Source organism: Myxine glutinosa, chromosome 11 (assembly GCF_964187855.1).
Source record: "Myxine glutinosa chromosome 11, kmMyxGlut1.1, whole genome shotgun sequence".
Lineage (NCBI taxonomy): Eukaryota > Metazoa > Chordata > Myxini > Myxiniformes > Myxinidae > Myxine > Myxine glutinosa.
This window is the reverse complement of record NC_136271.1, coordinates 136,063,553-136,207,731: the sequence shown is the minus strand read 5'-3', so window position 1 is coordinate 136,207,731 and position 144,179 is coordinate 136,063,553. Positions and strand designations below refer to the sequence as shown.

The 144,179-nt window shown below is 45.7% G+C and overlaps 1 protein-coding gene across 6 annotated transcripts; it reads left to right on the top strand.

Moving 5' to 3' along the window:
* Positions 1-43,824: 43,824 nt before the first annotated feature.
* On the top strand, positions 43,825-141,136 carry LOC137436831 (nesprin-3). 6 transcript variants are annotated; one of them, XM_068130984.2, is made up of 27 exons: positions 43,825-44,243; positions 56,400-56,800; positions 61,136-61,328; positions 62,399-62,511; positions 78,989-79,185; positions 79,300-79,455; positions 80,023-80,281; positions 80,510-80,682; positions 81,416-81,562; positions 84,928-85,090; positions 85,204-85,353; positions 86,146-86,323; positions 89,837-90,003; positions 91,926-92,065; positions 95,433-95,568; positions 95,830-96,009; positions 98,310-98,447; positions 100,783-100,854; positions 110,295-110,441; positions 120,088-120,228; positions 122,151-122,315; positions 122,521-122,693; positions 128,221-128,275; positions 128,765-128,833; positions 135,176-135,244; positions 136,198-136,244; positions 138,007-139,227. In XM_068130984.2, exons 2-27 carry the CDS (start codon positions 56,585-56,587, stop codon positions 138,197-138,199), a joined length of 3,837 nt encoding a protein of 1,278 aa, XP_067987085.2. In that variant the 5' UTR covers positions 43,825-44,243; positions 56,400-56,584; the 3' UTR covers positions 138,200-139,227. The 6 variants fall into 6 exon arrangements, with proteins under 6 accessions (XP_067987085.2, XP_067987084.2, XP_078643288.1 ...); XM_068130983.2 differs by having other exon boundaries at positions 44,122-44,243; positions 89,840-90,003; positions 128,221-128,317; XM_078787162.1 differs by lacking the exon at positions 43,825-44,243 and adding an exon at positions 141,007-141,136 and having other exon boundaries at positions 56,458-56,800; positions 128,221-128,317; positions 138,007-138,206.
* Positions 141,137-144,179: the final 3,043 nt, after the last annotated feature.

The window sequence follows — 144,179 nt, the reverse complement described above, 5'->3', positions numbered from 1 at the left end:
CTACTGCTACCCACGGGCTCATCGTCTTCTCCCTGGGATGAACACTGCTTGCTCGGTTCGATATCTTCTTGACTGGGATTTCCTCCTCAATACTTCTATATCTGGGGATTGATGCTAACCAGGCTAACAGGTTGAAATGCAGTAACCCTGCCATCGACATGGATTGACGTGACCCATTCGTTTATTGCTGATGCTTGGGCAACCTGCCGAGCGGCAGTATAGTTCTAACGGCGGGGAGAATGTAGTGAAATAATACCAAGGTGAACCCAGGGGTGCTCGCTACGGAAGGGGCCGTCTATAAGACCCGGGACAACCGGGGCGTGCGGACACTTCAGCGGAACTCACTGTGACATTATCCAGTAGTTTGAATGGTATGTACGCCCCCAAATGCTGCGCTGCGCTAACCATTGTTATATGGAAACTACCATTGCTGCTCATGAATGCTCTGATTTAATACCTGTTCCATGTATGTATTTTTACAGGATGTATTACCGATCTAAATGATATTAAACCTACCCAGAGGTCAAGTCGTGTCTGAGCTTGATTTTCACGACAGATAGCTTTACTTCGTCCCATGCAGCCTTGATGGTCTCAATAGTATCCTAATGTTGTAAGTCTTCCACCAATCATAAATGTCTGGCTTGTTTGATCCATCTGTGCTGGAAACCGGTTGGGATATCGTCCTTCTGAGGTAATAAGCCTTGAACATGGCAGTCATCCCCTGGTCTGGAGGCTGTAGTAATGAGTTGGTGTTAGGGGACAAGAAGAGAACATTGGCATTGGGGTGGGTGTTCATCAGGTGTTTTGGGTGTCCTGGTGCATTGTCTAGGACAAGGAGCGCCTTGAACAGTTATACTGCACCTTGCATATGACGTCACACATCACCTCCTGACCTCATCATGGTGAATTTTATTTTTCGCATATAACGAGCTTCTGCTGGAAGAATGGTCCTCACACAACAGCGAAATCGCATGTAATAAAGGGGACGAACTGTATATTGTTACAGACGCGGTTGTGGATGTTGGTTTACCGAGCGGTTTGGTATGACCGCGTCTGCACAGCTTACCCGATTATACTCGAACATTGGCCGAGTCGCGCTACGCTAAATCAATTGAGGAAAGGACACAACGGCTGGATTAAATGACACGACACCAGGGGTACAGTTCTCAAGACCTCCGGAGGAGGTTATAATAGTTCGGAACGTTAGATTACAAGGACGAGAGAGACAGCATAGGAAGGTAGGCACTTAAATACGGTCTTATAGTAGCCCTGACAGACGACAGATAAACGGGACAAGACTGACTCACACCGGGAATTGATGGCAAGGAAGGGCAGGTAGTCGAGGCTCAAGGTGCACCTTGGCGCAGGGGCAGAATCGACCCGGTCCGGCTCAGAGATGCGGGAGGTCTCGTCGCGCTGGAGGTGGCGTCTGTTTCTCCTTCGTGGCTGAGGCGCATCTGACGTCACGTCCGGTAAGTCGCTGCGTATATCCGGCGGGGAGTGACACGCCCTCGGCTCGTTAGCTCCGCCCCAGATGGAATCGGCCCATTGCTTCTTATTGGGTGCGGGGGTTACCGGGCTCCGCCCTTGACGAGGGGCCGACAGGCAGCCCCTTCGTGGTAACCCCGTCGGCGCACATGGGTAATGGCGGCTAACCGAGCCGGAGTGAGGACGCACACTCCCCGCGCGCTGTTGTGGTGGTAGTTGTTGTTGTTGTTGTTTCATGGGGAAGATGGGAGGAGGTATGGGGAGGTCCTAAACTCACTACTGGTGCCATACAATCACATTCTGGTGCAACGAAGAGTCAGAATTAATGGAAACGAGTCCTTAACTGACATAGACTAAGAATAACTAGCAAGATGTCCGAAAGTTGTCTACGTGAGATGCGGTGGACCTGGGCACGACATTTAATGGGGGAAAAAGGGGAAGGTCGGTTCTACAGAGTGTTATTTACAGGCAATGGGACTAGGGAATGGGGGATTGGGGATAGTTGGGGGGTATTGGGGAAATAGGGGAATATTTACAAGCGGATATGGAGGCCAAATCCCATATCCGCAACATTGCACCCTTCTCTACCCTCGGGGCGTCCCGACCCGATAAATTTTTACCTATTTTAGTGTGGCACTCAGATGTAGTTCCCTCTACTATTAACTCTACCCTGAGTGCGACAGTTTTACAGATGTTTACAAATGAGTAAATATGTCCCCCTGCGACGTTGCACCCTTCTCCTCACAGAAACACACCCACAGGATAACCGAATCGCGGAAAGAATTCTCAAACTAAACATACAGCCGGTAGGGAGCATTATTTACAAGACTACGCTGATATTTACACTACGATCCAGGACCTGTTTTTGGAGGAACACATGCAGATGTTATGCATAGAGAGAGAGCACGCATGCCAGCATCGATACACCAACCCACGAGTGCTCTGTGGCCTTACGGCCTTTAATAATGTGCAGAGCACCCCATCCAAGCACCAAAAGCACCACCCCATCATGTACAGTCAGCACCATCCGGTGCACCAATAAAGCGTTCATAAATCACCGGTGGTGTCGCAGCCGGCCGATGTTCTGCCGCTGGTCTTGCCTTCGTGTGGTGCATTTGGCCTTCTGGCTTCTTTCAAAAATAAAGAAAGGCACCAACCGCGTCCATTTCTTTATTGTGGCCGTCAGGGGGCCAACTATTAGTGGTTCACCTGTATGGCATAGGTGCCACGTTGACCCATAGGTCCATCAACGGGTGGTGCTTGGCCGCAAAAGAACTGCGGTCCATGGTGGGCGGCCACAAACATTGCGGTCCATATGGTGTATCGATCCAGGCAGCAAGCAGCGAAAGTACAGGCCCACAACTGCGGAGCCAGCACCTCTCTCTCCTCTCTCTCTGCCCCAAAGCCAGATCCTCGGAGGTGGGAGACAAAAGAAGAAGACAAGTGAGTAAGGTGGTAAGGGCGCAAAAGTGCACGCAATGTAAGGTAATGCACACTGGGGGCACATGGGAACCAGGTGAGACAGGTACGTTCCGACCGTACGCCCCCCCCAACCAGGTAACCTACATTGCCCCTCCCTTACCCCTTACTGTATCCACAAAACACAACACTACCCATAAACATCTACTTTACAAATCAACAAACGTCCCTACTGTCTTCCCCGTTCCTCCCATAAACCAAATTCGTCTTCTCTCCCTCCTAACCAATCAAATTTGCCATTTTCAACTCTCATCAAAATTTGCCATCTCCAACTCAACATCATAATTTGCCATCACCAATTCATCATCAGTCCCTCCTAGGGAGGGAGAGATGGAATCACCCCAATGTCTCATCCACGTCGTGATGCGTCTCACAAATCCAACAGCAATCCTTACTTCCTGCAACACAAAACAAAGAAAACACAGGTGTGGAGTCATCATCATCACCACAGGTAAGTGGCTGCGTATGGTGCGACAGGTTCATCAATCCTAACTATTTCCTAAATGACTTTAACAACTTTACATTACCCGGGGTCTTTCTCCTGCCAAACCATTGGCCCTCTTACACTATGGGTTCTAAAAACCAATTCCCATTGACCAAACTGTGGTGCTTTTCAATTTGGGGTCCCACTCCCCCGATTCATCTCCCTGTGCCCTCGCACAATTTCTGGGCCACGACGTGTAACTCTCCCAGCAGGTCTACCCACCTGCACACCTCCACCACTGCAGTTGCCTCCGAGCTTACCTGCTCCTTACCCTAATCTAACTACCTGGGGAAGGCCCTCTGGCGCTCTCCCCACTCGGTGCCCTCTCTGGCACTGGGCTACCCGGGTTCGTCCTCCGGATCCTCGGGCCCCACTGACACTAACGGCTCCCAGAGCCCACCTGCGGCCTCACCTGGCCGACATCCTCACAGTGGTGGAGTGCCCAACCAACTACACACACTAACAGGCTACACGCCCAGCCATTTCCACAACACTAATGCACCCATCCACAATACCATTCTGTCACCCGCACCACAGATGCCAATATCCAACCACAATTTACCTATACCCTCTACCTAACACTTACACTACCCGCCCCGGGTACTCGTGAAAGGGGTCCACTCTTCCCCCATCCACACCTTCGCACCATGCACACCACTCCGTACCACTTACTCCAACTCTCTCCACACCACTCATTCTCTGCTCCATATATTCCACACACCTGTACTTGCACACCTGTGCTCTCACACCTGGTGCCACCTGCACCCTTCTCTCCCCAAGCGCATTCGCGCTGATCCACAACACTCACTACTCACACACTGCTCCACACACCTGTCCAGTTGCACACCTGTGCAATCACACCTGTTCAATTCTTCAACCACACGGCATCATCTCAGCTAACTACTCCCTTCTGAAACTTGCGCTTCCCAGTCGTCCCTTTAAACTATTGCGCTCCCTCGTCATTATAATCCACACTAATCTACCTGCGTCCCCACTACAGGTATCAGTCACTATCTAAACCTTAACGTTACCTAATGTCATCTTCGCTAGATCCCTACACACAATATAACCTAACCCACCCGGGCTAGTTTTCACTGCCATCAACCCCATAAGCTATTGCGCATTTGCCCCACCATGGGAAGGGTGGCAGGGATGCCACCCTTACCCACCGGGCCCATCGCTTATCAATCCCCCAGTCCTCTGGCACTAATAAGCCCCCCTTATTCAGAGGTACTGGGTCCCGCCTCGGCATCTAAAGCCGAGGCAATCCACGGGGGCGCCTGCTCGCCGGTGTAAGGTCTTATCCGGTCGGCGTGGACGATCCGAGGGAGGGCTCGTGGCCCCATTTTGATCTTTATGACCACGTCACAGATTTGCGACAGGACGACTCCTGGGCCTTGCCAGGGGGAGGTGAGTTTTGGGCACCGTCCCTTCCGCCTCCGGGGATTAAAGAACCAAATCTTCATCCCCGGAGCGTATTGACTCCCCTGGCTCCGGTCGTCGTACCTGCGCTTCATCTTTTCCCCCGCCAGATGGAGTTGGCGGCAGGCGAAGGCATGGACTAGCTCCATGCCTTCCTCTAGGTGACGTGCGTACCCCTCCCTCGGCGGGTTAACCACTGTGTCTGGCACGGGACCGCATAGCAAGTCGGCGGGAGCCCGTAACTCCCGCCCATACATAAGCAACGCTGGACTGCATGCGGTGGCCCCGTGCTGGCTGGTTCGGTAGGCCATGAGCAAATAAGGGAGATGTTCGTCCCAGTCATCCTGACGGGTGGCGGTGAACAGTGCCAGTTGTTGGATTAGAGTTCGGTTAAATCTTTCCACCATCCCGTCAGATTGAGGTCTTAAAGGCGTTGTTCTGGTTTTCCGAATTGACAGGAGACTGCACACATCTTTTAGCAATTTGCTCTCAAAATTTCGTCCCTGGTCGGTGTGCAACTCCTGTGGAATCCCATGCCGGCACACAAATCCTTCCACGAAGGCCTGCGCTACCACCCCTGCTTCTTGGTTGGGGAGGGCGTAGGCCTCCAGCCACTTGGTGAAGTAGTCCATCACAACGAGGATGTACTTATTACCTAGGCGGGTGCGGGGTAGTGGGCCTAGGATATCCATGGCCACCCGCTCTAGGGGGGCCCCCACCTGGTGTAATTGAAGGGGGGCCCTCATCCTCCGTGCTGGTCCCTTTTTGGCAGTACAGGCGTCGCATCTCCGACACCAGTCCTGTATGTCGCGCCCCATATTCACCCAATAAAACCTCCGGCGTACCCGCGATGTCGTCTTTGTCCTGCCCAAATGGCCGCCGGGGCGGGTACCATGCACCTGTTGCAATATATCGGTCTTAAATTTATTTGGGACTACCACCAGCCAGGAAGTTCTATCAGAGGGAACCTCCACCCACTTGCGATACAAGATGTTATCATTCAATTCCAGGGTTTTCCACTGAGCCCAATATGCCTTTGTTTGCGCCCCGAGGGGGGTGACCTCTTCCCCATTAGGTCTTTGCCCAATTTGACCCAATTGAACACTGGCCCCAGGACAGGATCCTCCTGCTGGGCCGTGCTCCATGCCAAAGTTCCGAATTCCTCATCTGCGGTTAGTGGCAAAATTGGCCCTCTCACCTGGGTTGCCCGGACAACGAGGGTCGGGTCCGAATCGCCCAATTGTTCCCTCTCCTCGTGTCTCGCACAAAATTTGCAGTTTTCCCCCAGACAAGGACGCCGAGAGAGTGCGTCCGCATTACCATGGGCCTTCCCGGCCCTATGGGCCACATCAAAATCGTACTGCTGCAACTTTTCCAACCACCTTGCAATTTGGCCCTCCGGTTCCTTGAACCGAAGGAGCCATTGCAAGGAGGAATGGTCAGTTCTAACCAAAAATTTCCGCCCGTACAAGTACGGGTGGAAATGGTTCATGGCAGCCAGCATAGCCAATAACTCTTTGCGAGTGACGCAATAATTTCTCTCGGGCCTACTTAAGGCCCGACTATAATAACCAATCACTCTCTCCACGCCCTCCTGTGTCTGAGACAAAACTGCGCCCAATCCTTCCTGGCTCGCATCCGTGTCCAGGGTAAATGCCCCGTTGCTAGTGGGGTACGCTAGAAGGGGTGCGGCTGTCAGACACCCCTTCAATTTTTGGAAGGCCTCGTGGCACTCCCGTGTCCAATTAAATCGCGTCCCCTTCTCCGTAAGCCGGTGGAGGGGACGGGCCAACTCCGCAAATTTCGCCACAAAGCGCCGGTAGTAGGAGCAGAGTCCCAAAAATCCCCGCACCTCTTTGATGGTACGTGGTGCGGGCCACTCCTCTACCGCTTTAATTTTGTCTGGGTCCGTTTTTACCCCCTCGCAACCGATGACGTGGCCTAAATAGGCCACCTCCTTGGCAAACAAGGTGCACTTACTCGGGTTCAGCTTCAACCCTGCCTGTCTGAGGCACCCGCACACCTGGTCCAAATTAGCTACTGCCTGGGGGAACGTTTGGGCATGTACCAGGACGTCATCCAGGTACACCAGGCATGATTGCCATGGCATGCCGCCCAGTACATGCTCCATCAATCTTTCAAAGGTGGCGGGGGCGTTACACAAACCAAACGGCATCACAGTAAACTGATACAGTCCCTTACCTGTGGAAAATGCCGTTTTCTCCTTCCCTGCCCTATCCATCTCCACCTGCCAATACCCACTCTTGAGGTCCAAAGTCGAGAACCAATTTGAGCCCGCAACGGCATCGAGGGTGTCATCAATTCTTGGCAGGGGATATGAGTCCTTGAGTGTCACGTTGTTTAGCTGGCGATAGTCCACGCAGAACCGCGTGGTCCCATCCTTCTTTTTGACCAGCACAACAGGTGACATCCAAGGACTTCCCGAGGGCTCGATCACGCCTGCGTCGAGCATTTTTTCAACCTGCTCGTCAGCTTCCGCCCTCTTGCTCCAAGGGAGCCGTCGGGCGGCCTGACGAATAGGCCAGGCCTCACCGGTGTGGATCTGATGTTTCACCAGGCCCGTACGTCCAATATCCTCGGTGGACAGGGAGAAGAGGTCCAAATGGGACTCAACCAGTTTGTGTAAGGCCTCCCTCTGGGTACCTCCCAACTCTACGCTACTACGATTTTCCATCTCGCAAATGGGATCGGGCCAATTCCTACTTGTTATTGAAGGCTCCCCCCGGGGTCAGCTCGGCTGGACGTTCTCGCCCCTCACTGTCGCGACTTCCTCAACTGGGGTGCAGCCAGCTACCCTCGTGCCCCTTACTATAGTGCGTGGTTCTGTACTCATATTTATTACTCGGACGGCCACTACTGGTCCGTCCGTTTTTACAAGGGTGCGGCCCACGATTAAACCCGGTATGGACTGCGCTGCCACCGGTTCGACCAGGCCGCAGGACTCCTGCCATGTTGGGCGAGCTGCCCACCGGGCCGGCACTATCGCCTCGGCCCTTGGGGGGATGGTCACGGCCTCGGAAGCCTCCAGCTCCGCTCTCTCGGCCGTGCTCACTCCCCCTAACGGCAGCTCTTCTACTCCCACCTGCAGGATCCCCCGATCCCCCGGCACAAGTCGATTTTACAACCGCTGGCAGTCAACAAATCCAACCCTATTAAACATGGGTCGCACACCTCCGCCACCCAAACATCTATCTCCCTCCTTACCGACCCTAACTTGAGGGTCACAGAACCACGCCCTATGATCGGGGCCGTTACCCCGGTAGCAAGTTGCAAACTATAATTTTGCAGGCGCTGGATCTTATCCCAGCCACCTGCGCTCGAATCAAGGACCACAGGGCTGATGATCGTGGCGCTAGCTCCTGTGTCCACTACGGCGTCTACCCCCACGCCGGCAATTTTGCATCTAATTGTCAGGCTACCGGTTCCAATTTGGCCACAATAAATGACCTGTCGCGTCAATGAGGGCTCTCCTCCATCCTCTTCTGCCGAACACCGCCCTACGTGCCCGACACCTTCTAGTTTCCCGGGGTCTGGCGGGGGGGTGTCTGGGGTCGGCTAACCCACTCCCCCCTGGGCGGAGTTGAGGACCTCAACCGCCGGGGATCATCCCGGCGCGTGGCTCGACAGTGCCGCGCCAGGTGACCCAGACGGTTGCAAGTATAGCACCTCACCTGATAAGGTGCTTGCCTCCGGAATTCCAAATTTCCCCCCCTGTAGGTCCGAATTGGATTACCCGCTCGTGGTCCACCGCGGGCCACCTCCGGGGCCGCCTGCCATGGTCCAGGTCCCGCCAGGCGCTGGTCCACCAGCCTCCGGACCATGCCCGCCAGGTCAGGACCCACGTCGGGGGCGGGCCCCCTAAGGGGTCCGCCCTCCATCGGGGGTCCCACCTGGCGGACCGCCATTGCGAGACGCTCGCCCCCCCCCGGGCCAGGGGCCTCGCTGCTTCCCAACGGGCCGCAGCGTCAGCCGCCTGGCTCAGAGTCTGCGGGCGCCACATGGCGAGCTGTTGCCGGAGCTCAATGTCCGGGAGGGCCTGGATAAAATGGTCCAGCGCCAGGCTTTCCCGGGAATCCGCTGCCATGCTAGCATGCGCGATCCCCACTGCGCGGCGAATGTCGTGGGCAAGTTCCCCGATGGCTTCCTGGGGCTTGCGTTTTCGCAGCGCGAGCTGAGCTTTAACAAGCTCGCTCTGCTGTTCAATGCCGAATCGATTAATTAGGGCGTCGCGGAGGGCTGGCAGGGTGAGAGCACCCGCTGGTAATGCCGTCAGCACCTCCGCCGCTGCGCCGCGCAATGCGGCCACCAGGTGTACTCCACCTTCGTCCTCACCCCAACCGTTGCCCTTACACACACAGTCGAACTGCGCCAGGTACGCGCGTAGATCACTCTTGCCGTCATACGGCGCGAGTGGGACCTTGTGGGACCACCTCGTATGCGAGTCGTTGCCCGCCTGCCGGACCCCGTGCGTCGCCCCTTGCGGGGTCAGCGCGGGGCCGAGCCGGCCGGGCCCCCACAGTACTTTACCCCCAAGGGGCTCTCGTGCCTCCCCGGTCCCTCCAACAACTACCCCTGTTGGTGTCGATGCATGGGTCACACCTCCGCAACCCGCTACCCATTCCATACCACCACAACCTTGCTCACCCACACCTCGCACCTCTCGTTCCATACCCTCCGGACCAACCATACACCTCACTCTTGGCCTCTCACGAACATCCGGGTCTATCTCGACCCCCAAGCTTATTAAATCACCTGGCGCATCATACGCACGACCATATTGGTCACCACTTACACCGGGTCCTCTTTCTCTTCGCTTCTCCTCCATCACCTGCGAATCCCTCATCCGGTTAATGAGCACATCATCACGATCCGAACACAGACTTTGGACCAATTCTTTTACTTCCTCCTTTATCTCTTTCTTATCCTCTCTCCGTCGCTTCTTAATTTCGCTCACCCCTTCTTCCACTTCTTCTAATTTCTGCTTCACCTCCTTCATCTCCTCGTGCGCCCCTTTAAGTTCTTCCTCTAACTCCACTTTATTTTTTTCTATGTGCTCCCGCACCTCCCGCTCTTTAACCTCCATCACCTCTACCACCTTGTTCATTTTCCTCGTCAAGTCCTCATGTACCGTCTGACACTCTTTTTTAATTACCCCTACGTCCTTTTTCATCTCCTTCTGTGTCGATTTTAAACCCTCTATTACCGCTGTGTTCTTCTTTACCTGGTCCCCCAACTCCTTTTGTCCCACTGTCAGTTGTTCTACTCCCAGCGTCAACTCCTCTATACCCCCTTGCAATTTTACAGTCCCCTTTCTCACCTCCTTCTCCATGCGCTCCTTACAGTGCCTCACCTCCTCGCGCACTCCTCCGACCTCCTCACTCACTCCTCTCCTGATCTCCTCTCCCATCACTTGCATCTCCTGCCCAGATGCCACCCTCATCTGCTCCATTTCCTCCCTGTGAGCATCCAGTTTGGTTTCTACCCCCATTCTGACCCCCTCTATCTGCTGCCCCATTTGTTTAACTTCCCTTTCCGCTTGGTCCCTCATGTCCCTCAATTTGCCTTCCATCCTGTTTTATAACCCCTCTAACCCCTTTTCATCCCTTCCATTTGATTCTCTTGAGCGGCCATTCTGTTTTCTACCCCCATTAACCCATTTTTCACCTCTTTTATCCCGTTGTCTAACCCCTCAAATTTGTCGTCTAACTTCCCAAATTTCTTGTCTAATCCCTTAAAATTATTGTCTAACCCCTCACCGGTACCCCTCGCTTCGTCCCTCATTACCCCCATTTGGCCCTCTAATCGCTCACTATCAGCCCTCATTTGCTCACTCTGAGCATCCATCCGGTTCCCCATTACCCCCATTTGGTTTCCCATTACCCCCATTTGGCCCTCCAATCGCTCACCCATTTGTTCCATAAGGGCCCTCATTTGCAGGAGGAAAAGGTTCGAATCCACCAGCGGCGCTACCACGGTCGCGGGCGTGGTCGCCGTGGCCATGTGCAAGGCGCCATTTCGTGCGTCTGCTACCCTCACTGCTTCGCTCTCCTCTTGTCCCTCAATTTGGTCCTGGATCGACCCTGCCTCACTCTCTTCTACCGGAACCCAGCCGTCTTGGTCTGCCATAGCGCGACTTTCAAAATTCGGGTTTTTATTTTCGTAAAACAAAATCAAATTTCGCCGTTATAATTTCGAGCGCGTGAAACGCGCTCCGGATCGAATTCCACTTCCCAACACCAATTGTTACCCTAATGGTACAATTGGTGTTCCAAAATTTGGGCCTAACAAATTTAGTCCCAGGTCCGAATCCAACTCCTCGACACCAAATGTTACAGACGCGGTTGTGGATGTTGGTTTACCGAGCGGTTTGGTATGACCGCGTCTGCACAGTTTACCCGATTATACTCGAACGTTGGCCGAGTCGCGCTACGCTAAATCAATTGAGGAAAGGACACAACGGCTGGATTAAATGCCACGACACCAGGGGTACAGTTCTCAAGACCTCCGGAGGAGGTTATAATAGTTCGGAACGTTAGATTACAAGGACGAGAGAGACAGCATAGGAAGGTAGGCACTTAAATACGGTCTTATAGTAGCCCCGACAGACGACAGATAAACGGGACAAGACTGACTCACACCGGGAATTGATGGCAAGGAAGGGCAGGTAGTCGAGGCTCAAGGTGCACCTTGGCGCAGGGGCAGAATCGACCCGGTCCGGCTCAGAGATGCGGGAGGTCTCGTCGCGCTGGAGGTGGCGTCTGTTTCTCCTTCGTGGCTGAGGCGCATCTGACGTCACGTCCGGTAAGTCGCTGCGTATATCCGGCGGGGAGTGACACGCCCTCGGCTCGTTAGCTCCGCCCCAGATGGAATCGGCCCATTGCTTCTTATTGGGTGCGGGGGTTACCGGGCTCCGCCCTTGACGAGGGGCCGACAGGCAGCCCCTTCGTGGTAACCCCGTCGGCGCAAATGGGTAATGGCGGCTAACCGAGCCGGAGTGAGGACGCACACTCCCCGCGCGCTGTTGTGGTAGTTGTTGTTGTTGTTGTTGTTTCATGGGGAAGATGGGAGGAGGTATGGGGAGGTCCTAAACTCACTACTGGTGCCATACAATCACATTCTGGTGCAACGAAGAGTCAAAATTAATGGAAACGAGTCCTTAACTGACATAGACTAAGAATAACTAGCAAGATGTCCGAAAGTTGTCTACGTGAGATGTGGTGGACCTGGGCACGACATTTAATGGGGGAAAAAGGGGAAGGTCGGTTCTACAGAGTGTTATTTACAGGCAATGGGACTAGGGAATGGGGGATTGGGGATAGTTGGGGGGTATTGGGGAAATAGGGGAATATTTACAAGCGGATATGGAGGCCAAATCCCATATCCGCAACAATATGTTATATGTAAAATTTCTATACACAATGTCGTTTCAGATCAGATCAGTAGTTTGTGTTGTGTTCTGGCAACCTTATACACACACACACATATATCAGTCATTATGCGACTTCATACCATCAGTGGGGAACCGCCAGTAAGGTGTCCCATACAGCTGCTGCTGCACCTTACTGGGAGCGATAAGCACCGCCTGCCACACGGTAACATTATCTCTGGTATCCACTCATCATATGGAGTCGATCTGGATGCGGTTGGGAGTTACTAATTGGTATCTGCAATCTGGTTCTCCAACCTAATGAGCGAACGTCATGACGTCATCGCCATGCATGTCCGCCTTGCCTGCAAAGCTCCAGGGGAGCCATCTCGCAGTGCGTCATTATGGATATTAAATTCAGATACTGTCACAAGTGCATGCAAAACTCACAGTTACTGACCTGGTTTCGTCCTTGTTGGGGCTTCATCAAGGCAAAGCAGTGAGCCTTCCACTTATTAAAAGGAAATTGTGTTGGAAATTGAAACAAACATCATTGTGTGCTTTGGTACCCAGACTTGGTCACGAAAGCTTCCGCATCTGATGTCCTCTCTTTGATTGGCTTGTGGATGTTCTTCCTGATAGTCGGCAACGCGTCTACCTTTATGGAATCCTACCTCCTACCCTTGAGCTCCATTGTTGATATGTCAGCATTTGACCCCTCTGTCATCAACTTTGCCAAAAGCCTTGATTTTTGTAAAAAAATTAAAATATATATTGAGTTCATAACAATGACTCCACTTCAGTCATGTGACAACTAGTTTCTGGATTCTCGGCAGGCATTGTATGCATAATGACCACATAGATCACGGGGGATGATTCCGTTTCACTAAAAGCAATTGATGTTCGATTTTCTCACATCTGAAGTCTGGTGCCTCGAAGGGGTCATGGGTCCTCAACAAGGGAGCCTCCCACCCGTGTGGAGTCCATGGATGACCTTAGCTAGGCCTGCCTCTGGTCCCTTGTGGAAGAGGAAATGTAAATTTTCTGGTGATTACTGATGGTCTCAACTTTTGAAAAAAGTCATTACAATTATGCCACAACTTCAAGTTCCGTTCAATACCCATGCCTCGTCTCCACTGGGAGGTTTGCAAGAAGTTCATTCTCTACTCATTATATCCATAAAATATCAATATAAACTCATTATATCCAAGAAATGTGCCCTGACCTACTGACTCTCCTGCAAGCCCAGAATGTTTTGGGATTTTGGTAATAGGAACACAGAATTTAATTCTGCCTCAATCTACAGTTTCAACATGAACTCATTTGGAATTTGTTGGAGGAGGCAAGACCCGGGTATATCGATACATCTCCACTCTGATCCCTTTAGCTCGCACTATCCTCTCCATCACCCACTTCTCCTCCACAAATCATCTCTCCAACTACCCTACAGCTTCCCTTTTCACCTTTCTCTCGTCCTTTCCTTCCTTATCTCGGTAGTGTTCGGTTGGCTGTGCATTGTGTTTGCCGTCAGCACTTTTTAGGTTAAATGGAAAAAATGAACTTTGTAAGGGTCTTGACCATAGAGGTGCAGACGACTGAAATTAATGTTTTCACAGCTTGTGAAAAATGTTTGCCAATCAAGTATGGCTATCTAATTAGATTATGACTATCTAACTTAAGTTGTAACACATTGTAAATTTGTCTGGAGATCTGTGTGGTCCCTCCTCCAAAAGCCAGCAATCCCACCTGGTCAACAAACAACATTCTCATCAACACTATTGACATCAGGAAAGATTCCCAAAACCTTTCCTTCCCGACTCCTGCCAAGCTAATGATTGTAGGAATCCTCCTTGGAGTCCCTTCTCAAGCTTTTGTTTGGCCTGAGCTCGCTGTGCGGAGTGACATCATTGTGTGATTTGAGACGAGCGCAAGATTCCTCCGGAGTTTCAGGACCCATGGAGCTTAGTGGGATTTGAGGGGGGCTTCCCGTGATCCCCCATAGTACACAAAGTGCTAGGCATGTTAAAAATGAAATATCTTCTGCCGTATAGTCGTTTTCATATCTGTAGTGATTTCTAGGACCATTAAGCACCACCCCATCCTACTTAGATAAATTCCGGTAGTGCTCTTGGTAGGGCTGGGGTGTGTGGGCGTGAGTTTGGCCTTTTGAACATGCTCTTTGGTGCGCCCCTCTTAAGCTTTTGTATGGATGGAATGACATCATTGTGTGCTTTGGGACGAGCGCAGGTTTCCCCGGGAGTTTGACAGACCGTGGAGCTTAGTGGGGTCGATGGAGGGGGTATAGTGAGGTTGGGCAATAAATGGAGACAAATACCGTCGCTGCTCATTGGTCGGTTATAATCACTGTCCTTACAAAACGTACAGAAGGCACCGAGCTTTGGACACCCGGCATCGACCTTTCTCCGAGATATGTGGTCAACCTGATTCGAGGAAAATACTTTTCCAGGTGGGATTGAGTTGGTAATTAAATAATGTTGCGTTTCGGTGGCGAATTTAATAATTTAATTTAATTGCAATGCATATGGTACATGCGATGTACAACTTTTATTGGAATTTGGATATACTGTGCTGTGAAATTGTCATCGTGTTTCCAAAGTTTTCAACGTTTCCAAAGTTTCAAACCCCAGCTCATACCGATCGTAACGGTTTGCTTTCTGCCTTTGTGTGAAAGTTGAGTTTCCAACAATAACTAAGTCATATATCATATCAATGGGGATAGCTTCAGTATGTACACTCACCTTTGAGCCGTCTACTCCTGGTTCGAATCCCGACCCAGCTATAATCTACCATCTCGGTGTTTCACAGGCAGAATGATTCATCAATGTGTGTGTCGTCCCTCCGATGGACGTTAACCTGGGTGTTCCGTCTGCCACCATTAGTCGGTGAACATTAAGAATCCCACGGCAAAGAGTTGGCGAGTTTGTTAATAAATTCTCGACAAAGTGACATATCCTAACGCTATAATATTAAGTGGTGTTCAATAAGTTATAGGAACTAGATACGATGGTACAAGACATACCAACTTTGTTCTTTCTTTTTGAATATATGAACTGGAAATAGCAATTAAGGATTGCAGACCCTCGCCAAGGCCTGTTCTGAGTGGAGTATTTTGTGTGGCAAATAAATGGAAGGATTCACTAAATGAAAGGTCATTGATTGCAAATGTAAGGTCTAAATTGTCTAAAAGGCAAACGTCTGTAAAAGGTGTAAAGGTTTAAAGGTCAAAAGGTCCTAAATGCTCTAAGGGGTCAAAAGAGTGTAATTTAATGTCTAAAGGGTCTGAATTGTCTTAAGGAGTCTAAAAAGGGGTATTAAATGGCCTGGAAGGTGTGAAGGTCTAAAGGTCTGAAAAGGTCTAAATGGGCCGAGCCGAAATGGTCCAAGGAGTCCAAGGGGTGTGAAAGTCTAAAGGGATTTAAAGGGTTGAATGAGTCCAAAGGATGGAAAGGTCCAAAGGGTCTAAAAACGTCTAAATGTCAAAGGGGTCTAAAGTGTCTGAAGGGTATCAAAAGGTCTGAAAGGTGTGAAGGTGTAAAGGTCTGAAAAAGTTATACATAGGTTTAAGGGGTCTAACGGGGCTTAAACAGTCTAAGGAGTCTAAGGGGTGTAAACGTTTAAATGTGTTTAAAGGGTCGAAAGTATCCAAAGAACGTAAAGGTCTAAAGGGTTTTAAAACGTCTAAAAGTGTCTAAACGTCAAAGGGGTCTAAAGGGTATTAAAAGGTCTGAAAGGTGTGAAGGTGTAAATGTCTGAAAAAATTATATAGGGGTTTAGGGGGTTTAAGGGACCTAAAGGATGTAAAGGGTATAAAGGTCTGAAGGGTCTAAAAGGGTGTTTTAAATGATGAAAATAATTGGTTTGCACAAGTTATTGGAGGTTCACTAGATACAATCAAAATGTTTTTTTTCTGGAATATTACCAATTTATTTAGATGTGATTGAAATGTATTTTCCCAGACTAAATTACAGTATGACAGATATGGAAGGACAAGTGAACAATAAATCAATCTTGTATTTGGGAGCAAAGAATTCAATCTATGGGTCATGCTAATATTTTTTGCTGCATTGTTTGCGATTTCCTGAATGATATTTCGAAGAAAGTTTGGAATCAATATATACCCCGAGAAATTTGGTCTCTTTAACTCTCAAAATTGGATCATAATTGACATGGACATCAATAATAGTCTAATCAGTACATTTTAATTTTTTTTTTACCAAAGACAATATAATTACATTTATTTGAGTTAACAGACAACCCATTAGCTTTTAACCAATCACATACTTTTAAGAGATTCTCATTTACAACATAAAATAAAGAATCAAAACTTTTATCACAATACAAAATATTTGTGTCACCGGCATATAAAAAGAAAAGAAAGCAATTGAGTAGTTTTCTGAATGTCGTTAACATACAAAACTAGCACGGCACTCAGTAGAGAGCACACGTACGCCTGGTTGGCCATGTCACTCAATGGTGAAGAAGCACTTAAAAAATTATACTAGCCGGATCCGGATCCGGATCTTCACCAAAATTGAATAGACTCTTCCTTGTCGCGCACACAACCTGTCCAACAAGTTTCGTCCAAATCCATCCGTAACGTTTTGAGATATTTTGTTCACAAACAAACAGACAAACGGACGGACAGGGGTGAAAAATAACATCCATCCACCTAATAACATCCACCTTTGGTGGCAGAGGTAACTAGACCGCCACTCAGTAGAGCGTATACTCCCGCCGTGGGTCAAGTTGGAATAATACGATTTCACAAAAGTTTGAGGGTGTAGCGGTTACCGCTGGGTGTACACAATCGCCTTGCACCTGCCAGGGCGCAATCGCCATGCCGGGCTCGTCCGGACGGGCCCGGACGCGCCTCTCCCAGGGCGCAATCGCCATGCCGGGCTCGTCCGGACGGGCCCGGACGCGCCTCTCCCGAGCATGCCCGAACTCGCTATTCCCGGGCTCGCCCAGAGCATCCGGGCGTGCCCGCTCTCGACTTGCCAGGCCTCGTCCAGCACGCCCAGGCAGGTCCAGACTCGCCTTTCCAGGACTCGCCCTTGACACCCGGGCATGCCCGGTCTCGCTTTTCCCGGGCAAACGCTCCGGCATAAATGTGTATATATATTGCTGCCCGATAAATGGGCGTTTCAGAGTACCCGAGTTTGATACGTGCAATGAAGCAACTCGGACGAATTTCCGTCTTTGGTCACGTCAATCCTTTCGACTCGCGTTGGAGCACAGCTCCTTCAAGGGAGTAGTTCAGTGACAACACAAGACAAGACAACACAAGACAGACACTGCACCGATATATATTTAGAATATATAGAAGATTCTGGGGGGCGGTCGGATGAGATGTCTGAGGGGGCGCCGAACCGGGCGACCCAGGTGGCGATGAAAGCCTGCGCGACGTCCGCCGCCGTCGTCGACGCCAAGGGCACGGCCTCCGGCCACCGGGTGGTGCGGTCCACCATGGTGAGGACGTGGGTGAAACCCCGCGAGGAGGGCAGAGGTCCCACCAGGTCCACGTGGACGTGGTCAAACCGGCGTTCCGGCACCGTAAACGGGGCCAACGGGGCCTGGGTGTGCCGGTGCACCTTGGCGCGCTGGCACGCGAGGCACGTCCTGGCCCAGCCGCGGACGGCCTTCCGGAAGCCATGCCAGACGAACTTGTCGGCGATCAACCTTTGGGAGGCCCTCGCGCCCGGGTGGGACAGGCCGTGGATGGCGTCAAACACCTGGCGCTGCCAGCCCGCGGGCACGATGGGGCGAGGCCGCCCGAGGGAGACGTCGCACAAGAGGGCCGCGCCCGCGCCGTCGAACGGCACCTTGGTGACGCGGAGGCCCGTGACGGCGGTCCGCAAGGCCTGGACGTCGGGGTCAGCGGCCTGGTCCGCTGCCATCCGGGCATAGTCGATGCCGAGGTGGACTGCGTGGGCGACGGCCCGGGAAAGGCAATCCGCCACCGGGTTGTCCTTCCCCACGACGTGCCGGATGTCCGTCGTGTACTCGGACACGACCGAGAGGTGACGCTGCTGCCGGGCCGACCACGGCTCGGTGACCTTGCCTATCGCGAAGATCAGCGGCTTGTGGTCGACGAAGGCCGTGAACGCACGGCCCTCGAGCAGATGGCGGAAGTGCCTGACCGCCAAGTGAAACCCGAGCAACTCGCGGTCGAAGGTACTGTAACGGCGTTCGGGCGGGCGAAGCTGCCGGCTAAAGAACGCCAGCGGTTGCCAAGCTCCACGCACCCATTGCTCATGCACCGCGCCCACCGCGTAGTCCGAGGCGTCGGTGGTGAGGGCGATTGGTGCATCGGGCACCAGGTGCGCGAGCATGGTGGCGTTAGCCAAGGCAAGCTTCGCGCCCGTGAACGCCGCGTCCATCTGCTCAGTCCAGGTAATGTCGCCTTTGCCCGGCTTACCTTGGAGAGCTTCGTGCAGGGGGCGCAGGAGCTGGGCGATACGGGGCAGGAACCGATGGTAAAAGTTCACCATGCCCAGGAACTCCTGCAGCCCCCTGATCGTGCGGGGGCGCGTAAACCCCTTCACCGCCTCCACCTTGGCCGGCAGGGGGACGGCTCCGTGCCTGGTGACGCGGTGCCCCAGAAAATCGATTACGGTGACGCCAAACCAGCACTTTGCGGGGTTCACAATCAGGCCATGCTGGCCCAGGCGTTCGAAGAGCGTGCGGAGGTGGTGTAGGTGCTCTTCGCTGGACGCGCTGGCGACGAGGATATCGTCCAGGTAGACGTATACAAAATCCAAGTCGCGCAGGACGCTGTCCATCAGCCGCTGGAACGCCTGAGCCGCATTCTTCAGACCGAAGGGCATCCGCAGGAATTCGAAGAGTCCGAACGGCATGATGACCGCCGTCTTCGGGACGTCCTCCGGCCTGACGGGGACCTGATGGTAGCCGCGTATGAGGTCCACCTTCGAGAAGAAGGACATGCCCGCCAAACGGGCGGAAAAGTCCTGAATGTGGGGGACGGGGTAGCGGTCGGGGGTGGTGGCGTCATTGAGACGGCGATAGTCCCCGCACAGTCGCCATCCCCCGCCGGGCTTCGGCACGATGTGCAGCGGCGATGCCCAAGCACTCTCCGAGCGCCGAACGATGCCGAGTCGCTCCAGGGTAGCGAACTCCGCTTTTTCTACCGCCAGCTTCGTCGGCTCGAGGCGGCGTGCCCGGGCGTAGACGGGTGGCCCGACGGTGGGGATGTGATGGGCCACCCCGTGTTTGACGGCCCCCGCCGAGAAGGTGGGCCGCGTGAGGGCCGGGAAGCCGGCGAGGAGGCGGGTGAATTCGTCCGCTGCCGGAAGCGTACAGATCAACGTGGCCGGAACCGAACCGTTCGGCAAGCCGCTTGGCAAGCCGCTCGGTGAGCCGCTCGTTGAGCTGCTCGACGAGCTGGGCAGCGCACAAGCGAGCGAGCTGAACGTCTCGGCCTGGACAAGACGTCTGTGCTTTACGTCGACCAGGAGCCCATTAGCGCACAGGAAGTCCGTGCCAAGCAATGCCATGGGCTCGTCGGCGGTGACGAACGACCATCGGAAAACCTGCCCTCCGAACCGCAGAGAGAGGCAGCGTTTTCCGTACGTACGGATGGGCGTCCCGTTCGCGGCAAGCAGCGCGGGGCCCCCGCCCGCGGCGTGCTTGTCTGACGTACCGGCAGGAACGACACTCACCTGCGCGCCCCGTGTATATCGTGAGGCCACGCCTCTCTCCCGGGCGTGGCCCACCCCCACTTGGTGTGCGGGGTGATGTCACCACGTCAGTGCTTTCGTGTCCGCCACAAGATAATGTAAAAAAAAACAAGGCAATTTCACTTACATTTTCGGATACAGCGTTCAATTCTATATAAGTGAGTGTATTTTGAGGCATGTGTGACTTCAAATAAAATTGTAAGCCAGAAAAACGTTCGTTTCATTCCTTAGGAATACAACATGTAAAACTGGCCCAAACGTCAAAACAAAACTCGCTCATTTTAAGTCGTTCAAGCTAATGCGACCACTCATTCTTCTGGGAAGAATCCCGTGCACATGCTGGTCACACTTAGAACTCACCTAAGTCTTTATAAGTTCATCAAATACTGACACCGCGATGAACATTCGCTGAGGTAAATGTTGATATCTCTTCTGAGGGGAAAAAAACAAACAAAAAAAAACAACAGTTTTAAAGCATTACACGTATCAAACGATACATTTTATGAAACGGGGAAACCTATTACACACTTTGGCGGTTTTAAAATGACAGAATATGTCTTTATTAGAAAGAAAAAAAAAGAACCTTGAAGACGGCGCTGCTAACAAAATACACCGCTCTAACGCATAACCACGAATTTAAACTACATTTACAACAAATATGAAAACTATTTTCATATCGCAATGTTAAATATAGAATATATAGAAGATAATGTTAAAAAAAAAATGAGCCCTGTCGTCCAATGGTAAACAATCCTTCAAAAAATTCCTGGATCCGGAATAATATCCTGAGATTCACCATAAACTAATCAATTCTTCCTTATCCCAAGGGCAATCATCCCACCAACTTTCATCCAAATCCGTTCAGAACCTTTCCAGATATCTTGTTCACAAACACACGAACACACACGTACACACACACACGGACACGATCGAATGCATTACGGTACTCCCGCAGTAATGGACCAAGTAAAGAACTTTGCGGAACGCCACAGGTGACTTGCCTAAACTCTGACAAAGGGAATTTGTACCGAGTACATTGAGAACAATTGCTGAGATAGCTAGAAAATCAGTCACGTGTAACACTCCTGATTCCATAATTGCATAACTTGGATAACATTATGTTGTAGCGGGTACCAGTAGCATGACATATTATCCAGCACCGGCCGATGACGCAACCGGCGAGCGGTCACGTGTCGTGTCCGGACTCGCCCGGGCGTGTTGAGACTTGCCTTTACCGGGCGAACGCTTGCCTTGCATACCACGCCCCGTTGAGAGGCGTGGCTTATCTATTTGCATACCACGCCCCGCCTGAGAGGCGTGGCTTTTGTGTGTTGAGTTTCTGATATACAGACTTGGCATTTAATATGGAATATTTTTTTTGTGGGGGTGAACTTACTTTTCAAGATGTCTTAGAACCAAAAGTTCATTGGAATTATGTTGAAATTATTCTAGATTTTGTTAATGTGACCTTTAAAAGAAACAAAAACCACATTTGACATTTCGAAACAAATAAATTGATCCTTGAAAGTGATGTAAACTGATATCGAACTCAATTCATGGACAGTACTGTGTTAAACTTCTGTGCGTTTTCCAGAAGTATCTCTTTATTTTGCACATTAGCCAAAAATTTTTTTAACAAAAACAAAAGTTAAATTACGACTGGGATTACGGACAGTAAAATTACAGTTCAGTACTTCGTGTAACCCCCACGAGCATTCAGGAGAGCACGTACACGTTGAGGCATGCTGTTCACGAGATTTGCCAAGGTTTGGACAGGAATCGCTTGCCATGCAGTGACAATAGCCTGCTGCAATTCACGCACAGAGGTCGGCTGCTGGTCCAAGTGGTCGATTTGACGCGTTAATTCTGCCCACAAGTTCTCTATCGGATTCATATCCGGGGACATGGCAGGCCACTCCATATGCTCTACACCATGGTCAGCAAGAAAGTGTTGGATCATGCGAGCACGATGAGGCCGTGCATTGTCATCTTGGAAGACAACGTTTCCTTGAAAGGCTGCACGAGCAAATGGAAGCAATGTTTCTTCCAGAATGGCCCTGTACTTGAACTGGTTCAGGTTTCCATTCAGAACAACCAGGTCAGTTTTGCCCCCTGCATGAAAAGCAGCCCAAACGGTCACCCCACCACCTCCAGCTTGGACTCTTGGCACTATACAATCTTTGTTGTAGGCTTCATGCACTTGTCTGCTCACTCGGATGCGGCCATCTTGACGATAGACCAGAAATCTAGACTCGTCACTGAAGGTCACGTGATTCCAGTGTCCTGGCTGTCATTGACGGTGCTCTCTGGCCCACTGCAATCGGCGCTGGCTGTGTTGTCTGGTCAGGCGTGGCTTTCTCAGGGGACGCCTGGCACGATAGCTTGCTTGAACCAGTCGTTGGTTGACTCGCCTTCTGGATACAGGCACATTTGTCAGTTGCTGCCACTCAGCCCTAAGCCGATTAGCTGACTTGGTACGGCCATTGCAGACTAACCGGTGCAGCTGGCGATCATCCCTCCTTGTGGTTCTGCGGGGACGTCCTGGCCTCGGTTTTGGAGAAGGGACACCCCTCTGAGCATTTCGTTTCAGGATCTTTGACACCCGACCTTGAGTGATGCCATACTGCCGAGCAATAGCACGCTCTTTCATGCTGTGAATTTGTAAAGCCACCACTCCATGACAAACAGCATTGTCGAGTTGACGGACCATCTCCAGAGGAAGCGGCAATAACTTTTGGAGACGTGCAGCAGTTGTTTTCCACTAATACAGAACGCAACAACCCTTGTATACCCGACTGTGAAGCCAATCGTCAAATGCACCTGTCCGTACATTTTGCCACGCCACCTGTGATATAATCCTGTTGTTGACTTCTTGCTGCGATAGACAATCAGTGACATGGTTCTTTTAACAAATAAATCACCAAAGTGTAAAAGAAACTCGCCAGATTGATATACTGAGTTAAGAAAGTAAACCCAAGTCAAGAAAAGAAAAATATTCCATATTAAATGCCAAGTCTGTATATTGCCGCCCGTTCGATGGGCTGATTCAGTGCTTTGGAGTTCGTTTGAGTGAGCTGGGAATAAATAGCTCAGAGAAACTTAATTCCTGGCATCGTCCATTTTGTCCGATTTTATCGTGCGAGCACAGCTCCCACAATTGGTGACCCCTTTCTACGAACACGGCGATGGAGTCAGCTGTAGCTTTGAAGCTCCCGGGCTTTTGGGAATCTCACGCGGCCGTTTGGTTTGCTCAAGCCGATTCTCAATTCGCCCTGCGAAAGATTACGGAGGACACGACGCGCTACCACCACGTGGTCTCCGCGCTCAACGCCTCCTCCGCGGCCCGGGTTCTGAGCTTCCTACAGCACCCGCCGGACGCCGACAAATACGGCATGCTCAAAGGCCTACTCCTCGGTGCGTTTGGACTCACGGAGACCGAACGCGCACGACAACTACTACACCTCCCGGAGCTGGGCGAGGCCCGTCCATCCGAAAGCATGGACCACATGCTTGCTCTTCTCGGTGACCACAGCCCGGACTTCCTCTTCCACGAGCTGTTTCTCCAGCGGCTACCCCGGCAGGTACGCTTAGCTTTGGCTAATTCGCCCATCACGGACCCTTGCGCCCTGGCCAAGGAGGCCGATAAATTTTGCTCGGCCAGGCGACACGTCGGAGCGGCCGCCTGGGACCCTGGGCCGACCGAGGCAACGCCCGTGCCACGACCGGCTTCCACCGGCCGAGTCAGCGCCACTGACGGCAGCGGCCGCCGCGACGCCCCGTCGACCGAACCCGACGCGACCGCCGGAGCCTCCACCAGAGCGGACCATGTGCTATTACCACGCCAGGTTTGGGCAGAAGGCCAGAACGTGCCGCCCACCGTGCACTTTCGGCGGGTTGGGAAATGACCAGGCCGGCGCTCGCTGCCTGCCATGAGCGTCGGCCATTCAGGCAGCCTTCTGTTTATCACGGACACGGAGTCCGGGCGGTGTTTTTTGTGTGACACCGGCGCTCAGCTGAGCGTGATACCCGCCTCGGTGGAGGACAAACAGGCCACGCTTTGCGGCCCTGCTTTGGTCGCCGCAAACGGTTCCTCCATCCGCACCTTCTGTTCGCGCAGCGTCGAATTCTACTTCGGGGGCCAGCGCTTCAGGTGGGACTTCATCACGGCGAACGTGCCCATGGCCTTGCTGGGTGCAGATTTTCTTTGCGCGCATGGGCTTTTGGTCGACGTCAAACGGCGTCGGCTCATCAACGCGGAGACCTTCAGCTCGCTCGCTTGCTCATTGAGCGGCTCCGCTCCGACCAAGCTAGCCTGCGCGCTCCCGGCCACGGACGATTTCACCCGCCTACTCGACGAGTTTCCCGCCCTCACGCAGCCGACGTTTTCGGCCGTCGCCGTCAAGCACGGCGTCGAACACCACATCCCGACCACAGGTCCACCGGTCTACGCCAGGGCTCGCCGCCTCGACCCGGCCAAAGTCACCGTAGCGAAGGCGGAATTCGACGCGCTGGAGCGATTGGGAATTGTGCGACGCTCGAATAGTGCGTGGGCCTCGCCCCTGCACATCGTGCCCAAACCGGGTGGCGGATGGCGACCATGCGGCGATTACCGTCGCCTCAACGATGCCACCACCCCCGACCAGTACCCGATACCACACATACAGGACTTTTCCACCCGTTTGGTGGGGCGGGTGATCTTCTCCAAGGTCGACCTCATTCGGGGCTACCACCAGGTACCTGTCCGGCCGGCCGACGTTCCGAAGACGGCTGTAATTACACCTTTTGGCCTCTTCGAGTTCCTCCGAATGCCGTTCGGCCTTAAGAACGCGGCCCAGGCCTTCCAGCGGCTGATGGACAGTGTGCTGCACAATCTCACCTTTCTGTTTGTCTACCTGGATGACATTCTCATCGCCAGCACTTCCCGGGCGGAGCACCTCGTCCACCTGCGTACGGTTTTGAGCGCCTCGGCCAGCACGGCCTCATCATCAACCCGGCGAAATGCCAGTTTGGCGTAACGGCCGTCTACCTCCTGGGGCACCGCATCACGAAGCGCGGGGCCGTCCCGCTGCCTACCAAGGTGGAGGCAGTCACAAGTTTCCCGCGCCCTCGCTCCATCAAGGCCCTACAGGAATTTTTGGGGATGGTAAATTTCTACCACCGGTTCGTGCCTCGCGCCGCCAAACTCATGCGCCCCCTGTACGAAGCCCTCCGGGGCAAGCCGGCCAAGCACGACGTCGCCTGGACCACAGAGATGGACGCGGCGTTCACGGGCGCTAAGCTGGCCCTCGCCAACGCGACCATGCTGGCGCACCCGGCCGTGTCCGAATGCTGGCGCACCCGACCTCTCCGCCGTGTCCGAATTTACAACGGACATCCTGCATGTCGCGGGCAAGGACAACGCTGTGGCCGATTGCCTCTCCCGGTCCGGCGCGAACGCCGTCCACCTGGGTGTGGACTTCGCCCGCATGGCGGCCGACCAGACCGCCGACCCCACGGTGAAAGCCCTCTGGACAGCAGACACAGGCCTGCGGTTGGCCGACGTCCCCTTTGAGGACACAGGCACAGTTCTCCTGTGCGACGTCTCCCTGGGCGAACCTCGCCCCATCGTGCCCACCGGATGGCGGCGGCATATTTTTGACGCCCTCCACGGCCTTTCCCACCCGGGCCGGAAAGCATCACAGAAGCTCGTGGCAGCGAAATTTGTCTGGCACGGGCTCCGTAAAGACGTTCGCGACTGGGCCAATGCCTGTGTCGCCTGCCAGCGCGCGAAGGTCCACCGGGACACCCAGGCCCCGTTGGCACCATTCGACGTGCCCACGCGGCGCTTCGACCACTCAATGTGGACCTGGTGGGACCCCTTCCCTCCTCGCGGGGCTTCACCCACCTCCTCACAATGGTGGACAGGACCACCAGGTGGCCGGAGGCCGTCCCGCTGGCATCAACAACAGGCCAAAGGTCAACATAGGCCAAAGGTCACCAACTTCGCCAAATTTCTAAAATCCTCAATTTTCATCCGATTGATTTGAAATTTGAAGAGGACTTGCATATCTGATCACTGAATTCAACCACCAAGTATATTTGAGGTCTACATCGGCTAAAAGGTCAACATAGGCCAGATTTCTAAAATCCTCAATTTTCATCCGATTAACTTGAAATTTGAAGAGGACTTGCATATCTGGTCACTGAATTCAACCACCAAGTATTTTTGAGGTCAACATAGGCCAAAAGGTCAACATAGACCAAAAGATCAACATAGGCCAGATTTCTAAAATCCTCAATTTTCATCCAATTGACTTCAAATTTGAAGATGACTTGCATATCTGGTCACTGAATTCAACCACAAATTATATATTAGGTGAACATAGGCCAAAAGGTCAACATCGGCCGAATTACTAAAATCACCAATTTTCATTTGACTGACTTGAAATTCCAAGAGGATTTACATATATGGTCACTGAATTCAACCACCAACTATTTTTGAAGTCAACATAGGCCAAAAGGTCAACATAGGCCAAGTTTTTAAAATCCTCAATTTTCATCCGATTGACTTGAAAATTGAACAGCATTTGCACATTGAGTCACTAAATAGGGAAACTATTTTTTTTTGAGGTCAAAAGGTCAAAGTTCAACTCAAGGTCAACCTTAAAAATCATCATTTTTCATCTGAAAAATTGTCACTTTTCTTCCTGTTGACCCGAGCTTTGATCAAGATTGTCAATTTTAATCTTGATGAAATGGACAATTTGCTGTATCAATGGAATTTTTTTTTTGGGGGCGGGGAGCGGATTTTGCAAGTATCGTGCTCCGCATGACGTCCTCTTGTTATTCTGTTTGTCTGTATGTTTGTTTGTCACTCGCCTACAGGTCACAATTCTAAACCGATTGTCATGAAACTTCACCAAAGAAGAGAAGATTGTAGAGGTCGTCATAAATTGAGAAGCTTATTGATTTTGAGGTCAAAGGTCATCTGGAGGTCAAATTTCAAAAATCGCCATTTTTCATCCAATTAACTTGGAAATTTAAAAGACATTTGTACATTGAGTCACAAAATAGGGAAACTAACTATTTTTGAGGTCAAAGGTCAACTCAAGGTCAAGCTTCCAAAATCATCAGTTTTCATCTGAAAAACCGTCAATTTTCATCCAATTGACTTGAAAATTGAACAGCATTTGCACATTGAGTCAGTAAATAGGGAAACCAACTATTTTTGAGGTCAAAAGATGAAAGGTCAACTCTAGATCAAACTTCCAAAATCATCAATTTACATCTGAAAAATCATCACTTTTCATCTTATTAACTTGGAAATTAAACAGCAATACACTGTTTAATATGATGCACTATGGTGCATCACTGAATTGGGAAACCAACTATTTTTGAGGTGAAAGGTCAACTCAAGGTCAAACTTCTAAAATCATCATTTTTCATCTGAAAAATCGTCACTTTTCATCCTATAGACCCGAGCTTTGATCAAGATTGTCAAATTTAATCTTGATGAAATGGACAATTTGCTGAATCAATGGCAACCTTTTTGGGGGGGGGGGGGGTTGGCGGGGGTGGATTTTGCAAGTATCGTGCTTGCATGACGTCTTCTTGTTTCAAAATTGTTTAAATTTGGATTCGATAACAATTGAACTCTTCTCTGGCTTAGCTCCCCCAGCTCTCTCTGTGCTCTGTCCCCCAAATATTCCTACAGGTCGCACAAAATCTGACTGCAACCATCTTATGGTTAAACTGCCAAAATCAAGACTCTCTGCTCACCTTCACTCCTTAGTTCCTCTTTTCTCCCGCCTCTGGAACAAACTCCCTCACTCTCTTCAATCCCAGTCTTCCCTCCAGGTCTTTGAAACGGCTGTCCACCACCATCTCTTATCTTCCCCCATCCAAAACCTTGATCTTTTCTCCCCCCGTCAATTCACCCCAGATCCACTTTTTTGAAATACCGACTTCTTTCCTGGAAGTCCTCGTAGTTCATTTGCTTTATACCATGTACCTCTTCCCTCCTCCTGCTCCCTTCCCCCCTCCCCCCCACTGGCCCTCTCCCTTCCACAGATCTACGGACGGTCCTGTTCTCTACTATTGTTGTGCTTGTATGTTTTCCTCTCTCTCACCCTCTTGTCTCCCGCTCCCTTTATTTATTGTATTTTTTATGGGGCCGTGCATGTTTTCGTGTGTAATGTGTTAGCTCTTACACGAGCCTTGACTCGGTATCCAAGAAATAAAAAATAAAAAAATTAATTTTAAAAAAAAGAAAACATTTCAAGGTTTATTGAGGAATTTTTATATCCAAGCCCATCTAATACCTAATTTTAACAACCCGTCAGTCATCCTGGGTTTTGGTTTTAGAGTTTGGTTTTTAGAATTACAAATTGGGAAGCATTTATCATACAAGTCTCGTAATCTTAATTCAAATGCATTATACAAGTTCATTAGGGTCCTCAAGTGACAAAATATCTTCCCAATTTGTTTTTCTAACTTCTTAAATTGATCAGAATTTGTAGAATGAATGAGTCGATATGAAATGAAAGTATTATAATTTCCACACATTTTTAAAGACAGCCATATATACCGCATCGCCTTGATATGTGATGAGAGTCTGGGCGAATGATAAATGTGGAAATAAAAATATATTACCATTAATTATTATTATTACCATTATCATTATGTATCATTGTCATAGGTTGAAAGGATGGCCTAGAGGTACGTACACTTGCTCTAAGCTGCCTAGCCTGGGTTCGAATCCTGACCCCAGGTAGTTCATCAATGTGTGTACAGTTCCCAAAATTGAGGTGAAGATGGTAGTCCCATGTGCCGGAATTAATTGGTGGACGTTAAAGATTCCACGGTGTCTTTTGTGAAGAGTAGGCGAGCTATCACCGGCACTCTGTGACCAAGTTACAATTTCCGACCCGAACTATTGTTGGGAGGGCAATGGCAAACCACCTAGTATAACCCTTGCTAATAAAGTACTGCAGCAGCACCTATGCTTTATAATAGAGTCTGGTTCCGTGAAATGGGGTGAATAGGGACAGCAAGGTGAATAGGGACAGCAAGGTGAATAGGGACAGCAAGGTGAATAGGGACAGCAAGGTGAATAGGGACAGCAAGGTGAATAGGGACAGCAAGGTGAATAGGGACAGCAAGGTGAATAGGGACAGCAAGGTGAATAGGGACAGCAAGGTGAATAGGGACAGCAAGGTGAATAGGGACAGCAAGGTGAATAGGGACAGCAAGATGAATAGGGACAGCAAGGTGAATAGGGACAGCAAGGTGAATAGGGACAGCAAGGTGAATAGGGACAGCAAGGTGAATAGGGACAGCAAGGTGAATAGGGACAGCAAGGTGAATAGGGACAGCAAGGTGAATAGGGACAGCAAGGTGAATAGGGACAGCAAGGTGAAAAAAGTTCGGAAACTTTTTTCGCTGAAAATTGATAACCATCCTGATTTGTTGATATTTGGGTTGAAAGTGTTCTCTTGTCTTTTTAAAAAGCAACTTATAGTCTCTATTAACCCCATATATGGGCTAAATAGGAATAAATAGGATTTTTATGGCTGTCCCTATTCACCCCGTTTTACGGGTGAATAGGGACAGTCACTAATACAAAAAAATAATAATCAAGAAACAATCCTGAGTTTCCAACTTATTGCTAAATTGATAGCTCAGATGGATGCACATAATATGCACCCATAATATAAACCACGGTGCCAATGAAAAAAAATATGGGATAAAAAGTTTCTCCAAACTGTCCCTATTTCTTGATGTTTGTGCATGCACCCGTAAAAGCGTGCACCCGTAAAAGCGTGCACCCGTAAAAGCGTGCACCCGTAAAAGCGTGCACCCGTAAAAGCGTTCACCCGTAAAAGCGTTCACCCGTAAAACGGGGTGAATAGGTACAGCCATAAAAATCCTATTTATTCCTATTTAGCCCATATATGGGGTTAACAGGGACTATAAGTTGCTTTTTAAAAAAACAAGAGAACACTTTCAACCCAAATATCAACAAATCAGGATGGTTATCAATTTTCAGCGAAAAAAGTTTCCGAACTTTTTTCACCTTGCTGTCCCTATTCACCTTGCTGTCCCTATTCACCTTGCTGTCCCTATTCACCTTGCTGTCCCTATTCACCTTGCTGTCCCTATTCACCCCATTTTTACGGTACATTAGAATATCGATGAATGAATTAATTCATACTTTTTGGCAAAATTTTACCCTGGTTTGAATTCTAGTAAAGCCATCCCTGCTTCCACCATCCTCTCCCCAGGCCCGCTAGTCCCCCCCCCCCCCCTCAATCCCTCTCCCCAACCTTACAACAATACATTGCTGTTCCACCTCCATGGAGATGAAAAGACACTGGAGTGAAAGTTTAACCAAGAGTTGCTGGAGCTACCATTGCAATGCTTGATGTATTGGGAGATTTACTCGGAACAAGGCTCCACGCATGGTTGTTCCATCAGGAAGGAAAAGGAACCAAAACAATGGACTCAGTGACCTAGCCTTCCCTTGGACTCGCTCCTGTGTCTTGTTTGCTGAATATAATAAATCTTCAAACGACATCAGTGACCCTTCATTGGTTGGAGGAAGTGACATCAGCGATTGGGGGAAGTCCTATTTGTGTACATAATCAATACATCGTCTCTGGAACTGCCAGCATGAGATAAAAATTTCACCTTAAATAAAAATCTTATGCTTATTGGAATAAAAGAAAAAAAACTTTCACAGACTGAGTTTCCCATTGCTCGACCTCACTTCTGGTCTCGGGACTCAAAATATTGAAATGTACTCTGCTGACCACTCAATAGGCCACCATTTGGTTGTTTTGTTTGTTTACGAATGCTGGACTTATTTATGTACCTTCTTGCCATCTTGCTTGTCATTCCTACAGGTATTGACAACATGCACCTTTCCCACTTCAACCTTAGTGAAGCCTTTGGGAACAACACCTGCAAAGATATTTCTGGCGGAAGTCCCAGTGACTGCAACATCGAGTTTCCATTCCACCGAATTCTACTTCCTGTGGTGTACTCTGTGGTCTTTGCCGTTGGCCTACCTTCCAATATCGTGGCTCTGTGCCTTATACCCAACATCATCCAACAGGGGAATTCTCTGGGAGTCTACCTTCTGAACCTTTGCATCTCGGACCTGCTTTACTTATTAACCCTACCTTTCTGGGCGTCCTACAGCTTGCAGAGACACGAGTGGGATTACGGGGAGACCGCGTGCAACGTTGCGGGCTTCGTGTTCTACACCAACAACTACGTCACCATTTTGATTCTTTGCTGCATTAGTTTTGAGCGGTTCCTAGCGATCACCTTCCCTTTTCACCGTCACAGCCTCCGTTCGGTCACTGCGGCCACGTTGACCTCCGCCGCGGCGTGGCTCCTGCTCCTTCTCGCTCATGTGCCTCTGCTGACGCACCCGGAGCTCGTTCGAGTCGAGCAGAACCTCACACTTTGCTTCCCGTCCTACCCGCTACAACACTGGTCGGCAAACATCAATTATTTCCGGATATCGGTCGGATTCTTTGCCCCGTTAGTCATTCTAGTCACCTGCTACGCTTTGGTCATCAGGGCCGCAAGACGATGCCGGGGATTGGGGACGCAGAGTAGAGCGAAGGTCGTGTCCCTTAGCCTGGCACTCATCGTTATTTGTGTCGTTACTTTTGCGCCCTATCACATTACCCTTCTTGTGCGCACCCTGCGTAGCGAATTGCACGTCGACTGCATCCGTTGCAGCACCGAGCGCATTGTCGAGTGTGCTTACCGAACAACGTTCGTATTTACGTCGCTCAACAGCGCCTTGGATCCCCTCTTGCACCTCTTTGTTGCCGATGACGGTAGGAGAGCACTGGGAAACATCCGAGCGACGACGTTGCGTGCTCTAAATGCGGCATTTTCCTGCTGCGTGCCGGGCCCTCGTCTGAGCAGTCGAGAGATGAAGTTTGTAAGTGGTCGAGAAAATATTGCTCTTGAAATGGGGATGGAATTCGAAGAGCAAAATAAAGTTGCTGGAATAAGCAATGATGTCCAGCAAGACATTGAGATGTCTGAGAGAAGGTCTTCATGTAAAGATGGAGCTGATGAACAGGTAATCTTAAATTCCTATATATCTATACTAGCAGGAGTGGTGGGGACGGGGGGAGGCAGAGGAGTGAGGGGTGAGGAAGGGATTTGGGGGGGGGGGGGGGAGTGGAAGGGGAGGGATGCGAGAAGTGAGGGGAGAGGGAAGGGAAAGATATACTAAATATACAGCTTTGGGGGGGGGGGGGGGGAGGAGGTGGCTTTGATAGGCCCCTCCGTTTTGGGGGAGGGAGGATGAGAAGGAGAAAAAATTTACCTGTACAAAGCGTGCTTTAACCCCAGTGTTGCCCAGGTAAAAAAAGGAAATTGTAATACCTTCTAACCTCAGTGTTGCCCAGGTAAAAAGGAAATTGTAATACCCTCTGCCACCATCACCAGGTGGCGCTACACGGTACACATTTACATAGAGAATTGACGCCCCTCTCCTCGTCCCCCACACCCCCACATGAGGCCGCGGCCACATAGCCTATGTTACCCCCCAGACAAAGTTGTATTTGTATGCCGAGTAAAGTACATAAGTGTTTATAGCTGGAGTACCTGGCATTGCTCAAGAGAAAAAGAAACATTAACACATTTCAAATGAGGGCAAATATAATGGAAAAGCAATTGCATCCAAATCAGAATCCACCACAAATGTGAAATCATCATTTTACCTTTTCGTTGAATATATGCTGGTGAATGTTTGGATTTATACCAGGAAGAGGACCGACAGACACGCTTTTCATTGTGAGGCAGTTGCAGGAGAAGTACATGGAGAAGAGGAAGAAGTTGTTTCTTGGGTTTGTTGATCTGGAGAAAGCACTCGATCGGGTTCCACGCAAAGTATTGACATGGGCATTGAGGAAGTTAGGAGTGGAGGAATGGTTGATCAGAGTAGTGATGGCAATGTACAAAAGAGCACGCACAGCTGTAAGGACGAAGGACGGGAACAGTGGTGAGTTTGAGGTGAAGGTGGGAGTGCATCAGGAGTCGGTACTAAGTCCACTACTATTTGTAGCTGTGATGGAGGTGCTGGCTCAGAACGTAAAGGAGGGTTTACCGTGGGAGTTGTTGTATGCAGATGATCTGGTGTTGATTGCGGAAAGTATGGATGGACTGAAGGAAAAGATGAACACGTGGAAGGAATGTATGGAGACAAAAGGTCTGAAGGTGAATATCAGAAAGACGAAGGTGATGGCAAGTGGTAAAGCATGTGGTGAGGTGGAAAGAACTGGGAAGTGGCCCTGTGCTGTGTGCAGGAAGGGTGTCGGAGTGAACTCCATTCAATGTACAATGTGCGCTGAGTGGGTTCATCAAAAATGTAGTGGTCGGAGAGGGTCATTAACCAGTGTGGCAGCTACATTCAAATGTAAGGTGTGCACAGAGGGAGCTGCAGATGGAGGAAATGTTGAGTTGGATCTTGGAGACGGCGTGAAGCTGGAAGGTGTGAAAACATTTTGCTACCTCGGAGACATGCTGAATGGAGAAGGTGGATCAGACTCGGCAACGGTTGCTCGAGTGAAATGTGCATGGAAGAAGTTTCGGGAATTGAGTGGCGTGCTGATGATGAGGGGAGTGTCGTTGAAGCTGAAGGGAAAGGTGTATGCTGCATGTGTGAGAAGTGTTATGATTTATGGGAGCGAGACATGGGTAATGAACGTAGAGCAGCAACGAAGGTTGGAAAGGGTGGAAATGCGAATGGTTCGACGGATGTGCGGAGTATCGTTGAGAGAGAGGAAGACAAATGATGAATTGCGAAAGATGATGGGAATAGAGCCTGTGATTGATGCTGTGAAGAGGAACAGGTTGAGATGGTTTGGTCATGTGTTGAGGAAGGATGAAAGTGACTGGTTGAGAAGAGTGATGGAAATGAATGTAGAAGGAAGTATAAGACGGGGAAGACTGAGAAAGACTTGGCTAAAGATGGTGGAAGAAGAAATGCGGGCAAGGGGGTTAACAAGGAGAGATGCAGAAAATAGGGCAAAATGGAGAAGATTGTCATGGGGACCGCAAGGCTAACCCCCGCTCTAGCAGGGAAAATGGCCTTTAAAATGCATGTTGTTGTATATGCTGGTGAATGTGCCATTCATCACGTTTCTGAGTTAAGTATGATGACGTTCAGGAAGAAGAAGAACTCTGACAACCTATTACGTACACTTCTGGAATTGTTTGATTTATTTATGTTCAAATGTCTGGTGATTGTTTTGTATTTATTTATGCGAATGTGTACTTGTGTATAACTGTCATTAATTTAAAAAAGGCTTAGGCACTATCGAGCGATTGTTTTTTTAAAAAAACCCCCAAAAAACATCTTTTTTCATTTTTTTTGGCCTAAAACACTCCCTAAACTAAAATTAAACATTTTTGCCTAAAACTAAACTCACTGATGAACCTCTGAAAGTTTGACGAAGATCCATTCAGCCATCTCTGAGAAAAATGGCGACACACACAGACAGACAGACCAACAGCTCTCTTATATAGTAGATTATGCATGAGAGCTTGTCTTGACGTCTCGTGTTTGAGTAGGCTATCAAATGGTGTTTTTACCCTCACGGTTTGTTTGAAAGAGCAGATGGTTTCTGTGACCGCTTTCGATGCTATCTGTGTCTCTCAAAAACGTCCCAGAAGTTGTTTTGTTTACATTTCGTCTTTGTTGTAGCAGCATTAGCCCCATATGGGATGCTCGTACTTGACATGGGGGTTTGTCAGTGCTCTATCCTCTAAATGCTGAGCATGAGGTGTTGAAGGAACATCTACTCTTTTAAAAGTCTTTCGTATGACTCTGCCGGGGTCAAAATTGAACCGCCAACCTCTCAGACTCTGGGTAGATGGTCTAACCAAATTGACATTTTGTGCATTACTGTATGCAGTTTCTTCTTTGTTCTTTCTAGTACATCCTTGTACTGGTAAAATGTATCCTGTCTAAATGTAACAAAACCCCATGATAACAGAATCAGGATGTAACAGACAAAAACAGGACACTTTGTGTCCCACAGATAGATTTTGCATCCCATACGTAGGCCGGATTCACATTCGGATCTTCACCAAGATCGAATCAATTGGTGCTTGTCACACACCCAACCTATCCACCATGTTTCGGCCGAATCCGTACATAACTTTTTGAGATCTCCTGCTCACAGACAGACAAACTGGGGTGAAAACATAACCTCTGTCCACCTTCCAACTTTGTCCACGTCCACCTTCGTTCAAAAATAAGTTTCAAGAAAAGATATTAGTTTCAACAAAAAATAGCTGACATATTTTGGTAATTCACGGTATTGCATTTGGTAATGCCCTTTGATTGAACACTCTCCCCAACCCCAGCCCCTCTCTTCCCCCACATTAAAGTTATGTTCTAAAGCCTGTCGTGTAAAAATTGACAGCCATTTTTTGTTGTAACGAACATTTAAAAAAAGTTGCAACTTGCATGACACAATAAATGTACACGGATGTGCGTGGCGAGGCCAATACAAGAAAACAACGTACATTGTCCTCCTGGAAGGCAACCCTAATGTTTGACAACCTCCTGTCTCTCTGCACAGCTTGGAACCATTGTATATCTGTCCTACAAATGGCCAGGGCCCAACATCCTCCAAAGCGTGGTGGAGGCTGGTCCGGTCGGTCTGTGTCTAGTATACAGAGCCCTTCCATGCCTTCCCTCCTAAAGAACTGAATCACGCTGGACATTGCTCGAGAAAAAGCAGAGTGAACTGTCTTCACTAAATGACCAAGGTCCCAAGTCTGTCCCTTCCTGTACCCACCATTTCCACCTTTAAAGAATGTTCCCTATAGCATGCCCGGATAACACAACAACGTTGGACCAACGTCATTTTGGTTGTTAGGCCAATGTTGTTGTGTTAGCTGGGTGTAGACTTCTTCCCAATTATAGTGAATACGTTTCTTCCTGAGTTTGAGACTTCTTGCACAACCTTTCCTGCTGACATAAGTGCTCTCAAGCTCTGACCAGTGGCAAGTTTGTGGGCTCTCTAGTCTAGCTTATACCTAGCTTACATATGGACTTTTCCTCCTGCCATCTCCTCTACATCTGTCCTCCCTCAAACCACCCCATGCCGCATGCATTCCTCAAGAAACCTTCACCTGGCCACCCTCACATCATCCAGGTTGGTTGTCCATCTGCATTCATTCGTGTCCTCATTCTTCCAATTGTGGAATTGTCTCCCTGTGTCCGGTGCCTCATCCTCCTCACATCAGTGTTTCAAATGTGTTTCTCATCACTATCTTATGCGCTCACCCGTGCACATCCATGATCTCTTGTACACATGCTGATTCTTTCCCATTATATTTCTCTCTGAGCCATTGTTACTCGTTTTCGTGTTATTCCTCCTTTCTTCCTTGGTGCATGTACATCAAATCCAGGCTGGACAACTAGGCAGCTAAACGGCGGATATTAAAATGAGCTCTTTCCAGCCGATTGACTGACCGATCATCTGTCCATATATTTGTTTACGCAACATTTCAAAAACTGTTGAACATTTAGCTTTCATATTGCAGATATTTATTACCTCCGCCAGCGAAGATGCATGGAGGTTCTGTTCTCACCCCAGTCCGTTTGTGAACAGGATGTCTCAAAGTTGTAGACGGATTCAGACGAAATTTGGTGCAGAGGTTGCGTATGTCACACGGATGACATGTTTAGATTTTGGTGATGATCCGAATCCGGATACGAGAATTTTAAATTTTGAAGTGATTCTTCACCATTGAGTGATCGGACCAAAAACGATATATAGTATGATATTTCAAAAGGTTGTGAACGACTTATGACAAAACGTGGTGGATGAGTTGTATAAGTGACAAGAACAAGCCGATTCGATTTTGGTTCAGGTCCTGATCCAGGTCTGGCCTACCAGTGGGATACAAAACATAAACTGTTCAGCCTGGCTCAGATACGTGCTCTACTGAGTGTCATTGTTGTTCGTCATGACATTATCTCAACCCGATTCGATCACGGCTATGATTGCCTGAATTCTGTTGTTACCATGGCAACCATCTCAGTAACTTGGCTTGTGTTCGCGATATTTCAAAAACCATTCATGATTTATCTTTCATATTGCATAGATCTATTCCTCATACCACCCAGAATGTGGGGAACTTAAGAGTAGCAGCTCCATGTTGAAATGAAAACTTGCATTGAATCTGTCACTTTGTTGACAGTACAGTACTTGAAAAACATAACTTATACTGTATATATATATATGCTACAGTAAGTACAGTAATATAGTTTATTGACAGTCAATATTTGCAATTTTTTTTAATTCCAGAAATATTTTGTTTACGGCTAACAACTTAGCGTTCATCTTACTATAATTCACCAAATGTCTGTCCGTTTGTCTGTCTGTTCCCAGGTACCGCAAAAATGGCTGAACCGATCGCAACGAAATTTTGAGTGGGTAATCCTGGGACCCCCTGGAGTAAAATAGGCCATATTGTTTTTCCAATTTTTTTTTCCAATTTTTCCAATTTACAATTTTTCCAATTTTCCAATTTTTCCAAACACTATGGAATAATATTTACCGATATGAACAGTGATGTGGCTTTTATTGAAATTCTACAAATACTGTTTAGATTTGTATGATTTGTGTGTGATATGATTTAACGTATGTTTACATAAATTGTTTAAAATAAAAAAAGCCTTCAATTTCTGATATTTTGCCTTTTCATTTGGGCCTCCCAATTGAAGCCCCACCCGTAGGGCGGGTACCGTGACTAGTTTTAGTAATACGCACACTTATTTACCAAAATACAATATTTATGAATACGTTTTATGTTCTTATAGGTGTCTGTCATTCGGCCTATTGCATATGGACGTCAGATAGTCAGACATATGGGTTATGGTGTTCAACTGCCGTCAGCGAAGCGACGGGAGGGACTGAGTGCTGTACGCCAGGATTATGTGCACGTCTGTAGAGGCCTAGTCGATTAATACCAACAATTCCAATTTATAATGAAAATATTCATGTTGTTGCAGGTGCCAGAGAAGAATGGTGAGGTGGAGTTATCAGTCGAACCTTCCAGAGCACCGGCTGAGATAATAGATCGCATAGTATAATTCGTCATGAGGAATTTTGTTCAGATTCTGCTTCAGAGCCACCGAATGGATCAATTGATCAATTGTACACAATACAGTTACAATGTATACATTGTATATGTACAATTGTACATGCTCAGGGATTTGCACACTCACCTTTGAGCTGTCTAGAAACACTCAACCCTGGTGTTGCCCCTGCAGGGTGAGGCATCAACCTGTGTGCCGTCCATCAGAAGGACGCTAAATGGGAGGGCCCGTCTGTCAACGTGGGGACACTTCAATGAATGTTAAAGATGCCATAGTGTCTTTTGTGTAGAGTAGGGGAAATATCGCATGCACCTCTGGCCAAAATCGGAATTCCTGCGAGAGCTACATTTTAATGTCAGGTCTGATCAACTGTTCCTGAAACTCTTAGAGGCCAAAAACGTACCCAACCAGCCCCACAAGAAGGTGAGAACACCTGGGGCCACTTTAGAAGTTGTATTTATTGGTAGTAGTTACACATACATATAGATCAACTACCTCATCTCTATCTTGTAAATTGAGCCATCGGCGATCGAACATTGATGATTGTAATACCAACTTTCAGGAAAACACGATGAGCCTTTTTTTGAACATTACATTTTCTGTGTATTAAGCTTTGGGACATGATTGCCTTTTATTTTTTTTTTATTTTTTAAGCTAAATCCATTTCTCTTCTGTTCAGGGAACGATTGTTCCTTCAAATAAGTTGCGATGAGGGTTGAACTGTAACATGTTTAAAGGAATTGCATTTTGGATAGGCAGATGGTGAAGAGTTCTGCACATGAGGCTGGGAGAAAATGGCCAACTGCTTCGGGCAAATGCCTAATCTTTCCGGGCAACCTAATACCCACTGCCAACGTCGCACCAAACAACCACAAGAGATGAACTGGATTTTCACAATAGCACAAAATCCTTTGAGTCGTCAACTGCTGGATTTGCTGAAACCCGATTGCCAGATGCTCATCGTGTATCCGATTTCATGACACTCATAAGCTGAAACAAAAACAAACTTTTGATTTATCCTTCTTTGGTGACAACTGACCATGGTTAAAAGCAATCACCAGCTAGCTATACCTGTCCAACATTGTTGTCATTGGCTGATAAGCAACACGGAATCGGCATCAGTCTCCGGTGTGTGCAATCTCTTCTAACTCAACATAACATTCTACGTAACATCAAGTAATTGATCAAAATGGCAAACTTGGAGATTGATATTTTGATAAATTCCACCTGCACGATTTGCCAGTTGATCAAGTTTTTCGTGAGCAACTATATGTTGGCCGGCCGAATCTATGATATAGTTTAGCCACGAAAACCTTTCACTTCCACATTACCTGTACGTAATGGTGACATGAAAACACATACGTATTCAAATTTATAGGGAAAAGGTAGATATGATATCGGAGAAAAGGGTTAAGTTACGTTTAGCATTTCATTCGAGATACAATAAGGATGAATTGTGCCCCTATGTTTATATTGTGTTTCAAAGAGCATTAACCTACAGTGCATTCAGAAAGTATTCAGACCCCTTCACTTTTTTCACATGTTGTTGTGTTGCAGCCTTATGCTGAAATCGTTTAAATTCATTTTTCCCTCATCAATCTACACTCAATACCCCATAATGACAAAGAGAAAACAGGATTTTAGAAAGTTTTGCAAATTTATTAAAAAGAAAAAACTGAAATATCACATTTACATAACCATTCACACCCTTTGCTATGACACTTGAAATTTAGCTCAGGTGCCTCCCATTTCTCGTGATCATCTTTGAGAAGTTTCTACACCTTGATTGGAGTCCACCTGTGGTAAATTCAATTGATTGGACATGATTTGGAAAGGCACACACCTGTCTATATAAGGTCTCACAGCTGACAATGCATATCAGAGCAAAAACCAAGCCATGAGGTCGAAGGAACTACCTGCAGAGCTCAGAGACAGGATTGTGTCGAGGCACAGATCTGGGGAAGCCTATAAAAAAAATCTCTGCTGCATTGAAGGTTCCCAAGAGCACAGTGGCCTCCATAATTCTTAAATGGAAGAAGTTTGCAACAACCAGGACTCTTCCTAGAGCTGGCCGCCCGGCCAAACTGAGCAATCGGGGGAGAAGGGCCTTGGTAAGAGAGGTGACCAAGAACCCGATGGTCACTCTGGCTGAGCTCCAGAGATCCTATGTGGAAATGGAAGAAACTTCCAGAAGGACAACCATCACTGCAACACTCCACCGATCTGGGCTCACAGAAAACCCACAGAATCTTGTTTCTCACAGTCTGAGAATCCTTCAGGTGCTTTTTTGCAAACTCTTAGCGGGCTTTCATGTGTCTTTCACTTAGGAGAGGCTTCTGTCTGGCCACTCTGCAGTGATGGTTGTCCTTCTGGAAGTTTCTCCCATCTCCACACAGGATCTCAGGAGCTCAGCCAGAGTGACCATCGGGTTCTTGGTCACCTCTCTTGCCAAGGCCCTTCTCCCCCGATTGCTCAGTTTGGCCGGGCGGCCAGCTCTCGGAAGAGTCCTGGTTGTTCCAAACATCTTCCATTTAAGAATTATGGAGGCCACTGTGCTCTTGGGAACCTTCAATGCAGCAGAATTTTTCTGTAGGCTTCCCCAATTCTGTGCCTCGACACAATCCTGTCTCTGAGCTCTGCAGGCAGTTCCTTCGTCCTCATGGCTTGGGTTTTGCTCTGATATGCATTGTCAGCTGTGAGACCTTATATACACAGGTGTGTGCCTTTCCAAATCATGTCCAATCAATTGAATTTACCACAGGTGGACTCCAATCAAGGTGTAGAAACATCTCAAAGATGATCACGAGAAATGGGAGGCACCTGAGCTAAATTTCAAGTGTCATAGCAAAGGGTCTGAATACTTATGTCAATGTGATATTTCCGTTTTTGCTTTTAATAAATTTGCAAAACTTTTTAAAATCCTGTTTTCTCTTTGTCATTATGGGGTATTGAGTGTAGATTGATGAGGGAAAAAATGAATTTAAACGATTTTAGCATAAGGCTGCAACATAACAAAATGTGAAAAAAGTGAAGGGGTCTGAATACTTTCTGAATGCACTGTATATGTTAATAGTAAAGTACCAACTAGAGCAGAGTTCATGGCGTGCCATCGCTAATCCCCATGCTTCCCACCTAAGGCAAAGTTGAAAGATGGCAAAAAGTGGAAGTTGAACTCCCCCCCCCCCTTTCCCATGCCTCCTCCCCCCCCCCCATTCCCATGCCTCCTCCCCCCAAACCCTCTCCCTCCAACAGATCTCCCGATGTCCCTGCTCTCCATCATCTTGTTCTCCCACTCTCTTTATCATATGTTTTATGTTTTATGTGTCAGTTTGTCTTTTTTGTGATCAAAGTTAGCTCTTACACGAGCCTCGACCTTGTATACAAAAAAAAAAAAAGTTTCACCAAGAATGATCCAATATCAAATTTAGGTTTAAAATGATTTTCCTGTTTTGACCTCTGTAACCCTAAGTCCCCACCCCTGGGTTATGAAAACAGTGTCAAATAAAAAAATTGTTACTATTTCATGTGTCCCCCAATGTCGGTTGCATATACAAAGTTTAATAAAAATGTTTGAAAATGTGCCCGGAATTGCATTTTTTTTGGTATTTGACCTTTTGACCCCACTTGAGGGGGCGGGGCCAACAATGATACTGCTTTTTCACATTTGGGCAAATTAGTGCACATCAGTGTGTGCCTGTCAGCAACAGAGTGATGATCAGACCCCTTGTATGCATTTGATGTAGTTTGGCAAAACAACATGTGTGACATTCCTGAATGTTTGTGCTTCATGGCCATGTATACTTCATTTTAGAATAAATGGTTGAATGAAACATTGTCTTATTAAAACCATTTCCCATATTATCATGTCCAATTTCAATATCCGTTTGAATGTCTCTTTCAATGTCGCCAACCATAATATAGACGAGACGGATTTATGAAAAAAGCCATGTATAAGCTTCTAGGTGAATTTTGGGGTAAAAGTTGTCAAGTTAAAGTAAAAGAGCTGCATGTATATATACACAAAGAATTAAGTTAAGCACCCCCCCCCCGTTTTTTTACAACCTCGCACATTACAAGTTTGTTGTCGTCAAAACAGTGTAATATACCCATGATATTGCTATATTTTCTGGAGAAGTGATATTATGGTCACATAAAAACATAACAATCATGCCGTTTTCAATATTTTATTCTGAATAATTTAAGGTGAAATTTTTTGGGAATTTTAGGCATATTTTCACCTCAATTTAAGTATGGAGCTATAGGTCCATCACGGACAGTGTGGATGACGTTTATGTTTTCTAACGTACAGTCATTGTTCTGAGAAGACCTCTAGCGATCTTTGCGTCAATCACGACCACGTGGATGATAACACGTGCTGCACGAGCGATGGGCGTCACAGATGAGTGCACTCATCTGCATTTCATCAATGGATAATTGCTAATGTCATACCAATCATTATTTGATCTCACATACCTTAGAATATATGCCAATGTATACATATACACAAAGAATATATATTAGGGGGTGCTTAACTTAATTCTTTGTGTAGGGGTGCTTAACTTAATTCTTTGTGTATACATGATGTATAAATGCTTGTTCAAAGAAATTGTCCAAAAATGGCAATTTGGCGGCCATTTTGTTTGTGTAATTAGAAGGTCAAAAACTAAAAAATTCGGCTTGGGAACCGGGTTACTCGAATTCAGCATTCCCTAATTATGTTAAAAAGTGAGGTTCCCAACTTTTACCCAAAAATGCACCTCGAAGCTTATCCATGGCTTTTTTCCATAAATCCGTCGAGTCGAACACCCAAAACTCCTCGCTCGTGTGGTATACGGATTGGTGACAAAGTTCTTAAAAGGAACAGACGCCACCTCAAACCTGATGCTTCTTCATCTTCCGCGTTGCCATGCTCAGAAGATGTTCCTGAAGAGTCCGAGGATGAAACTCCAATTGATATTGGAACTGAAGGCGCTGAGAAATCTGTCGAGTATAAAACTCGCTCTGGCAGAAAAGTTAAGTTAGTTGAAAGACTTGATCTTTAATTAAAGCGAGAAAGAGGTTTTGGGCCAGAATAATGCCCTGGATCATTTATACCAAATACTAATGTCTCAGTTTGCTCAGTTTGCTTTAAAGTTTGGTTCGGTTTTTGTTCTGATATGTGGTCTAGTTTGATACTTTAGAAATATAAACCATTTATTAAACATTTTGTTGTGCTTTGTTCTGATTATGAGTAATTGGGGGTTTCAAGCCTTTCAGGCTGATTTGTTGGGGGAGATGTTATGGAAGTCCATCTCCGACATATGCTAATGATGAACTGATGACGCGTTCCTGTGACGTATGTATAATAAAATAGTTCCATCATAGCCGCTCACTGAACGAGCGTGTCTCCATCATTCCCGGGCTTTCAGCTACTGTTACAACGTCATAATGATTACACGACCCTGAAATGCTGGGGTTTATCGTTGAAATACCATCAGGTTTACTGATTCAACCAACATCCCCACGATATTTAGCGCGGGAAACCCATCAAGATGGAAATACTCCCACGGTATTATTTTAAAATTTCATCTCCCGCCACTTTTTGACGTCACGTTAGCCCCGCCTCTAGTCTAGCCCCACAGCACAACCCCGCCCCCTTTCTCAAACAAGTTCAATACAGTCATTCTCCAGTCTCCTGCAATCCGTTGGCAGTTGGCACCTCATCAAACTTCCATTTCCTTCCTGCTACTCACTTTCCCCGCTGCCAGCAGAACTTCGCGCCCATTTTGAGTCTCACGACCCGTGCACTCGATAGTAATTTTTATAAAGCAATCAAGTGCGGAGTTGCCTTACTGTACTGTGTACGTTAATGGTGTCGCGTACAGTGTACGTTAATCGTGCCGTGTAACGTGTATAAAGTATATTGTAGCGTATAGATACAGTAGAGTGAGGTGTAGCAAGTAGCACGTGTAGCGTTAGTCAATCAGTGTACAGTGTACCCATGTACAGTGTGAGATAGCTTGGTCCGCGTCGTGACGCGAAGCTCGGAGGCGTCGCTACGTAACCCGACACACACCGCCGGGTCCATATTTCACCATCGACCGTTGGGCGTTTCTGTCCACACGTCTGTCCTCGCCTGCTGGGACATTGTACAAGGTGCGCTGTCTGTCCCCGTCCCCGTCCCCGTTCCCGTTCCCGTCCCCGTCCCCGTCCCCGACCCCGACCCCGTGGCGCGTGTCGAGCTGTCACTGTCCCCGGGTCCTTTTGTTCGAAACATGATAAAGGAAGACGTTTTGTACGTAACGGATTTGTCGATTTGTCTGCTTTTTGTACGTCCTTATGGGATCACGTGGGGCCCGTGTGACATAGATCGTCCGCATAGATAAGATAATGCAATATCACACCCCACACATTCGATAATAACAATAACAATAATAATAATGCAATTTATGAATTTAGAGGATAAATTGTAATTCTGATTTATCGTTCATTTCGAGGGAAAAACTGTCAAAATTTGTCCAAAATGTCATTCGATACTTTTGTTCCAAGAAGCCGGAATTGTCCGTCGTGTATTAATCGATTCGTCATGGACGGAACAATCAGATATTTCATTTCAGGTTAATTCGTGGATTGATGTCCGTGTGCGAATTACAACAAAACAAAACTCTAACAGCCCGTTGCGATATACGTTTGTGCAGACAGCACTACATGTTTTGTGCAGTAGATTGTGCAGTAGATTGTGCTGTGCTATACATGTCTGTGCATTAGATTGTGCTGTGCTGTACATGTCTGTGCATTATATTGTGCTGTGCTGTACATGTCTGTGCATTAGATTGTGCTGTGCTGTAGAGGTCTGTGCATTAGATTGTGCTGTGCTGTAGAGGTCTGTGCATTAGATTGTGCTGTGCTGTAGAGGTCTGTGCATTAGATTGTGCTGTGCAGTAGATGTCTGTGCAGTAGATTGTGCTGTAGATGTCTGTGCATTAGATTGTGCTGTGCTGTAGATGTCTGTGCATTAGATTGTGCTGTGCTGTACATGTCTGTGCATTAGATTGTGCTGTGCAGTATATGTCTGTGCATTAGATTGTGCTGTGCAGTAGATGTCTGTGCATTAGATTGTGCTGTGCAGTAGATGTCTGTGCAGTAGATGTCTGTGCAGTAGATGTCTGTGCAGTAGATGTCTGTGCAGTAGATGTCTGTGCAGTAGATTGTGCTGTAGATGTCTGTGCATTAGATTGTGCTGTGCATTAGATTGTGCTGTGCATTAGATTGTGCTGTGCAGTAGGTTGTGCTGTGCAGTAGATTGTGCTGTGCTGTAGATGTTAGAGCTGTAGATGGTGCAGTATATTGTGCAGTATATTGTGCAGTAGATGTCAGTGCAGTAGATTGTGCTGTGCTGTAGATGTTAGAGCTGTAGATGGTGCAGTATATTGTGCAGTATATTGTGCAGTAGATGTCAGTGCAGTAGATTGTGCTGTGCTGTAGATGTTTGAGCTGTAGATGGTGTAGTAGATTGTGCTGTGCTGTACATGTCTGTGCATTAGATTGTGCTGTGCTGTAGATGTCTGTGCATTAGATTGTGCTGTGCTGTAGATGTCTGTGCAGTAGATTGTGCTGTGCTGTAGATGTCCATGCAGTAGATAGTGCTGTAGATGTCAGTGCTGTAGATGTCAGTGCTGTAGATGTCAGTGCTGTAGATTGTGCACTAGATTTTGCTGTAGATGTCAAAGCTGTAGATGGTGCAGTCGATGTGGGTCCAGTAGATTGTGCAGTAGAATGTGCTGTAGATGTCAGAGCTGTAGATGGTGCAGTCGATGTGGGTCCAGTAGATTGTGCAGTAGAATGGGCTGTAGATGTCAGTGCTGTAGATGTCTGTGCAGTAGATCTTGCAGTAGATGTGGGTGCTGTTGCTGGTGCAGTATATATTTGTGAATAAGTGCAGGGTGCAGTAGATATGGTTGCATTCCCATCAGGGTGGCGGTGTTACTGCTTTCTTGTTTGATGTACTTTGGGTGCCAAAACTCCCTTTTTCAATGCTTCCTCTTTGTTCCACAACCATCACTGCAATACGGATCATGTGCTGCACACGGATTGGAAATGATTCCATGCACACAGATGAATGTACATGATGGTACAAGATGTATGATGTGTGTAATTTATGATACTGTCGGAAGAAATAATAGCAACAATGCATTACATATTCATGTATATTGATTGTTAGGCATGTCTCAAAACTCTACGAGATGCGTTAAAAAGGTGCGCACAGTCTATGGAAAACCGCTGTGGTTTTAAAAATATTTTAATATACAAATACTGTATGTATAATGAATATATAATAATGTGAGAGTATATGCACACACACACACACACACACACACACACACACACACACACACACACACACACACACACACACACACACACACACACGTATATATATATATATGTATATATATATATATATATATATAATATTGTCGTGTTTCTAGGGATTATAATCCTCCAAAGAGACGGACAGCCGAACGGACCCCACTGGACGTCTTCGAACCTGCGATAATTAACTCAAACCGACACATAATTAAAATGTACAACAATACCAGCTTTATTGAAAGAAATGGTGGTAACAAAAGAATGCACGACAAAATATAAAATCATAAATGAGGGACCCTCCATACGGACTCAAATACACACAAGGGGAAAAAATAAATGAAAGTAACAAAATGTCGTGCATACTTAGCTCTGGTCCCCTCGTTCGTCCCGGATCGTCACAGGCCCTCCGTCCTTGCGTGGGAAAACACCTGGCTGCACAGCCTGCGAGCGGGAACTTGGCCTCGGTGCGCAGTCCGCTCCTCCAGCCGCCGAGTGCGAAGTGAGCAGGCCGCGCCTGTTCCACTCGCCGTCTGCTCCACACAGCACCCAGACGATGCACAGCCAGTACCGACGAACCACGGAGAGGACAACGCGGCAAAATCTTATCACGAACTGTTCACTCGAACCGATGAAAACCAGGGGCCACGAGCCGCGACCGCCCCTCCCGACGATCGTCAAAACCTTAAGCTAGGGATATATAATGCCGACTCCAATGTCCCTGGCGCAAGAAGAGTAGATGTCCAGGTCTGCTTGTTTGAATGTCCCACGTGTAAGCGCGCTGTATATCCAGCCGTTCACTTTCAAGGTCCCAGCTCAAGCGAGGCGTAACTACGACCGTTCGCTGTGAAATCCCGATGCCGAGAGAGAAAAGGTCGGGTACACCGTTCTTTTGTTTGCACTGCTCCCACGTCATCCGACGCCGCCCGTGCCTGCTCCAACCAGCGAGTCCATGTTCCTCATGTCATGACCGTCCTAACCAATCACTGCTCCCCGGGGTGTGGCCCCACAGACCCGCCCGCCCGACGCTGTGATGTGGTGACCGTGGGACCAGCGGTAGTTGAATAATGTCCTAGGTCCGCTTACTTTTATTTATTGTTATTAATTATCTTGCTTCACTGTGTGTGTGCTGTATTGTCAAAAGGAACAGAGGGGAAATAACAGAAGCAATTACATACAGGGGATTTACCATTAATCCCTAACTAATTAACATAACCCCACCCCTCCTCATGGGAACAAAGATGCACTCTTACACGACATAAGGTCTAAACAGATTCCCTACTTATGGGACATGGGGGTTCTTCTTCCTCATCGTGACATACGGAGCATGGTAATCTATACACTTCTACCTGGACTAAGGTATTGCATTGCCTACCCCCCACAAACGTAACAAATATATATAGTTATATACATATATACAGTCACGTGAAAAAGTAAGTACACCCCATGTAAAGTTTTGACTTTTTCAACATATTTCAACATACAGCTATTTTTTTTTTTTTGTATACTGAATCGAGGCTCGTGAAAGAGCTAACATTTACTTCACAAACAAATCAACCAGACAAACAAAATATATAAAAAGAGGGAGCGGAAAAACAAGATGGGGAGAGAAGGGGAAGCACACAAACACAACATTTGAGAGCAGGGAGATGTGTGGAAGGGAGAGGGCTTGGGGGGCGGAGGCGTGGGAAGGGGGGGGGGAGGGAGAAGTATAAAACACAAGGACACCAAGGACTTCCAGGACAGAAGTTGGTATTTCAAAAAAGTGGAATTGGGGTGAAATTAGCGAGGGTAGAAAAGATCAAGGTTTTGGATGGGGGAAGATAAGAGATGGTGGTGAACAGCTGTTTTAAAGATCTGGAGGGTGGAGTGGGATTGAAGAGAGTGAGGGAGTTTGTTCCAGAGGCGGGAGAAAAGAGGAATGAAGGAGTGAAGGTGAGCAGAGAGTCTTGATTTTGGCAGTTTGACCATAAGAGGGTTGCAGGCAGATCTTGTGCGACCTGTAGGAATATTTGCGGGACAGAGCCCAGAGAGAGCTGGGGGGGCAAGGCCAGAGAGGAGTCGGTAGAAGACGGAAAGACCACCAACCTGCCTGCGGTGAGTGAGTGAGACGCCCTTGGAGTTAGCTTCATCGCGGGAGATTCCAATGATTCTGAATTTCATCTTCATTTCAACAATATTGATAGATAAAGGTGATATAATATAACAAATATCATGGAACATTTACATTTTGCAGTCCATTGTATAATTTAAATAAACATAAATGCAAATTTCGCATGTGGAAAAAGTAAGTACACCCTTGGCTCTAGTAGGTGGTATTGCCCCCTTTGGCAGAAACAACCTCAAGTAGGCGTTTCTTATAACTGTCTACCACTCTCTGACATCGACTGGGAGAAATTTTTGCCCACTCCTCCATGCAGAATTATTTCAGCTGTGCGATGTTTGAGGGGTTTCTTGCATGCACAGCTCGTTTCAAATCCCCCCACAACATCTCGATGGGATTTAGATCCGGGCTTTGACCGCCATTCCAGAACCCTCCATTTCTTTCTTTTCAGCCATTCCTTGGTGGATTTACTGGTATGTTTAGGGTCATTGTCATGTTGCAAGGTCCACCTTTGGTTGAGCTTCAACTTTCCGACAGATGGCCTCACATTATCCTCAAGCACCCTCTGATACAATGAAGAATTCACAGTGGATTTTATGATGGTGAGCTGCCCAGGCCCTGATGCAGCAAAGCTGCCGCAAACCATAATATTTCCACCACCATGCTTTACAGTTGGTATCAGGTTCTTGTGGTCAAATGCTGTCTTTGGTTTTCGCCAAACATGTCTTCTGATACTGTGGCCAAATAGCTCTACCTTTGACATCTGTCCAGGGCACATTGTTCCAGAAGTGCTGGTCTTTGCCTAGGTGTTCATTGGCAAACTTTAGTGTTGCCCTTTTCTTCTTTCTGGACAGCAAAGTTTTCCTCCTGGCACACCTCCCATGTAGATCAAATTTGTGCAGCCTCTTTCTAATGGTAGACTCGTGCACTTTGACATCAACAGTGGCAAGAGCTACCTATAGGTCCCGTGATGACATTCTGGGGTTCTTCGAGACTTATTTCAGCATCTTGCGGTCTGCTCTCCAGCTGAACTTGCTGGGGCGGCCCGGCCTGAACAAGTTGGCAGTTTTTTGGAATCTTCTCCACTTGTAGATGATCTTCCGGACAGTCGAATGATTGATTTCAAATTGTTTGGAGATCTTTTTAAATCCCTTCCCAGACTCGTAGGCATCTTTCACCTTATTTCTGAAGGCCTCAGAGAGCTCTTTTGATCTAGGCATGGTGACACCGCACACTTCAGCAACAAAGAGCAAACCAAACTAAATATCTGAGGTTTGAATAAGACAGGTTCCTCCAAGATCCTCTCTAACGATGTTCTCATCATTTGCACCTGATTCTAATCCATTCCATTCTAATTCTAATCCATTCATTCATTCTAATCCATTTGCATTCCAGAACCCTCCATTTCTTTCTTTTCAGCCATTCCTCGGTGGATTTACTGGTATGTTTAGGGTCATTGTCATGTTCCAAGGTCTACCTTCGGTTGAGCTTCAACTTTGCGAGAGATGGCCTCACATTATCCTCAAGCACCCTCTGGTACAAGGAAGAATTCATAGTGGATTCTATGATGGTGAGCTGCCCAGGCCCTGATGCAGCAAAGCTGCCCCAAACCATAATATTTCCACCACCATGCTTTACAGTTGGTATCAGGTTCTTGTGGTCAAATGCTGTCTTTGGTTTTCGCCAAACATGTCTTCTGGTACTGTGGCCAAATAGCTCTACCTTTGACTCATCTGTCCAGAGCACATTGTTCCAGAAGTGCTGGTCTTTGCAGAGGTGTCATTGGCAAACTTTAGTCTTGCCCTGATGTTCTTTCTGTACAGCAAAGGTTTCCTCCTGGCACACCTCCCACGTAGATCAAATTTGTGCACTCTCTTTCTAATGGTAGACTCGTGCACTTTGACATCAACAGTGGCAAGAGCTACCTGTAGGTCCCGTGATGACATTCTGCGGTTCTTAGAGACTTCTTTCAGCATCTCGCGGTCTGCTCTCGGGTTGAACTTGCTGGGGCGGCCTGGCCTGAACAAGTTGGCAGTTGTTTGGAATCTTCTCCACTTGCAGATGATCTTCCGGACAGTCGAATGATTGATTTCAAATTGTTTGGAGATCTTTTTAAATCCCTTCCCAGACTCGTAGGCATCTATAACCTTCTTTCTGAAGGCCTCAGAGAGCTCTTTTGATCTCGGCATGGTGACGCCACACACTTCAACAACAAAGAGAAAACCAAACTAATTATCTGAGGTTTAAATAAGACAGGTTCCTCCAAGATCCTCTCTAACGATGTTCTAATCATTTGCACCTGAGCTGGTGCACCTCATTCTAATTTTAGGTATTTGAAGTAGTGATAAATGTCGGGGTGTACTTACTTTATCCACATGCGAAATTTGCATTTATGTTTTTTAAAATTATACAATGGACTACAAAATGTAAATGTTTCATGATATTTGTTATATTATGTCACCTTTATCTGTCAATATTGTTGAAATGAAGATCAAATAGCTGTATGTTGAAATATGTTGAGAAAGTCAAAACTTTACATGGGGTGTACTTACTTTTTCACGCGACTGTACATGTGTGCAAATGAATTTAAACTAAAGTCAACCTAAACAAAGAATCATGACCATTCTTACAATGTATAATACTCCATAACTTATTAAAGTTTGCTTCTAATTGGTGGAGAAAAGCTGATGACAGTGAGGGGTTCCCTTCACTTTAAGGGTGGATTTAAGGGAAACCTTTTTCTGATATTCATATATGCAAGCATCCTCAACTTAAGGATGTCCTTAAAGGAAAAGATAAGGAAATCCTTAACTTTTTCCTTAAGGATGCTTTATGCAACCATGTCTTAGTCGTTGAAAATACTTATTACTGTGTTCATGTTAATAAAATCAAATGTGTAGCAATTTTTGAAGTGGATTTAGTTTAAATTCATTGGAAGTTTCCATAATTAAATCCATAAATTGTATTCGTTTTTAATTCGAATTACTGCAGGGAAAAGAATGAGCCTGCAGTGAACGTCCCTCTTCATCCGCAAAAAGTCACCGTCTCCGTTAATGCTTAAAGAAACAGCTGTTCTGTTTAAAACAGGTGTTCACCACCATCTCTTATCTTCCCCCATCCAAAACCTTGATCTTTTCTACCCCCGCTAATTCACCCCAGATCCACCTTGTTTGAAATTCCAACTTCTTTCCTGGAAGTCCTGGCAGTGTCCATGTTTTATACCTCTCCCACCCCCCTTCCCATGCCCCCCCCCCCAAAGCCCGCTCCCTCCCACAGATCTCTTGATGTCTCGATGTTTCTCGGTCCCTGCTCTCAAATGTTGTGTTTGTGTCCTTCCCCTTCTCTCCCCATCTTGTCTACCGCTCCCCATGTTGTATGTTTTATGTGTCGGTTTGTCTTTCTGTGTAATAAATGTTAGCTCTTTCACGAGCCTCGATCTTGTATACAAAAAAAAAAAAAGAAAAAAAAAAAGAGAAGGTATTTGAAGTTGTGATAAATGTAGGGGTGTACTTACTTTTTCCACATGTGAAATTTGCATTTATGTTTATTTAAATTATACAATGGACTACAAAATGTAAATGTTTCATGATATTTGTTATATTATATCACCTTTATCTATCAATATTGGTGAAATGAAGATCAAATAGCTGTATGTTGAAATATGTTGAAAAAGTCAAAACTTTACATGGGGTGTACTTACTTTTTCACGTGACTATATATATATATTGTTGTATTTTTATGCATGTAACTCATCTCTTCTTAAGTATGCAGCAAATGGCTGTGAGTAGTGGGAGGGATGGGGTAGTGGTCCTACCGTGCAGTGCCCCTGTAGGTTAGGGCAAGAATTTGGAATTTGTTCAGGGTACTAGCAATAGCTCTCCTGCTCTTTGTGAAAGACACTGTGGGATCTTTGATGCACACCAACTACTGCCAGCAGACATGGTGCTTAATATCCATCATATCACCGCTTAATGTCCATCTGACAGTTGGCACACGCTTTGATGAATCGCACAATCCATCCAGCCAGCATAACTATTGTATTATAATACATTTATGTAATTATTGCTGTATTATAATTTATGTATTATGACTTTTGTGTTTTAATGCATGTATGTAACTATTGGTGGATTTTCTTTCTGTATTTATGTAACTACTGTACGTGCTGTTGTATCATAATGCATTTATGTGACTGTTGTATTGCAATGTATGTACATATTATAATGCTTGTATGTAACAATTATTCAATTTATCGATAACAGTTTCATGTAACCAAGTACTACATACAATATTTCATTTCACCTTGGCAGTTTTGCAAAGTGAAATGTACAATTCATTGTAATCATTCTGTTGCCAAATTTTTAGTAAAAATGGGCAATGCCCATCTATTTATTCCGTCTGCAAATGTGTTTCAAATCTCCTAACTCCTTCCTTTACCACATGTGCTCTTATTTTTCACTCCGGCAAGCAGAGTTCCAGGGATTGTCTGCAAAACCACAATATGTGAGCACGTGTGTGACGTCTGAGTACACGAGTACTTTTCAAGTAGTATGGCAATGGTTAATATAACAGGTTATTGATGTTGCATGTCAGCTCGAAACAAGTTAACTTTGGAAATGGTGACTTTTCTTTTCTCATGGTTACTGCTCATGTCGAATCCAAAATGATGGATGGTACAGGAGGACTTAAAACTTTGAGTATTGGGTATGATAATGGATCATATAATCAGATTATATAAATTAGAAAATGTCAGATTGTGGCTAAACTACACCGGCTGTGACTCCTGTGACATCACTTTGGTACAGTGTGTGCACTGGAGGCAGATAAATCTTATTACCAACCTGGGACTTTTATTGTCAATTTAATGACATATATCACCGTTTGTGGTTGTGGTTCTTGTTGTGGTTTTTGTTGTTTCTCGGTGTGGTTCTTGTGTTTCTTGGTGTGGTTCTCGTTGTGGTTCCTGTGTTTCTCGGTGTGGTTGTTGTTGTGGTTGTTGTTGTGGTTCTCGTTGTGATTCTCGGTGTGATTCTCGGTGTGGTTCTCATTGTGGTTCTTGTTGTGGTTCTCAATGTGGTTCTCAATGTGGTTCTCATTGTGGTTCTCAATGTGGTTCTTGTTGTGGTTCTTGTTGTGATTCTTGTTGTGATTCTCGGTGTGGTTCTCCTTGTGGTTCTCATTGTCGTTCTCGGTGTGGTTCTCGATGTGGTTCTTGTTGTGTTTCTCGGTGTGGTTCTCGTTGTGGTTGTTGTCGTTCTCGGTGTGGTTCTTGTTGTGGTTCTTGTTGTGGTTCTCATTGTGGTTGTTGTTGTGATTCTCGTTGTGGTTGTTGTTGTGGTTGTCATTGTCGTTCTCGGTGTGGTTCTCAATGTGGTTGTTGTCGTTCTCGGTGTGGTTCTCAATGTGGTTGTTGTTGTCGTCGTTCTCGGTGTGGTTCTTGTTGTGGTTCTTGTTGTGGTTCTTGTTGTGATTCTCGGTGTGGTTCTCATTGTGGTTGTTGTTGTGATTCTCGTTGTGGTTGTTGTTGTGGTTGTCATTGTCGTTCTCGGTGTGGTTCTCAATGTGGTTGTTGTCGTTCTCGGTGTGGTTCTCAATGTGGTTGTTGTTGTCGTCGTTCTCGGTGTGGTTCTTGTTGTGGTTCTTGTTGTGGTTCTTGTTGTGGTTCTTGTTGTGGTTCTTGTTGTGGTTCTTCTTGTGGTTCTCGTTGTGGTTCTTGTTGTGGTTCTTGTTGTGGTTCTCGTTGTGATTCTTGTTGTGATTCTCGGTGTGGTTCTCAATGTGGTTCTCAATGTGGTTCTTGTTGTGGTTCTTGTTGTGATTCTTGTTGTGATTCTCGGTGTGGTTCTCATTGTGGTTCTTGTGGTTCTCATTGTCGTTCTCAGTGTGGTTCTCGATGTGGTTCTTGTTGTGTTTCTCGGTGTGGTTCTCGTTGTGGTTGTTGTTGTCGTTCTCGGTGTGGTTCTTGTTGTGGTTCTTCTTGTGGTTCTCGTTGTGGTTCTTCTTGTGGTTCTCGTTGTGATTCTTGTTGTGATTCTCGGTGTGGTTCTCATTGTGGTTGTTGATGTGATTCTCGTTGTGGTTTTTGTTGTGGTTGTCATTGTCGTTCTCGGTGTGGTTCTCAATGTGGTTGTTGTTGTATTCCTCATTGTTGTCGGGTGTGGCTGGCTGACCGTTGCTTAGTCACTCCAGTCTGATATTTCTCTTCCTGGCAAAGTTTCAGGCTTTGGAGTGGGCCACAAAAATGTTACCCAAATATCATTCAATTCTTTAAATGAAGTTGTATGATTTGTAGTCATTAAACTAAACAATAATACATATTTTAATTTAAATATACTAATTTGGGGGTGAGGGGAGTACACATGTGATCGTTTTCTGTTTCTGCCACATCTTGAGGTCCTGATCTCCTTGTTCATCAGAATTTTGTCATTAACTGACAAACTTTAATGTACTTACTCTGCCCTATATCTATACCTCAGTTTGATTGGCCAGCTAGTTGTTTCTAAACTAACAGAAATACTCAAGTTGCGGGACTTTTGTTCCAAATGACATCAGGAAACCCGTCCCCACCCGCCCTGCCCGCACATCCCACCCTCACACTGTGCCCACCCCTACCTTTGACCCTCATCCCTGCCCACTGGGATTAATGTGTCATGTTCTAAATTACATAGAAGAGGACAAACAGCTGCATCAAATTTCAATAATGCAGCACCATTCGTTCATTGTTGGGGAAGGAAAAACTTTTTTAACCCTTCCCTCATCCCCCCCAAGCCGCCCCCCACACACTCACCCATCTGTTGGAAGTTACTAATATCAAGTTAAATTGATTTATAAAAAAAATTAAATCACTCTCATGAAATATTTCATACATGTGTTGAGCTTCCGTGGGAGTGGGTGAAGCCATGACTTGGATCTTTTCCAGGAAAATTTGTTTAAACAAGGGACAGTCGTAAGTCGGGAAAAAGTTTTGAGGAGGGGTCGGGGTGGGTGAAGGGGATGGAGAGGGGAGAAGGGAGGAGAAAGGAGGGGGTTCTGTTTTAAGAATTTTGAAAACTATCACGAGGTTTGATAAATAAACTTTACAGTTCTCCGACTGCATGATTCCACGCTCGGACCTGCGGCGCTCGTAGTTTGTAAAACAGAGGCCAAACAAGTTTGCCAAACTATCCAAGTTGTCCGTTGTTGGCAGGATGAGGTCAGAATGGAATCCCGCAATGCAACTTTTGGAAAATTTTCCCCACCATAATTAATGCAGATGTGTTTCCGTGCTGGTAAAACAGTTTCCCTCTGGTTCTATGTGAATCTCAATACTTGTATTCTCTACCCAGAAATATCGCTCTTGTTTGATCAGTCGAATGGTAAGAACTTTGGTTTTTAAGTAATTTATTGCATTTATTTTTCAAACCTAGCCCAATAGCTTGTTACAATAATTCTAGGAATAAGGAAATGGAGTATTTTTGGCATGAACTTAGTTTCTTCGGCACATGCACTAAAGCTACTCTTTCTGCGGCCAAATCTTCACATGGAAATTTTGCGTTGAAGCGATAACAACGGACCGAGTGAAGTTCTGAAAGTTCTCAGTCCGAGATACTTGTAAAAGTTTGAGCAACTCCAAGGTTTTCTTAACATATAAATGTATGTAGTTAGTAAGGAAATGTTTTCCTGACTTGTGATCAATATACTTAGATGTGTTTATTAAACAAATAAAAAAGTTGGTGGTTCTTGGACTATCGTGAGTATCTGGTTCTGATCACTTTCTGGACGCCGCACATACAATTTGGTTTTTGAAGAATAATTTGTGGAATGTGAAGAACTAACACAACTCTTTGCCGTTGTTTCACAAACAGGTTGAAAATGACGTGAAACTTTGGACCGTATCGCTGATGGGCCTCAAGAGGTGTGGAGAGGGTCTGCAGAGGAATTGAGGAAAAGAAAGAGGTGGGAATAGGAAGTGGGGATAAAAAAGGAACAAAAGTGAGAACCTCCTCAAAACAAGTCTGATTTTTCAAGATCAGAGACTGTGCCATCTGGTATGGCTGCTCCAGTTGAAGAAAAATCTACAAATGATGAATGTAGACTGGGAGAGAGCTTGGACTTGGATGGAACCAAAGTGGAGGACATTGTAAGTGAAGACGTCACTATTGAGGACAAAATACCTGAAACACAAGATGCACATTTGCAGCCCATTGATGACATCATGCACAATGCGGAAATTGAGACTCGGAATAACCTTGAGTGCCCGTCTGAGGTATGTCTACCATTGTATTCATCGGAGATTGGTTTTAAAATAATGAATGGCTTATTTTCCTTCAGGCTTCTTCATAACCAGAGGTAAACATTGTGTATTTGCTTAGCATGTTATATGCTCAATATGCATCCATAATGTGTTGCTGGCATGATCGCCGAGGCCCTACAGGCCTTACAGGTTCTGATGTTTCACAGGCAGGGAGATTCATCAATGGGTCTACCGTCCCTCGGATGGACGTTAAACTGGGCGTCCCATCTGCCGGCATTAGTTGGCGAACGTTAAAGATCCCATGGAGTCCTTCACGAAGAGTAAGCGAGCTATCGCCAGCAACCTGACGGAATTCCAAATTCTTGGCCTAACCAGCAGAGGGTATTGCATCAGGGGCTCAGCCACGCCCTCAGCCAATGATGGTACCCGCAGCCTTGAGCTGCATATGGAAGAGGAAGAAGAAGCCATTATGGTTTGGACGTTAAGCACTGTGTCCTGTCTGCTCGCATTTGTTAGTGGACATTAAAGATCCTACCATGTCTTCCGTGAAGAGTAGGTGAGGTATCACCAGCACCCTGTAGAAATTACAAATTCCTTGCCAAATTGTTTCCTGTTGAAGGTCAGTGCTAGCCGGCCGGTTTGTGAAAGACACGTGGAGAAAAAGAAAATACTTTCCTTGGCTGACCGCATGGGAAGGTGAGAGAAAAAAAAAAAAAAAGAGCGTGAAGAAGTAATTGGTATAAGTGATGGGTTAATGTCTGTTGATGATATATTTTTATAGTTTTTGACATAACATGTAATTATTTTACTCGTTGGTGGTTTTATGAATTGTCAGCCTTCTACTGAGGCTATAAGACCCCATGATACTATTCGCCAATAGTAGGCCATTGTGTGCATGTACTCTAGCCAATCATAGTGGGCACTGCATTATCACCGTAGCTTTACCATTGAAAAGATGCAACCACCAGATCAAATTAATGGTCATGGGACACCACAAAGAGAGGCATTGTTGTTCGTGATTGGCCAGTCACCTATTCAGTAATTGACAGCATATTTTGATTGGCAAAGGTGGTTCATACTCATCTGGAGTTATAAATTACCGGCAATGAATTGCAAAGGAAGGACACACTATGAACTGATTTTTTTTTTATAGCCCCGCCACCGAAAGTGGACAGACGTTACGTATTCACCCCTGTTTAGTTTGTCTGTCTGAGTGTTGTCTGTGAGCAGGATATCTCAAAAATGTATGGACGGATTTGGATGAAATTTGATGGAGAGGTTGGGTATGTGACATGGACGAATTGATTCGATTTTGGTAAAGATCTGGATCCGGATATGACAATTTTTAAAGTGATTCTTTACCATTGCGAAATTGAGCCAAAAACGATATATAGCACGATACCTCAAAAAGTTGTGGACATATTCAGACAAAACTTGGTGGATGAGTTGGTGAGGTGACAATAACAAGCTGATTAGATTTTGGTTCTGGTTCGAATCCAAATCTGGCCTATCACTGGGCTACAAAACGTAAACTGTTCAGCCTGGTGGAGGTATGCGCTCTACCGAGTATCCTTATAGTTACTCCCGCTAGGGAGTAATGCATTCGATCTTGTCCGTCCGTGTGTGTGTTCGTGTGTTCGTGTGTTTGTGAACAAGATATCTGGAAAAGTTCTGAACGGATTTGGATGAAAGTTGGTGGGATGATTGCCCTTGGGATAAGGAAGAATTGATTAGTTTTTGGTGAAGCTCAGGATATTATTCGGGATCCAGGAATATTTTTGGGGAATTTTCTTTTCTGTTTTCCTTTAAAATACATTTTCTCTGCAATAATTGGAGTAATTGAGAGCAAATTTTCACCATAGGAGGTACACAGTCTGTAGAATATTTTTATGGTAATTATGACGTCACAGGTCATGTGGTTCGGCCGCCATATTGTTTTGAGTGAAAAACACTAAAATCCAATTTTCTCCAAAACGCCTGAACAGATCGAGGCCAAACTTTGCAGGCAGAATCGCATACCCATGGCGAACAAAAAGGTCAGCGAGCATGGCGTCATGCATCACATGGTTTCAGAGTCATGATGTTTTTAAGCACAAACATTTAAAACCTAGCTCCTCCCTCATTTGTGATCCAATCGAGGGAAACTTCACAGATCTGTTCAGCATATCAGTCTACTAAAATGTCCTTTTGGAATTTGCGATAGGTCACGTGGTTTGGCAGACATCGTTAATTAAACGCAAATAATAAAAACATTTATATCTCTTGATCTACTTAATTGATCGCCGTGAAACTTCATACTGTAGTAGAAGTCATGAAGAGTAACAATTGTGCAAAATTTGAAGATCATTGGATGTACGGTCTGGAAGCTAGAAGTTGTTATTGCGTGAAGAAGAAGAGTCTTCGACTGTGGACGATTAATTATTTATCACATGTACAGACTTGCAGGCATCGTTTGACACAATCTCCCGGGTTAATTTGAACCTCAAATAAAATTATAATTCCAGATTTGTCAATGGCTGAGGTATATTAACAAACGAATAAAACAGATTTGGCAATATTCCAACTTTAAAAAAAAATAATCGCATATTCACCCAGGGTTGTGAGAGGCTGAAGAAGAAACCTCACATGGGCTTCCCAGACCAAATAAATAATTCTGGTTCTGGCTCTGCGAATGTCAGGTTTATTACTCCCGCCAGGGAGTAACGCATTCGATCGTGTCCGTCCGTCCGTGTGTGTGTTCGTATGTTCATGTGTTCATGTGTTTGTGAACAAGATATCTGGAAAAGTTCTGAACGGATTTGGATGAAAGTTGGTGGGATGATTGCCCTTGTCATAAGGAAGAATTGATTCGTTTTTGGTTTAGCTCAGGATATTATTCCGGATCCAGGAATTTTTTTGGGAATTTTTTGGGGAAAGATTTTTCTGTTTTACTGCATTAAAGATTTTATTCTTATTCTTAAATGATGTTTTTCTCCTCTAATTCCGAGATATATCAAAATAAATTCTCTGCCAGTTCAGGCCTACTTTCTTTTTCATTTATTGTTTTGGGGAGAGGGGATGTTAAACAAAACGTATTATTCCAACTAAACCCACGGCGGGAGTATGCGCTCTACTGAGTGGCGTTCTAGTTTTTGTATTGAATAGAATATCGTGATAAATACGACATTTCCAAATCAGACTAAACATATTTAATATTACTCGGTTGTTCCTACTCATTGTTAACCCCTTAACCGCTGTACAGCATGTACTAAATACTATTATGCTAAGGTATACATCAGAGACGAATATTTTAATGTGTCCTTGTGTGTTCTGAAAATTCTTTATTGATTTTTATCTTTTTACATTGATAACCGTGTTCAGTATTTGCATAAAATTTCGTCAAACTTTGAAATGGAATATTTAATTTTGAGACGAGTTAATTAGCCTGTCCCCACGCAGCAGTTTTTTTTTTTTGTCATCCATTTGAGTTTTGTTATCAAATTTTCAACAATGCTTTATTATGATAATATGGATAAGGGAAATTCATAATTTGGTCAAAAGGTCAAAGGTCAGCATCACACAAAATCGTCAATTTTCATCTGAATGACCTGAAATTTAAGAACTTGCATATTGGGTCACTAAATTGGTTTGCTATTCAAAAGCTAGGTGCCAATTGTTTTAATTTTTTTAGATCCAAAGGTCGAGGATGCATAAAATTGCTACTTTTCATCCGATTGACCTGAAATTTGAAGAATGTGCATATTGGGTCACAGAATTGGTTCACCAATCAAAAGCTAAAAGCTGATTATTTCTTTTTGATCAAAAGTTCAAAGGTCAAGGCTGCATAAAATCCATCAATCTTCATTATGTATCTTTTTTTAAACTGTTTTCGTCATGTTTAGCTTATGGAAGAAGAAGATGTCTAAATACAAAGGGACGCAGATGGGCTTTGCATTTTCAGATGTTTTCTAGTTTCATTCACTTTTACAAAATTATCCTCTTTTTCAAAAGCCTTTTTGCTTTGTATTTTCTTTTTAGCCCATTTGTCAACATTTTTGTATTACTACGATTGTTACGTAAGCAGCCACCCTACATGTTATATATGCAAAAGTGGGGAATGATGAGGGATAAGGAGGGGGTGGGAGAAGGATAGGGGAAATAATAATGGAAGGTGAGGAATGGCGAAAAAAGAGGAAGGACAGGGGATCTGAGAGCCACGTGATGGATGGTGCACATTGCAAATGCGGAGACGTTGACAGTCAAATACTGTTATTTTTGCTTGCGTCGTTTATAGATGGTCCCTTATAACGGACACTAAGATGAAGACCACCTTTGCTTGTTTCATTACGATTGGTCTTTCCCTCACAGGCAGGTGGAGAAGAGTGTCTGGTTTTGGAGGTCCGAGGATGTACAACAATGGAAGCAAAGGCGCAAGTCCCTGCTTGGAGAAACGTGACCAGTCTTCACACTGAATTTACCATCTTGCTGGGTAAAATAGCGGCTTCACCCTCGTCTGTGGAAACCAGTGAAGATATCGCCAACCTTGTGCAGGAATTTTCAGGTGATAGCTGTTCACTGTTTAATAACATGTTATTGGTCATGTGTAATGTCTGTGGCTGGGGAGGTGGTGGGAGGGAAGAATTGAGGAATTGGGGAGTTGTAAGTGTGTCAATCCTACTTTTTTTTCTAATCAAAAGTCGAGTTTCATGGAAGAGCGAAATGATAGAGGATTGCGGGTTAACAGACTGATGGTGATCAGGTGGGCAAAAGGTCACGTGCACTACAACAGCTAGAACACTGAATGGAACAGGATGCAACAGGACAAAAGGAACAGTAGAAAGGGGGGAAACACCAACAGTGGAGTTGAAGGACAAAATAGAGGGAAAGCTGGACAAACAATGGGTGTGGTGAGGAATAGGTGGCAGCAATGGATCGATACATGGGGTTGGCAGGAAGGATACAGAAGAAAACTATCAGGAAGGAAAACTGGAAAATTGGAAGGAGGAGTGCTTCGAGATGGGGTTAACGAGGGTATAAAAGATCATGGTTTTGGATTGGGGATGACCTGAGATGGTGTGAATAGCTGTCTTGAAGACATGGAGGGAAGAATGAAATTGTAGAGAATGTGGAAGTTTGTTCCACAGGCAGGAAGATTTCCCTTTTTTGAATTTGCAATTGGAAATGTTTTGTATTGTATCGATAATATAATAAGTATGTGCACATTGTTACTTAACTTGCTCTCTTTGACCAAAATGGTGCTAAAAATGAGTCTGTGTGTATAAAAGAGCCTTCAGCAGCACAAACCTTCAGGCTATGAATAGCATAATGGACACATTCATGCTTTTCATTCCCTTTTCATTCGACAAATTCCCAGATGGAAACATAACCCGATGGGAAAAGTTGCAACTCACAAAAGAAACACATACACACCCGAGGTGCAACTTTACAGTTGGAATTGACATCAATCGTTGCCATCCATCCATTTGAAACATAATGGGAATGTTTTATTTCATGCAAAAACTCGTGAAACCCTAATCTCTTCCTTGGTTCGGAGTAAATGAGTCGCCTTACTTGTCAGACATTGATATTGCATTGCAGTCTTTGCATCGTTTTCCCCTTGTTCTTCTGTAGACTCAGTACGTGGCTTTCACCTGTGGCTGGCGATGGCACAGGATGAGTTGACTGATGGAGGACTGGCAGGTGAAAATGTGCATGAAGTGGACAAGCAGCTTGTAAGAATGCAGGTATGTCAGTTTTGGTGTCGTTAAGACGTTCAATACGTCCTGCTATTTTTACTTATTGTTGCCATTTTTGTAACTGTCACTTCAAATAGACCCAAAAACAGATTGTAAACTATAACGATACTCGGTAGAACGCATACGATACTCGGTAGAGCGCCAGGCTGAACAGTTTACGTTTTGTAGTCCAGTGATAGGCCAGATTTGGATTCGGACCTGAACCAAAATCTAATCGGCTTGTTCTTGTCTATGGACCGTCTATTCACCCACCAAGTTTTGTCATAACCCATCCACAACATATTGAAATATCATGCTATATCTATATCTATATCGATATCGATATAGCCATATCCATATCTATATCTATATCTATATCCATATCCATATCCATATATCCATATCTAGATCTATATCTATATCTATATCTATATCTACTGCAACGCAAAAGAAACTTACCACCTTTGAAACCTTTAAATATCAACAATAACACTGCGTGTAGTAAATGTGTGAACTTATTTGTGGACAATAGTGTCCTCACTGTCAGACAAAACGGTCACGGATGGTCACTTGAACCTTCAATGGTCACTTCATAGCACAGCTGTTGAACAGCCGTTTTGACTGTCAGTGATTAGCCAAGGGGTACGGGATGATTTTAATGAGCTGCACGTGATGTCTTGATATTGGCTTTAAAAAGGCCAGTGCAAAATGGGCATTTCAATCAACATGCCACGATTGTCAAGGGATCAACGGCAGCGTGCCCTGGGCATGCTGCAAGGCGGACTGAGCTACCCTGAGGTGGCACGTCGCCTTGGCTGTTCACACCAGACGCTATCGGCCCTGGTGGACAGAAACACCCTCCACAACTCTGCAGATGACAGACCTCGATCAGGGAGGCCAAGAGTCACCACTGCAAGGCAGGACAGGCAGATGGTCCGAAGTCACCTGCGGGATCGATTCCGTCCAGCATCCCGCACTGCGGCAGAAACTCCGGGGCGTGCAAACCCACGGATCTCCAATGATACTGCACGAAGACGACTGCATGACTATGGTCTGACTGCCAGAAGACCATACAGAGGCCCCGTGATGACGGCTGCCCATCGCCGCAACCGACAGAGATGGTGCCAGCAGCATCAGCGGTGGACCTTGGCGCAGTGGAACGAGGTCGCTTTCAGCGATGAGTCAAGGTTCTGTGTGGACAGTCCTGATGGGCGTGAGCGTGTCTGGAGAAGAACTGGCGAGCGATATGCCGATTGTTGCGTGCGCCAAGCCAACAGGTGGGGTGGCCCAAGTGTGATGGTGTGGGCCGCCATATCAGGCCGGTACAGGACGCCACTGGTGGTTGTGGATGGGAATCTTAACGCCCAGCGGTATGTGGATAACATCCTGTGACCTCATCTGCTGCCATTCCTGCTAGACCACCCAGAACTGAGAACCTTTCAGCATGACAACGCTCGTCCCCATGCTGCTCGCTTTACCACTGCATTTCTCCAAGGCGAGAACATCAACACCATGCAGTGGCCTGCGCTCTCCCCTGACCTGAATCCCATAAAGCACCTGTGGGATGAGCTTGGGAGACGCGTAGTTGGCAGGGCCAGGACACGGGCAGAGCTGCTTCAGACATTGAGGACTGAGTGGGACAGAATCCAGCAGCAATCCATCCAAAGACTGGTCGGCAGTATACGCCGACGATGCACTGCCTGTATCCAAAACAATGGTGGCCACACACGCTATTGAAAGGGGACTGACATTGCACCCTGTGCTGTTCTGTACTGTAGAACAAACTGATGAGATGGTGTATCTTGGTCAAAAACTTTACATGTCATCAATAAAATGCCGATGTTTCAATTAGCAATTGTTGGTTTGTTTTATTTTGAACTGTTACAATTTTATTACATTTCAAACAAGTGGTAAGTTTCTTTTGCGTTTCAGTATATATTGTCGCGATCCCGTCTGTGGAATGTATCCCAGCACGGAATACGGACGTAAATGTCCGGGCTTCAAGTAATCCACGTAGTGAACCAAAAGAGACGCAATAAACACAATTGTGTTTTAATCGGCCTTCTAGGGGTAAGGCACGATTATTTATTGGCTCGATCACAAAACTATAAATGGTAACAGAATTGAATACACTGCACACAGCCTGCAGGAACGGTCGGCACCAGGGGCTCCAACCAGGACGCAGGTAATATCTCTCGCGGTTCCAATCGACGACCTCCGGGACTCGGAGGGTAACAGGATGGAATACCGCACAAGGCCGGCAGGAACGGTCGGCCAGTAGCTCCAACACGAAGCCGGGAATCACTCGCGGGTCCAATCTACGAGATCCGGGATTCACTCGTTCTCTTCCGGAGTTACTCGCTCGTAAAATACAGAACGGTAATCGACCAGCCCAACTCGGCTGTCGTGAGGATTCAAGGAAAGCCCTTTTTATCTTTCCCACTCGGAGCCTTCGAGCCGCGTGCGTTGCACAAGATGGCGGCCGCGCTCTCTGACCCTCCACCAATCACGTGCTGAATCGCCTCCCAATCGCGTGAGGCTCCAGGGAGGTCACGTCACGCGGTGGGCGGGGCACCAAACTGGGTGAGAACAGGTGGTTTCACCGGGGGTTTCTCACAATATATATACAGTCACGTGAAAAAGTAAGTACACCCCATGTAAAGTTTTGACTTTTTCAACATATTTCAACATACAGCTATTTGATCTTCATTTCAACAATATTGATAACTAAAGGTGATATAATATAACAAATATCATGAAACATTTACATTTTGTAGTCCATTGTATAATTTAAATAAACATAAATGCAAATTTCGCATGTGGAAAAAGTAAGTATACCCTTGGCTCTAATAGGTGATATTGCCCCCTTTGGCAGAAACGACCTCAAGTAGGCGTTTCTTATAACTGTCTACCAGTCTCTGACATCGACTGGGAGAAATTTTTGCCCACTCCTCCATGCAGAATTCTTTCAGCTGTGCGATGTTTGAGGGGTTTCTTGCATGCACAGCTCGTTTCAAATCCCCCCACAACATCTCGATGGGATTTAGATCCGGGCTTTGACTTGGCCATTCCAGAACCCTCCATTTCTTTCTTTTCAGCCATTCCTTGGTGGATTTACTGATATGTTTAGGGTCATTGTCATGTTGCAAGGTCCACCTACGGTTGAGCTTAAACTTTCCGACAGATGGCCTCACATTATGTTCAAGCACCCTCTAGTACAATGAAGAATTCATAGTGGATTATATGATGGTGAGCTGCCCAGGCCCTGATGCAGCAAAGCTGCCCCAAACCATAATATTTCCACCACCATGCTTTACAGTTGGTATCAGGTTCTTGTGGTCAAATGCTGTCTTTGGTTTTCGCCAAACATGTCTTTAGGTACTGTGACCAAATAGCTCTACCGTTGACTCATCTGTCCAGAGCACATTGTTCCAGAAGTGCTGGTCTTTGCCTAGGTGTTCATTGGCAAACCTTAGTCTTGCCCTGATGTTCTTTCTGGACAGCAAAGGTTTCCTCCTGGCACACCTCCCATGTAGATCAAATTTGTGCAGCCTCTTTATAATGGTAGACTCATGCACTTTGACATCAACAGTGGCAAGAGCTACCTGTAGGTCCCGTGATGACATTCTGGGGTTCTTAGAGACTTCTTTCAGCATCTTGCGGTCTGCTCTCGGGCTGAACTTGCTGGGGGGGCGTGGCCTGAACAAGTTGGCAGTTGTTTGGAATCTTCTCCACTTGTAGATGATCTTCCGGACAGTCGAATGATTGATTTCAAATTGTTTGGAGATCTTTTTAAATCCCTTCCCAGACTCGTAGGCACCTTATAGATATAACCTTCTTTCTGAAGGCCTCAGAGAGCTCTTTTGATTTAGGCATGGTGACGCCGCACACTTCTACAACAAAGGGCAAACCAAACTAAATGTCTGAGGTTTAAATAAGACAGGTTCCTCCAAGATCCTCTCTAACGATGTTCTAATCATTTGCACCTGAGCTGGTGCACCTGATTCTAATTTTAGGTATTTGAAGTAGTGATAAATGTCGGGATGTACTTACTTTTTCCACATGCGAAATTTGCATTTATGTTTATTTAAATTATACAATGGACTACAAAATGTAAATGTTTCATGATATTTGTTATATTATATCACCTTTACCTGTCAATATTGTTGAAATGAAGATCAAATAGCTGTATGTTGAAATATGTTGAAAAAGTCAAAACTTTACATGGGGTGTACTTACTTTTTCATGTGACTGTATATATATATATATATATATATATATATATATATATATATATATATATATATATATATATATATATATATATATAGTGAAACCTTGACTTACGAGTGCACCAACTTACGAGTTTTCCGAGATACGAGCCGTCGCTCGGGCGGTTTATTGCTTTGAGATGTGAGCCGAGATCTGAGTTACGAGCTTACGCCACCCGCCACCAGGTGGGTTCCGGTCACGTGGTTATCTTGCCGTGCAAGCATCTCTGCCGTATATCGCTGCTGCTTTGTTTTCGCATTTTGGTTATTTTGGAGCTTACGCCACCCGCCACCAGGTGGGTTCCGGTCACGTGGTTATCTTGCCGTGCAAGCATCTCTGCCGTATATCGCTGCTGCTTTGTTTTCGCATTTTGGTTATTTTGGAGCTTACGCCACCCGCCACCAGGTGGGTTCCGGTCACGTGGTTATCTTGCCGTGCAAGCATCTCTGCCGTATATCGCTGCTGCTTTGTTTTCGCATTTTGGTTATTTTGGAGCTTACGCCACCCGCCACCAGGTGGGTTCAGGTCACGTGGTTATCTTGCCGTGCAAGCATCTCTGCCGTATATCGCTGCTGCTTTGTTTTCGCATGTTGGTTATTTTGGAAAATTTCTTTGTTTTAACCATGGGTCCTAAGAAATTGAGTGCCAAGGGCAGTACTGAGAAGAAGAAGAGGATGATGTGCTTGGATATAAAACATGCAATCGTCGAAAAACATGAGCGAGGTGTGCGTGTTGTCGACTTGGCGAGGCAGTACGATCGAAACATTTTGAAAGGGAGGAAGAAACAAACCTCGTTGGACAGGTTTTTATTGAAACGCCCTGCAAGTGAAAGCGAGGAAAGTGTGGCGAAAAAGGCAAAAGTCATCTCCTCCACCTCCGCCAGCATCTTCGTCTGATCTTCAAGGTAAATACACTTAATAAAACCAGTTTATTTCTTTACATTGTGGCGGACACGGAAGCTCACTGGCGTGGTGACATCATTCCGCGCACCAAGTGGGCGGGGGCCACGCCGAAGGGTAGGCGTGGCCTCAGGATATACACCGGGCGCGCAGCCCGGAGCGCGCCAGTGTTACAGTGAGCTCTTGAATAAAGACTCTTACAAATTACCGCATTGTCCGCTTCCTCCTTGTTTACAAGCAGCGCGCGTAACGCCGCTTATTATGTACAGTATATACGAGGTCGTGCTTGTTTATACATTATTTGTTATTTATAAAGTACATTTTTCTTATTTAAAAACACGTAACAAAAAAAATTGGTGTGGTTTTTTGGGGGCTGGAACGGATTAATAGCATTTCAATGCATTTTAATGGGGAAATTTAATTTGAGAAACGAGCAAATTGAGTTACGAGCTCGGTCACAGAACAAATTAAACTCGTAAGTCAAGGTTTCACTGTATATATATATACAGTGAAACCTTGACTTACGAGTGCACCAACTTACGAGTTTTCCGAGATACGAGCCGTCGCTCGGGCGGTTTTTTGCTTTGAGATGCGAGCCGAGATCTGAGTTACGAGCTTACGCCACCCGCCACCAGGTGGGTTCCGGTCACGTGGTTATCTTGCCGTGCAAGCATCTCTGCCGTATATCGCTGCTGCTTTGTTTTCGCATGTTGGTTATGTTGGAAAATTTCTTAGTTTTAACCATGGGTCCTAAGAAATTGAGTGCCAAGGGCAGTGCTGAGAAGAAGAAGAGGATGATGTGCTTGGATATACAACACGTAATCGTCGAAAAACATGAGCGAGGTGTGCGTGTTGTCGACTTGGCGAGGCAGTACGATCGTAGTACTTCTACGATATGTACGATTTTGAAGCAGAAGGAGTCGATAAAGGCTATAACGCCAGCCAAGGGCGTTACGATTATTTCAAAGCTCCGGACCTCTATCCATGAAGAGATGGAGAATTTTCGAAACATTTTGAAAGGGAGGAAGAAACAAACCTCGTTGGACAGGTTTTTATTGAAACGCCCTGCAAGTGAAAGCGAGGAAAGTGTGGCGAAAAGGGCAAAAGTTATCTCCTCCACCTCCGCCAGCATCTTCGTCTGATCTTCAAGGTAAATGCACTGTAGCGCGATGCTGCGCACGCTAATGCTTACGCAAGGAGCAAGCGGACAACGCGGTTCATACAAGTAAAGAGTCTTTATTCAAACTGCAGCACTGAGCAGCTCAAGGCTGCGCGCCCCGTCTATATCCTGAGGCCACGCCTCTCTCCCCGGCGTGGCCCACCCCCACTTGGTGTGCGGGGTGATGTCACCACGTCAGTGCTTTCGTGTCCGCCACAACACTTAATAAAACCAGTTTATTTCTTTACATTGAAGGAGTCTGGACTCCAGCAGAATACGGATAAAAGGATGGCAAGGCACAAACTCGTCCGAGAAGATGTTTATTCGTAAAACCAACTCGGGAACACTAAAAAGCCCGTTTATCGGGCTGCCTTATAAAGCAAAACCAAAAACCCAAACCGAAAGCCACGCCTCGCTTGGTGGTCACGTGATCCACAGGTGTAGCTCATTATACCCGCACGCGCGGGACGCTTTGGCGGTCACGTGACCAGCCACTCTGGCACCGGGGATCCCCGCCGGTGACGTCACCGGCTGGAGCAAGGAGATTCTGATGCCGGTCTTGCTTGAGGGACCCATGGGTCGCTACAACATTCTCTTTTATTATGAACAGTATATACGAGGTCGTGCTTGTTTATACATTATTTGTTATTTATAAAGTACATTTTTCTTATTTAAAAACACGTAACAAAAAAAATTGGTGTGGTTTTTTGGGGGCTGGAACGGATTAATAGCATTTCAATGCCTTTTAATGGGGAAATTTAATTTGAGAAACGAGCAAATTGAGTTACGAGCTCGGTCACAGAACGAATTAAACTCGTAAGTCAAGGTTTCACTGTATATATATATATATATATATATATATATATATATATATATATATATATATATATATATATATATATATATATATATATATATATGTATGTATACTGAAACGCAAAAGAAACTTACCACCTTTGAAACCTTTAAATATCAACAATAACACTGCGTGTAGTAAATGTGTGAACTTATTTGTGGACAATAGTGTCCTCACTGTCAGACAAAACGGTCATGGATGGTCACTTCATAGCACAGCTGTTGAACAGCCGTTTTGACTGTCAGTGATTAGCCAAGGGGTACGGGATGATTTTAATGAGCTGCACGTGATGTCTTGATATTGGCTTTAAAAAGGCCAGTGCAAAATGGGCATTTCAATCAACATACCACGATTGTCAAGGGATCAACGGCAGCGTGCCCTGGGCATGCTGCAAGGCAGACTGAGCTACCATACAAACCAACAATTGCTAATTGAAACATTGGCATTTTATTGATGACATGTCAAGTTTTTGACCAAGATACACCATCTCATCAGTTTGTTCTACAGTACAGAACAGCACAGGGTGCAATGTCAGTCCCCTTTCAATAGCGTGTGTGGCAGGTAGCTCAGTCTGCCTTGCAGCATGCCCAGGGCACGCTGCCGTTGATCCCTTGACAATCGTGGCATGTTGATTGAAATGCCCATTTTGCACTTGCCTTTTTAAAGCCAATATCAAGACATCACGTGCAACTCATTAAAATCATCCTGTACCCCTTGGCTAATCACTGACAGTCAAAACGGCTGTTCAACAGCTGTGCTATGAAGTGACCATTGAAGGTCAAGTGACCATCAGTGACCGTTTTGTCTGACAGTGAGGACACTATTGTCCACAAATAAGTTCACACATTTACTACACGCAGTGTTATTGTTGATATTTAAAGGTTTCAAAGGTGGTAAGTTTCTTTTGCGTTTCAGTATACATCAGTCAGTATGCGACTTCATACCTTCAGTGGGGAACCGCCAGTAAGGTGTCCCATACAGCTGCTGCTGCACCTTACTGGGAGCGATAAGCACCGCCTGCCACACGGCAACATTATCTCTGGTATCCACTCATTATATGGAGTCGATCTGGATGCGGCTGGGAGTTACTAATTAGTATCTGTAATCTGGTTCTCCACCCTAATGAGCGAACGTCATGACGTCATCGCCATGCATGTCCGCATTGGCTGTATGGGACACCTTACTGGCGGTTCTCCACTGATGGTATGAAGTCGCATAATGACTGATATAAAAGCCTCATCCCTGCCTTGACAGATATAAAAGCCTCACGCTTTGCCTTGACAGAGAAAGGAGATGAAAGGATTTCATGATATATAAATTGTCATGTGACTGCTCTCAGTTAACACCGGGAGAGTCACGGAAGGCAATCGAGCGTTACTCCTGGGCGTTCAGTTCAAATGTGGACTTTATACATCTGCTTTATATCTATTATATCTATCTATCTTCTATATGTATAAAAGAAGGTTTTTGTTTGTTTGTTTGTTTGTTTGTCTGCACGCACTAATCACCTGAACGGTGAAAGATAGGAGGAAACCTCTAAAACAAAAAATGTTGGGACGGGCCCCGGGAAGGTTTTAGGCTAGGTGGCGAGGCCGGTCAAGTCCGCTTCGGCCGGGCTGGGCCCATTTCGCAATTAAAAGCTTAGCTTTTTCCCTGAAAATGTCTGCTGCTCTTCTTCTGCTCCGATCGGATCATCTGATCATGTCCTTGTTAAAGTGGACATCTCTCTGACCATCCTCAGGGAGCCTGCTCAGCGTCGACGAGTCTGGCATTTCACTCAGGCCAACTGGCACGGTCTTCAAGCAGCCATCAATCATCTGGACTGGTCTCCCATCTCTACCACCTCTGACATCAACTCATCCTGGGAATTCTTCCAAAGTAAATTGCTCTCTCTCATGCACAGATTTATCCCATCTCGTCTTCAGTTGTCATACCCTTCCTCCCGTCCATGGTACACGGAATCTTGTGGTGAGGCTGTTGCCCAGAAACAACTTGCCTTCGTCTCCTGGAAAGCAAATCCAACGGAAGGAAATCTCATTTCCTTTCACAAAGCCCGAAACAAGTGTGTGTCCACCCTCAGGAGAGCCAGGAAACAATATCTCTCCGTTCTCAAGACCGAACTCTCTTATCTGTCTCCCTCTTCCAAATCCTGGTGGCGTCTGGTCAAATCCGTTTCTGGTGTTTGTTCCCCCTCCATCCCCTCCCTTACCTCAAACGGCTACACAGCTGACTCCGCACGTGAAAAAGCTGAATGCCTCAACTCTGTGTTTGCCTCTAAATCTTGTGTCCCAAACCCATCCCTCTCTGTACCCACCATACCCAGTCGTACCCTGCTGCTTCTGGACTCCGTGTCCTTTCCTCCTGACAAGGTGGAAAAGTTTCTGTCAACCCTCGACTCTGATTCTGCAACTGGACCCGACGGCATCAGCCCACGGGTCCTAAAATCCTGCTCTGCTGCTCTATCTCACCCTCTCTCTGTTCTCTTCACCCTCTCTTTTGCTCAAGGTCAACTGCCATCTGCTTGGAAATCAGCCAACATCACCGCTTTGCACAAAAAAGGTGCAAAAACAGATCCTAGCAACTACAGACCAATCAGCCTTCTCCCAATTATCAGCAAAGTCATGGAATCCATCATTGCTTCTGATATGAAATCTTTCCTCTTCTCCAATGGCTTGATCTCTGATCATCAATTTGGTTTCAGACCAGGTCACTCTACTCTGGACATGCTGCTTCTGCTGTCTCAACAATGGATGGAGGTCCTCAATGCCAAACAGGAAATTAGAGCTGTCTCCCTCGACATATCACGTGCCTTCGACACGGTCTGGCACCCCGCTCTGCTCACCAAACTCTCCTCCTTTGGTATCCATGGAAATCTCCACGCATGGCTGGCGGACTTCCTCTCTAGTCGTCGTCAACGTGTGGCCCTGAATGGGTTTCTCTCATCTCCTCTTCCTGTTCAGGCTGGAGTTCCCCAAGGCAGTGTTCTGGGCCCCGTGCTTTTTCTGGTCTTCATCAATGATCTCTCTGACTCTCTCGAAAATCCTCTCTATCTCTTTGCTGATGACTCCACTCTCTGCCGCTCCATTCCTCTTCCCTCAGATCGGCAGTCTGCTGCCTCCTCGCTCTCTGAAGACCTGGACAAAATCACAGACTGGTCAAACAAGTGGAACATGTCTTTCAATCCTGACAAATCTCACACTCTTACTATGTCTCTCCGAAAAGATCGACTGGACAACCCTCCCATCTACTTTCTCAACAATCCTCTCCAAGAAGTTCTGTCGCTCAAGATTTTGGGTCTCACTATCTGCCATGATCTTTCTTGGGAAAACCACATTTCCAAGCTGGCCTCCAAAGCCAGTCGCCGACTGGGCATCCTCCGTCGTGCGAAGTCCTTCCTCGGCACACCTGAGCTCCTCACCACATACAAGGCTTTCATCCGCAGCTCAATGGAATACTGTTCTCCCCTATGGGCCGGTGCTCCTGCCTCACACCTAGCTCGGCTTCACGCTGTTGAAACCAAAGCTTTCAGAATTATTGGAATCTCCCGCGATGAAGCTATCTCTGAAGGCCTTTCACTCACTCACCGCAGGCAGGTAGGTGGTCTTTCTGTCTTCTACCGACTCCTCTCCGGCCTTGCACCCCCAGCTCTCTCTGTGCTCTGTCCCCCAAATATTCCTACAGGTCGCACAAGATCTGCCAGCAACCCTCTGATGGTTAAACTGCCGAAATCTCGGCTCTCCGCTCACCTTCACTCTTTCATTCCTCTTTTCTCCCGCCTCTGGAACAAACTCCCTCACTCCCTTCAATCCCACTCCTCCCTCCAGGTCTTTAAAACAGCTGTTCACCACCATCTCTTATCTTCCCCCATCCAAAACCTTGATCTTTTCTACCCCCGCTAATTCACCCCAGATCCACCTTGTTTGAAATTCCAACTTCTTTCCTGGAAGTCCTGGCAGTGTCCATATGTTTTATACCTCTCCCACTGCCCCCTTCCCACGCCCCCCCCCCCCCAAAGCCCTCACCCTCTCTCAGATCTCTCGATGTCTCCATGTCTCTCGGTCCCTGCTCTCAAATGTTGTGTTTGTGTCCTTCCCCCTCTCTCCCCATCTTGTCTACCGCTCCCTATGTTATGTTTTATGTGTCGGTTTGTCTTTCTGTGTGATTAATGTTCGCTCTTTCACGAGCCTCGATCTTGTATACAAAAAAAAAAAAAAAAAAAAAAAAAAAAAAAAAAAGCTGAATTATAGTAGTCAATCTTCTACGGCCGCGAGTAAAAGCTGAATTATAGTAGTATATTCATTCAAAAATAACTAAAAATATCGGGACGGGCCCCGGGAAGGTTATAGGCGAGGTGGCGAGGTCGGTTGAGGCCGCCTCGGCCGGGCTGGGCCCATTTCGCAATTAAAATCTGAGCTGAATTATAGTAGTCAATCTTCTACGGCCACGAGTAAAAGCTGAATTTTAGTCGTAAATTCATTCAAAAAGAACTAAAAATGTCGGGACAGGCCCCGGGAAGGTTTTAGGCGAGGTGGCGAGGCCGGTCGAGGCCGCCTCGGCTGGGCTGGGCCCATTTTGCAATTAAAAGCTGAGCTGAATTGTAGTAGTCAAACTTCTACGGGCTGCGAGTAAAAGCTGAACTATAGTAGTAAATTCATTCAAAAAGAACCCGGGCAATGCCGGGTGCTTTCGGCTAGTATCTTTATATATCTTTATGAAATGTGGACTTTATATATCTGCGCCGGAGGAAGAAAGGGAAGGGAAAACTGAAGCTTACCTGTGGTTCCGCCGGCGATTCCCGAGCCTGCAGAAATAACTCGAACAAAAACGGGTTTAAAATGCACAAGGAAAATAACTAGGATTTATTAAAAGAAAATACCGATAACAAGAGAAACGTGACGGTGAAACTAAAGTCCTAAACGGGACGTCCCCCACACCAGACTTGAACACAGACGAAGGGAAGAATAAACTGGAAAATAATGGGGCGTGTGTGCACTTAGCTCCTCCGATCACTGGTGGGATCTCGTCAGGGTCTGCGAACGGGTCCGGAATTCTGTGTGTGAGAACACGCCCAGTCGGCCTCGATGGTTTTCCTTTGTTCACCAGGCGCCCTGCCATGCTCCAGCGACCAGCAGCGCTCGTCCACGCGGAGAACCGCAGTTCTCGGGTCGCGGCTCTTCCTGCTGCCTCTGCATGTCTCCTGATGGCGTCTCTGAACACGGTCGGTCCGACCGCTTCCTGGAGCCTATCGCCCAAGCACAATCGCTCGCGAGGTCCGGAACGTGAACAGGCACAAGAGCGCTAGGGAGAAGAAGCAAGGGAGCATGAGCAAGAATGAAAATGCCGGTTCGAGAGTTCTTCGAACTTCCTGGTCTGACGTCTTCGGCGCTTCTTTTCCAATCTCCGGCAGGCCAACACCACCGGCCCAGCTCTTCACCAATCAGCGCGCCGCTTCTTGCTCGCCCTTCTCTTTACCAATCAGTGAGTGCCTTCTTACTCCGCCCTGGCCAATGACGGCTCATCGGGGCGTGTCTTCGGCCTGCTCGATGTCTGTGTGCTTCCCAATGGTGTAATTAGCGGCAGCGTTCAATGTCCTGGCTTCCTGGGGTTTTTTATTGTTATTTAGTGTGGTTTAATGGCCATTCTAACTGGTGTCTGTGGTGCGGTGCCAAAAAGGATAAAGGATAGATCACTGAGGTTTGACGAACAGGGGAATTAACATAATCCCTACAACTAGTTAACACAAGGGCCATCCTCGTATGGCCAAAAATATTCACTCTTACGCGGCAACCGGCTAAGCAAAACTTACTACATGGTGATGGATCTTACCTGACATCTGAATGAAATGAATGAATGATCGCTTTAAGGCCATTTTCCCCGCTAGAGCGGGGGTTAGCCTTGCGGGCCCCATGACAATCATGGTTCCCTGTTTGAGGCAATGTTTTTATGGCCGGATGCCCTTCCTGATGCCAACCCTTGGTCACGCTCTTACGATGCGCAGGGATACGGTGTACCTATTCTAACCCGGGGTACACACGGGGATCATTCATCCCAGCAAGCTGGTACTCAATTTGCCGACCTCGGAAGGATGACAGGCTGAGTCAACCCCCCTGGCGTTAATTCAGCCATCGACCGGGATTCGAACCCAGGATCCTCGGATCCCAAGCCGGCACCCTAACCGCTAAGCCAACACCAGGCTGTGTCTATGTTAATTTATACATCCTACCTGTTCTAAGGTAATCCCTACCCCACCAACATAAAAATATATATTGTCGCGTTCCTCACGTTCCTTGCAAAATTGGGACATCCCCATGACAGACCCGAAAACAGACGACGGTAACATAACTGGAAAATAAATAGCGTTTGTGTGCACTTAACTCTGATCGCTGGTGGGGTCTCGTCAGTAATCGTATAAATCGTCCGGGGCCTTGGCGGGAACCGCACGTCCGTTGGCGCGTGGGCGGGAAGCCAGGCCTCGCGTTGCGTCTGTTCACTCCGGGCCTCGGCGCGCTGCAGCGAGCAAGCAGTGCTCGTCCACCCGTCACTCTTGCTTGGAAAGCCGCGGCTCTTCCTCCTCACGGCCACCAGCAAGATCTCCAAACACCGCCATTCATGATCGCTCCCTTGAGCCCGAGAGAAAAATGCCACCCTTTGAACGAGGTCCAGGCGAGAAAAAGCGCAAGAGGGGATTGCGACCGTTCACTATCGTCTCCAGAACGACAAGGAACACGAGAGGGAAATGTCGGTCTGAGCAAGGAGCCAAGGAGAAGAGAGATGTCGGTCAGAGCGTTCTGAACTCCCCATGCGCAAGATGACAAAATGTCAGGAACACAGTCTTTTTGTTCCTCGGGCTGTGACGTCATCTCAACACGTCTCCGTCCCAACCCCATCAGCGAGTGCCACCTCTTGATAGTCCATCTCTGCTCCTATCAGCAAGTCCCATCTTACCCTGGGCTTGTGCCAATCAAAACCCCAACCAATCACTGCCCTTCTGGGCGTGGCCCCACAGATCTTTCGTCCTATGTGCTTCCAAAGTCTGGGTAATTAGCACTAGTGCTTCATGCATGATTTCCGGTGGCTTTTTAATTAGTTAGTTCAATTAGGATGTCAATTGCGTGGCTTGGCTATGTGTCTATGGTGTGGTGCCAAAAGGGACATATGAAATAAATTACAGAGGTTACGACTTACAGGGGATAAATTACCCATAATCCCTGAGCTAATTAACATACCCCACTCCTTGTAATGGGGATGAAGATACACCTTACACGACATCCGGGCTAAACAGATTCCCTACTTATCACATGGTGGTTCTTCTTCTTCATCGTGGCATACGGAGCATGATAATTTATGCACTCTACCTGGTCTATGGTATCCCTAACCCCGACAAACGTAACAATATATATACAGCCGACTCCGCTCATGAAAAAGCTGAATGCCTCAATTCAGTGTTTGCTTCCAAATAATGTGTCCGACCCTTCACTCTTGGTAGGCATCCTTCCTTGTCATACCCAACTGATTCTGGGCTCTGTGTCGTTTGCACCTTTGAATGTTCTTTTAACCCTCGACTCCGAGTCATCTGCTGGACTGGACGGCAGCAGTTCACATGCCCAAAAATACCTGTTCTGCTGCTCTTGCACATCTTCTCTCTGTGCTTTTCACCCTATCATTTGTGCTCTGTCATCTTACATTTGCATGAAATCTGCCAACATAACACTGCATTACATAAAAAGGTGCAAAACTACAGACCTATCAGACGTTAATGGGACCTCATCCCATTAACTACAGACGTATCAGATTACTTCCAATCATCAGCAAGGTCATGCAATCCATCATCGCAGTTGATATGAAATCCTTCCTTTTTCCAACAACCTCATCTCAGATCACTAATTTAGTTAGAGACCAGGTAACTCCACCTTGTACATTCTGCTTCTACTCACCTAACAATGGATGGAGGCCCTCAATGTCAGATATGAGATCAGTGCTGTTTCTCTGAGCATATCTCATGCTTTTGATAGCCTGGCATCCTGACGTACTCTCGACTCCAAACTCTCTGCCGATGGCAACAAAGACCAACTACACACATGTCTTACTGACTTCCTCTACTCTCGTCGGCGCTGACTATCTCAACGGAATCCTTTCATCTCCTCTCCCTGTCAAGGTGAAGTGCTCCAAGGCAATGTTCTGGGCCCAGTTTTTTTTCTTGATCTTCATCAATGATCACTCAGACTCTGGAAAATCCTCTTTATTTATTTACTGATGACTCCACCCTCTGCCGTCACATCCCTCATCCTTCATACAGGAAAACTGCAGCATCGTCCCTCTGTTTAGACCATGACAAACTCACACGATGGTATAACACTTGGAATATGTCTTAAAATCATAACAAATTTCACATTCTCCCTATCTCTCTCCACAAGGACCTTCTGGCACACCTGAAGTCCTGTCCACCGTCAAGGCTTTCATCCGCAGCTTAAAGGAGTACTGCTCTCCCCTCTGGGCTGGCTTCCCTGCCTCACATCCTGCTCAGCTTCATGCTGTGGAATCAAAGGCCTTAAAGATTATTGGAATCTCCTGCGATGTAGCTGAGTCGATGGGCCTATCACTGTGCCATCGCAGACAAGTCGCTGGTTTATCTGTCTTCTACCGGCTCCTTTCTGGTGTTGCTCCCTCCGCTCTTTCCATCCTTTGTCTCTAACCCAGGTTTCTGCAGGGCTCACATGGTCCACCATCAACACCCTTCTGGTTAAACTATTTAAATTCCAGGATCACTGCTCACCGCTACTTATTTGTTACTCTTCCCCCCCCGCCCCCACCCCCACCCCCACCGTCTGTGGTAACAACTATCACATTCTCTTCAATCTCATTCCTCCCTTCAGGACGTTAAGACAGCTGTTAACCACCATCTCAGATCGTCCCCAATCCAAAACCATGATCTCTTGTACCCTCGCTAACGCCCCTACCTCCTCCCTTCCCCACCACAATCCCTCCTCCTTCCAAATGTCAATTTTTTCCTCCTTTGAGTTTCCTTCTGTATCCATATTGTCCATCCCATGCATCCTCTCCTGCCCCATTCCTACCCACACCCTTTGTTCGTCCAATGATTTGGGCCAAACTTTCCCGAACCAACCCCACAAGAAGGTGGGAATAATTGTGGCCATTAAAGAAAGAACAAGACCACTTGATAGCCACCAACAAATACACTCATGCACATATACGGCAGGAAGATCCACTTCAGCTGATGGGACATTCTGGTATTTGTGGCCAATCAGTCTAATTGATTTCTCTCCTTCTCTGCGTTAACAGGCCATCTTGCAGGAAGGTGCTGCTCGCCTGGATGCCCTGAGTGCGGCTGGAGGCCGGCTCCAAGCTGTCGCTGATCCCGGTCTAGCCAGCCAGCTATCTCAGCTCCTGGAGCATGAGGGTGATGAATTGCATGAGCTCGAACGAAATTGCCAGGCTTCCCTGAAGGCCACAGTTGTTCGTGTAGAACAAGTGAAAAGGTGTCAGCTTATTCACTTTATCTTGTTTAATGAACTAATTACTTAATTCTAAACACCATTAATGCAAATACTTTACATGTGGCTTTTATTTACATGATTGTTTGCTTACTGTAGGTTTGGAGATCGTGTGGTTGCCTTTGAGGCCTGGCTAGCTCATGCGGAGAAGCAACTGGCAGAATGCCAAGAGAGAGCAGACCTGGTGCGGCTGGGAGAGGCAGAGAATTTGAGGCTGGCGATGGAGGAACTCTGCCAGGATGTCGACAAGCACTGGTTAGACACTCTTGATTCTGCTGACAATTGCTCAAAACAATCATTCAGAAACTAAATGCTTCATGGTTTTCTGCCTTTTAGATGAGTCAGTTTGAAATTACAAACCTGGGAGACTGAAGGAATAAAACTCATCACTTTTGCTCCTGGCAAAACTAACCGGCTCCTGTTTTGTGAGACAAATTCCTCCCAAAGTAAAAAAAAAAAACAAAGAGCCATTATGTTATATGTCTGACAAAATGGCACCTTGCCTTAATTTAATTTAAATTTTTGGACATATACTCCTTTGTTGTTATTATTATGTCAATTTTTCTGGTTCAAATGTTTTTGTCCATCTGCATGGGGCCAAATGTAGAGGAATTGGGCTGTGGAAGTGCTCAATTATCAGTCATACATGCAAACCCTCAGGTACTACTACTCAAACCCTCAGAGTGTGCCAGTCACACTCTGACCCCACTTCTTTTGGATCTCTCAAAAGAGCTAATCACGAAAAACTACTGCACACATAGAACGTCCTGCAGATCCTATGTCAATCGAACGACTGACAAGTTGGCCCTGTTCTGTGTTCAGGCCCGACTTGGAAGAGATGAGCCCCGAGGATGAACCACAAGCAGCCGCGTGCCAGCTACGCATCAGAACCAATGTGCTGCGCCATTTGACCCACCAATCCAGGACTCGCTTGTCCAATCTCTGTCCACTCGCCACTCATTTCACCAAGACTCGTTGTGACTTCTACACCTTCTTGGAGAAGCAGCAGTGTTCGCTTTCTGATGTGGATATCATTGTGGGGAGCCGGAAAGAGCTGGAGGAACGACTGAAATGCAGCACGGTATGTAAGGCCGATCAAGGACATACCCGTAAACTTGTGGTTTACAAGTTGAACCTTGGTCACATGATTATTTCCCTACAGGAATAAGAAGATCCTGTAAATTAGTTGGAGACATATTCTCCTTCTGTTAAATTTTCACATCAAGGTGTTCCAGGCTGACGTAGTACCTTTGATATTCTCATCATACTTGTTACGACAGTATGTTGTGTGTGATATTTCTTGCTGCAGATGTTGGTTAAACAGCGAGCAGAGGGAGATGATCTTCTGGAAGCGACAGTGGGGGCCGGTATAACTACCCTCGAGGCTTGTGGGAAACAAAGTCGGCAAGAGCTTCAAAATGAGCTGCATTGTCTAAAGAGTGCTTGGGATGAGATTGCAACTTCGGCCTTGCATTGCCATAGGTAAAAATGGAGGAAGGAAGGTGGGAGTGAGTTAATCAGTCTGAGAGTAAAAATGATGTATACCCAAAAGAAGTAACGGTTCTTTTGGTTTTATGATGTCATACATTTCAATGCAGTAAAAAACTAGAACGGTACTCGGTGGAGCGCATACCTCCTCCAGGCTGAACAGTTTCTTTTATCCCACTGATAGGCCGGATCTGGATTCGGACCTGAACCAAAATCGAATCGGCTTGTTCTTGTCACCTAACCAACTCGTCCACCAAGTTTATTCATAACTCGTCCATAACTTTTTATAATATCATGTTATATAATCGCTTTTCGCTTGATCTCTCAATGGTGAAGAATTGCTTAAAAATTAAATAACTCTCGTATCCAAATCCATATTCAGATCTTCACCAAAATCGAATCATTTTGATCTTGTCACACACACTACATCTCTGTCAAATTTCGTCCGAATCCGTCCACAACCTTTTGAGATATCTTGTTCACAGACAAACAAACAGACAAACAAACAGACAAGGGTGAAAATATAACCTCCACCCACCTTTGGTGGCGGAAGTCAAAAAAAAAGAAAGAAAACGATGGAGGGGAAAACATGTGGCCTGGGAGGGAAAATTCCAAAGATTTCAATTCTCAAAATGGAGTACTTCCTTGTAGATATGAACATCTTGAGGGTACGTGAAGGTGTTTCTCAATGGCAGTCCTAACAATTATATTTTTTGATGTTCTACAGCCGTCTTGAATGGTTGTTACTACACTGGCAGAGCTACAGTGAGCGGCGTGATCAGATCTTGACATTCCTCACCACCCAGCGAGAGCAGCTCACATCGCTGACTGAGCCACAGCCTAATCTTCAGGCCAAGTTGGAACAGTTGGAGAGGTTGGGACTCCTCAATATATGCATCCACATTTTGTTTCTTACAGCCAAGGTTTTTTTTTTTAACATTTCCCCAGAGCCCCTTCACTCATTCATTTTGAATCCAGCTTTATCTAAGAATCCTACTTTTTGCCTTCAACGGAGATGGATTGTCTGTGTCCGTTTGCACTCACGCGAAGAACAGTACACATTGGTGGAGCTAGGTGACACACAGGAACTTGCGGGAAAATAAATCCACCTTGAGAGTTAGATTTCGCCCCCCCCCCCCCCCCCAAGGCATCTTTACGACCAGAGACTATTTAAAATTCCTGCAGTTTCTAGGCTCTGTAAAAACTAGGATTATATTTTCCTTCGAATTCCCTATCCTGGAGAGTGGAGCTTTGTTTGCACCAATAGTGTTTGTCATCATTGACATGTGACCTTTTGTCTGCTCATAGTTTATTCTGTCTGATTCGTCCCTTTGCATTCATCCGTCCTCCTTTGTTATTGGCTTGTGAACATACATTTTGTGGATATAGATATTTTATTTATTCATTAATTAATTCATTCATCCATTCATCCATCTATTACTTGATTGATTAATTGATTAATTATTCCCTGTTGTTATTGTTGTCTTCATGTTTTGTATGTATTGCATTTCCTCCTTTTTTGCATTTGTTGTGTTTATTTGTTTCTTCTGTTGTGCTATGATAAAGTTGGTGACAATAAGCATTTCCACATCCGGTCTTCGAAGGTGGTATGGGTACTTATCAAGATTGTTGTTGTTGTGGTGCTTGTTGTTAAAAAAACTGATGACCGGAAGCTCAGAATTTGAGGAAAATCAATTCACACACCATCAGAAAAATAATATACACACTATAATAATAATAATAATAATAATAATAATAATAATAATAATATATATAAACAGGTGACGATTGTCAGCATTGGAATCATATCGAAATATTTTGCCGTAACGCAGTGCTCAACAATAACGTTTTTGGGGATTGTCCTTCAGGGCAACCATTTCAAAATTTTGGGTGCCCAAAGTCAAATTTTGATTGGCCAGTCAAATTTTGGAGGCCCAACATCAAATTTTAGTTGCCCAAAGTCAAATTTTGGGTGCCCAAGTCAAATTTTGATTGGCCAAAGTCAAATTTTGGGTGCCCAAAGTCAAATTTTAGTTGCCCAAAGTCAAATTTTGGTTGCCCAAAGTCAAATATTGGGTGCCCAAAGTCAAATTTTGATTGGCCAAAGTCAAATTCTGGTTGCCCAAAGTCAATTTTTGGGTGCCCAAAGTCAAATTTTGGGTGCCCAAAGTCAAATTTTGGGTGCCCAAAGTCAAATTTTAGTTGCCCAAAGTCAAATTTTTGTTGCCCATAGTCAAATTTTGGTTGCCCAAAGTCAAATTTTGGTTGCTCAAAGTCAAATTTTGGTTGCCCAAAGTCAAATTTTGGTTGCCCAAAGTCAAATTTTGGTTGCCCAAAGTCAAATTTTGGTTGTGTGGGGAAAAAAAAAATCCAAAATTTTTTTTCACTCGTTTTCTGAATAACTTTCACTACAACAAATGGATAATTATACACACCAACAGCTATAAAATGGGAGAGAGCTCTAGCAGTGCTCATAGAAGCAGATGAGCATGAGATTCCCTTTCAGCATTTCTACATCCTGTCTATGAAGGAGGTAATGGTAGGTCTCTCGTCACAATGTTCTGCTTCAACACCTTGTCTTTTATCAGGTGCAAACCCGAAATGAGACAGCCTTTTCTGACTCATCATTGCTTCAGATGTTGAAAATGATTGATGGAGATGAAACATGAAATTTCGCTTGGCACAGGTTGAACCTCATTAATTATTCACCCCTTTCCCCATTGCATAGAATATTCCCCAAAACGTACTTGCATGAGCAAATTAACCTACAATAATATATAGATAGCATGCCACGTAACCGTGTTTTACAAACCGTTCGCCCCATTTCACAATTTTGATTTTCCTGTGAAATTATTTGAAATAATTATTTATGTTGATGCATGCGCTTTCCATACAAAACAATAATAATAATAATAATAATAATAAATATGAGTCTTTCAAATAAAAACATTAATTGGGTCATACATACATACATTTTAATTGGGTCATACATACATACATTTTAATTGGGTCATACATACATACATTTTAACGAAAATCACACCAATTCTTCTCATTTGGCGCAAACACTATTCAATTCCACAATCATAACTTGTTATGGTTTTGAAAATTACCACGTGAGCGTCGAGCAAGGTGTGTTAGTTCAGGTCAAATACAGGCTTAGTGAAGGACTGTATATAATCATGGAAAACACACACACACACACACACACACACACACACACACACACACACACACACACCGCGCTTTGATCGCGGAGTGTGACCAACAGGTATACACAATTATTACACAAACGCTACCTTCAGATTACCTTTGCACCTTCGCAAGCGCTCACGCGAACGATCATGCAGAACAACCACATTACTTTTATTATTGATTGAGGAGGGTGTTTAGAATATCAAAACATCCTTTTGTACATACATACTGTATTCCATATTGTTAATTTGGATGCTCGAGGCACAATAATGAGGTTGCCCGACCACCGGGAAACCAAGTCATTAGTTTGGTTGCCCGATGCCAAATTCTGGTTACCCTGGGCACCCGTCAATGCCAAATCTTGCATAATGCTAAAGGGCCTCGAAGACATGTGATGCTAAAAGGCCTCAAAATGAGTTTTTGACATTTCCCACTCCAAATTATTTAAATGTGGCTCTTGCTGCTTGCATTCAATATGAATTAAGGTTGGCTTTAAAAATGTGGATTGTTGTGAGTATGAAAGTGTTTTTTAAGGTTAATGGACGTGATTTCACATATAACACATGCATGACCAGGACATAAGGAGACATTGGTGTGCTTCTACATAAATTACAAGGACATTAGACAACAGACAAAGTCTCATAGAATCTGGGATTTGAACTTGGGGTCCAGCATCTTGATTATATGCTGAATCTACCATGACGCACGTTATTTGTTTCAATATTTACTTGTCAGAAACTGTCCTATTTTCACACCCCACTGTCCCTTGTGTGATACCGCTGTCTATGTTTGACGTGGTACATGTGTTCAGATCTTCCATTTAATGAAAACCTATGTTGGTTTCTAACTGCTCATATTGTCTCACGAGGAAGCACCCAAGCCTTCATTCAGGCTTTTAGTTCTGCAAAGTGTTTTGATGTTGGTGAAGATTGATGTTGCATTGTAATTTATTTTTGTTTTGTTTTGTTTAACATTGCAACATAATTCATGACTTCCGGTGATGCTTTCAACAGTAATCGTGCGCTGTTGGGTTGCGTGTTTCAGGTGCCAGTCGTTGTTACTTGGCATTAATTCTGCCTCCAAACCACTGGCCTGGCTCATCGATAAAGCTCGAGAACTCCACGATGCGACAGAAGATGCTTCCTTGCAGGAGGATGCAGACGGCAAACTAGGAGAAGCATTACACCTCACCGAGGCACAATATGAGGTGTGTGATGGGCCGAGACACTATCTCTGGACTTGAGAGAAAATCTCTTTGCTGATCGCACAAATGCTGTTGGTTTGCCAGAAAAACCGATCTCCTGTGTGTGGAGTGAGCAGGAGAGGTTGGAGGAGCTGAAGATGGCGGTGGATGTACACCAGCGTTACGAGGAGGCGGCAAAACGCATGGTGACGTTAACTGAAGAGGCCCATTTGGGACTATTGGCACAGCCAAAGGCCGAGAAACTCTGGCTGGAGGAACTATCTGAGGTCTGTGAATCAAAAGGTCTATAACTATGCCGTTGGGACTCGAACCGTGTAGCTAATGCACCACCATGGCAATAAAATAGCCTAGTGAAGGTCTTTGCGGAGAATTTTAAAAATAAGTCGTCTGCTTACCTAGCACAAACAATTCGGCTGGTCCTGCTCTTTTTGAAGCTCGTAGAGAGACTTATAAAAGTGTAATTTACGAGCCACTTTTACAGGATCACCATTGATTCTCTGTTGTCTTTTCATCAAATTTGTCAGATGGCGTCCGTGCCCCATATAAAGCCTGAACATCAGATGTCGATAATGATGGCGACATTGAAGTCGTTACCATGAGTGTCATTTATGAAGAGAGGGGCATCTAAAAAAAATATCACTTATCCTCCTTGTAGCTTACCATACAACACCGGAACGATTGTATTTCATCCCTGTGATCACAAAGAAAAACATCACATGACTGGTTGAAAGCGATGATCTATTCAACCTCCTAGATATGATTGACTGATCACAGAAATTCTACCAATAGGATACATGTGATGGCATTTGATCTTAAACCATGAAGAATGGCTTCTTTTTTTTTACACAAAAATATATATATATATTTTTTGATACAATCTGTTGCTATTTCGGTGTTTGCAGATTATAAGTAGGCAGCTGGTTATGCTCTACCTCCCTTGGTCACCAAGAGGAGCTGCCACCCTCTACTTGAGGCCTTGTAAAATATTTTCGGTCTGTGACTGCAGATGTATCTGTGAGTTATGAAACAGTTTTGAACGATTATATTTTCGTTGTTAGGAGCTTCAAAAGGTGAAAGCTGTTGGTGATAAGACCCTGGATGAGGCGGGCAAGCTGGCGGAACGTACTTGTTCACACATGGCACCCGAGGGCCAATGGGAGCTCCAGGCAGAGGTTTTGGGCCTACAACAGGCCTGGCTAGCTCTGTGGGGAAGTCAAAACAAAGAAAGCGGAGGAGGTAGGATTTTTGGGACATTTTCCATTTTCAAACATTATATTAGAATAAATGTGAGACAGTATGATGTATATTATGTTTAGATAATTTGTCCATTTTCTGGGTACTATTTGTGCAGCCCATATATTAATATGTAGACACATTTATTGATATGTGTGGGCAAAAGTTTATTATTGCGTGACAATCAGTACACACAGCATGAACATATCACTTATAACGGAAGCATGGTTATTATTATCACTATTAATATATATATATATATATATATATATATATATATATATATATATATATATATATATATATATATATATATATATATATATATATATATTTCAACAAATCCAACAATAAAACCTATGGTTAAACTGTATATTTAATGCTTATATAAAGGACATCTGTTTTATAACTGTTTTGGGTTTGAGGAGAGTTTTGGCGAGAGAAGTTACTTTCTGAAAAAAGACTTCATAATTTGATAAATATACTTCAGTCTTACTTTCGAACTGTCTAGCCTGATTTGAATCTCGACCCAGCTACAAACTGTCACCCTGGTGTTTCGCACATAGGGCGATTCATCATTGTGTGCGCTGCCTCTCAGAAGGACATTGAGCCAAAGTCCCATCTGCCAGTACTGGTCGTTGGTGGACGTTAAATATGTAATGGTGTCCTTTTTGAATAGTAGACAAGTTAGTGCAGGCACATTGATCAAATTACTAATTCCCGCCACCTTCGGTCGACGTCAGGCCTGGCCAGCTAGTATGTAAAAGACATGGGCCAAAACGGTCCCTGGCCAACCCCACAGGAAGGTGGGAATAATTGGAGCCACTAAAGAGGTAGTCGTCGTAGTCGTAGTAGTAGTAGCAAGTAGCAACTAGTAAGTAGTAGTAGTAGTAAGTAGTAGTAGTAGTATCCCGACATTCGCGGACTCTGTGTATTTGCGATTCATAAGATATTGTGACCTGCTTCCACATTTGTGGCTCTGTGCTTCGCGTATTCACAATTTTTCACGGCCGCAAAAAATATATTTGATTGGGAACCACGAGTGATTATTTAATTATATATCTGTTGTTTAGTTTTTTTATGATCCTTTTAGTATGATTCGACATGCTGCCCTATCTAATACCAACCATTGAAAATGGTTTAAAATACGATAATACTGTATAAAATACATTTAGTCCATGTAATATACAGTACTGCTTTATTGGTAGGCCTAAGCCGTTGTGAGGCATGCTCTCGTGAGATCACGGTCGATCCCGTCCGAGTGTGAAGTGCATATGGTCATTCACAGAACATGGAACCAAACCACAAATATAGAATCGGCACATATCATTACATTACAGTCCTCACACAATTAAAGTGTGTTCCCAAAAGCACGTCTTGATCCAGAAAATAGTTGCTGTTTGAACATTTCAGAGTTTAAGCTTGAAGAAAGATATGGTATTCTGTATTACCTTTTGAAGATAGACAAAAACAACAACAACAACAGGTATTTTAAGGCCATTTTCCCTGCTAGAGCGGGGGTTAGCCTTATGGGCCCCATGACAATCTTCTCAATTTTGCCCTATTTTCTGCATCTCTCCTTGTTAACCCCCTTGCCCGCATTTCTTCTTCCACCACATTTAGCCAAGTCTTTCTCGGTCTTCCCCGTACGCTACTTCCTTCTACATTCATTTCCATCATTCTTCTCAACAAGTCACTTTCATCCTTCCTCAACACATGACCAAACCATCTCAACCTGTTTCTCTTCACAGCATCCATCACAGGCTCTATTCCCATCATCTTTCGCAATTCATCATTTGTCTTCCTCTCTCTCAACGATACTCCACACATCCACCGAACCATTCGCATTTCCGCCCTTTCCAGCCTTCGTTGCAGCTCTACATTCATTACCCATGTCTCGCTCCCATAAATCATAACACTTCTCACACATGCAGCATACACCTTTCTCTTCAGCTTCAACGACACTCCCCTCCTCGTCAGCACGCCACTGAGTTCCCGAAACTTCTTCCATGCACATCTCACTCCAGCAACTGTCGCCGAGTCTGATCCACCTTCTCCATTCAGCATGTCTCCCAGGAATGTCTTTTGAAGATAGACATTGAGTTTAAATTGCATACCATAATTTGAAACGTCCTGGCATCACAGTCTTTGTGTTAGAATCCAGGGGGGGCTCAAAGCGCTCCTCCATTTATATAAGGCATTGTTTCTCTTTGTGCAGCTTTTACATGGGGACTGAAAATTGGTTTCTCGGCTTCTACTGGACGAAATCGGCTGCAAATTTCACAAGTAAATGCTTTGTACTTTGAGGTAATATGTTCCAAATTTCAGCAACGTCCGTTTCCGCATTCTTGAGTTTATTAAGAAAACCCTCGAATCCTTGTTGGTGTCTGTCAGTCCGTCCGTCCGCCCAAAATGTGTTAGCACTAATTTCTCAAAGGCTATACATTTAAACTAGCTAAAACTTGGAATATACATCGGCTATACATTGAAGCTCGCTGAAACTTTGAATATAAAGGGGCGTCAATTTTATTCATACAGCTGCATGAATAAGTAAACGTATTTTATTTGCCAGATGTAAGATGCGTCTTATGTGAACCTTTCTAGAGAATTACTTGGTTTCCTCACAAGAACATAAGAGTAGTCCAACATGCACATGAGATTTTTTGAATGTCCCTTATTTTCTATCATCTGGCATTTTCCACAAGCTATGGAATGTCCCGTCTTTTCTATAGTTTGCCACATGGCACATCACATATAAAGGGACCTTTTTCTATGCCCCTGGCATTTTTCCCAAAAATTTCATATAATTTTACATCCAAAATAAAAGTTCATTTTTACTTACGTACCATGACCCAGCCTCGCTGATCGGCGCAAGGTAAATCTTGCTCTGATCAGCGAGGCTGGGTCATAGTAAGTAAAAATAAACTCTTATTTTGGATCCAAAATAAAATAAAATTCTAACACGAGGACTGTGATGCCAGTACGTTTAAAATATGCAATTTAAACTCAACATCTATCTTCATAAGATAATACAGAATACCATATCTTTCTTCAAGCTTAAACTCTGAAATGTTGAAACAGCAACTATTTTCAGGATCAAGACGCACTTTGGGGACCACATAATATGGAAACAAATCAAATGGTTCATTTTCGATAAGTAACATGACACGAACAAAAGAGCTAACATTTTGGAAAGGTTTACAGTATTTTTATTTTTTATTTGTAAGCATTTTAAATTAAACTGTAATGATGTGCATTCGTCTTGGTAAAATTTTAAAGTTTTCCTTCTGAATCACGAACCGCCGGGAGCCGATCCTCATTTTTCCCATTGAAACAATCGCTGACATTCGCAGATTCGACATTCGCGGCATTTTTTAGGAACGTATCCTCCGTGAATGTCGGGGTTCGACTGTATACTGTTGTGTTTTTTTAATCAATGAAACAACTTAAAAATTAACCATGCACAAGTTTTAAACGATTGTATGGAACATTATACCTTGCTTGAACCAACCCCAGCAGAGGCTGGTGAATCTGAAGTAGATGAGACAACTGTATCCTGGGAGCGATTTTTGGACAGCCTCAAGCACACGGCCACAGAAAAGGATGCTATCGTCGAGCGAGTGGCTGCATGTGAACAACTAGATGGGGATGCAGATGTCTTACAGGCTTGGAAAATGAGCAAGGTGATTAATGTTATTCCAAGATTGAGGAATCGTAACCCTCCTGCCAGCCACAGCCCGACCTCCCAAGACTTGTTTTGCAAATGGTGCAAAAGTGCAATACTCGCCTTTGAGCTGTCTAGTGTGAGTTTGATTACTGAGCCGACTAGAAACTGTTGATTAGTATTTTTCAGGCAGGGTGTTGCATCCGAAAGTGCACCGTCCCTTTGGTGGACGTTAAGCTGGATGTCCCATCCGCTAACATTAGATGGTGAGCATTAACGATCCCACTACATCTTTCTTGAAGAGAAGGCGAGCTAAGGGCTGGTACCATGAAAAATTACAAAGTAATTCGCAAAACACCTCCAGTCGAATGTGAGACCTGGTCAGCTGGTTTGTGAAAGACTTGGGCCAAAAATGATTCTCAGCCGACCCCACATGAAGGTGGGAATAATTGAGGCCATTATAGTAATAGTATCATCAAATTGTACAATGTACTCGTAGCTCGTACCCAATGATATCATCATTGGCAAAACAAATGAAAATAAATAATAGGCTGGCACCATCACGGTATTTTACATGATTCAAAGTGGCTTCTGCAAAAAAAGGTTGGAAGAACTAATCCGTTTTTTATTTGATACGTTTTTAATAATACGCAATACTAATACGTTCTCAACTTGTTTACACTTAATCGATGTAAACGTTTCTTTGCTTTTTGTAATAATTTAAGTAATAACGTAATATTTGCGTTAGAGAAAAAAAACAAAAAAAACACCTAGCATCCTTTCCAAATCTACCGGCAATCTAAATGATTTCATTTAAAAGTATACTAGATAATACCCTCTTGTTACCCAGCTTTTGGATCGCAGGGCATTTCATTTTGCTGCAGTTCAGGTGTGCAGGTGGGAGGATAGCCGAGATCAGGGGCCGGAAACCCAAATGCCAAGAAGGGCCATTTTTTCAAATTTGGTCAAAAAAGCAATATCTTAAGAACTGCAATGAATGGAACCCATCTTAAAAAAAAAAAAAATAGGGCCGCGGGTCCTGAACTCACTTGGATCAGGAGCAACCGTCAACGATGGCATAAAATATCGGAATTTTGTTCATACGCAGAATCTGGTTACGTGATTGGTTGAATTGAAGCTGCGAGACACCTCTGCTCATTACAGCGATACATGTTCTCGATGCTGATCACAGAATTCCCTGCCAATCGGATATATTTTCCTGTTTATTATTGCCAAAGTTCTCAATTATTATTTTATCCTTTCATAACACTCACATGTATTTTGCTGAAAATTGATAGAAAAAAGGTGGTTTGATCAATCAGAGTCGAAAGCCGCACATAAGTACTTAAGAGCCACATTAGCCTCTGGAGTTGGAGGTTGCCGATCCCCGGCCTAGAGGTATACGCATTCGCCTCTGAGCCGTCCAGCCTGGGTTCGAATCCAGACCCAAAGATAAACTCACCTGGTGTTTCACATGCATTCATCAGTACGCTTTGGCTCTCGCTGGACATTAAACTGGGCGTCCCGTCTTCCAGCATTAGGTGTGTGTTAAAAACCCCATGGTGTCCTTCGCGAAGAGTAGGTGAACTATCTACGCTGGTACCGCTACACTAGCTAAATTCCAAATTCCTTCTCTAAGCTATGAGGGGCACTACATCAGTGGCACAGCTGCACCCCTGGCCAATGATGCTACCTGCAGCCATGTGCTGCATATGAAAGAAAAAGAAGATCAGGTGTGGAGTCGCTTTGTAATGCGAGGATAAAGCCGTACGAGATCATACGTATGGCATGAGCAATCCAGATCGTTTTCAAGCCCATGAGCAATTTAAGCTTCAGCTTTTCATAACAGAATCATGTGGATCCTTATTGTTTTGTAATACTTTGTAATACTCGAGGTCAAAACCTCAAGTTTATCCTTTATTGGATTGTTGTATTTGACAGGAACTGGAGAGTTCACTCAAGAGTTTGACGATGGAGCTCAATGGGTTGAAGGTCCAGTTGCAGAACTTACGGACACACGATGGACCAGAGATTGGCAAGGCATCTCAATCACTCATCATCCTGGTTGCAGATCACCTGAGGTTTGCTCTAACTTACCTGGAATGTATTTTATGCAATAAACACAAATCATTAGTCAGCAACGAATGTATTTATTAGCGTTTATTTTTGTTAGTAATTCACTCTATGTGTAGGGCTGATATGATAGTATACTCGTCGCTAAGCTATCTAGGGTTTGAATCCCGACCCAGCTATGAACTGTCATCCCGGTGTTTCGCAGGCAGGGTGATTCATCAATTGGTGTACCGTCCCTAGGATGGACGATAAACTGACGTCCCATCTGCCAGCGTTTGCTGGTAGACGTTAAAGACCCCATGGTGTCCTTCATGAAGAGTAGGTGAGTATCACAGGCACTATGGCCAAATTCCAAATTCCTGCCTTAACCAGCAGAGGGCATTGCATCAGCGGCACAGCCACGCCCTTCAGCTAATGATGCTGCATATAAATGAAGAAGACTTTGGGGGTTTGTCCTTCTGTCCAAGTATAATGTTGGGGATACATTTTCCTGAAATATTGCAGAAAATGTCTCGGTTTGAATAATTGTTCATGTGAGCCTCATAGGGGGAGCTTGCACAATGCACACACAGTGCCTTCAGAAAGTATTCACACCCCTTGATTTTTTTTCACATTTTGTTGTGTTACAGCCTCAATTTAAAATAGATATAATTGAGATTTTTTTTTGTCACTGGTCTGCACAAAATACCCCACATAATGTCAAAGTGGAATTCTTATTTTTACAATTTTTTTTCCAAAGTTAATTAAAAATGAAATACAGACATATCTCATTTACTTAAGTATTCAACCCCCTGAGTCAATACTTCGTAGAAGCGCCTTTGGCAACAATTACAGGTTCGAGTCTTCTTGGATATGTCTGTATCAGCTTTGAACATCTGGATTTTGGGAGTTTATCCCATTCTTCCTTGCAGATTTGCTCAAGCTCTGTCAAGTTGGATAGGGAGTGTCGGTGAACAGCAATCTTCAAGTGTTTCCACAGACTCTCAATGGGATTCAGGTCTGGGCTTTGGCTGGGCCACTCAAGGACTTTCACGTTTCTTGTTCTGAATCCATTCCAGTGTTGCTTTGGCTTTATGCTTGGGATCATTGTCCTGTTGGAACAAAAATCTTTGCTGCAATCTAAGGTCTTTTTCTCTCTGAAGCAGGTTCTCCTCATGGATTTGCCTGTATTTAGCTCCATTCATTTTTCCCTCTATCCTTACAAGTCTCCCAGTCCCTGCCGCTGAAACACATCTCCAGAACATGATGCTGCCACCACCATGCCTCGCGTTAAGGATGGTGTTAGATCGGTGATGAGCTGTGCTTTGTTTCTGCCAGACGTAGCGCTTTGCATTCTTTGCAAAGAGTTCATTTTTTGTCTCATCAGCCCACTTAATTTTTTGCCTCATGTCCTCAGAGATGTTAAAGTAACTTTTTGCAAAGTCCAGACTTGCTGTCATGCTCCTTTTTCTCAGAAGTGGCTTCCATTTCGACACTCTCCCATAAAGTCTAGATTTGTGATGTGCTGCAGAGACTGTTGTCCTTCCATTTCAGCCAAGGAACTCCCTAGTTCTGTCAGAGTGGTCATTGGGTTCTTTCTCACCTCCCTGACCAAGGTCCTTCTTGCCCGGTTGCTCAGATGGCCAGCTCGAGGAAGAGTCTGGGTCGTTTCACATTTTTTCCATTTCCTTATGATGGAGCTCATTCTGCTGTTGGGAACTTCCAACACTGTAGAAATTATTTTATACCCTTCCACAGATCTATGCCTCCTCACAATTCTATCTCAGAGTTCTACGGACAGTTCCTTGGATTTCATGGTGGAGTTAATTGCTCTGACATGCATTGTCAACTGTGGACCGTATATAGAAAGGTGTGTTTCTTTCTAAAGCATGTCCAATTAATTGAATTGGCCACAGATGGACTCCAATGTGGAGACATCTCAAGGATGATTAAAGTAAATTGGATGCACCTGAGCTTAATTTGGAGTGTCATAGCAAAGGGGTTGAATACTTATTGACTCGAGACATTTCAGTTTTTCGTTTTTAATTATTTTAAAAAAAAATTCTCCATAACAAAATTCCACTTTGACATTGTGGGGATCAGTGATCAGTGACATTGTGTAAATGTGTATATCAGTGACAAAAAATCTCAATTTATTATATTTTAAATTCAGGCTGTAACACAACAAAATGTGAAAAATATCAAGGGGTGTTAATACTTTCTGAAGGCACTGTACATCACCTGTAGCAGAATAACAATAGGAGACAACGGAAAAATCAACACACGTCGTTCATTTTTTTCATAAAACTTTTTTACAACAATAATCATTTATTGAACAGAAACGGCAGGTTTTGGCTTAGCGGTTAGGGTGCCGGCTTGGGATCCTAGGATCCTGGGTTCGAATCCCGGTCGATCGCTGAATTAACGCCAGGGGGGTTGACTCAGCCTGTCATCCTTCCGAGGTCGGCAAATTGAGTACCAGCTTGCTGGGATGAATGATCACGGTGAGTACCCCGATTTAGAATAGGTACACCGTATCCCTGCGCATCGTAAGAGCGTGACCAAGGGTTGGCGTCAGGAAGGGCATCCGGCCATAAAAACATTGCCTCAAACAGGGAACCATGATTGTCATGGGGCCCACAAGGCTAACCCCCGCTCTAGCAGAGAAAATGGCCTTTAAAGGATCATTCATTCATTCATTCATTCATTTCATTCATTCAAACGTCTAAAATAGTTGTACTGTATATCTAAAGTTCGAGTTTTAATAACTTGTAAACGAGTAACTGATTTTATGAAAACCTGTATCATGACTGGGCTCTGTTTTTCATGGAGGTTTAGACCATTTCAGCCAATGGTCCACATCAGTAGATCTATGACCTCAGCTGTGTCTGTACACTCAGTCAAATTGGCAAGGCAATCTCACGTTCAAACTCTAGAATATGTATAGTGTTGTAGTCATTAGATTCGTCCCAGTTGCCCTGTCCGAATCCCGAAGAATTGCATCAAATTGTCCTCGCATAATTCAATTACCTGACTCCTGTTCTTTCCTGCAGCCGTAGACATCAAAAATTGTGTGAAAGGGAAGCATCTCTACTTGAACCAACACTGTCAAAAACACATTTTCTCACTTAACTTTACCCCACTCTCATGTGGTTCTATGTAACCAATTTATCCGCCTCAATTCGGTGCTCTATCATTTTGGGCCTGGTGCATGGTTGTCCTATCCAGCCCACAGACTATATATGTATATTGTATATACATATATATATATATATATATATATACATATATATATATATATGTATATACAATATATACACACACAGTACGTGTACACTAGGTTCCTGCCAAAAAAACAGGTGTGGTTTTTAAATTATTATTATTTATTTTTTTCAGACTGAACAGACGGGTCACCTTGTTACGTAAGGAGCAGGAAACCAGACTAATGGCCTTGTACAAGGATTCTCTGCGTTCCTTCCGGCTTTGTCTCACAGACGACCACCATCCCAACATGTCGGATGGAGAAATGCTGGTGGATATTCTATTTTGTTATATCATTATACTGTACATGCATATCCATTTGGGAGTTTTACCAGAATTGAATGGGAGCAGCAAATGTGTTATGGTCTGTATTACAGACCATGTGATTAGTAAACCTAAGTTGACTGAATATTCTCATGTCTGTAGTTGATTAGCTTGAAGTTAATTGGTCGACTCGCTGCTTTCCTGGTGAATGGGTAATAAACACCAAACCTTTTAGTCAGTTTGATATCTTTGTGATATTTGTCTGCAGGCAGCATCGAAGAGCCAACTAGCACAGGTGTGTGAGCGAGGCGAGTCGTACTGCGCCACGCTCACACCTGAAGCTGCAGCCAGGGTCATGGCGGAAATCAGTGCATGTCACGGTGATCTAGAGAACTGGAAGTACAAGTCCCTAAGGAGCTGGGCATGTACCGAGCAAGATGTCATGTTGGTGAGTTCTTATGACGGGCATAGTCAAGTGAATAAAACTATGCTGTCATGCTTTCATCATTTTCATATATATATATACATACACACACACACACACACACACACACACACACACACACACACACACACACACACACTCGGAAGTACGACCCGTCGCTTCGTTGATGGGAATACTAAGGGAGGGGGGAGAGAGAAAGAGAAATGAGTGGGGGGGTGGGGGGGGAGAGAGGAGGGAGAGTGGGGGGAGGGGAGAGAGAGGAGGGGGGAGGAGGAGGGAGAGGAGTTGGGGGGGGGGGGGAGGGAAGAGAGGGGAGAGGGGAGAGGAAGAGAGAGGATGGGGGCAAGGAAGGTGAGGAAGAGACTGTATAGTGTCACCACAATCAGAGTTTGAAGTTGTATTACTTGAAACCTCCTTATCATTACTCGTCAGTAAACGACTATCTCAGTATTCTGGTGTATTTTGTGTCAATGACAGTAAATAAAGTGTTTTTACTTTCTAACCATGTCTGGGAAAAATAAATAATTTGATGTCGCCTCTAACTTGCCACATGTCGTGTCAAAATCTGCCCTCCTGAGGGACTAATTCATTGATATGACCGAAAGAGGTCACAGTTGAGATGTTTATCGTCATCACCATGTAATGAATCCGGGGTGTGTTCAGTTACCAAATTTCTTGGAGAGCACTCGCCAAGTGGTTGGCTGAAGCACTCATGCAAGTCCTCCATTCAAAACCTTTGATAAGGAACGGCTCAATCCGTTTGTTATCTGTCTATGTGTTTTCTCAATCACGAATTGTCAATGCAGCTCCACAAACCAAGCGGATCCCTTCCGACGACAAGATGGTACACCTCGTGGCCATCGTCAGAGTGACGCATGATTGAAAAATTACTGGCGTCTCCAAAGCCAATCAGTGCAAGCTCATGATCCTCACATGCCATGAGAGAGAGAGAGAGAGAGAGAGAGAGAGAGAGAGAGAGAGAGAGAGAGAGAGAGAGAGAAAGAGAAAGAGAAAGAGAAAGAGAAAGAGAAAGAGAAAGAGAAAGAGAAAGAGAAAGAGAAAGAGAAAGAAAGAAGAGGAAGGGAGGAGTAGGTTGTGCCCTGTGGTTTTGAGAGCTCCGTGGTTCAGAGGGGAGATCGCGCTCTGCTCTGTAGACCTGAGAGCTCCGTGGACCCGGGCGGCATGACCGTCATTGAAGACGCGCGACCATTACAATACGTTTTCTCGAATGATTTATGATATTGTAAAGTTTGAAAAAAAAATCGTTACTATACCTGGCAATCCTTTTATTTTCATAATTGGAAGTTTCTTTGAAGTTAATGCTTCATACATATTTGAGGTACCTGCTTAATTTGCAGGAAACATTCTCTGTTTGTAATAATGACTTTCGTCCAAAATTATTGTTCAGTTCTATAGTTGAGGTAGACTTTTGTAACTATTCATATGGCTGTTATAAACTCAATTTGGATTGTGTTTCACAGTAATGGCCCATGGAATCTTGAATTTATTTATTTCAATTTTGGTCCATTATTTTTTTATTTTTTTTGTATACAAGGTCGAGGCTCGTGAAAGAGCTAACATTAATCACGCAAAAAGTCAAACCGACACATAAAATACAAAATAAGGGGAGCGGTAGACAAGATGAGGAGAGAGGAGGAAGGACACAAACACAACATTTGAGAGCAGGGACATCGAGAGATCTGTGGGAGGGAGAGGGCTTTGGGGTGGGGGCGGCATGGGAAGGGAGGGGGGTGGGAGAGGTATAAAACATATGGACACTGCAAGGACTTCCAGGAAAGAAGTTGGAATTTCAAAAAAGTGGATCTGGGGTGAATTAGCGGGGGTAGAAAATATCAAGGTTTTGGATGGGGATGGTGGTGAACAGCTGTTTTAAAGACCTGGAGGGAGGAGTGGGATTGAAGGGAGTGAGGGAGTTTGTTCCAGAGGCGGGAGAAAAGAGGAATGAAAGAGTGAAGGTGAATAGAGAGTCTTGATTTTGGCAGTTTAACCATAATAGGGTTGCTGGCAGATCTTGTGCGACCTGTAGGAATATTTGGGGGACAGAGCACAGAGAGAGCTGTTTTATTTGTTGTTTTATTTGTTGCTTGTACAGGTTGTTTTATTGTTGTACATTTATTTATTGTACAGGTTGTTTTATTGTTTTTTAGGTTGTTTTATTTGATTTGTTGTCTTCATTTCAATTTCAATTTGGTTGTCTTCATTGCCTCTTCTATCTTTCTTTGTTTGTTTTATTACTTTATCCGTTCTTCATTTCACCAGATGCTTTTGATTACCACCAACAGGAATGTGATGCAGTGTCAGCATATGGTGTTCTCGATGTGGATCGGGGGGAAGGTCACATGGAGGAAAATCCAGAGCAAAGGAAAGAGGACGTTCCAGAACGTATCTCTTCTGGCTCAAACAATGAAGTATTCCACTCGGTGGGTTTTATTAACTGTTGCTCTTTCTCATCTCCAATCCTACTTTCTTGTGCATGACTCATAAATAGTACCATAGAGATCACTACTCTGCAAAAATGTCCATATGGATTTGCAATAGTTTCCATCAACATAGTCTTGGAAAGTGGTATTTCAGACTTGAGCTCTCATCAGCAATACACTGCAACAGTTCTTTCAAAGTTGAGCAAACAATCTCTCTCCCCTTGAGCTCATAAAAAATGCAGCATGCTACAAATGTAAGGGAGTGGAAACTACAAAAACGTTCTTTGGAAATACAAAATGACATAAATGTAGAAATACAAGGAGACAGAGTAAATTATAATGCAAGTAAAAAGATATATATAGATAGAATGAGAATCTGTGTGTTGTGTTGTGTTGTCTTGTCACTGAACTACTTTCTCAAACTTTTTATGCACATATCTCTCCCGTCGGTATGTCTGAAGGGTATTTTTTTGCAAAATTTTCCAATTTTTTATTTATTTATTTTTGGAATTTTTTCGGGAAAAAAAAGAAATATATATTTTTGGAAATTTTTTCGGGTTTTTTTTTTTTCAACTTCAATTGTTTATAAAATGTGATATCACGTATATTACAAATACATTTGCACAAAATAATTGTTTGAATTATGATTGGTTTAAACCATGACAAAACGGCAACTTTTGCACTTATGTTTGATAGATAAATTGATAATTTGATAAGTACTTACTTTTTCCACATGCAAAATTTGCATTTATGTTTATTTAAATTATACAATGGACGACAAAATGTAAATGTTTCATGATATTTGTTATATTATATCACCTTTATCTATCAATATTGTTGAAATGAAGATCAAATAGCTATATGTTGAAATATGTTGAAAAAATCAAAACTCTACATGGGGTGTACTTACTTTTTCATGTGACTGTATCTCGAGCATTATCCAGTCAGTAGCTTTCCAGCAGGCCATCTTGATCCTGAGTTGGAGAATTCAAAGAGAAAGCTTGGGGGCAGACTGGCCCCAACTGTGTACTTTTGAGATAAGGCCAAATGGCCTCTTCCTGTGCCAAAGTTCCTTATTATTAACACCAAAGGAGTACTGACCTTGAAAGATTACTTTAGTGCACTCAATCATATTTGGCCCTGGATGTGGGGTATCCCAGTTTAATTCTCAAAGGCTCATTTTTGATTGACCTTTTGTAGGCCAATGAAGTTTGGACAAAACATTTCAACAATGCTCTCGGACAATAATTTTCAGGAAATACATATATCTTGTCAAATGGTTTTATTTAGGTTTTAGTAAGTATCTGACCGGTTTTGTGAATGTCAAGGCCTTTTAAGAAGAGTTATTGAAGGAGAAATCTCTATATACCTTCCTTTGTGAAGGATCATTCATAGTGGTGTCGATATGTATCGAGTACGGCAAAATCTAGAGGGTAGACCTAATAAATGTAAGAAAACCAGAAATTTGCATTGAGATTGTAGGTAAAGTCGAGATTACAGAAGGAAAATGATGGGATAACTGAAAGATGAGCTGGTACTGTACTTTTTAAAATCTATTGGACCACTCTTGATGATCGCTTGAAGTCCCATTGTCAACCCCAAAAGTACTCATTCCATTTTTTTCCCCCTTTCTCACACCTGATTGTCACTCTTATCCTACTCTTTCTCTTCATTTATTTGTAAGTTGTGACTCATCACCATCTAGTATTGTAGTGTCAACCCCCATTCCTACTCATGGTCCTTGATTCTCTTGTTAGCCTCTTCTTGTCTGTGCATCCTATGTTCGCCTGCACCCTGCCACACCATTAGACCTCCACTGACCTTCTATCCTCTGGTTCTTCCACGTGCCTTTATATCTGTACTGAAAAAAGATAATTTTGCAGATCCATCACTAATAATACTGGGCTGACCCCCTCCTATAATCCTAGAGGTATGCACATTCGCCCCTTAAGCTGTCTAGCCTTGGTTTGAGTTCCGACCCAGCTATAAACTGTCATCCCGGTGTTCCACAGGCAAGGTGATTCATCAATGTGTGTGCCGTCCCTTATATGGACGTTAAACTGGGCGACCCATCTGCCAGCAATAAATGGTGGACGTTGAAGATCCCCCGGTAAATTTGTCAAGAGTAGACGAGCTATTGCCCGCACCTTGAAGAAATGACAAATTCCCACATTAACGTACAGGGGGAATTGCATCAGCAGCACAGCAGTGATCCCAGCAAAAATGGGATGCAAATCCGCAGGCACGTGCTGCATACGAAATACAATGAAGAAGACTAACAACACTGAAGCCTCTTGGACTGTGCAGTCATTGATACTTTTCTTCTGTCCCAAAGGATTGGTCCATTTCTGCTGGTGCCGGCTCCACAGCTTGGCAAGAAGGTCTTGGACATGATGAAGGACCAGATGTGAGTCTTTCTATTTTATCACGTGTCTTTGTCTTTGAAGAGATTTCTCTGTGTGTTTCTTTTCATAATTCTCACCAGGGTCTGGCTGTATCTTCCTCAAAGATCATAAAATATATAACGATGTATTTTGGCCTATTGAGATGATTGATTGGGCTGACAGAATGGTCGAGAGACACTCGCACTCGCTCTAAGCTGTCGAGCTTGGGTTTGAATCCCGACCCATGCTACAAACGGTCATTCTGGTGTCTCCCAGGCAGGGTGATTCATCAATGTGTGTGCCGTCCCTCGGATGGACATTACACTGGGCGTCTCGTCTACCGGCATTTGTTGGTGGACGTTAAATATCCCCATGGTGTCCTTCATGAAGAGTAGGTGACCTATGAACGGCACCATGGGCAAATTACAAATTCCTGCTCCAACTACTCGGTAAAGCATCAGTCCTGGCCAGCCGGTTCATGAAAGACTTGGGTGAAAATCTCCCCCCAGCCAACTCCACAAGAACATGGCAATAATTGTAGTCGTTAAAGAAGAGGAAGAGATAATAAATTAAAATCCATTACTTGACACATGATGACGCTTAGTCGACATAAAAGTCATTAAATTGGAAACGAGCTGCTGGATACTTATTTCCATCTCCATTGTGGATCCACTTTAGGAAAGCAGATCAGGAGGTAGATGGGTCTCACATAAAAAAGTAAGGGCAGATAAATACTCAGAATAATATCATAGATAATTGTTAATATGATCTCAACAAACTGCCCCACTTAAGTTACAATCAGGTGTTTTTACTTTTCACTCGGCAATTGCAAAAGTCATTCTGGATAGGATTTTATTTGTTTTTCTTTATACATATTGTCGCGTAACCGTGATTAACACCACAGTTACGGATGACCGATTGCGAGACTTTACACTCCCGAGGCGAAAACTCAATGGCGGACTCAAGTTCAACACCAACGCGCGGAAGGCCAGACGCAGCGAAGGCTCCGCAACCTTATCGATTAAAATCAAACACCCAGGAAAACTGCGTTCAGATATTATGTACAAAAAGTAATATAAGGGTTTATTAGGAAAAGTAAAGCCAGTGAAAAAGCCCGCCGGTAAATCTAATAACTCTAATAAACCTAAATCGGGACGTCCCCACACGACTGACAGCAAACACAAACGAGGGAGATTAATCACGAAAATAACACGTCCCGTCGTTCAAAATATACGCGGAGATCGGGCTTATCTGTCTTTGTCGTCTTGTATGGTTGGTGTCCAGCACCGCTCCTTCCGGCCCGATCGCACACCACGAGGCCCCTCGCTCCAAGCACCACGCGTCCGACGCAGGCCAGCGGCTCCACTTGACCAGGGACAGGAAGGACTCCTTTCAACTCCACTCGACTCGACGACGCGGGAGTGCTGGCAGCCAAGTGCCAACGAACTGCTCAGTGCCAACTGGGTGTGCTCTCGTGTGTCTCCTGCGACTCCCTACAACCCGAACTGCACTCGAACTGCGACTGGAATGGCGTGTCCTCTCCAACTCTCCACCACCGCTCAACTCTCTGGTGCCTGCCTGCGTCTGCCAGTGCCTGCCACGAACTCAACTCAACTCAACAACTCAACTCAACTCCTGAAATGGCGTCCGACCGTCGCCTATATTGGTGGCCGATCACGTCACATTGCGCACTCCTCAGCCAATCAAAGCCTCCCGCGACTCCTGACATCTCCCCCGTTACGCGACCCTGCGGTCCTGGCATAACACGTGCCGGCCAGGTTTTTAGGCCTTTGGGAGGTGTACACGGTGGCGGCCAATTGTGGTGGTGTTTTTGACCTGGTTTCCTGTCAATTTAATACGAAGTCCTTGTCAGGGAAAGGGGATTATTTAATGTTGCGCTAAGGACCTAACTAATGTTTATGTGGTTTGCAGTGCCATAATGGACAAAGGTTTGACTACTAGGTGAGACTCACAGGGGCGTTACCCTTAATCCCTCACTATTTAACACTCGAATCTCCAGGTAGATCCACACTCATACATCTTACCCCGACAACCGCCTGAACATCAATAACTTATTACATGTAGAGTCCCTGTCACGACAGCCGAATACCTACCTATTCAGATCTACCTAGCTCTAGATGTTGCATTACCAAATTCATAACACAGCCCCCCCCCTGGAACCGTAGCTCCTGCAAGGTTCACCGCAGGGCTACCATTCCAGCCTTAACACTTACTGTCACACACTTAATTAACCTATGAAATCAATCAGGAAGGGCTGTGGGAAGTGAGTCGGACTACCTACCTACACTTCCTTAACATGCTGAACCCCTTAACCATCATGCAAGTATGTACATCTTCTTCGTTGTTCCTGTGGAGGGAGGAAACAACAACACACAACACTAACTTAACCACAAAACTTAACCATCTTTCCAAAACTCAAAACTCTAACCTTTGTACATACCCCGGTCTACAGACCGCGTCCCCCGGTGGATGCCACAAGACACAACCTTACCTGCGGGGCCATCCCCAATGCATCCCCCTAAATTTTCCACGGCCCTGTCCAGATGTTACAGGTGAGTGACACGGCTCGGTGGATTTCGCCCACATTCATGCTACACAGACCCCTTAACCACTCATTCTCATTCCATAGGTCATCAAGGCATTTCAAAAATCAATAAGGTTCTTCTTCAATACACCCCCCTGCAGGACCATGGCATTGATGTCATTCACGTGTGTGTGCATTCCTCAACTAGGCAGCGGGGAGGTACCGCACAAAAAGATGGTGGGGGCGCATCAGGCTGTGGTGCCCGCAGTCCCAAAAACAAGTCAACCGACTTACAAGTTCATTGCCCCCCCCCCTTTTTACCTCTTGGCCCCATGACAGCCCAACAGCCCCTTTCCGCCGTTACCTCGCCGGTGAGGGTCTCCACACACACCAGGCTCCTTTGCCTCCTGCTTTCGCGCAGCAACACGGGTCACCGGGGGACTTCCTCACCCCGCGGCGCCCAACCAGACCCTCCACCGACGAGCTCCAATTTCCAGTTACCACCGGCTGCCAGGGGTAATTGCCGCAGAGGGGGGCCCGCAGGCATCGCTCCTCAGAGCTTGCTCTGTACCTGCGGACACACACACCTTCCCCACCCACAAGACCCCAAAACACACTTCCTCCCCCGCTGCCATTCAATTCTCCACACAACTCGGCACAATTCAGTACAATTCATAGATGGTGTAAAAGGTGTTACAAGGCTTGCCATGGCCTGCTACATGTGAAATCCCCCCAGTTCACATTTAAACCATCACATCTTCCCAAAAGTACATTTCCAAAAGCACAATTATCGCCCCTCATTATCTCCAATAATCATCACTCACTCTCCAGGTTCCACTCTCACGACCACATCAAAACACCTAACCACAACACAAAAACATACGCCACCCACAAGACACTGTGGCTCCCATTCCATCCCCTCACCGGCCATGTCATCACTCTCACCCGCCTCCCAACTCCAAATTACATGTCCCCAATTTCCCAAAGCAAATCCTGAAGCCTGGGACAGTACTCCTTAAAACACTCACCTTAAGTGCAGGTAGTTGCAGGTTGGTCAGGTTCAAGGGTGTCATCCACCACTACAATTCCCAAAATTTCACATTGGGCCTACCAAATACTTCCAAATTTCTCTTTTGTCCCCACTACACTGGCAGGTATGTGGATCCGCATCCAACGGTGATCATCACTACACAACTACCTGTGGCCACGACAGCTCTGCACCTCTACCGTGCAAGGGTCACCGGGACAAGGTGAGCAGTCAAAACGCCAACATGGCCCATGAGTGTCCATAAGGGTGCGACCCACCATCCATCCTTCGGCCCCCCTGCGAGGAACACAGCTGCAGCAGCCCCAGCTGGCCAATGTGGTGAGCACTTGCTGCCAAAACACACACTACCGCACACACAACCTCGGCCCTGGGGGGCACGGTCGCAGTGCGTGGCATCCCTACAGCCACGTCCCCTGCACCTCCCCATCATCCCCCAGTCCGACTACAGAACTGCAGCCCCCCAGTGCTCACCCACACATGACCACACCAAGGTCCAGTCAACAGCCATGCTCCACCAGGAGACCCACCCAGAAGACATGGTTCACACACCTCGGACACGCACAGCACCACGTTGACCCTCAGGCTACACAACTACATCCCCATCATCCCGCGTCCCAAATATCAGCACAGTTGCCCCCGCAACCAGTTGAAAGCTGTGTCTTGCTACCCTATTAATTTCATCACAGCCTCCAACACTTTGGTCTACACACCTGGATCAATAATGGCGTCACTGTACAGTGTCCACCATGGCATTTCAAAATCCACCCTTAAATTTCCATCTAACCCACAGATTACCCATGCCAACCATTTGTCACATTTCACTCACCTCACCAAAGAAGGATGCTTTGCCATACACATGCCAGCCGAGCATGGCCCATATGCTCGGCTCGTCGTTACACATCTCCCGATTCACATCCCCATGGCTCTCTTCCCAACCCGAGAGTCCATAAATCACAACGGAGCATCTGTGGAAGGTCACTCACACCATCACGTTCCACAGATGCCCCAATGGTTGTCCGGCAGGCTATCTCCATCCCTGTCCATTCGGTTTGACCCGCGTCCATAGACCAACCACCATGCCAGGTCACCACATGCTGGTTGTCCCAGAGTCCCTGGAGGAGAGTGCCAGGCCGCATGCCCGGGTGGTCACCACATCAGTCCCAAGTTGGCCGCCCACAGTGCCACCACCAAAGCGCGACCCACAACACCTCCCCCTAGTGGTCCTCAATATTTGCCATCCCAGGCTTGAGAAACCACCTCGGACCTCCCTGGAGGTCTTAACCCCCACCAGGGTCCGGTGACCCTGCCGGCCCGAGCCACCAGCTCGGACGGCGCCCCGACGGACAAGGGACGCCACACTCCACCAGACCCCCCGTGGGACCCAGGTCGTACCTCGACACCCAAGGCTGGACCCCACGTCCAAATCTCGCCATCACAGCCCCCCAGCTGGCCGGCATACCCAAATTTTGAAAGGGGCAACTTTTGCCCGAGGCCATCACCCATGACCTCTCCATGTCCAAATCCCGCAGCCCGGGGACCAATCCCCACCATGGCTGCTCCAAATCAAGTTCCCATTGTAATTTTATTTAAAAAAATTTCATTCCCACTGCCAAACCGCAGCTGCAGGGAACAACCTCTACCACCGGTTGTTCTGCCCCTCCCTGCAGTTGATCCAAATTCCCTACAGGGACCAAATCTCCAGAAGCTCTATCTCCCGATCCTCCAAGATCCAAATCCAGCCCGGAGCCAACACACTCCCCCAACTGGTTGTCCAATTTTGGAGCCTCTGTTTCCAAATAGCAGTGTACAGTGAGCGTCCCCTCGGTCATTCCAACCACCTCCTCGGACCAACTCACCTCTTCCCCCAGACTCCTTTGGGCCTGATCAAGCTCTACCTCCATGGGACTGTCACAGGTCTCCAGCCGCTGGATCAACTCATCCTCATCATTAGAAATCATTCCTGGCCCCGCCAGGCTTTGATCAATATCCCCAATAAATACCCGGTCCGGCTCTATCGCATGGACCCCCAAAAACTCTACCCCCTCTTGCTCCGCACCACCGCCCTGGTGCTGCACAATTCCAAATTCATCCCCCGGTTGGGGTGTTGTGACATCCACACGGTCCCGATAAACAACCAGGCCAGAATGTGGGAAACATTCCCCATTACAACTCTCACATTCCAAATTTCCTTCCCCGCTCACCTGTGGACTCTCCACGTTTACCTGCAGGCATTCCCCCTCTACCTGTACACATTCCCCATCCACCTGTGGACATTCCCCATCCACCTGTGGACATTCCCCATCCACCTGTGGACCTGCGGTCTCCCCATTTACTTCAATTGCCATTCCCTGTGCAATTCCCAATTTTGCCATTCCCGGCTCCTGAGCCCCGTGCACATCTGCATGGGCCGTACTCTCTCCTGTTCCCAATCTAGCTTCCCCCCGTTCCGATTCAATTTTTGCCACCTTTGGCTTCTCCTGTGCCCCCATTTGAGTTTCTACTTTACCCTCAAATTTCCCCAGTCTGTCCGTAATTTGGTTTTGCACTCTCCCTTCTATGCCATCAATTCGTTCCCCCAGCTGCTGTGCCATTTCCCCAATTTTTCCTTCCAATTGTTCATTCCTTTCCTTTATTTCATTCCTCCATTCCTTCCCCTGGGACTCCATTTTATTTTCCATCCCTTCAATTTGTTCCTCCAATCGATCACTCATTCCCTTCATTCCTTCCCTACATTCCTTCCCTTGGGACTCCATTTTTCTTTCCATCCCACTTTTCATTTCTCCCATTTGCTTTCCCAATCGCTCACTATCGGCCCTCTGAGCATTTATTAAATTTACTATGGTCTGGAGATCTATCGGGGCCGTCCCAGCGGCGGGGAAAGTTCCAACGCTATCCTCCTTATCCCCCATTTCCGGCTCACTCCCGACGCTGACGGAGGCCTCGCTACGCACCTCCATTTCGTCGACCTCCGACATCCGCTTTTCGGAAGGTCGTTCCCCGCGCGCGTATTTATTTCAATTCCAAAAACACAATTTAAATTTGACGAAGACGCGATATCGCGCTCCGTATGCCCAATTGATTATTAAATTTCTCCGCCTCGCCTATCCAAATTTTGCGTTCGAACGTCGGACGCAATGTACGCCCGACCGTGTCGATGTCTCGCCGCGGACAAAAAATTTGTCCGACGGATTCAAATCCTACACTCCTGACACCACTTGTCGCGTAACCGTGATTAACACCACAGTTACGGATGACCGATTTGCGAGACTTTAACTCCCGAGGCGAACACTCAATGGCGGACTCAAGTTCAACACCAACGCGCGGAAGGCCAGACGCAGCGAAGGCTCCGCAACCTTATCGATTAAAATCAAACACCCAGGAAAACTGCGTTCAGATATTATGTACAAAAAGTAATATAAGGGTTTATTAGGAAAAGTAAAGCCAGTGAAAAAGCCCGCCGGTAAATCTAATAACTCTAATAAACCTAAATCGGGACGTCCCCACACGACTGACAGCAAACACAAACGAGGGAGATTAATCACGAAAATAACACGTCCCGTCGTTCAAAATATACGCGGAGATCGGGCTTATCTGTCTTTGTCGTCTTGTATGGTTGGTGTCCAGCACCGCTCCTTCCGGCCCGATCGCACACCACGAGGCCCCTCGCTCCAAGCACCACGCGTCCGACGCAGGCCAGCGGCTCCACTTGACCAGGGACAGGAAGGACTCCTTTCAACTCCACTCGACTCGACGACGCGGGAGTGCTGGCAGCCAAGTGCCAACGAACTGCTCAGTGCCAACTGGGTGTGCTCTCGTGTGTCTCCTGCGACTCCCTACAACCCGAACTGCACTCGAACTGCGACTGGAATGGCGTGTCCTCTCCAACTCTCCACCACCGCTCAACTCTCTGGTGCCTGCCTGCGTCTGCCAGTGCCTGCCACGAACTCAACTCAACTCAACAACTCAACTCAACTCCTGAAATGGCGTCCGACCGTCGCCTATATTGGTGGCCGATCACGTCACATTGCGCACTCCTCAGCCAATCAAAGCCTCCCGCGACTCCTGACATCTCCCCCGTTACGCGACCCTGCGGTCCTGGCATAACACGTGCCGGCCAGGTTTTTAGGCCTTTGGGAGGTGTACACGGTGGCGGCCAATTGTGGTGGTGTTTTTGACCTGGTTTCCTGTCAATTTAATACGAAGTCCTTGTCAGGGAAAGGGGATTATTTAATGTTGCGCTAAGGACCTAACTAATGTTTATGTGGTTTGCAGTGCCATAATGGACAAAGGTTTGACTACTAGGTGAGACTCACAGGGGCGTTACCCTTAATCCCTCACTATTTAACACTCGAATCTCCAGGTAGATCCACACTCATACATCTTACCCCGACAACCGCCTGAACATCAATAACTTATTACATGTAGAGTCCCTGTCACGACAGCCGAATACCTACCTATTCAGATCTACCTAGCTCTAGATGTTGCATTACCAAATTCATAACAATATAAACATTTATAATAAGTAAGAAAATATATAAATGTATTTTTTATTTGTATTGTCACTCGTATAATGTATTTGTGACGAATATGGGACTCGATCACCACCGTGTAGTTGTGTACATGTGGGCCATAACCCAAGAACAGCTGAACAGTGATTGGCTGAATTGAAGTCGTTAGCGGGAAGATGTTGTTCATGCCCAGAACATGAAACTGCATGAAACTATGAAGGCAAAAGGAGGGAAGACGTTCCTTATAGTTAAAATAGTTTATTATAAAATGATACCAACATGGGAATGGACAAGACAACAAAACCCGGACATATCTCCCCCACAAAGACAGACAAATAGGCAAAGTACAATGCGGAAACGCGACCTTATGTACAAAAGAAATAAATAGCCCACTGTGGTGCCGAAAATACCAGATTCACACAGTGAAGGGAGTCGGTGAGGACTTTAAGCAGGCACGAGATAGTCTTGGCCTGGTTTAGTGCAAGTTGGCATGGCACATTGTGAGGTGAGGTTCAGGGCAGAAGAATGGCATCGATGACGAGTGATGTCTCTGTGACTCTCCAAACTCTCCTTTTGTGGTGAGCGATGAAACACAGAGAGGAGAAGAGACATAATATGTTATCTCCTTGGGATGAAATGTAATCTCTCGTGCACATCCGTGGCTTTCAAACCTCAGGGTCCACCCTCTAGTTCTGTCATTGACCACCCTCTTCCAGTGGGTGGTGCTGCCTTTTCCATTTTCTCCAGGTAAACATTCTCCTTCTCCAGGTAAACATTTTGGTCCTCTCCAGGGCTCCGCAGCCAACTTTACCCCCATGGCTCGCAGTCCGCTGCCAAAATAGTTTGTGATGGTAGTTCATTTACAGCGTGAAGCGCTTTTTCGGTGCCTTTGTGCCCAAGTCCTCCACCTGGCCTCACCTGTACAGGAGGCTTTACACAATACAACTATTTACGCTATTCTGCTCTGAGGTTTATAATAACTGTCCCCTTGGTGCACCTTTAGCCATACAACTGTTTGGTGAGTTGTAGTGAGGTAGTTTTAGGGCAGTGTGCAGGGACGGCAGTCGTAGAGAGTGAATGTTCCTCAATTTCTGTAATCACTGACCTCACTAAATGGTCGCAGTGCCGGCCTTTTCCCTGGGATGTCAAAGCTTTTATCTTGGTGGTTATAGGTTCCTCAACGTGGAGATACAAGTTCAGGCTATAATCCTTGTTATGTCTCAAAATGTAAATTTCTTTCTTTAGCTACTCCTTCCTGTCTCTTCCATCATTTATTGACTTTGAATTGTATTCTTATCCATGCAAACCAAAAATTCCCTTACCCCCTCTCCCCACTCCACATCCCCCATATGACCCATTCAGTTGCAGTGGAGCAAGCGTGTAGAGCGAGATCAACGGACGATCAAAATGCTTGAGATCTGGTTGGATCAGGCAGAGCCAGCACTTGCTGAGAGCCTATGCAAACAGTCAGACTTATCTGGAAAGGCCCTTGCACAGCAGAACATACAGGTTGGTTTGCTTTTTGTATCCCATACGGGTCCATGAGATATTGTGGGTAAAGTTATAAGGGATCACAAATGAAAACCAAATGTACAAGGACCCATCACAGTAATGTATAAGGACCAGTGCCAGTAACTTGTCATATTTAATCCAATTCTATTTTTGTCCTTCGATTCTTGTAAACCAATGTAATGAAAATGATTCAAGACCTCACTCCAAGATAAGAGGCTCTATTCAAATCAATCTTCACATCCTACACACATAGACGAAAATCTCATTAGTCCTACAAAGCATATATAAAAGCAAATATAAAATGTGGTAAAGCTTTCTAACACATCAGCCATCAATCACAGTCTTGTCTTACCAAGATGAACCAGCGCGTATCTCTGTATAACCCATTCAGCTTGTAGAAACCGCCTATCCACACACACAAAGCGCTCGCACATAAATAGGCCAGCGAGAAGTCTCACGCCTCCGAAACCTCTTCTTCTTCTTCTTCTTCTTCTTCTTCATTTTTATTACAATCTCCCTCCGTTAAGATCACGGCCAGCAGGTGTAAGAGTCGGATATCAGTGCGTAAAATCTACCAACCAAAACGCGTAGGTTTCTGACATAGCCTGCCAGAACGAGTGCGATAGACCCCGTCAGCGCTCGGGCCCCCAACACTCAGTAGTGGCAAGCCCCCCTCGTTGGGCATTTTACTCTGAGGGCTCTGAAGGCTCTCTGGCGCAGGTGACAGAGGAGACAAACCGACGGGGTCTGAAGCGGCATCGCTACTCGCCGCATTGTTCGGGCACGAATCCATCCGGGCGGGGGAACCCGGGTCGACCTCGGCCGGTACACTCATGCCGGGCTGCAGGTCAACCTCCCCACAAGGTGCGAGATGCCGGACCGACACTGTGGTTTCTCTACCATCGGCCAAACGAACATGCGCGTATTCTGGATTAGCTTCCAATATTTCCACGAGGTCAACGAGCGGTTCGTATTTGCTCTGTCTGACTGCCCGCTTCAGGAAAGCCGGGCCCGGCTCAGCCAACCACAAGGGTAGAGGCTGCCTGCTAGAACTATGATGCTGATACTTGAACATTCTCTCGTGAGGAGTGGCATTAGTCGCAGTACATAACAGGGACTGAATGGCATGTAACGCTTCCGGCAAAACATGCTCCCACATGTTCGAGGTCATCCCGCGGGTTCGCAGAGCCATTGTAATGCCCGTGTTACGTGGTCCCCTCGGTGACTACCTGGTCTCGGTGACCCCCGGACCGTGAGAGGACCTTCGCCAGCAAGTAGGATGATATATATGAGCTTTCGTAACGCAACCCATATGAATTCCGGTCAAGAAGAAACCCCACACCAAGGATCCGGAATAATCAATAATATATTCCCTGAGCAATCAACAACCATCAACCATGTACAATCAATGTTACAAAGATGCAAACTCATCTACACTAACTCTAAGATGGCCATCTTATATATTCCTCACGTGAGCCCCACTCCTGACTCCCTCCGTGGTCAATGTCTCTCACAATGTCTCTCGTCTCCGCACACGGGCGGTTGAACGAACCCCGGGCGGACGTGCTCCAAACGTGCCGTCTCGTACCGGGGACAGCTGCTGCAGCGCCCCTCCTTGCCAAGCAACGGGGCAAAATCCAGCGCGGCTTCCAACGCGCGCGAGGCCCCAAAGTGCGACCCGTACGCGTCCTTGTAGACGGGGCAAAACCAAGCGCGGGTTGCAACGCGTGCGAGGCTCGACGTGCGACCCGTACGCGTCCTTGTAGACGGGGCAAACCAAGCGCGGTTTGCAACGCGTGCGAGGCTCAACGTGCGACCCGTACGCGTCCTTGTAGACGGGGCAAAACCAAGCGCAGTTTGCAACGCGCGCGTGGCCCAACGTGCGACCGCTTGGTTCCGTGCACGAACTCACGGGGACTTGACGTGTCCAAAGGTAGTTACGCGTCCAGGTAACTCCTCTCGCCAAACGGGTTTCGGAACGCCTCTGTTTTCCACGCAGCGCGAGGTCGATTCCACCTTTTGTCGTCGCGGGGCGAGGAAGATCAAGAAGAATACTCGTCCTGTTCCCTCGTGTCTTTTCTTCTTCCCTTTTCGGTCACTTCCGTTTCCGGCCACTTCCGTTTCCGGCCACTCCCTCCGAAGGGCTCCTGACCCTCCAACCACAACAACTTAATATACTCCACACGGATAAGCAAAGACCTGAATGGTAATTCCCATACATTCACATAAATATGTAACACTCCCCCCCTTCAAGAAAGAAAGTTTGAACCCAGCGAAAACTTTCTTCGCCGGCCAATTTGGAGAAACAAACCAGATAACTCAACCCCTCCAGATTACTCCCTCTGGACTAAGTACCAACAACGACATTGTCCCTGCCAAATCAAACTCCATCTCATGACCCTCTGACTTTGACCGTGAGTTTCTTGGGAATGAAGGTTAAGGGGTTGATCAAAGATCCAAAGTTAAGCAACTCGATAACACTTTTTCCGGGAGGCCAAGCCGAGTATTCACTACATGGATGCCTTTAGGAACGCGGAGTTCACGGTTAGTCCGTGCAGGAAAGTTCTCTACAGGGGCGCCTTGAGGAACGTGGAGTTCACGGTTAGTCCGTGCATGAAAGTTCACTACATGGACGCCTTTAGGAACGGCGTTCACGGTTAATTCGTGTAGGAATCTTGGCTCGGCGGCTCCGCCGCCTTCAGTGCTTCAACTTCTCAGAACTTCCCTAATAATTAGGGTGGGACCACTGGTCCCTGTAGTCCCATGAATAGCGGTCTCCTTCTCGGCCCCTACTTTGCCAATCCTTCCTTCGGGAGCGGCCGTAACTCAGGGAGCCTCCATAATAATTTTGATTGCGGCCCCCACCAAAACTACCGCCCAGTTGTCCTCTCCTGTAGACCTCTCGACGCCTACGAAATGCCTTCCCTACTGTTATGGTCCGACCCTCCAAATCCTTGCCATTCCAATTCTTCTCTGCCTCTCTGGCGTCTTTTGTGCTGGCAAACGTGACAAAGCCGAACCCTCTTGACTGTTGCGTTTCCCAGTCTCTTACCACCCGCACTTCCACCAGCGGCCCATATCTGTTGAAGACAGAGGTCAGAATTTCTTCCTCTGTTTTGAAGTTCAGTCCCCCTACAAACAACTTGGCACTTTTGTCGCCATCCCGAGCTGGTGTGGTGTTATTCTCCCTGCTGGGCTCTTTACCAACCCTCAGGTTACCATAAACTTGACCCCCGGCCAAATCATTCCCGATAACCACAGATACACCCTCTACAGGAAGCGTGGCTTGTAAACCGACGGTGACCGGTCCTGACACCAAATCGGACTCCAACTGGATGACCTGAAGGGGAGCACTAACACCACCCCCGATCCCCTGTAAACGAACACTATCCCCCGTTGCCGTCTCCTCGGACCATGGCAAAATGCCTTCAAGCATTAAAGATTGATGGGCCCCTGTGTCCCTCAATATCCTAACCGGTCTCCGGTTAGTCGAGGCTCCATCCAATGACACAAACCCCTCTGAAATAAATGGTTGGTAACCCTTTTGATGGCGATTTCTTACGCTAGCCATCGCATTCGGAGTTGTAATAGTCGGACTCCGCTCTGGGTTGTCCCTTTTCATGAGGTAACAACTGGACATCAAGTGTCCAGGTTTCTTGCAAAACGCGCAAGTAGGTCCGGAGGAAAAACTCGGGGTCTGCCTCGGGCCCCCCGAACTATAAGTTTGTCTTGGGCCCGCATCCCTCTGATTTCGAACCGGTGGGGTATCATAGTTGTCCCCATAATCATCTCGAGGCCGCCGCCATGTATGGTCGTTCTCCGCACCTGCTGTTCCCCACCTCCCCTGCGGAGATCTAGGCGAGGAGTTAGGTTCGTGGACCCCTATTCGGTGGGTTAAGGCATAATCATCTGCCATGGTGGCTGCGTCCCACAACTTTGGTACCTTCTTTTCCTGCAGGTACACTTTGATGTCCTCGTGGACACACTGCTGGAATTCCTCCACCAGGATCAAGTCCCGCAATGCCTCGAAGTCTTTCCCGACTCCTTTTGACTCACACCACCGATCAAACATGTTTTCTTTCACTCTGGCAAACTCCACATGGGTCTCACTCTCCCTCTTCCTGGCATTCCTGAATTTTTGCCTGTAAGCTTCCGGAACCAACTCATAGGCCTTGAGGATGTGCTTCTTCAGTACCTCATAATCTGCACATTGGTCCATTGGTAGCGCCGAATAAATTTCCTGAGCTTTCCCCACCAGCACACTTTGCACGAGTATGGTCCATGCCTCCTCCGGCCAGTTTAATTGTCGAGCCACTTTCTCAAAGTGTGGAAAAAATTTCGCGACTTCTTTTTCACTGAACCGTGGAACCAGCCTCACATGTCTGCCCACATCCCAGGTTTTCTGGTTAGGTGTCGACCCCGTCAGCAAGGGTGGTGCCTCTCCCCGTTCTCTCATTAACTCCAGCTCCTTGAATTTGATTTCTTGCTGAAGCTCCATGTCACGTTCCTTTAATTCCCTTTCCGCTTTTCTCTCCTCTGCTTCGAGGTCCCTTGCAGCTCTCCTCTCCTCTGCTTTTCTCCCTTCTAACCTTTCCTGGAGTTCTCGTTCCACTCTCCTTTCCTCTGCTTCTGCTTTCCTTTCTTCTTCTTTTAACCTTTCCTGGAGTTCTCGTTCCACTCTCCTTTCCTCCGCTTGTTTCTCTTCCCTCCTCTCTTCTGCTTTCCTTTCTTCTTCTGCTCTTTCCTTTTCTGCTTTCCTTTCTTCTTCTTTAATCCGTTCCTGGCTCCGTAACTGCAACTCCAGTTTCCGGAGCTCAACGTCTTCTGGTTCTTCGGGTAGCCACTCCCAGGCTAACTCGTCCCATGTTCCTAATCCCACCATAGATTGTATCACCGTGGCCTGCAACTCTGCCTTCCTCAAATTAGTTCGGACCTCCAAGTTAAAATGTTTGGCCAATTTCAAGAGGTCCGACTTTAGCAACGCTCGGAACTGTGCCTCACTCGGTGTTACCCCAAAGTTCTGTGCCACAAACGCCATGGTGCCTATCGTTAACACCTGTTAACCTTCACCCAAGATTTTACCGCAATTTCTCAAAACAAAAAAATTTACCAATTAATAATTAATTAATAAATTTTAATTACTAAAAATTATTATTTTATTATTTTATACAATTTTAAATCCCGGACGGGCCCCCAATTCTGTTACGTGGTCCCCTCGGTGACTACCTGGTCTCGGTGACCCCCGGACCGTGAGAGGACCTTCGCCAGCAAGTAGGATGATATATATGAGCTTTCGTAACGCAACCCATATGAATTCCGGTCAAGAAGAAACCCCACACCAAGGATCCGGAATAATCAATAATATATTCCCTGAGCAATCAACAACCATCAACCATGTACAATCAATGTTACAAAGATGCAAACTCATCTACACTAACTCTAAGATGGCCATCTTATATATTCCTCACGTGAGCCCCACTCCTGACTCCCTCCGTGGTCAATGTCTCTCACAATGTCTCTCGTCTCCGCACACGGGCGGTTGAACGAACCCCGGGCGGACGTGCTCCAAACGTGCCGTCTCGTACCGGGGACAGCTGCTGCAGCGCCCCTCCTTGCCAAGCAACGGGGCAAAATCCAGCGCGGCTTCCAACGCGCGCGAGGCCCCAAAGTGCGACCCGTACGCGTCCTTGTAGACGGGGCAAAACCAAGCGCGGGTTGCAACGCGTGCGAGGCTCGACGTGCGACCCGTACGCGTCCTTGTAGACGGGGCAAACCAAGCGCGGTTTGCAACGCGTGCGAGGCTCAACGTGCGACCCGTACGCGTCCTTGTAGACGGGGCAAAACCAAGCGCGGTTTGCAACACGCGCGTGGCCCAACGTGCGACCGCTTGGTTCCGTGCACGAACTCACGGGGACTTGACGTGTCCAAAGGTAGTTACGCGTCCAGGTAACTCCTCTCGCCAAACGGGTTTCGGAACGCCTCTGTTTTCCACGCAGCGCGAGGTCGATTCCACCTTTTGTCGTCGCGGGGCGAGGAAGATCAAGAAGAATACTCGTCCTGTTCCCTCGTGTCTTTTCTTCTTCCCTTTTCGGTCACTTCCGTTTCCGGCCACTTCCGTTTCCGGCCACTCCCTCCGAAGGGCTCCTGACCCTCCAACCACAACAACTTAATATACTCCACACGGATAAGCAAAGACCTGAATGGTAATTCCCATACATTCACATAAATATGTAACACCCGCCATATAATCCCATTGTGACGTTCAATTAAGCCGTTCCCTTGGGGATTGTACGCAGTGGTGCGGCTGGAGGCAATACCCCGCTCGAGGAGATATTGCATGATTTTCCGAGATAAGAACGCCGTCCCCCTGTCACTGTGTATGAGTGTATGAAAGCAGGATAGGAACAACTGCCGGAGACATCTAATTACAGTGGTGGACGACATGTCCGAGCACGGAAATGCGAACGGAAATCGTGAAAACTCGTCAACTATCATGAGAAGATAGCGGTGCGCTCTGCCGCCGGGCAAGGGCCCTTTGAAGTCGATGTTCAGCCGCTCCCAAGGCCGCCCAGCGTGTATTAACGTACCCATAGGAGGCTTGTAAAAACTCGGCTTGAGTTCCGCGCAAACCGGGCATGACTTGCATAAATGATGTATTTCGTCGACGGAGAAAGGTAAGTTCCTGCTTCGAATGAAATGAGCCATACGGGTGATGCCCGGGTGACGAAGCGAATTATGTATGGTACGCAGCTCGTAGACCGTCATTACAGAGCAGATGGGCCGAAACAAGGCGTCAGCTGAACGGTTATCCTTTCCCGGTCGGTACACAATATCAAAGTTAGTCGGCCAATTCTATGTGCCAGCGCGCGATCTTCTCGTTCTTAATTTTTTGAGAGTGTTTCCCGTCGTACATAAAGGCGACAGATTGCTGATCTGTGACTAGTTGAAAATGTTTTCCGAAGAGGAAATGTCACCATCTGCGGACCGTTTCAACTATAGCGTAAGCTTCCTTCTCAATCGAGGAGTGGCGCCTCTCACTATCCGATAAGGTCCTTGAGAAGAATGCCACTGGTCGGCCCCCCTGGTTCAGTGTGGCCACGATTGCGCAATCTGACGCATCTGTCTCCACCAAGAAAGGGACCGTCTCGTCAATGGAGGTCACAACGGCACCAGCTATGTCATCCTTCAGTTGTTGAAAGGAAGTCTGAGCAGCCAAGGTCAACGGAAATGTTTTGCACTCGATGAGGGGACGTATCTTCTCAGAGAACCGTGGGACCCACTGGGAGTAATGCGCAAACAACCCCATAGCTTGCTTTAAAGTTTCCCGATCGACGGGAGGGGCCAAGTCAAGTAGGGGCTGTAGCCGCGCCGAATCGTGCCGTATCTTCGTAGCTCCGGTCTTGGGCATGTAGCCCAAGAGGTCTATGGTTCTCACTGAGTAACTACATTTGGCTTCGTTGGAGGTGAACTGGTATTTCTGGGCCACCTCCAAGAAGCGCTGCAGATTAGCATCATTGTCTTTCTGGTTCCAACCACAAACAGTGACATTATCGACGTAAACAAATACATCTTTCAATTGCTCCTTGGATAGTATATCATCTATCGCCCGTTGAAAGCATGCGACCCCGTTCGTTACGCCGAAGGGGATTATACAAAATTGGTACAACCGCTGACCAGACTCGAAGGCTGCATAGGGGCGGTCAGCTTCCTGTATTGGGATTTGATGATAGGCGCTGCATCGGTCCAGCGTACTGAAAACTCGGTAGTTCGATACAGCCCGGACCATTTCATCCATTCTGGGGAGCGGGTAGGCATCTAGTTGTGCAAAGTGATTCATCGTTTGTGAGTAGTCGACGACCATGCGTTTGCGATGATTAGCGCTATTGACGACAAGCACTTGAGCCCGCCAGGGAGAGCAACTGGGTTTGATGACTCCCTCAAGTAAAAGTCGTTTAGTATTGTCAGCGATGAACTGGACATCGGGCTGCGAATACTGCCTAGATTTTATGGTGACAGGGTGGCAATTCCGTGTTAAACTTGGGAACAGCGGGGGAGGTTCGATAGCCATCTCCACTAAGCCGCATACCGAGCTCGGCGCGGCGCCTACAGAGAGAGTATGAGCCCCGCTGAACTGCATTTCTAGACGTTGATGCCGATTCAAGAAGTCATGTCCGAGAAACACGTCATATCACAGATTCTGGAACACCATTAACTTCACATCTGAGCACGCAACATCATTGGCTACCAGCTTGACTACACAGAATCCTCGCGATCGCTGCCACAAAACCCCCGAAGCCATGCACACGTGTTGCGTCGCCTCGACAGTGGGCCATCTGTGTCGTTCGACGAGACGCTGGCTGATGTAGCTCCGGTCGCTTCCAGTATTGATCAGTGCTTTCACCGACTCGCCGTTGATTTCAACCGGAATCACAGCCCGCGCTAGGCCGCTCGGGGCTCTCCGTGAACCCAAAGATATGTGCGCTCCTGCGAGCGTCGTCCGTCGGGCTTTGGTTGACCGCTATGCAGGGCATAGCAAGTGGGGGTGGTGGCGATTTCCAGAAAATAAACATTTGGCAGTCGCCCCAGCAGGGGTCGCCATGGCCGCGGTGCTTGGCTCACTCTCCTCGTCGTCCGAGCCCTCTCTGCGGGAATTCCGGCTCGCGATAACCCGGGTGGGCGCTCGCTCGGTGGCAGAATCTGACTCTCCGTGATCATCAGTGTAGGCCGTAGCGTCAGCAGTTACGAATGGCCGGCCATACATTTCAGATCTGACTTAAGCCAACTGCAGTACCCGGGCTTGGTCTAAAGCCGTTTTGAAGGTCAGCGTTTTGTTCTCGGGGAGGCGCTGGCGGATCGCGGGAGACTGGAGCCTGGTTATGAAAGCATTGCATACTAGATCGTCAGTGCCCTCCAAGGCCATGCGATCCGGGACGGCACAGTCCTTGCCAAGCTGCCGCAAGACCTGTGCGTTTTGCTCTAGCGATTCCATAGATTCCTGCCTGCGCGTCACTAGAAGATGCCGAGCGTAAATCATGCTTTGAGGTTTAACATAAAGAGCTGTCAAGGTCTCCACTGCATCCGCATAGGTTGTGCAATGGGAGACGTATTCGTAGACGGTGTGAGACACGTTGCAGGACAGGACGTTCAGTCGCTGTGGGTCTGTAATATCCGGGACAAGTTCCGTATAGAGCCCCAAGGAATGGAGCCAGTGGGTCCACTGGCCGGCGGAATCCCTTGCATTAGGGTCGCCGCAAAAGCGCTCCAATTTGATGAGCTTTTCCATGATCCTTGAACGTCTCAGAATTGATTTCAATAAATTGTAATGAAAACGATTCAAGACCTTGCTCCAAGATAAGAGGCTCTATTGAGATCAATCTTCACATCCTACACACATAGACAAAAATCTCATTAGTCCTACAAAGCATATAGAAGCATATATAAAACGGGGTAAAGCTTTCTAACACCTCAGCCATCAATCAGTCTTGTCTTACCAAGATGAACCACATAACCCATTCAGTTTGTAGAAACCGCCTATCCGCACACACAAAGCGCTTGCACATAAATAGGCCAGCGAGAAGTCTCACGCCTCCGAAACCTCTTCTTCTTCTTCATTTATATTACAACCAACTTGCATTTTACACAGGTGTTGTGGGCTGAGGTGGTGGAGAGAGGTCCTGCCATGGCAAGGCTGCTTGACGGTGTGCAAGACCATAACGACAAAGGGTTTATGCAGCACGTGCACACCTTGGCAAGACGGTACCAGACCCTGCATCACTCTCTCGAGGTTTGTAGGCCGAGAAGTTTTGCCACTGTTTTAAGGGTGTGTGTGTGTGTGTGTGTGTGTGTGTGTGTGTGTGTGTGTGTGTGTGTGTGTGTGTGTGTGTGTGTGTGTGTGTGTGTGTGTGTGTGTGTGTGTGTGTGTGTGTGTGTGTGTGTGTGTGTGTGTGTGTGTGTGTGTGTTTTCAGTTCTCTAGATCGATGCAACTGTACCTGGCTGTTCATTCAATGATTGTTCTGCTCCAAATCCAGCGAAATAGAATGAATAATAAATGACATCTGTATTTACAGGCCCCATTAGTTATCAGTTTATCAATTATATTATAGTATGATAAGAAGTGATCATTCATGGGGCCAGTTTTCTTGTTATAGATGTAGAAAGGCTCTAAAAATACTTTATAACAAAAGTAATAAGCTGATAAATCTGGGTTGGCAGGATAGCTTTGAGCCTTAGATCTATACACACTTCCCTCTGAACCGTCTAGCCTGGGTTCAAATCTCGGCCAAGCTATAAACTGTCATCTCGTTGTTGGGGCAATAACTAATGGGGCCTGATGAAAGCCTTCCCCCAGGAGCTAATTGCAACTGGGTAACATGGAAGTGCCTTAATAGACTTAGGACTGGTGTTGGTCGTTCAAAGGTGTCACGAAACAAATGGTCGATATACAACCAGCCCGACAACTTGCGAATGTGGAACTGAGCCACAGGCCATGCAACATCTCCTGCAATGTCCATCGCTAGAGGAACCCTGCACTGTTGCAGATCTTGCCGAATTCAACAACAAGGCGCAAAAATGTGTCCAGTTTTGGCTGGGCCATGTATAGACTGTCCGTGGACACGATAAGAAGAAGAAGATCTCCTTTCGCAGACGGAGTGATTCATCAATTCGTGTGCCATTCCTTGGATGGATTTAAACTGGGTGGTCCCGTCTGCTGCAATTTGTGGACATTAGAGATCCCACAGCGAATTATCATCAGCATCCTGATTTATCATATTTGCGTTCCTGCATTCTCAACCATGCATTATCTGATTCCTGCATTCTCAACCAAGTGTCCTGCAGTTCATTCCTATATTGTGACAGATTTTGACCTGTGACCCATGTAAAATGGAAACACTCATCTTGAAAAACCTATAAATCAGAATTGATAAAAAAAATGCATCAAACCAAGTACAGTACAGTATTACCAAATATTGCTCAATGTATACAGTATTGCTGAGAGTGGCCACATACAACTTAGGTCTTGGTGTACTGGACTATGGCACCTTCATGCCAAATTGGCTCAGTCAAGGAATGGATGTGGACAGTGAAAATTGCTGTAAATAAGAAAGAAACAAAATCAATATGTCTCCCCTTCCTGCCGGAGGGGAGACATAAAGGTGGTCCCATGTTGACTGCATACGTCAGTAAAGACTACAAGACCCATAATGTCAGGAGACATTGTCGACAGTAATTTGTGGATGTTCTGTACAGTGTGAGCCATAAGCCTTCTTACTGCTGTTTTTTCTCTTCAATTAATTTTAAATATACTATAAGGATGTGTAATTGTGTATGTATAACTATTCTTATTCACAACATAAATGAACCTCGTGACCATAACAAAGCGTGTTGACTATCACATTCTATTCCAATGTCTGTTACGGAGAAGCGACTGTATAGTCGCTTCTCCGTAACAAAACAACGCAGGATGCTAATATGAAATACGGGCCACCTGCAGGAAGACCTCTCTGTGGCCAAAATGCTGAACATCGAGACTGTTATTCTGACACATCTCTATTTGGCCGTGTCTGCAGTTTTTTTGTCTTTATTTGTGTTTTCTGCACACACTGATCCACACGCATGGTGTGACGTTTCACAAAAACTCAGGACCAGAAGCAGGATAACGATGATATTCACCGCGTGTTCTTCCTCACTTTCTACCTTTCTCTTAGGATGCTTTGCCTTTCACGCAACGTGCTGCCCAGGACCACCGTCTGTTTGAACGAAGCGTCAATGCCTTTCAGCAGTGGCTGGTGAACAGCCGCCAGCGTCTCCAGTCACTGCTCAGTCCCAGCCAGAGTGTGAGGACGTTCGGAGCTTGGGAGCATGAGCTTGAGGTAAGAAGCCTCAAAAATCCAAGACACTTCAAAAACAGAGCTACCACTCGGTCCTAATTTTTCCGCCAACACATACCGACTCCAGTCCTTATCTTGAATAGTTTGCCATTGCATCATTAGTTTTTTTTTAATGGAATGTGCAGTCCCACCCGTGATGTTGATGATTCTGTCGGTAAAATTTTTCCTACCCCGCTGATCAATACAGACCGTGCGTGCTTTGCGGGGAGAAAAAGAACGACAGCTGCTTGGATTATGGACAAAGGGACAAGTGGTCGAAGATTCGTCCGATGCTGAGGGGGCAGCCAGGGTTCGGAGGTGGCTGCAAGACCTTCAGGCGGACTGGGACGCACACTGGGAGGTGTTTGCACTTTGCCAAAGGTAACATCTCCTATAGTCATTTTGGAGCAAATTCCCAGTGTAATTCAGAAGGCCATTGATAAATGACAGTGTAAGACCTTGTGAAGGGAAGCTCTAGTGGTATCTAATATTTATAAGTGCATACAGTCGTGGCCAAAAATATTGGCACCCTTGCACTTTTTTCAAATAACTCACAATTTTCTCTAAAAATAAGTTGAAATTGACAAAAGTATTTGGTCTCCACAATTCTTTATTTCACTGTTAATGTTACAGAACCTTTGTTTTTGATTCAGAACTTAATATACCCTTCTAAATCAGAAAATAAAAAGAAATGGCATTGACAAAATTATTGACACCTGAGATTTAATATTTGAGCCTGGTGTTGGCTTTTTTTTCTTCTTTTTTCTGTTTTGTATACAAGATCGAGGCTCGTGTAAGAGCTAAGGCTTAGCGGTCAGAGTGCCGGCTTGGGATCCTAGGATCTTGGGTTCGAATCTTGGTTGATCGCTGACTGACTGATGCTGATCGTTAAATGGCCTCTAAAGGTGGTTCCTTCCGAGACTTAATATTTGGTAGCACAGCCTTTGGACAAAATAACTGCAGTCAAGCACTTCCAATAGCCATGAATGAGCTTCCTTCACCTCTCTACTGGCAGTTTGGCCCACTCTTCTTGTGCAAACTGCTCCAGTTCTCCCAGATTTGAAGGCTGCCTTCTCCCAACTGCTATTTTCAGATCTCCCCACAGGTGTTCAGTGGGATTTAGATCTGGACTCATTGCTGGCCACTTCAGAACAGTCTAGCATTTTGTCTTGAACCATTCCTGGGTGCTTTTTAAAGTGTGTTTGGGGTCATTGTCCTGCTGCAAGAGCCATAACCTTCGACGGAGACCCAGCTTTCTGACACTAGGTTGAACAATGTGCTCCAAAATGCCTTGGTAATCTCCTGATTTCATGATGCCATCCACACATTCAAGGCACCTAGTGCCAGAGGCAGCACAGCAAACCTAAAACACCACTGAACCTCCTCCATGTTTGACTGTAGGGAAGGTGTTATTTTCTTTGAAGGCTTCATTTTGTTTTCTGTAAACATAGACATGATGTGCTTTACCAAAAAGATCTACTTTGGTCTCATCTGTCCACATGACATTCTGCCAGAAGGATTTTGGCTTTTTCAGGTGTGTTTTGGAAAACTCCTGTCGAGCTTTCTTATGTCTCTCTCTCAGCAGTGGGGTCCTCCTGGGTCTCCTACCATAGAACCATCTTTCATTGAGTTGGCGACGGATAGTGCGAGTTGAAACTGTCGTACCTTGTATCTGAAGGTCAGCTTGAATCTGTTTCGCAGTTGATCGAGGTTCTTTCTCCACCTTTCGAACAATCCTTCGCTGCAATCTTCAATCAGGTTTTCTCTTGCGGCCACATCTAGGGATGTTGGCTGCAGTTCCATGGGCCTTAAACTTCCTGATAACATTGCGTACGGTGGACACAGGAACATCAAGCTCTCTGGAGATGGACTTGTAGCCTTGAGATTGTCCATGCTTGGCTACAATCTTGTGTCTTACCCCCTCAGACAATTCTCTGGTTTTCTTTCTTTTCTACAAGCTCATTGTTCAAACACACAGTGACACACAGTGACACAAAACAGCAGAATGACTCCTTTTCTCTATTCAAACTGGTTGAATGAGTGATTTTTATATTGCAGGCACCTGCAACGCACCACAGGTGAGTTCAATTCCAAAGTAAAGCTGAATCACCTGTTTGAAATCTAATTATTTCTAACAACTTCTATAAGGTGCCAATAATATTGTCCGGGCCATTTTCGGATTTCTGTGTGGAATAAGCTAAGATTTAGTAATTTTTTCAGCTTTTTTGTTTTGTTCCACTGCAAACCAAAGAAATACTTTTGTGGATACCAAAAGATTTTTTAATTTCAACAATTTTCTGGAAAAATGGTGCATTCTTTGAAAAAAGTGCAAGGGTGCCAATAATTTTGGCCACGACTGTATGTTTATTCAAATGAATGTGTCTCCACGAAGCACTTATCCATTGTCTGGCTCCGACGTCTTTCATTTTTCTGCCAAGTTAATCAATCATATCGACTAAGAAAATTGAGGAAGGAGAGGGGTGGAGGGACCCAATAAAGTTGAACGAGTAATTTAACTTGGCCCGGGGGAACTCTGCAATATTTATGTCACTTCCTGATCCTTTATATACCATCTATATATTATTTATGCATAATGTTGGCATTTTGACCAAATCCTGTATGTTCAAGATGCATCGCTTTTCCATCCTACCCTCTTAATCCCATATCCTCCGAACCTTTCCTTGCCCCAATCTTTGCCCTTTTATCAATATTAATTTACCTCAATACCACATAACCACCCCATGGAGTTGGTAAATTTTAATGCCATTTATTTCACTGTTGTGGGTTTGATTCCCATGGCTGCTCAGTGGAGATTTCTACATCTTGCAACGGAGCGGCGACTTGTATGTGATTCGTTCTTACCTATGGAGCGGTTCATGACTTGTCGTGAGCACACCGATATACTCTGTGAAGTGTAAGGGCCTCCATCACCATCATTACGACCATCTCTGAATCTGTATTCTTTATGTGACCCCTTATGCCTTTTCATCACCTTCAAATTTCCATTCTGGTTGTAATGGTCACTCAACCTAAACATAATTCAACTTCAAGACAGAGTAGTTAATTTTGTCAGCACACGGAACATCCACCTGGGCGGGACAAACATTGCCTTCACAAAATGGGCCTAAACCACCTACCATGTCATACCAATACGGAATAATTTGTTTAACACCAACGTAAACCAGCCACAGTCGTGGAAGCATATTATGTTGGCCTGAATGAATCATAAACCAGTGATTGAAGAAGATTAGTGCGTGTGCAGGTCTGTGTTTGGTATTTATCATTTATGTGATGTTGGTACAATTGATTGGATTAAGTAAGGCCGTTTTTGTCTTGTACAAAGTCAAGGCTAATGAAGGGAAAATAACTGGATGAGAGAGTTCTGATTGACAGAGAAGGGAGCAAATGGATAGTCGATGAACATACAAATACTTACCTGCAAGAAAGGTGAAGATCATCAATGGAAATGTGAGATGACATGATATGGCGGTGAGCTGTAATGTTGAAGTAAGACATGAATGAGATGCAGGAAAGTGATTCCACAGGGGAAAGCAGATGGACAAAGGAATGCAGGAGAGCAAGAAGCCTGGATTTGAATGGTTGACAAGGAGGACAGGTGATGTGTGTAACTAATTTACCCTGGTAAGGCTCAAAAGAGGTAAACCAAGGAAGGAAGGACTTTGCCAGGTACAGAATATCCAGTTTGCTCCTAGATTTAGCAGCTTGGACATGAGGCCTTCCCTTTTGAATTGAATCACTCTTGCAGAGATCAATTATTGGATTGATTTTGATCGTTTTGATATTAGCAGCGACTGATGCAGCTACTGCCATGCTCTCACAAAATCTGCAAAATCTGCAAAAAGTCGAGAACTCTACCAAGCAAATAGAGAAGTCATGAATGAAAACCAGTGAGAGACTTCGGCCAGATACGTTACCGTTGAGCACACCAGCCTCTACAGGTAAGGTAGAGCAGTTAAGAACCAAAACGTTATGAGCTACATGCTGTTTGCACAAATGGAGGAAGTTGGCCAGACAGTAATGAAGACAGCCTAGAATATCACATTCATAGAGCCAGACTACGTTCAACATGGCATCTATCCATCTACAATACAGAAGGATTGACGAGGCCGAGCTCGGATTGCGCATGTGTGTTTACCCCAATTTTCCTGTGCAAAGCTATTTCCACACAAAGAATGTCACCGACACAATAAAAACTTTCAATTCTCTTAATCAAATTGGTATAAAAGATGAAATACGGCCACTTTCAGCGAGCTGAGCGAGTATCGTGGGTGGCGTGTGATGCACACTTCATGTGGAACAGAGAAGTCTTGGTGTAAATACATTACGTAAATGTTACACAACTAGTTTTCATTCATGTATTGTCCATGTATTTATGACTTTGCTTATTTCTGATCGGGCACCCAACTTTCTATCTTGATCTTTAAAAAACTAAAAAAATTCAGTGATTCTCCTCCGCATCATCTTGCTACGTCAGCATCCTTTTTACGCATGAAGACTAATTATTTAATACAATTGCCTGAGCGCTGACATTTGACAGTTTCTGATTTAAAACAAACAAATTCATCACATTCAACCGTACATTGTGCATTCATTTGAAGAGCAAATTTTTGCCAAGTTTATTTTGACGAGTTCTTTGTTACATAGTTGCATCATCTCTGTTCGCAATGATTACCGTCAGCTATGTCGTCGTCATTTATCAATTCGACCAGCATTTGCTCGTATCAATAAACAAGGCCCAAATACAAACGCTACAAAGAGTTTGTCTTCACCTGGATAAACGTGTGTTTTGCCCATAGGTTACTGTATGTGACGTTCTCATGTTACAATAGGATTTCATGGAATCTGTTACAATGACGGTCCACAATATCGCAGCAGCAGCTCTCCTGTATCACACCAACAATTAAAACAATCTCAGGTTCAATGTCTACACACCAATCAGACATCAAGAATTTCGTCTTGCAAAGGCGCGTCCACGTCAACATTGGTCTTGCCACAGCGTTAATAAACCTGAACTTCCATCACCATGCAAAGCAGACTGACTGATCTGTAGCCTTACGCATGAATCGACAGAAATATTATAATACACTCTTCTTCTCCTTTTTATGTTAATATAAGTCCCGTCGCTTTGCTGACGGAAATACCAATCTTTGCTGCGGTGGCTAATCTATGGGGGGGGGGGGGGGGGGGGGAGGATTCCTGCAGTTATTGTTAAAATAACTAAAATTATTGAATAACAAAAATAACAAAAAGTTATTTCAGGGATAACCAACATCACGTGTTGGCATTTGCAGTTTTTCAGCTCAGCTTTTAATTGCGAAATGGGCCCAGCCCGGCCGAGGTGGCCTCGACCGGCCTCGCCACCTAGCCTATAACCTTCCCGAGGCCCGTCCCGACATTTTTTGTTTCAGAGGTTTCCTCCTATCTTTCACCGTTCAGGAGATTAACGCGTGCAGACAAACAAACAAAAACTTTCTTTTATATATATATAATATACAGTAGATTATTTGAATGCTCTTATTGCTTACGTAATAAATAGATGGTATAGTGTTCTGACCGACAGTGCAATTCTAGCCTTTTATTGCATGCAGTGTTTATGGTTCATAGAGTACTTCTATGTAAATCACGACATTAGGAAATGATGGATAAATGAACATTGCATCTAGGATTTTAACTTGGTATCCCAGCATCATGAGCGTGTGCTCAGATGGGAATTGTAATCCACAATGTGTCTACATTTGGGAGTTATTACAAAAGTGAGGGTTAAGGCTTGCACACATTGACACCTCCAAATATGTTACACTTCATTAAAAAAAAATTGTGCTGCATTTTGTTAATGGAATGAAGAGCTTTGTTAACAGGAAACCCTATTTCTTCTTCCTTTGTACAGACACTGCTCTGGCCTTGGCAGGCATGGGGAAATGTCCCAGCGCATCACCACAAAGGTGAATTCCAGGTTGCTTGATATCAAACTCGATAGCAAAGAGGTAGGTCCTGTGACCAGAATGATTCAGTTACTCTCGTATAAATGAGGTAGAAACTTACAATAAGAAGATCAGACATATACGTGATAATATTGATGTGTCGTCCTTTCTGCAGCCATCATGGTGTCAGTTTATAGCTGGGCAGAGATTCTAACCCAGTCTAGCTTAGGGGAGAGTGTGCGAACGTGTAGGCTATCCTGTTAGCCGACTTGGATTAGAAACCAGACTGATGTAAAATTGTCCAGGGAATACATGCCAAGAGAACATTTAGATTTAGAGGATACCTTGAACACGTAGATAGTTTATGATTGATTGTGATTGTAAGTCAACTTTCAAAAGTGTCAAGGCAATCGCAACAAGACAAAGAATAGTTGTGGGCAGCATGGTCAGGATCGGTTGAGTGTTCACTAATCACAGGGTCTTGATTGTTATGTCTGTATTTTCTTTCAGGAAAGAATTCAAGCTGAAAGCCAGACATTGCTTGCTGCTGAACAAGGGAATGTTTTACTTCAGCGTAAGGTATAGCTTGTTGTTTTTATTGTGACAACTGCCATCTGCTTGGAAATCAGCCAACATCACCCCTCCCCGCCAAGACGCCCCCTCGCCCCTCCCCTCCTAGACTCCTGCCTCACCCCTCCCCTCCAAATCTCCCCCATATCCCATCCCTTTCAAATCCCTCCCCTTGTCCCTTCCCTCCCAAACTCCCCCCTCACCCCTCCCCTTCAAATCTCCCCACCCTCATTGCTTCTCAATTTCCCCCCGCTCACTCCCCCTCCTCAAAGCGTCCTCCCCGCTTCTTCCCCCTTCAAACTCTCACCTCCATCTCCCCCAACCTTCTGCCTCGCTCTTCCCCCTCCTCAAATAACACCTCATTGTGGCTCACCCAATCACCATCAAACCTTTTGTCCGCCCCATCCTTCCCTTTCTCCGAGCTATTCTGAAATCTCTGACACACCTTCAACAGCTCTCCCTACCTCTTCCACCTCTTCCACATCTTACCCTACCCCTCCTCCCCCCTGTTCTGTATCTGATGCTCCCCCTTCCTCTTCATTAACGGTATGGACCTCAAACATCCGGGGCCTTCGTTCAAACTTAACTGATCTCTCCATACAGGTTGCTTCTGTCAAACCAGACGTGATCTGCTTAACAGAAACTTTCCTCCTTTATGATGTCTCTGATTCCATAGTATCTCTCCCGGGCTACTCCCTCCTCCGGTATGATAGACCTGAGCCTCGTCCTGGAGGCGGGGTTGCTATCTTTATCAAAAACTCTCTTCCTCACTCGCCCTGCACTGCACTCTCTCCACCTCACCCCCAGGAATACCTCTGGCTACGGCTTCCCCTTCGCTCCCACCTCTTGTTCATATGTGTGTTGTACCGTCCACCAAACAGTGATGACTCCATCTACATCTCGCTGTCTGATGATATGGACCAACTTCTATCTACTCATCCCAACTCTCTCTTCCTCATATGTGGTGATTTCAACTGTCATCATGCCAGTTGGCTGGGTGTGGGTACCTCTCTCACCAGCCATGGCTCCTCAGCAAAGGACTTCTGCGACTCACTGGGACTGACACAATCTGTCAATTTCCCGACCCGGATCTCAGTCAACGGAACATCTTCTCTTCTGGACTTGGTTATGACTAACTTCCCTGAAAATGTCTGCTGCTCTTCTTCTGCTCCGATCGGATCATCTGATCATGTCCTTGTTAAAGTGGACATCTCTCTGACCATCCTCAGGGAGCCTGCTCAGCGTCGACGAGTCTGGCATTTCACTCAGGCCAACTGGCACGGTCTTCAAGCAGCCATCAATCATCTGGACTGGTCTCCCATCTCTACCACCTCTGACATCAACTCATCCTGGGAATTCTTCCAAAGTAAATTGCTCTCTCTCATGCACAGATTTATCCCATCTCGTCTTCAGTTGTCATACCCTTCCTCCCGTCCATGGTACACGGAATCTTGTGGTGAGGCTGTTGCCCAGAAACAACTTGCCTTCGTCTCCTGGAAAGCAAATCCAACGGAAGGAAATCTCATTTCCTTTCACAAAGCCCGAAACAAGTGTGTGTCCACCCTCAGGAGAGCCAGGAAACAATATCTCTCCGTTCTCAAGACCGAACTCTCTTATCTGTCTCCCTCTTCCAAATCCTGGTGGCGTCTGGTCAAATCCGTTTCTGGTGTTTGTTCCCCCTCCATCCCCTCCCTTACCTCAAACGGCTACACAGCTGACTCCGCACGTGAAAAAGCTGAATGCCTCAACTCTGTGTTTGCCTCTAAATCTTGTGTCCCAAACCCATCCCTCTCTGTACCCACCATACCCAGTCGTACCCTGCTGCTCCTGGACTCCGTGTCCTTTCCTCCTGACAAGGTGGAAAAGTTTCTGTCAACCCTCGACTCTGATTCTGCAACTGGACCCGACGGCATCAGCCCACGGGTCCTAAAATCCTGCTCTGCTGCTCTATCTCACCCTCTCTCTGTTCTCTTCACCCTCTCTTTTGCTCAAGGTCAACTGCCATCTGCTTGGAAATCAGCCAACATCACCGCTTTGCACAAAAAAGGTGCAAAAACAGATCCTAGCAACTACAGACCAATCAGCCTTCTCCCAATTATCAGCAAAGTCATGGAATCCATCATTGCTTCTGATATGAAATCTTTCCTCTTCTCCAATGGCTTGATCTCTGATCATCAATTTGGTTTCAGACCAGGTCACTCTACTCTGGACATGCTGCTTCTGCTGTCTCAACAATGGATGGAGGTCCTCAATGCCAAACAGGAAATTAGAGCTGTCTCCCTCGACATATCACGTGCCTTCGACACGGTCTGGCACCCCGCTCTGCTCACCAAACTCTCCTCCTTTGGTATCCATGGAAATCTCCACGCATGGCTGGCGGACTTCCTCTCTAGTCGTCGTCAACGTGTGGCCCTGAATGGGTTTCTCTCATCTCCTCTTCCTGTTCAGGCTGGAGTTCCCCAAGGCAGTGTTCTGGGCCCCGTGCTTTTTCTGGTCTTCATCAATGATCTCTCTGACTCTCTCGAAAATCCTCTCTATCTCTTTGCTGATGACTCCACTCTCTGCCGCTCCATTCCTCTTCCCTCAGATCGGCAGTCTGCTGCCTCCTCACTCTCTGAAGACCTGGACAAAATCACAGACTGGTCAAACAAGTGGAACATGTCTTTCAATCCTGACAAATCTCACACTCTTACTATGTCTCTCCGAAAAGATCGACTGGACAACCCTCCCATCTACTTTCTCAACAATCCTCTCCAAGAAGTTCTGTCGCTCAAGATTTTGGGTCTCACTATCTGCCATGATCTTTCTTGGGAAAACCACATTTCCAAGCTGGCCTCCAAAGCCAGTCGCCGACTGGGCATCCTCCGTCGTGCGAAGTCCTTCCTCGGCACACCTGAGCTCCTCACCACATACAAGGCTTTCATCCGCAGCTCAATGGAATACTGTTCTCCCCTATGGGCCGGTGCTCCTGCCTCACACCTAGCTCGGCTTCACGCTGTTGAAACCAAAGCTTTCAGAATTATTGGAATCTCCCGCGATGAAGCTATCTCTGAGGGCCTTTCACTCACTCACCGCAGGCAGGTAGGTGGTCTTTCTGTCTTCTACCGACTCCTCTCCGGCCTTGCACCCCCAGCTCTCTCTGTGCTCTGTCCCCCAAATATTCCTACAGGTCGCACAAGATCTGCCAGCAACCCTCTGATGGTTAAACTGCCGAAATCTCGGCTCTCCGCTCACCTTCACTCTTTCATTCCTCTTTTCTCCCGCCTCTGGAACAAACTCCCTCACTCCCTTCAATCCCACTCCTCCCTCCAGGTCTTTAAAACAGCTGTTCACCACCATCTCTTATCTTCCCCCATCCAAAACCTTGATCTTTTCTACCCCCGCTAATTCACCCCAGATCCACCTTGTTTGAAATTCCAACTTCTTTCCTGGAAGTCCTGGCAGTGTCCATATGTTTTATACCTCTCCCACTGCCCCCTTCCCACGCCCCCCCCCCCCAAAGCCCTCGCCCTCTCTCAGATCTCTCGATGTCTCCATGTCTCTCGGTCCCTGCTCTCAAATGTTGTGTTTGTGTCCTTCCCCCTCTCTCCCCATCTTGTCTACCGCTCCCTATGTTATATGTTTTATGTGTCGGTTTGTCTTTCTGTGTGATTAATGTTCGCTCTTTCACGAGCCTCGATATTGTATACAAAAAAAAAAAAAAAAAAAAAAAAAAAAAAAAAAAAAAAAAAAAAAAAAAAAAAAAAAAAAAAAAAAAAAAAATAAAAAAAAAAAAAAAAAAAAAAAAAAAAAAAAAATTGTTGCTTTTCTTGGTTCAGTGATGTATGGAGATCACTCAAGTCTCAAGTTGTTGATAAGATGTCAGTGATTCATGTTTTGACCCGACACGCCTTGTCTGTCTTTCACAAAATTTGTTTGTTGTGATTTATTTAGCATTTTCTACACTTTCTCTGTCTTCCAGCAATACCGCCTTTTTTTAAAGAGCACTCCATTGATTTTGTGGAGAATCTATTTTTGATGAAATTTTTTTGAATGGTAACAAGTCGAATTTGGACCCCGATATTCATAGTTCCGCTATTCGTGGGTTCCGCTTCGTGGGTTCCGCTTCGTGGGTTCCGCTTCGTGGGTTCCGCTATTCGTGGGTTCCGCTATTCGTGGGTTTCGCTATTCGTGGGTTCCGCTATTCGTGGGTTCCGCTATTCGTGGGTTCTGCCTATTCACGGTTGATAAATTGCGATCTGCTTCTCTATCCGCGGCTCTATGTCCCATGTATTCGCATTTTTTCTCAGGCGCAAGTTGTTTTTTTTCACCAGCCATGAGCATGACACATTTATAAAACCCGTCTTTCACCAGCCATGCACAAAGCAACTGGACATATGCAAAAAAAAACATATACGAGCAGCGGGCATGACCTGCTTCTACATTCGTGGCACTGTGCTTTGCATTTTCATGGCTTATATACCACATATGGTAAACATTGCTTCATGGGATATCCCACAATTCACACTGTGAATAGCTTCGTAGGATATTCCACCAGCTGCATCCCCGCGAGTTACTGTACATGATGAAAACACTCCACAGTATCTATTAGTGCAATCACCTGTCTCCCTTTTCCCCATTGAAACAATGGCACGGCATTCATTCGCGGATTTTCATCAACATTCGTGGATTATCGATTTATCGATGACATTCGTGGGATTTGCCTCGACATTTGCGGATTTTGCCTCACCATTTGTGGATTTTTGCGAATCGGGAATCAATCCCCTCTTTTTCCATTGAAACATTACCCCCCCCCCCCTCCCCCATCCCCCTCCCCCCCCATTCACGGTTTTGCAAATCGTGCCAATTTGCAGGAACGTATCCCCTGCGAACAGCGGGGTCCGACTAACTTTATAATACTGGGAGGTGGGAAGGGAGTTGGGAGAGAGGGGGATACCCGGCGCTATCCAGCCAGGTGAGCTTTTCCTGGTTGGCGTTTCAGTACATGTTGGACATTGAACAACTCAGGAGTTATTGGCCTCATGCTGGATACCTGTTGCCTGCAGATGAACGGCAGCACTGCCCGATTCCACATCCAGATATTGGTTCACGGGTTATCAAACAGAGTGACCACTATATTCGTCATGGGTGTGTGTCTGTCTGTGTGTCTATCTGTCCGCAGCATAGCTACCCAATGATATCATCCGATCTTGATGAAACTTGGGTGGGAGGTTAATACCATGATCTAGTTGTGTCCTGCCCAGAGTGGGCTTATTGCGCCCATTGTGGGCGCAGCGACGCCCGAAAAAGATGTATTTTTAGGGGGTAATCGAGTTCAAGCTACATCTTCTTCGAGGGGTTTGGTGGAATCTGACAGGGGTTTCGATATTTGGTTCGGCCAATGTCACGTGTCTAGCCCCACGGAGCTCGATTTTTCATTTTCGCCCCAAGGTCAAGGTCACGAAATTGAGAAAAGTCGATTTTTGATGGTTTTATTACATTCGCTTCCTGATAGGGTGAAATGTCGTACATGATCTTATATTATCACATACATCATGAAATACAAGTTTTGCAACAAATTTCAGAATCTTCGACCTTTGACCTTTGAAGGTCACAAAGGTCAAATTTTCAAAGTTGTCGGAATCGAACTGAATTTTCGGTATTGTGTAGCTAGCTAACCTCATAACTGATTATACATTATTTTGTATCTCATTTCAAGGTCAGTAACCTTCGTTTTGACATTTCCAGGCCAGCACCACACACAATTACGTACAGCTGGCTCTTAAAGGCCTGCGCACGCAGCGCATTGGGGCCCTTTGTAAATAGGCATGTACACCGCATGTCGGGGGCCGACACCTGCCATGTGGGCCCCCAACCCCCATTCCGGGCCTGTTTCGGTTATAGTCCGTCCTTTGTCATTGAATACCGCTCGCTCGTGAACCATCGTCGTCTCCTGACTTGTGCACTTTATAGCGGCCTTTGGTGGCCTCAAAACAGCATTCAAGGCCAATGTGCGGTAGCTTAAAACCTTGCACATATACTGAAGTACCTACACCCAAAATTTGAGATACTGAGGTGCTACAGTTTGGCCGTGAAAGAGCAACAAACAAACACACAAACACTTGAAATGATTTATAATATTGTTGTAGTCATCGGATTTGTTCCAATTGCCTGGTCCAAATTCTGCTGAACCGCATGAAAACGGTTGGGCCTGCCAACCGATTTGGGTGCTCCAAACAGATTCCTGGGCCTGTTTGCCATGTTACCATGCTCAGGTGGAACGCCCGAGCCAGTCGGTAGACACGCTGGTAGGTTCCCTTGTGCCCAGTTACCAAAATTAGCCTTGATTGTGATGTGTGTATTTGCTTTCAGGAAAGAATTCAAGCTGAAAGCCAGACATTGCTTGCTGCTGAACAAGGGAATGTTTTACGTCAGCGTAAGGTATAGCTTGTTTTTATTGTTGCTTTTCTTGATTCAGGGAAATATATAAACCACGCAAATCTCAAGTTGTTGATAAGATGTCATTGATTAAGCTATTATGGTGATAGACCTTACACACCTTTTCTATGTCTTTACACCTTGTTTATAGTCATTTCTTAACAGGATCTAAGGCTCATAGTGGAACTGCCACACACATAAAGACGAATACAGGTGATGTAACACAAGAATGTTAGACAAGACAAACAGGGCCACTGAGCTTGGGGACAGTGCCGTCACTTCCTGTGGCATTGTGGGTAACAGCGACGTCGAAATAACGGCAAAAGACCCTTTCTCACAGCACTCTGTAGAACATTTCCGAAGGAGGAATTTCCTCCTCCCCATGGATGCCAACCTATGATTGTTTGGCCTGCCCTTAACCGTTTAAATGATGAACGTTAAGCAAGGATGCAACCCGTACCGTTTTTAAAGTCTTTGGTATGACTCAGCCTGGATTTGAACGCCGCCGGCCTCCCAGACTCGGAGCGGAAGCTCCAACCATTACACCACCGAATGTAGTTTTATTTAACATATGGGATTTTAAAAAGCATTTTCTACACTTGCTCTGTCTTACAACCTCTTTGTGAGATCACTCCATTTTGTGGAGAAGCTATTTTAAAGAAAATGTTTTAAAATGTTAATAAGTGGAATTTAGCTCATAAAATGCTTGGGAAAAAATATAAAATATTAATCTTCCACAAAGAAAATTTCATAGCATTCATACCATTGGAATATAATAAAGAGTGTAGAATAAAGTGCAACTTTAACATATTTAACATATTTTAATATTCACTGCAACAATAATATCAAATAATCCTTGGTCCTTTTGTACTCTAATGGTCAAATCTTGTGATCATCAGACTGCCCTCTGTTTGAGTTTACTGAGGCTTTTTGTGACTTTTGTGTTCTGCCTGCAGCCAGAAGTATCAATTGTTGAGCCGACAAACGACAGTAAACAAAACAGGTATGCAATCGTCTGCAGTTTGAGAGTTTGCTTCAAACAGTTTAGCACAAGTAGTCTAGCACAGGGTGTAGATACAAAAGATTATTTAGAGTTTACACTCTTTGTGAGACTGCCCAGAATTATTTCTTACCTCTCTTTGAGATAGTGCTTTCAAGAGTATTCACACCCCTTGACTTTTTCACATTGTGTTGTGTTACAGCCTGAATTTAAAATGGATTAAATTGAGAATTTTTGTCACTGACGCGTGATACGCTATAATGTCAAAGTGGAATTTTTTTTTACAAAATAATTACAAATGAAATACAGAAATATCTAATTTACATCAGTATTCAGCCCCTTCGTAGAAGCGCCTTTGGCAGTGATTACAGCTTCGTGTCTTCTTGGGTATGTCTGTATCAGCTTTGCACATCTGGATTTGGGGAGTTTCTCCCATTCCTCCTTGCAGATTTGCTCAAGCTCTGTCAAGTTGGATGGGGAGCATCGGTGAACAGCAATCTTCAAGTCTTTCCACAGATTCTCAATGGGATTCAAGTCTGGGCTTTGGCTGGGCCACTCAAGGAGTTTCACGTTCTTGTTCTGAAGCCATTCCAGTGATGTTTTGGCTGTGTGCTTGGGGTCATTGTTCTGTTGGAATGTAAATCTTCGCTGCAGTCAAAGGTCTTTTGCACTATGAAGAAGGTATTCCTCAAGGATTTGCCTGTATTTGGCTCTCTCTATTCATTGTTCCCCTCTGTCCTACAAGTCTCCGAGTCCCTGCCTGCTGAAAACCATGCTTGAGGAGAGGGATGGTGTTAGATGGGTGATGCGTTATGCTCGTTTCTGCCAGATGTAGCGCATTGCATTCAGGCCAAATAAATCTTCAGATGACAGAATCTTTTTCCTCGTGCTTTGGGTCTTTCACGTGTCTTTTTGTAAACTCCAGGCATGCTGTCATGTGCCATTTTCTCAAGAGTGGCTTCCATTCGGCCACTCCCCCATAAAGCCTAGATTTGTGAAGTCCTACACAGACAGTTGTCCTTCCGGCAGGTTCTCCCATCACAGCCACAGAACTCTGTAGTTCTGTCAGTGGTCATTGGCTTATTTGTCCCTCCTTACCCGGTTGCTCAGTTTGGTCGGACGGCCAGCTCTAGAAAGAGTCTGGGTAGTTTCATATTCTTTCCATTTCCTAATGATGGGGCTCATTGTGCTCTTGAGAACTTTTAACACTCCAGAAATTGTTTTATAATCTTCCCCCTGATCTAGATCTCCTCTAGTATCTTGTAGTTCTATGGACAGTTGCTTGTCCTTCATGGTAGAGTTTTGCTTTGACATGCACTGTCAACTGTGGGACCTTGTATATAAAGGTGTGTTCTTGTATATAAAGGTGTCCAATCAATTGAATTGGCTCATGTGGACTCCAATCAAGTTGGAGACATCTCAATGATGTGATCAAAGGAAATTGGATGCACCTGAGCTGAATTTGGAGTTTCATAGCAAAGGTGTTGAATACTTATTGACTAAGACATTTAAGCTTTTCATTTTGAATTATTTTGTAATAAATTCTAAAAAAAAAAATTCAATTTGACATTTGTGGGTATAATGCTTAGATCAGTGAAAAAAAAAAAAATCTCAATTCAAACCATTTAAAATTCAGGCTGTAACAACAAAATGTGAAAAGGTCAAGGGGTGTGAATACTTTGACTGCACTGTAGATTCCTTGTACGACTCTGTGTCATATTCCTGGTGATAGAATATTTATCCTACATCCCTTGTCATCTGGCAGGTGCTGTGCCTACTGTTGCCGTGTTCTTCGAGCAGCTATTCCCTTCTTATTCCTCCTGCTGCTGCTTCTCTGCCTCATGTTGCTGTACTGGATTCCAGGCACTGGGAATTCGCACACCTGCTCACTCGCCAACAACTTTGCTCGCTCTTTCCAGCTCATGCTTACATACACCAACGGCCCACCACCTACATAAATTAGATGTGAGCTTTGATATCGTTGACCAGTTTTGCTCAATAATTTCATTTTAATTTTGTTAGAGGTAGCACATGATTGAGTCAAAGGCTAATCTGAATCATGTGTTTTTGTACCATAACTAGCTTTTCATTGCCTTGATATTCATCGTAACCCCCTAGTCTCATCACCGGCTTTGATTTCTAATTTGTAGCTCCCAATTCTGCATGATATGCCAAGTTAAAATTTGGACTCCATTTCTAGTCCCATAATTATCATTCCTATTCATAACCTAATACTTACTTCCATCCCTATCTGAGCCTAACCTGAGCCTTTTTATAGAGTTAGTTATACCTGTCCTTGCACTTTTTAAAAACTTTGTTTGTGTCATACACATGCACTTTTTTATTGATACACCCCATATGCAGTGGTTGCTGCTTTTGTACAATGGATGAATTCAACAGGACGTTGTTTGAGGTACGCTAACTGCAGTGGGTGGCAAGGAAAAACTGACGTTTCGGGCATGAGTCCTTCATCGGAGGGGTTAACACCCGAAACGTGAGCTTCTCTTTGATTCGATCTCACGGTGCTTAGCATACGTCAATAAACGTCCTGTTGATTCATTCCATTGTTCGACCTGTCTGCTTGACAGATCGACGCTTGCCTTCAGCAGCAAGACTCGTTCTTCATTCTGCATTTACTACTTTAGTTTGGAAAATGATCAAATAGTAATTCAGTCCAGAAAATCCCCCCCTTACTCTGACTGTTTCTGTCCCAGATAAGTTAGTCATTGAAACCTGAAAGCTTGCATCTTCTGGAATTCGATTTCCCTAATATCAGCAAGTGCAGGTGTTCATTTACTGATATATCTAATCATATCCTCTTCCCTGTCAAATAGGTTACATGTAATGCCTCTTATTTGATCGTCGTCATCATGCAGTTTTGTTAAGTTTTATTCTGGAAGGTGTTATGTATATGAAGAGTGAGATACGTTGTGGCATGCTTTCTATCAAGGCATGTTCTATTTTCCATTGTTTATTGTCTATCTTTAAAAAAAAAAAAAAGTTGATGTATCACCGTTATTTATTCCTAACATTTTTAGAATGTTAAGGTTATAACTGGAGTTTGTTGGCTTTATGTCTGAGGAATGAAACTGGATTGGTATTTTGTTGGACATGTTAAAGTGTTTCGTCATGTACGTCAGTCGTCCACAGTTACATTTGGTTTTTCATTCTTTTTTGTTACCTATTGTGAAACTTTTGCATTTGAATCCACAATTTTATGAATAGTTTTACATATTACCATTTTTGGCAGTAAATTTGCATCTGTGTCTGACGAAGAAGAGCACAGTTCAACGCGACCATGTGTAAACAGAGCCAGGTTATTCGAAGTTCATATTCAGGGATTCTTTTAGAGCACTGATCTGTGTGTCGGAAGTTGACGACCCTCTTTACAAGGTTGGATATGTCTGAGCCTTTTTTTAATGGATATCCTTTGGTTTGTTGTGGCTTAACCTTTACAGTCAAGACAAAAAATATATAATGTACTTTAACCTGCAGTGAACTTTTGTATGAGTTTACGCTTTGGTTTTCATAAGTTAAGAGAAACAAAGCGATGTAAGAAGGGTGAACGCAAGACCATTTTAGCTTGCTTCTTGGCGGACCTACACCGACCGGACACTCGCATTCTGCTGACTTGGTAATGCATGGATATCTGGAACCAGAAGCAGGGCATCCTGTCTTGATGTAATTTGTGCCTTGAGAATGGCCTTGCTTTATTACACGTTTGGTCATGGAATCAAGAGCCCCTCTTCACTTCAGGGTGACTGACTTCCTGTCCCATCACAAGCAGTTTGTTATTCTTGATGGTTTCCTTTCAGCAAGCTTACATGATAAGCTGGTGAAGTATTTTTCGTCTGAGCCATCGTTTCCATTTTGAACAGGGCAACACAGTACCCTGTTCAAAATGGAATGTTAAGCTGGAAAATGTAAAATTTTAAAGAGCTGTAAAACAGAATGTGACATTCAGCATAACTAAGTCTTTGGCAATCTGCCCTTTCTAAACGTCAAAACGTTTTTTTTCTTCATAGAATTGTATAGAGCTTTTCGACATGCATTTCCACACTTCCATGAGCACAGACATTTGTATCAACAAAACTCAACACGATTCCAAAACTGGGTTAAAAATGTATAAAACCGCTCTGGAATGTTTTCTTGGCAAATCCTGTGGTTTGACTTTGTAAGCATCCTTAACCAAGAGCTTGTTGTTGTGCAAGGTGTTTCAAAACTCTTGGTCCTATTTGGATGGTCTGTATTGAACATTATGAATTGTAATTATTTATTTTTCACGTTATGTTCTAGGAAGTTGGAAAATAGTCCCCACCAAGTTTCATTAGTCTGGAGTAAATATGTCATGCACAGAAAATAAAACGGTAGAACGGTACCTTGAGACAAAGTCTGTGATCAAGACCCAGTGGCGTTATCACAAAGATTTCAAAGTGAGAGACCCACCAAGCAAGAACTGTATTCTTCACAATGTCAAGAAGTTCCAGGAAGGCACTGCTCGCAATATTAAGAAATCAGGGGGAAAGAAGACTGGGCATTCAGAAGAGAACGTTGATGCTGTGAGACAATCTATCACCTAAAGTCCAAGGAGATCCTCTCGCCGGCACTCACAACAGCTTTATCTTTCATACACTAGTGTCTTTCGGACCTTACAATGAGACTTTAACCATACAATGTGCAGAAGAAACACTTGCTAAGGCAGAGAAGTTCAGCGAGAGGGTAATCTCCTTCAAGACAGAGCATATGTGTTCTCTCCATTCCCCAGACCTCAACACGCTGGACAGTGTTTACGACGAACACCCTAGCAACATCCAGGAACTCAAGACCTATTGAGGAGTGTGCAAGATCTATCGATCTCACCTAGCTCTGACATGCAAGAGGGTGACACAGAACTTCACTGTCAGTGAATGTTTGCCTGGCATGCCATGGAACTCGCATCAAACATGCCATTCATGCCATTGGAAATCAAAGTTCCAAACCCCCCCCCCCCCCCCCCCAACAAATCTCCTAAATCTCTACTTTACGATTGTTAATTTTTAATCTTGTCTGCCTTTTTCAAAATAAAGCATCGAAATAGTATCGACTTCTCACAAACCCTGCCTCAAAGTACATTTTACTAGGATTCCAACCTGTTTTGATTGATGGGATGTAACGTTATGAGTATCACTCCTGATGTACACACATTATAGGGGCACTGCACATATGTTACTTACCATTCCAGTCTTATTACCAATTCCTCTTCCTTTACTATTTGAAATTCCCATTATTCTGCATTCCTCACTCTACACAGCAGTTGACTTGTTGGACCTCCACTTCCTTGTCCACAAAGTACAAATTATACCACTTTGTCTCCTTCGCCAAATTTCACGACTCTTGGAACATGGCTTGCTTTTCTCTCGAGGATTTTGAGGATTTAAGTATTTTCAAGTGCCAGATTTTAAAACACCGTACGAAATATGTACACTGCATGAAGGTTGTGATATTATTTGGTGACAATATTCGACAGACATTTTGTCCAATGCACTTAAGAGCAAAAGAGGAAGCTTTTACGTCCCTCACATGGCTATTTATATAGACTTTCTAGATGGTATACAGTATTTTAACTTTTTGGTAAAAAAAAAAAAGTAGTTTTTTTTTTTTTTTTTAATACCTCCAGCAATTATTATATTTGGAATATTTATATACTTTACAGTGAATTGTTTATTTACAGACTTCAGTATTGTACTTATAAATTTGGCTCTTTTAAGATCTCGTGATTTGTATCCGTTGTATTGTGCGTAAAACGCAATAAATGTCTTTCTGAAAGACAAACGTGTGAAAATCTCATTCGTTTTAATTATTTTAAATCTGTAGGTCATGTGACAGACAATGGCCAAAGAAATGGAATGTTTTGCAGAAGATTACCATTGCAACAATTTATATGTTCAGCTGCGTGCACCAAACTTCATTTTGCTTTAAGCATGGAAGATTGTGCAGTTTATCAACTTGATTTGTGCAGACCTTGATTATTAGCTTAATTTATTACCTCTGCCACCAAAGGTGGATGGAGGTTGTTTTCACCCCTGTCTATGTGAACAAGATATCTCAAAGCTGTGGACGGATTTGGACGAAACTTGGTGGAGAGGTTGTGTGTGTGTGTGTGTGTGTGTGTGTGTGTGTGTGTGTGTGTGTGTGTGTGTGTGTGTGTGTGTGTCAAGGACTAATCGATTCGATTTGGTGAAGATCTGAATATGGATTCAAGTACGAGAATCATTTAATTCTTGTGATTCTTCACAATTGAGAGATTGGGTGACCAGCGATACATAGCACAATATTTCAAAAAGTTATGGACGAGTTATGAGTAAACTTGGGGGATGAGTTTGTGAGGTGCCAAGCTGATTCGATTTTGGTTCAGGTCCGAATCCAGATCCAGCCCATAAGTGGGATACAAAAACTTGTCTGGTGGAGGTATGCACTCTACCGAAAAGGGAATGCGGTCAGTTTGTTCATGCCTCGCCCAATAATAACCTCCTTACCCCCTCTTCCCCCCAAAAAACCGTGGTCTGTACTTGACCCCATACTGTTCCCTTCCACCCCACAACCTCCACCCTGTTTAATCTTCTTGCTATAATTCACCAAATGTCCGTCCGTTCGAAGGTACCGCAAAAACGGCTGAACCAATCACAACGATATTTTGGGTGGGTAATCCTGGAGCAAAATAGGGTATATTTTTTCCAATTTCAGCATTGGCCTCCAGCATTTTCAGGTTTGGACTCCCGCATAACGTTATTTTCCCAGGTGCTACACAAACGGCTGTACCGATTGGACTTGGTGACCTCGGACAAAGACCTTATATAAGGACTTGGGTTGAATCCCTGCTTGAGAATGCGAACCCCCTCCCCACCATCAGTCATCTCTCCAACGCACAATCCCATGAGATATGCGGAAAGGACGACCCAAAACCAATTATCTTCTTTTTAATTTGTATATGAAATCATTAAAAGTAAAGAATGACCTCGGCCAAAGTTCAAACGACGTGAGTTTAATCTCTACATGAGACGATTCCACATAGCTATTTGGGCGGTGTATACGCTAACAGATCGGTCTCCATCGATCTTGCCAAGGCCGTAACACCTATCGGCTCAAAATCCTTTTAACTGTTGATGTGGTAGTTTTTACAATGAAAAACATTAACAATGTTAAAAGTTTATTTTGTGATTAATTTGTGATTGGAGTTATGTTGTTTGGAATGAAAAAAAAAGAAGCTATCGAGTTCAAGTAAATGACATGGTTTCTACTTTCTAAATGTGAACTTCGCGGATCGCCATATGCAGATTTGCCACGGACCCATGATCGATGTTTCTATACGTGAACGTACGGATACGTTTTTCATGGAAGTCCTTCACGAACTTGCTGTCCATGTCTGACGTGCGACTGAGGGTGCCAGGAATGCGGAATTTATTGGTTTCATGCTTTAGCATTCGCCGTATCTGCATTGCCCGTTTGTTTGGCATCCGACCCAGGCATAGCACCCCAAGAGAAATTATGTTGACAGAGCAAAGGCATGAGCCAAACAAGGCATGAGCCAAATGGTCTCCTGTGTCCTAGCCTCCTTCCCTACTCCCCAGAATTAGCCATGTCATGATCACAATAGAGGTCTCCACTACACGTTGAGCCAGTGGTGAGATACGAAGACTGACATTGTAGTAGAGCAAGATACCTTCAGCACCAGTCATGACACCAAAGTTGAAATGTTAAATACCGATTAGGAACAATTCGTGTTTAGGTCAAATGGCATAAATTTCCCCTCCAGTGTCATGATTTAGATCCTTTCACATGAATTTCTTACAAGCCTTCTTGAAATGTTACATATTAGACGAGCCCCGGGTCTTAAAACTGTTCAACATGCTTTCAGCAGTGAAATCTTGGATCTACAAATCGAGTGCATGCACATGGCAT

Coding starts and splice junctions, on each gene's coding strand:
- LOC137436831 (XM_078787162.1), top strand. CDS start 56,585: ATGGCTGCTCCAGTTGAAGAAAAATCTACAAATGATGAATGTAGACTG. Junction 56,801..61,135: donor ACCTTGAGTGCCCGTCTGAG/GTATGTCTACCA, acceptor TTTCCCTCACAG/GCAGGTGGAGAAGAGTGTCT. Junction 86,324..89,836: donor AAACAAAGAAAGCGGAGGAG/GTAGGATTTTTG, acceptor AACCAACCCCAG/CAGAGGCTGGTGAATCTGAA.